We start from the raw sequence: 144179 nt of genomic DNA, 5'->3' as shown, positions 1-144179 counted from the left end.
GATGACATTGCCTTGCTGAGTCACTCAGGAGGTGACCTGCAAATCATGATCAATGAGTTAGACAGGCAGAGCAGATCGATGGGTCTAAAAATTAACATGCAGAAAACCAAGGTAAGTTCAACAGCCTATCAAGGGAACAACAGTTCACAATTGGCAGCGAGAGCCTAGAAATTGTGACGGAATACGTCTACTTAGGGCAGGTAGTGACAGCTGATCCGGATCATGAGAGGGATATAACTAGATGGATAAGAATGGGGTGGAACGCATACGGCAATCTCTCGCAGATCATGAGCGGCAGTTTACCAATTTTCCTCAAGAGGAAAGTGTACAATAGCATAATCTTACCGGTACTCACCTACGGGGCCGAAACGTGGAGGCTAACGAAAAGAGTTCAGCTTAAGTTAAGGACATCGCAGCGAGCCATGGAAAGAAAAATGATAGGTGTAACGTTAAGAAATCGGAAGCGGGCAGAGTGGGTGAGGGAACAAACACGGGTTAATGACATCCTAGTAGAAATCAAGAAAAAGAAATGGGCTTGGGCGTGGCATGTAATGCGAAGGCAAGATAACTGCTGGTCCTTAAGCGTAACGGAGTGGATTCCAAGAGAAAGTAAGCGGAGCAGGGGGCGGCAGAAGGTTAGGTGGGCGGATGAGATTAAGAAGTTTGCAGGCAAAGGGTGAATGCAGCTGGCAAAGGAAAGGGTTAATTGGAGAGGCATGGGAGAGGCCTTTGCCCTGCAGTGGGTGTAGTAAGGCTGATGATGATGATGATGAGGATGAAAGCAGACGAGAGATAGGCATTCGATTACTCGTCACCCCAGTGCAAGAATTTTTAAGCTAGCATCAATAACAGTGAAGATAAAGACGATTAAAAATTACGCTCCTCCTCTCCCCCCTCAACTCGTACACCAGGAGCACCAGAAAAAAATAAAGAGAACAGCTCTCGGACTGGGCCCCGCCCATTAATACGTCATCCGCTGAGGTTTATTTTGCAAATTCCGGTTGTCGCTCCTAGCCCCCGCAGCAGCGTCGGCGGCGTGGCAGCATCTCTTCGGTCTCTTCTCCTTCCTGGATTGCGGCGCGCGTCTGGTTTCTTTGCTTGTCATCTGTGATAATTAGCAGTAATAAACCCGGACCTCGAGGTGCGACTGCTCGCTTTTACGGCCGCGATGGGCATCGAGCCCTATGCGTGCCCACGAAGAGCCGTGCGAGTGGCTCCGGAACTCCCGACAGAAGGAGGCGGCAGAGGAAAATTGAAACCATATGCGCTAAGGCAATGCCCTGGCTCGCGCTTGCCCGAGAGGGTCGTGCGGCGGCACGAGCAGACGATTTTCACGGCTACAGGGAAGTGTGCCCATGACGTCGTCTCTGCCGTGGCTCCAGCGAATGGGAGCGTGTGGTGGCCTGGCGACGTCATGGTACAGTGACGTATTTGTTCCACGATTTTAGTTCCAAAATCGGTCACTACGAGTACACCAATCTGACCGCAGATTTTAATAATAATAATAATTGGTTTTTGGTGGAAAGGAAATGGCGCAGTGTCTGTCTCATATATCGTTGGACACCTGAACCGCGCCGTAAGGGAAGGGATAAAGGAGGGAGTGAAAGAAGAGAGGAACAAATAGGTCCGTAGTGGAGGGCTCCGGAATAATTTCGACCACCTGGGGATCTTTAACGTGCACTGACATCGCACAGGACACGGGCGCCTTAGCGTTTTTCCTCCATAAAGACGCAGCCGCCGCGGTCGGGTTCGAACCCAGGAACTCCGGATCATTAGTCGAGCGCCCTAACCACTGAGCCACCGCGGCGGGGCCCGCAAATTTTGAAAAACACGGTTTTTTAAAGTTCATAATAAATTGCCGGCTCAGTTCTGAAGACTCATACTTGGTGTGAATGCTTCTTAGCATCATTTCTAAGCATTGAAAACATTTACAAGTGACTTTTTATTCGTTACATAGTCCCTTTATTCTTGCCGCTGCATGCACGGCCACCCGACGCTGACATTCGAAGACTCTGTTGGGACATCGACTCCGTGACGAGCTGAGTCTTCCAGTCCTTTTCTTCTTTTCCTGCTCTGTGTTTCTTCCTCGCTATAATATCGTCCACGGTGGGAATCTGCCCCGCTGGCTTAGTGGTTAGGACGCACGGCTACTGAGTCCTAATACCGCGTTTGAATCTTTCGCGTTCCGACCGAGGCGAAACGCAAAAGGGCCCATGTGCTCTACCTTTTGAGATCGAAATTACTCCGGAGCTCTCAAAAACTTCGCCTCCGTCTTTGTTCTTTCACTACTTTCTCGATCTCTTCGATCTCCTCAGCCCCTTTTCTCACAACGCGATGTGCGCACCGAGAATTGAGAACGTTTTTGCGTCTTCTCCTTTCCTCGCGAAGAATTTATTATGGTTATCAGATGAACAGAGCAAATCCGAAACCCTATCCCAGTAAGTATTTAACTCAGCCACACACCTACGAAAACATGTTGTATAATAACATGGCACGTTCTTGAGACTAAGTAGCGTCGCATCCAGCGCAGTACAGACATGGTCATAGTACCGACCTGCTCCAGGCTACACGCGCGACTCCTGGCGGCAGCCGCTGAATTCGACGTTGGTTGGCCAAGAGCGCCAGAAGCATGGATGCAGGAGGCAGTTGTGGAGCGTGGGGGATTTTTGAGTGGCAAGCTTTGATCGGATTGTTATGGAACAATAACAATTGGATGCAGATTCCCCCCGTGTCAGTTTAAAGTCGAACAAAATCTGAGGCTGTGCGCTAGGTCAGAATCAGGACGCCGGTTTAAGAGCGGGAAGCGCAGAGTATAGTATTCTCACTGAACAACGCATGATCGTGGCGAATGAACACAAACGGCCAGCTGAGATATTTAACTACAGGAGAAACTACTTGATTTAGAATCATTTTAATTCGAACACGGGGTTTGTTCGAACATCATTTTTTGTCCCCGCGTGAACAACGCGAAAGGGCTGTGGTTAACCTTAGCCCAGCTTTATTCAAATTCTAAATGCCCTTCGAATTGGTTGTACTGTATTTTTCCAGTCATGAGCACAACTATAGGGAAAAATCTCTTGGCAGAACAGTGCCGCTTTTCTGGTTATTTGCCCGGTTAATTAGAAGATGTCTTTTGGATATAATACGCCAACAGAAAAACTACTTAAGAGTGAGAAAAGAAAAACTCCGCTTGTCTTACATTAATTTGCAGTGATCAATAAATCAGTGCTCGAACTATGTACCCTCTCCTACCGCTCACAACTTTATAGTAAGAGCAGTAACTCATAGTGAACGGAAGGACATCGATAATTACGAACTCTGGGGGGAACCCCACACCGATATTTGGACAGGGCAGGCGCAGGCTGCCTGCCGTGTCAGACGGCAGGGCAATTAATCTTTAGAGGCTCCTCTGGAAGAGAAACCTGGATCGCAACCCAAGTCCCGCCAATGGCAGCACCTGCCATAGAATGGCAGTGGCGCAACGCTTCACCGCTGCACCCCTGCGCCAAAAATGGTTGAAAGACTCCCAGGGATTTATGAATGACCAATTTCATGTTTATGGACATTAACCCACTATCGCCATCCGATCAACTGCCATCCGTGAACACTGGATCTGAACACCGGAAAAGAAGGAAAACCCCAACTGCTATCGCTCCTAACTCGCATTTCGCATAACTACGGAAATCGTTTATCATTTGTATTCTTTTTTTTCAGCGCTTCTATTTCAATGATCCAGACGACATGGGTGCTCAGATAAACCGGCCTGCAATCCGGCATTTCGTAAGCACGAATTTATATTGTTTTCCTCAGCGCCCTTTGAAAAGAAAAAACCAAACCGGGGTTAGCACTTGCCAAGCAACCTTCATTATGCCTAAAACGTATTTGTGATGCCGCTTCCTTGCGCCTATTGAATAACAGTGTGGAAGCCCGTCGTGTGATTGGGAACACCACATACTTCTATATAGGGTGGTTTAAATTTTTATGGTTTTTCTGCTAAAAATGGGACCAAAGTTCTGCATGAAGCCGCATCTGCGAAAAGAGGATAATGGGACTATCGCCCGGTCAATTTCGCATCTCGCACAGGACGTTTACCAACCGAGATGCGTTGAGGAGTGTACCGCGGTTTTGTCAAGAACACAGACTGAGAAATATAGGGAGGGATACGGTTCTCTAGTCAATTTCCTGCGTTCAAATAATTTGAGGCTATTGACAGCTGATAAGAAAGGATGTTTTGTGGTCCTTCCGAAAACAATGTTTTCTTTGAAAGCGATGGAGGCTGTGCAGAAAAACTTCGTCCCGGTTTCGACAAAACCAGGAAAAGTAAAAGCCAGAGCTCTGCGCTTGCTGGAGGGTATGAACCTGGACCGGCTTAAAGCAAGTGTCAATAAGGCTCAAGAACTTAGTTTAAAGATTTTTTTCTCAGCGATGTCGCACAAAGATGGCATGCCATTTCGGGCTATTGTAACTGAGAGGAGCACTTGGCAATATGAAATTTCAGGGTATCTACAGAAAGTCTTGGCTACTATGGCTATTAAGGACTCATTCAGAGTTCGCAACTCTAAAGGTGTGGTAAATTTTCTGCGACATGAAAACCCAGGCTCATGTACAGTGTTCAGTATTGACGTGGTCGATCTGTTCTATTCCCTCCCTCACAATGAATTGATGAACGCGGTTTCAAAATGTGTAACAATTGACAATGATGAAGAACAGTTTATTAGAGGGTGTGGCATTTCTGTGGCTAGTTTTCTTGAGCTGCTGTCTTTTTATTTAAAGTCAATGTTCGTTGAATGGGACAGTAAACTGTATACCCAAAAAGCGGGTGTGTGCATTGGATCTAGGGTGGCACCAGTGATTAGCGATATATTTTTGTCCTTTGTTGATCGTGGTATCCAGGAAAATCTGTCGGGAATGGCGTCACGCATCTTTCGTTACGTCGATGACTTCTTGATTTTTGTAGGAAAAACTAACTTTTCAAGGCGCATGACTGATGTACTAAATGTATTTAAAGAAAATGCTTTAGGCCTAGAGTTCACCACTGAGGTCACGGTCGGTAGTAAGCTACAATTTTTAGATCTGAGTTTGAAGGTTGCGACAGGGCACGTCTGTTGGGAATATCGTCCAAGGATGGGAAAACCGCTGTTAAATTATAAATCGCATCATTCCAAAACAGTTAAAGCAGGAATTGTGGTCTCATCTCTTTTGTCCTCATTATCAAAATCTTGTATCCATATGGCAACCAACAGCTTCAACGAGCAAATTAAAAGGTTGAAGGAAGCTGGATACCCGGATGGTGTTATGTTATTGGGCTGTAACAAGGTAGCCAAAAAGCTTAGGAATCCATCTTTGGTCCCTAGTCCGGGAAAAGAGAAGGAAAGGAAAAAGTTTGTCATCCTCCCATACGTACATCGTATGTCACATAATCTTAAAAATGTGGCAAAAAGGTATGGCGTAGGGGTGGTTTTTTCAGCACCCAAGAAACTTAAAAGGGTTTGTGCTGTTTTGGAAAGAAAGGCTGAGCAACGAAAAGAATCTGAAACAACTTGTGGGGTTAAGCAAAAAACAATGTTTGTGCCATGCGCAGAAGAGGTTGTGTACAAAATCCCAATGTCATGCGGACAAATATATATCATATATTATATATCATCAATACACGTTTGAAAGAGCATGCAAATAATCTTGAAGCTAACAAATCTAATCATCTAGTTGACCATGTTCTAGACTGCCAATTTTGTTTTCCTTCATTGCCTTACTGTGATATCCTCTACAAACATCCGTCCCGATTAACACGTGAGATTATGGAAGCATATCACATCAAGAAAAAAAACAAGGTTATGTCAGTAAGCCATCTATTTCATTATATGACAGTGAGGTTGCATTCCTCGATGCCACGTAGAAACTTGGGTTTTGTCTATGTACTAGCTGATAAGTTGGCCACTTTTTCTATAAAATGTACTGCTTTCCTTAAATAAATTTCAGTTGTGAGTCAGCGCTTGTCCTGTATATTTTCTTCCACTCTGTCCGCGTCGTTGCGCTGTTTGCCACCAATTTCTGTTTGTATGCGGCTGTTATAACACTTGTGGAAACCGCTAAACCAAGCAGAGAAGCCTAATACTTAATGGAGACATGTAGGCGGCACTGCTACCGCGATCGGAGCCGATGTCTCTGCTCTTTGCTACATCATGTCTTCGCAGCCAGCGCGCAAATCTACAGCAATTGAACTAGAAAGGCTTGCTAAAATAGTTGGAAAATATAATTTGATATAAATTCATCTCCACGCTTGACGCAGCACTGAAAGAGTGCCGCTGTTTGTTAACTATATAAGTAGAAATTGTGCAGTCATCCTGGGCTATCGATTAGCTCAGCTAATCCAAGATATACAAAGCGAAATCTCTCAGCGTTCAGTTTGTTCATAAGCTTTGGCATAGACAACGTCCTAGTTCTACTTTGTTCTTGTTCTAGTTCTTGACGAGTTCTACGTTGAACGATTAATAACTGGACGCCCCACTCCAGTTGTAGCCAACACAGTGCTGTGCGCGTTTTAATTCCTCCAACATGAACTAATCACGCGCACAAGCTGGACACATTTCTTATTGTGTAAATAGTTTGTACATATAACTTTTCCCCCTATTCTCTCTTCCTGTCCCCTGACCTCTTTCATTTCATTTCTCCATTCTGCCTGCTATCCTCTATTTCCGCTGCACCAGCTCAGGTGCTTCAGTATCGATGGCAGATGCCGGGGCAAGCAAAAATCTTTTCCTTTCTTTTTACTATTATTTTTAATAAAACCACTACCACCACCACGTTCTAGACTCTGATAATTTTGAGGAAAGGCAGAGAGCATAACTGGCTTGCTGGTCAGTGGACGCCTCAATCTGGCTTTCACGTAGATGGCCGTGGTGAGAGAGGGATGTGGTGGTGGTGAAAACTTTTATTTGATGGAACAGAGTTTGCAAGCCACAGGCAGAGACAGGCAGACAGGCAGACAGGCAGAAAACTTTATTTCTGCAAGTGAGTTTTAGACCGTGCTGGGTCCCTGGGGCACTCGGAAGTCCCGCACTGCGTCATGTAGGTCATGTCGGGACATGACCTCGGGAGCCCGAGTCACCGCAACAAGCTGCGATGTCGGGTCTGTAGACGTGATGGGACCTCCCAGTCCTCACAACTCGAGTTGGCGTGCTATCCCTGCGGAGGAGAATCAGCGGAACAGCTGAAAAGGAGGTGGGAGAGTGTGGCGTGAGGATCACCGCATAGTGAGCATGCAGGGGATGTGCCACAATAGTGGGATAACAGCTGTGGGGATGACAGAGAGCGTGTCTGGAGGCGTCTGAAGAGGTTCTATTTTTGGTGGTGGTAGTGGTTTTTTTAATAAAATAGTAAAAGGAAGGAAAGATTTTTCCTAGCCCCGGCATCTGCCATCGGCACTGAAGCGCCTCAGCTGGGGCAGCGGAAATAAAGGATAGCAGGCAGAACGGAGAAAAATAAAATGAGAGAGGTGAGGAAACAGGAAGAGAGTATAGGGGAGAAGTAATATATACAAACTATTTACACAAGAAATGTGTCCAGGTTGTGCGCGTGATTAGTTCATTTTAGAGGAATTAAAACACTCGCGCACAGCACACTGTTGCCTACAACTGGAGTGGGGCGTCCAGTTATTAATCGTTCAAGGTAGAACTCGCGGATCATTCGGTCACTGCGTGTAACTACCTGACGGAGAACAGACGGGACGTCAAGTCCGTGTGTTCGAGGAATGCACAGAGGATCACCAAAGATCGCTGACGAGTGCGCGCACTGCCCTGCAGCCACAATAGCGCCTTGTTGAAAAAATGAAAAGAAAGTAATAATAATTGGTTTTTTGGGAAAGGCAATGGCGCAATTTCTCAAATATCGACGGAAACCTGAACCGCGCCGTAAGGGAAGGGATACAGGAGGGAGCGAAAGAAGAAAGGAAGGAAGGGGTCCGTAGTAGAGGGCTCCGGAATAATTCAAGCCACTTGGGGATCTTTAACGTGCACTGACATAGCACAGTGCACGGGAGGTTTAGCGTTTTGCCTCCATAAAACCGCAGCCGCGGTGGTCGGGTTCGAACCCGAGAACTCCGGATCAGTAGCCGAGCACTCTAACTAATGAGCCACTGGGGCGGGTTGAAAAAATAATAATAATAATAATAATAATTGGTTTTGGGGGGAAAGGAAATGGCGCAGTATCTGTCTCATATATCGTTGGACACCTGAACCGCGCCGTAAGGGAAGGGATAAAGGAGGGAGTGAAAGAAGAAAGGAAGATTAGGTGCCGTAGTGGAGGGCTCCGGAATAATTTCGACCACTTGAGGATCTTTAACGTGCACTGACATCGCACAGCACACGGGCGCCTTAGCGTTTTTCCTCCATAAAAACGCAGCCGTCGCGGTCGGCTGCGTTTGAAAATCGGTTTTTGGGGAAAGGAAATGTCGCAGTATCTGGCTCACATAACGGCGTACACCTGAACCGAGCCGTAAGGGAAGGGATACAGAAGGGAGTGAAAGACCAAAGGAAGAAAGAGGCGCCGTAGTGGAGGGCTCCGGAATAATTTAGACGACCTGGAGATCTTTAACTTGCACTGACATTGCACAGCGCACGGGCGCCTTAGCGTTTCGCCTCCTTCGAAACGCAGCCACGGCGGTCGGCTGCGTTTCCACATCAATCCCATTCTTTCTACCCAGATGACATCACTCTGTGGACGAACACGGGAAATGTCAGAAAAATGGAGGAAACCCTTCTTGCGGGAGCGGATGATGTAGCCGAGTACGCGGCCTGTATAGGCCTCGCATGCTAGCCGACCGAATCAGAAATCATGCTTCTGCATCCGACCGCGGACCGTCACAAAAGGGAAAACCCTCTATAAAAATGAAAGCCGACGGCCTCCCAGTACAGAAGGTACCAAAACTCCGCATTCTGGTAATGTTTATCCAAAGCAACGGCCTCAATAAAACAGACCATGTCCAAACTCGCGGTCATGACATGCAAAACGATAAGGCTAAACGAAAGAATAGCAAACAAGCAGCGAGGGATGCAAAAAACACGACCTCAGGCGGACAGTGCTGCATACGTGATTAACAGGATGTGTACTCACTCCCCTATCTTCACCTCAAAAAGGAAGAAATGGACAGAGTAAACTCGCTAGATAGACAGGCCTACAAATCTGCCCTAAATCTCCGTCAAGGGACCTCAAACAACTGACACCTCATCATGGGGGTCCACAACACTCTACAGGAACTGACTGAAGCCCTCCGCACAGCACAGTTGGACAGACTATCCTCCACAAACACAGGCAGACACATCCTAGCCGCAATAAATATTCAACCAACGGGTCCCCCTCCGGAACACATCCTCAGCATTCCTTAACAAATTAAGGAAAAGCTAAACCCGAGAACGTACACCAACCCACAACCGGGAAAGACGCGAAGCACGCGCAATAGCCCTGTATAAAAAACACGCAAACAACGAAGACGCAGTCTACGTAGGCGCGGCAGAATATATGCAACCCAGCTTACGCGCTAAGCGTCGTGTCACGTGACCTCAAATACAAGGCTTCGGGCTCGATTAGGGCAACCACCTCCTTGGAAGCGGAAGAGGCGGCCTTAGCACTGGCCATATCGTCTTCCACTGCCACACTCATAATGAGCGACTCCAAAAACACAATTAAGAATTTTGCAAAGGCAGAGATCCATTCCGCCACCTACAAAATTCTCCATTCAAACCCGTTTGACCCCAGACCAATTAAACTAGTTGGGGTGCCAGCCCACGCAGGCAACCCCGGAAATGAGGAGGCGCACTGTACTGCTCGAGCGTACATCAACTGAGCAGGCCGAACAGTCGAGAGGCATTGCGCGCGGGACAAATAATAACATGGAATGAAATCACGCTAGACTAAAGAGAGGGGTTCACATATCCACGACCACACCACACCCTCACGAAAGAGCAACAGGCTATATGAATGCAACTCCTGTCCAGAACTTTCCCTTCACCTGCCTATCTGGCACTAATACACCTGGGTCAATACAAGCCCAAATGCTCTCTTTGTGGGGCTCCGAGAGCAAACTTCGAACACATACTCTTCATATGCTGAGAACTCCAAACACCATCTCTCTGGAACCTCACCGACCTAGCAGGTTGGGAGATCGCGGTCCCAACTCAGAGCCGGCCTCAAAGAAGAGGCTGGTGGAATGGGCGGAAAAGGTTGCCAGAAGTCATGGACTGATGGCCGCCAACCGAAATTAAGAACCAAGCCAACTAAACCTCCCCTAACGCCTTCCCTTACCTGGTTCAAAAACAGTTTTTGCCTACCTACCTTCAACTGCTACATGGTCGGCGTCTCTATTCTGGGACACCGCATGACGAGGCTTCATCTCGCGCCCGTTTCACGAGAGCCCTTTGGGACATGGAGCTTTCGGAGGGACCACCAGGGGCGAGAAGTGTGGCAGGCTGCTCTGTGAAATGATCATCTTTTCCGTCAGAAAACGACAATGGTCTGCTGAAAAAGGGTTGTGTGCGTGTCGAGGACGTGATATGGATCCTGAGGATACTATTGCTAAGACTGTAAGTGAAATTTGGAGGGTTTTATCGCGTCTTGTGTGTTCTACCATGCCCAAAGCCTCGCTCGCCCAAATGGTAGGCCTAGTACTGAGGTGGCACGAGCAGTGGCCGTGGGCCCCCGACGTCAGGTCGTAGAGACTGTGGCGTCACCATGACGATGGAAGTGAGCGTGAGGGTACGGATGCCGATGCGGCAGAACTTCAAAGCTCGGACTCGGTGACGAAAGTGTCAGAACATGTCGCGGAGCTTCAATAGCGCCAACAATGAGAAAGCCCTGATGGCGCCGCTAAGAAAGCGACGTTCAGCGCTGGAGGAGGGGAAGCCGGCAGGGAGACGCCGGTCGGATAGAGTGGCAACAAGTGCGGCATCTACTGGAGACGTTCGTATAAAGCGGCGGGAAAAAGGTCGCGGAGCGGTCGGTGGCGTCTCAACTGTCGGGTCTTCCGAACGCGGATCACAAGATTATTATCAGGCCCACAGAAGGACTGCCCCTAAGCAAGAGCTCTCGGTGCCTGTGATTGGCGGAGTAATAAGGATGGCGGCGGCCATTCCGTGGCGGAAAGGTCAAAAAGACGACAGAATCATCGTGAATGACAAGCAGGGAACACTGATATAGAACACGCGCAACGAGGACGATGGCAAAAAGAATTATTCAGGATTAGCTCACCTAATCTAGGATATACAAAGCGAAAGATGCCGGCGTTCACTGTGTTCACTGGCGTTGGCTTTGACAAATTTTCTAGATGGTGATGGCTTTGAGGAAAGGAAGGGCGCATAACTGATTCCCTGAATATGCGGGCGTCTCATTCTAGCTTTGATGCATGTGGCGGTGCAATGGTGAAAGACAGATGTGGCCTGAATGCATTAGCGCCGACATTGTTGTGGCTGACATGGGGCACTGCAGCAATAGCCAGGCCGCAGCATTCATTTGGGGATCAATCTTTCGCGATCGACCATTAACTGCATGCCACCCCCCAGGGTGGCAAGAAGGGCCCGCTGCCTATCCAGTGCGCGGAACGCAATCAAAGCAGGCTTTTGCTGATGGATACTTGCGCCACACGTACATGAAAGCGAGATCAAGGTCTTCGCTGACCCACGGAGCCGGTTGTTCGCCTTTCCGTTCCTGAAAATGAACGGCCTTAGCAAAGTTGTCAACGCCAATGAAATCTATGAACGCCCTCAGGTCACATGTTTTGTTTGGTTTTTGAGCAAACGAAATTGTACAGTAGCTGTCTCGCATATATCGTTGGACACCCGAAGCGAGCCGCAAGGAAGAGATAAAGCAGGGAGAGAAAGAAGAAAGGAATGAAAAGGAAATTGCAAATTAAACTTTGACGAAAGGCACTGTGCAGAGGCGGCACATCTGTGGCTCTGTGCTAGTGGTGGCGCATGCGTAGTAGTGACTAAGGAGCGAGAGAGAGAGAAACATCCGCAGGGAAGGCCGCGTTCTGATGTCATCTGCCTCCTCGGAGCACCCCCACGGCGTGATGGCGAGTTCGTGGCTAGTAAAGCTTTTGCTTTAAAAATGTTGGGGCTGAGGTTCATGAAGCTAGACGAGAAGAAGTACGACGTGTCGACATACATTACGGCACACGGAAGCTGTGGCAGGAGAGTGGTACGCTGTCTCGATCTGAGGCTGTCTGAGAGGGAATTGGCTTCCTCACCCCCGCAGAATCTTCCTATTCTTGGTGCGCGGAGGATGGAAAACTCCAACTCGGTGATCGTCGCTTTTGTTTAAGACTGTGCCGAAATGGATCATGTGTTTCGGGACGCCAATGAAGCGCTTTCTCCACAAGAAGAGATATGAAGTATGCTACATGTCTGGTGAGGTGTGCTGATCTGTGCAAGAGTCGGCATGCTAAGTGGAGAGGGTGTGGGGCAACCTCCACGACGAAGGAGCACGAGTGTGTGCCCACACTGCCGAGGTGCCAACTGTATGGCAAGGATCAGATCATCGCAGATAAGAGGTGCAAGGCTCTCTTCCGAAACCCTTATATATTGAAGAAGCGTTAGTGTGAAATTAAGCTGGAAGAAGAAGCGAGAGAGAATGAAGAGCGATGCAAGGCTGATGCAGAAAAGCAACGGCTCAACAGAAAAGACTGGTTTGGAGATCGTTCAGGAGTGAATCCAAGCATCGCAGCAAGTCGAGACAGCGCACGGAATCCTTCCCACGGCTTCCATCACTGGGAAAAGAGAAAACTACACGCAAGGAACCTTAGGACCGTAGTGGCGGCACGCATGCGAATACAAAGTCTAGTGGACCAAAAATGGGTTGGGTAAGTAAGGTCTCTCAGGATGGTACTACAGAAACTATTAATGCTCCTAAAGAGCAAAATGAGATTTTACAAGAGCAAAATGCAGAATTACGCAAGCAACTTGATTGATGACATTAAAAACAGCTAGCAAACAAATCTGATTCGGAAGCGGAAACATCCCGGCCAGATAATCTTGCACCCTCAAATAAGAAGAGGGCTAAGGAAACAGAGGTCGAGGATCATCACGGAGTGAGAATTGCAGCTCTTGAGGCTGAAAGAAAGCCATTGCATTATGATCATCATCGTCAGCCTTACTACACCCACTGTAGGGCAAAGGCTTCTCTCATGTCTCTCCAATTTACCCTCCCTTTAGGAGCAGCATCCAACCTTTGCCTGCAAACTTAAAATCATCCGGCCAGGTAGCCTTCTGCCGCCCCTGCTGCGCTTATTTTCTCTTGGAATCCACTCCGTTACCCTTAAGGTCCGGCGATTATCTTCTGTTCGAATTACTTACCCTGCCCAGCCCATTTCTTCCTCTTAATTTCGACTAGGATATCATTAACCGGCGTTTGTTCGCTCACCCACTCTGCCCACTTCCGGTCTTTTAACGTTACACCTATCATTTTTCTCTCCATAGCTCGTTTCGTTTTCCTTAATTTAAGCTGAATCCTTTTCGTTAGCCTCCACGTTTCTGCGCCGTAGGTGAGTACCCGTAAGATACAGCTGTTGTACCCTTTTCTCTTGAGAGAAATTTATAAAGTGCCATTTATGATCTGAGAGAGCCTGCCATATGCGCACCGCCCCATTCTTATTTGCGTAGTTATTTCCCTATCATGATCCGGATCAGCTGTCACTACCTGCCCAAAGTAGGCGTATTCCTTTACCAATTATTAGCTGCAGTTGCCTTGGTAAACTATTGAACATTACTTTGGTTTTCTGGATGTTAATTTTTAAACCCAGCTTTCCGCTCTGCCTGTCTAACTCATTAATCATGATTTGCATGGAATGCTTCAAACGGTACTTGAGCAGCTGAAACAGGGGGCACTGCTGTCGAGCAAATGAAGGTTTAATATAGGGACAGGCAGCTACAATGGCTTTTCCAAGAGGCTCAAATGCTCGAACGAAATGGACCTGCCCCACTGTATAATAAAGTTCGGCCTTAGAACTGCAGCAGTTTTTCGCGTAAACGAGCGGGTCTGCCGTCCTTTCTCACAAATGGCGATCATCCGGAGCATCTCGCGGTCAAGGATTGCCAGAAAAATGCTTAATTAGAGGGTTACAAATCTTTTGTGGGGTCGGGTAACGCTACCCAAGTGACTACCTTTGTAAAAAAGAAATATTTGAGCACTGCAGCACGAGACGGGGAATGCGCATATCGATCATGTTTTAGTCGAACTCATCCCTCGTAATAACAAAAAAAAATTCTTTTAAACCTGAACGTGCACAGCTCACTCAGGTAGCACAAATGTTACTTTGGCGACCTTTTTACGAAAATCAAGGTTATTTCAAAAACAAGTCCACTCTTGGTAGCTGGCAATTTTTATGCGCACTATCCGGCAGGGGGTTATAAAATCACGCAGGTTAAAGGCCGCAATCTCTAGGATAAAATTCAACAACATGCGCTCATTCTGATTAAGGACGGGATGAGCCCGACTAGGGAGGGAAATAGTGTATCCGAGGACAAGACACCAGATCTAATCTTGGTCGGTGGTGGCATCACTGCTACATGGTGCAACACCGGGGGAGACCTAGGTAGCGATCATAGGATACTAGACATCAGTGTTGAGAATGGCCCACCGGTCTTCAGTAAAAGGAGAGTTTAAACTATACATTGGGAGACCTTTAGGAGTATCATGTCGGGACAGGACCCGATGAGAGATATTAACGACTGGAGGTAGAGAGTTGCTCATTCTGTACAGGACGTTACCGAAGAGATTGAATCTGAAGGTGATCCCGAACTCGGTAAAAGACATCTATTGAGTTTATGGAAGAAAAAGAACTCGAGCAAAAGTGGGGAAGGTGACCCACAATTATTTGAGGTCCCGATAGCCGCGGCTGGCTATCGGGCAGAGTGGGCGGTCGATTCAGGCCGGTTGCTGAATGTGTTCTTATTTGCGCGAGCGAGATCGCGCTCCCATCTGAACCTTCATCAGTGCCGGTGGCGATGCCAGCGCCGCTAGAAAAGATCAGCCAGAGAAGAGGTGACGGGAATCTCAGAAAACAACTTGCTTGAACAAAAACATTGCTGAGCATGCTTTAGAACCCACCAAGCAAAATTGGTGTGATAATTCTGAATAATTGGATGGGAATATTGGCATTGCGGAGACGTGGAAACTACTCGGACATCTCCTAGATCCAGAGCACACAAAATTAGAGCCTTGACAGCAGCTTAAAAAGCTGGTGTATTAATAAGAAGGTCCGACAAAGGTACTTCTAGCCGAGGGTATTGATCACTACATCATCTGTTCTGGAGTCCCTGAATACGCGGGCTCGAACAACCCAGAATTCAACAGTCTGATCACTGTCGGAGAAGTGAGGACTGAACTCAACAGCCTAAAAGCCAAAATGGCTGCCGGGCCAGACAGAATCAGTAACAGGATGCTCAGGAATCTTAACCACGGTTCCATTCGGAATCTTAGAAGCTATATGCAAGAACGTTGGGACAAGGCAGAGATACCGCAAGCGTGGAAAGCTGCGAACGTGGTATTCATTGCGAAGCCAAGAAAGAAGCTCAGCGTCGAGGATGTCAGACCCATTTTCTTGAGTTAGAAAATTCATGGAGTACGTAATTCAGTCGACTGAATAGATTCATGGAAGATCAAAATCTTTATCCTGATACCATGATAGGCTTCAGATCAAACCTATCGGCATGCGACGTCATGCTACAGCTGAAAGAGCAGGTAATCGATAAATATACTGTGGATACTAAGGTCACTGTTGGACTGGACGTCTCCAAAGCTTTTTATAGTGTCAAACACGTAGCCATATTTGAGAACCTTAGCCCGCTAAATGTTGGACCTAATACATATACCTACGTAGGGGGCTTTCAAATCGGACGGCCACCTTAAGCCTGGGCGGGCAATCACCCGAAAACATTAGAGTGGCGAATAGAGGGACGCCGCAAGGGTTTGTTCTCTCTTCGACCCTGTTTAATGTAGCAATGATTGGGCACCCAGGGCAGCTGGACGGAATCACAAATATTCATCACACCATAAATGCGGACGATTGGACGCTGTGGGCGAGCGGGGTTAGTGATGAGCAGATTGAAAGCACACTTCAGAGAGCCATAGGTGTAATAGAGAAATATCTCGAGCCGATTGGGTTAGAATGCTCGACAGAAAAATCAGAGCTTGGTTCTTTTTCTGCCATCTTAAGAAAGGAAAAGAAACAGTACCCTTGCAAGGGCTGTGATATTGCTTTGGGAGTAAATGGCAATTTCATTCCCATGGTAGACAGTATTCGAGTCTTAGGGCTGCGCATACAAGCAAATGGCAAAAACACAGAAAGTATCATGAGACTTGGAGCGAGTACCGGCTAGACGTTGCGGCTACTCAAGCGCATTTCTAACAAGCATATGTGGGTGAAGGAGGCTAATTTTTTAGATTGGCCCACGCTTTCGTCATAAGCCGAGTGCTATAGGTTACCCCTATCTCAAGCTGGCCCAAGCAGAAAAGGACAAAATTTACACCATATTCAAAAAATGGATCAAAACTGCACTAGTTCTTCCTCCGAACACTTCGATGGTAAACTTCTAAGTCTATGTTCTCCAAAACTCTGAATGAGCTCATAGAAGCCACCATGGTGTCGCAGCACCAAAGGCTTTTAAAAACGAAAACAGGAAGGAAAATCCTGGAGCGCTTGGGGTTCTAACACTCGGAGTGTTCAAAGCGGCCAGATAACCTACCGAGAGCAACCAGGAATAGATTGAAAATTCCACCACTGCAAAAGAACATCCATCTGGTGTTTCACGAAGGTAGACGCAACGATAAGGCAGTGGCCCTAAAGGGCAAATTTCAAGGTAGATCCGATGTGCTCTACACGGACGCTGTCGAATACGATCGAAAGGCAGCACATACAGCGGTAGTATTTCGTGAGAGTGTAGTCCTGGTCTCTTTCTGCGCCGTTAAAAACGCAAGTGCAACTGAGGCAGAAGTAGTTGCCCTTGCTCTAGCAATAATACAAAAAGTAACAAGGATAATAGTTAGTGACTAACGCAGCCGTTAAAAACTATGATATGGGCAGAATCTCTGCTGCTGCCGCCAAATTTCAGAGAGAATGGCAAGTACCATCAGAGCTAATCTCACTGATCTGGTCCCCTACTCATCAGGGCCTGTGGGGGAACGAGAAGGCGCACGCGACCGCCCAAGGGCTCACCTTCCAGTCGATCGCGTTGACGCGCCGCCTCCACACGAGGAACGCGTCCCATCGGGTGACGAACTCGCAACATTCCATGAAATAATTTCTCATTATTATCTCGGTCGTAGTACCTATCCAGCAGCAGATAAACATATCAGTAGGAAGGAGGAAATAATGTAGAGGAAATTTCAAATGCTAAAATGTGACATTATATGAAAAGAATTGCGTTCTTAAATGGTGTCCCGATGAAAAAAGTTTTTGACCAGGATTGCTGGATATGTGTTCAGCATTATCATATCGAGTGTGACGGTCCGCACTCTATTTGTGGATACAAGGCATTTGCTTCGTCCTGTTGCGAATAAGCTGTGGTTAACGTGCAGAACAACGCAAGCGGCCCCACTAATGAAACAAATGGATAAAACAACTCATTGAATGATAGGTGATGCTCGGAGGGTTGAATCTCAGCGCCCAATGATAATATGTTTCAAGACACATTTGATGAGAGAGATGCATCGTTCTGAATTGAGCTGTCATCTTATGAAACCTGCTTTTTGCTTAAAAACAACGATTTGTCTCGTGCTTCTAGAGGAAAATTACATAAAAACCCCAGCCAATTTTTTTTGGCGAATCCCCTCCTTTCATTATTGAATAACAACAACACTAGCAGTGAACAAAGTTCATCGCCTAATTCGGTATGTGCCACTTCTGTCTTGAGGACAAAAGCAGCCATGAAAACAAGATTAAATATTCGGAGAGCCTTGCCAGTGTTCCGACCGAGCGGCACTCGGATCAAGGAGTTACAAACACATGTTAAAGCATATACGGTGTGGTTCCTAGCGACTGCTTCAAGCCCAAGGTGTGAGTTGTGTTTATGGTATTATCTATACTTTTAAGGTGCCGTGGCACACTGCAGTTATGAAGGATAAAAATGAGGGTTATTAGTCAGTGCGGAGGTTGTGTATAAAAAAGAAAACTAATTCGTTCAATCTCGCAATTCACCAACGTGTAGCAACCGCCGTGTAAGAATGTAATATATTCTTTCACCGTGGAAACAACTCGACCGGCAGCGTATGTAACGAAGCACCTTACGGTGAAGCTCATACTGGCAGCCAGTCAACCCACCGGCACCAGTGCGACTAGCGCAGATAATTGCGGTATGTGCCTCACAAATAATTATACACAGACATATTAAACCTGATGGGGCAATTGCTCTGATATCGCAAGAGACGTCCTCGATTTACGTGGCGAGCTACGCCGCAACAAGCTACAAAGGGACAAAAATTTGCGCGAACGCTTTGTCCCTGCCTTTAAGGGTATGACGTGAGAGCGTTAATGAGTCCCGTCAGCAGCTCTCCTTGCCCACGCAGAAGCGGACATTGTGCGGACATTGGGCTCGGCTAGTTTCTCTACGAAGTCCTTCTGAGACATGGAGGAAGGAAAGAACTGAAGAGAGGCGGTTACGTCACATTTTTTGAAGCCGCTCTCCGCTGATGACCCCCCCCCCCCCTTTCTTGGCGGGTATCTCGGCGCTTTTGAGCATGCGCTGGAGACGATGTAGCAGACGATAACTCGCAACTGTTGTGTTTCTACCATTTTCCTCAACTTAAAGATTCGTTCTAAACGTCGTCTTGAACAAGCCGTTTTGGAAATGTTTTCAATAAATGACGGACCACAGACGTATTTCACACGTTTATATTGAGCACTAAACGTGTATAGTCGACATGATGTGTTCCGTGGTAGGTGCGGCTGGGTTTCTCTACACCGCGTTGGCATTGCAGACCATACTTGTAATTTGCCATTTCGCGGCCATTGAAATGCGGCCGCCACGGCTGGGATCGAACCCGTAACCTTCAGATCAGTAGCCGAGTGCCGCAGTCACTGACCTAGCCATCGTGCCGGGTCTTATTTTGTATTTGCTTTCTGGCACAACGATTGTTTCCTAAGTTTATTGTTGTGCAGCCTGGTGGGGTCGTTACACATATATGCTGCAGTTATTTATCGTGTTTTGATAGAACAGAAGAGAAGCTATTCTCTCTCGGCGCTTTGTGTGTTAGAACAGTGCCAACAATTCAAATGAAACTATCCGCAAACTTGTGAAAGGGGGAGGCTTATAATAATGAAGATTTCACGCTAGCCTGGCAGGCATACAATGCTTAATAATTATCTCAAGCTTATCACAGAAGCGCCAATCAGGTCTCTTTGTTCCTCCTAGACTGGGTCAATTTTCGCCTTGCATAGCGCAGACAGCTTTGGGGCTAAGCGTACGCGGTATCACTTCTCATTTTGGGTGAAAAAGGAAGTGAAAATTATTTGCAAGAAAAGCGCGGCTTATGCGACTCCCGGACCGGTTCAAAGCGATTCCTTTAAATGGTTCCGTTTCCGGGCAAAATGACTGCATTGGGTACCAGTTAGACACGCTGGACAGAACACTGTGACGTTCCTTGTGTGTGCTACGAAGGGCCTCGTTTCGGCGGGCCTGGCCCCGTGACAAGACGGCGGGCATCATCAATTACCGAGCCATACTCGTTGAGAGTGAAAAACCAAAACGAAGGGGTTTAAGCACAACCGGACCCCCTTTCCATAGTGTCGGCACGTGTCGAACACCGCCGCCGCCGCCGCGGGGAGACGGGCGTTATCTTCCCCAATTGCCGTGACCGGGCCGGGGACAAAGGCCCTCGTTTCGGCGGGCCTGGCCCCGTGGCAAGACGGCGGGCATCATCAATTACCGAGCCATACTCGTCGAGAGTGAACGACCAAAACGAAGGGGTTTAAGCACAACCGGACCCCTTTTCCATAGTGTCGGCACGTGTCGAACGCCGCCGCCGCCGCCGCGGGGAGACGGGCGTTATCTTCCCCAATTGCCGTGACCGTGCCGGGGACAAAGGGCCTCGTTTCGGCGGGCCTGGCCCTGTGACAAGACGGCGGGCATCATCACCAACCCTCCCGAGTACATCCCAGGACAAGGGACCACTTTCCCGGCATTTTGTGACCGCGCGTTCCGGCCTTGAGTGGCGAGTGTCATTTGATGGAGAACGGAGGTCGGTGACCCGCGGGAACCGTCAACGGGTCATAGACCGTCTACCACAGCCGACGCTACCTCGACGACAACCTTCTTTCCCTCGGACTCAACACGTGACGGGGGCGAGACCATAAGTGCGGTGGTGTGTTTGTGCGCCCAAGTGAAAGCCCTAGGCCCCTCCCACTCCGGCGTGGGCGTCCTCACTCTAGGGAATGTGGGGATAAGAAGATATAAAAATCGACAAGGAGTACGGAAGAAAGAACGCTCAGGACGACATCGTTCGCCAAGGGGGCCTTCAGCGCCGAAGCCCGACGGCGTGCAGCTTCTGCCAGCAACCGTTCGAGCTCAACTCCGGAGCCCCTCCATCATCCCCATGAATCGTCGGCACGTAAGCTCGTACACCACAGCCTCTGATGTATAATCATTGAATATGTCTGTTTGTTTAAACTGAGCCATACGGTGTCTCTTTGCCTCTCCGTCCCGTGTGGACCTGCGCATTATGGGGGGTCGTCACAACACACTTCTAGACTCCAGGGTATTGATGCGCGGCACTCTGGCATTCAAGATCTGTATTGTGGGAACGGTTTGGTTCTACACACGTGCGCAAATGTTCTATGCAAGCATCCGAACGCGAAATTAATTTTATCACAAAAGCTCTTGGTACTTGATTATGACGTGGCGCATATATGCGTGAAAATGAACTAGCCTCCGCGGTACTCCTGAGGGCAGAAGACGGTTAACATGGTCAATCCCAACGCTCTCAACCATCGTTATCGCGCTGCCGTATCTCACTTTAATCTCCCTGGACAACTAGCGACGCCTCTATCCGGTCGTGTGAACTTAAAGTGCCGCTGCTGCGTAAAAAGGCTGTAACCGCAAAGTTCCGTTTCGTGCGTGTTTCGTGAGTGCCTTGTACACACCTTGGAGAGCATATTTGGAAGCCACAGCGAAGAAGCTCAGCGCTTGCGCCCCAAATCAACTGGCACTGATACATAGGCTCAATACGTGAGTTGTGTGCAGCTCTGCTATTTTTCCACCACGGTGTGTTACGACCCATTGTCGTGGCTGTCGTAAAAGTACATGCGGAGAGAAATGTAAGCAGTTGCGCGGATCTCGTGGTGTCGTGCAGTGCGCTGCAGTCAGATTTGTTAGCGTCTTTGGATTGAACTGACGTTTGCCGTCGCTTGGGATAATGTGCTCTGCCTGGCAGCAAGTGCTATGCTTCCTGCTCTTTGACTAAGGAGCTGAATTAGAATAACTGCGCACTTCAAATTGGAACAACTTTATGTCAGCGTTGAAGCTGGATACTGAACTTAAAAACCAACTCGGTTATTGAGGACTTTACGTCTTTTCGATGGATGTGCACAGCGTATACGGATGTATTCCAGCCTCTTCGTTCGGCCGCCTGTCTCTCCCTCGAAAATGGCCTCGCACCAAGCTTGCTACATTCGCAGCGGACGTTTTCGTAGTGGCCTTCTCACTCGTCGCTCGAGTGATGCCGAGGCGTCAAGACTTGAAAGGTTCAGAGTCCGAATGCTGGCGCGCCTCGTAATCACGTGGTTTGCGCGCACGAGCATCAAATATCCTAGGACGCGGTGCCGCATGTCGCTCAGTCGTGGCAGAATGAATGTGCAGATGGCAGAATCATAAGCGGACTGTGCTGATTAATTGCGATATATAAGGTCTGTTCGATGATTGCCTTCATTTGGCGACAGCAGTTGCTTATAAACGGGTCACACTGAGTGATAACTGGATCGCATGACGCAATATCGAGGTTACCATTCGCGCAGCAAGGTCTTCCTCCGGGTGGCCCCGTCAAAACCAGAGGCGCTCCTCATCTTGGAACCGGTGACCACCGAGCTCGTGGTCTCGTTCTCTCCGCCTTTAGCTTGCGTGTTAACGCTTAGTCGTTGCTAGGCCTCCGGATATAATTTGGGGTGCCGTTTACACGTTTTTGTTTTGAAAACTGTGAGAAATACTTACGTGCGGTCTGTGCAGTTGGATTGCACAATGTTAGCTGTATGCTTTAACTCTAAGCTGTGGGACTGGCGTGCGTCATCTATCGACAAGCGTGCGAAATGGCGGGAAGTAAGAATTGGTGAAAGTTCGTTACAAAAGCACGAAACGATGCAACGATTGAAGTTTTGTCTGGTAATCCTAACATAACGCAGCGTAACCGTTATTAAGTTTTTTCATCATGTGCGGCAGCGCTTGACAACAGTCGCGTTGTAACTACACTTGAAGAGCGCCTGCAAAAATGATTTTGCCCGTTACTTTCAGCAGCAGTGTACGTAGAACATCTAGCCTGATTCATATTTCTAAAGTAAGGATCTACCGAATTGCAGGTTCTTAAACTTGTTGTAAATGAATATCTCTCTGCAAGAAAGAAAGGCCCAGTGCACGCGTGTTCGCATTTCATTCCGGCCTGACTGTAGAGCAAGGTGGTATTTATGTACACGAGAGACCTGAATAATTAGACGATTATAATTAAAAAACATTAACCAGTTAGCTTTTTATTTTAAACTTTGGGTGGAGGAGAAAGCAAGTTTATATTGCAAACTGAAAGCCGTAACCATTGAAAGTGAACCACATTCTTAAATTTCCTTATTCGGTGATGCGGTCCGAAATGTCGAACGTTCTCATTTCAAAGCTCATTGAGTCCGCTTTTCCGCATGGTTATTTTAAGAAAATGTCTTCACTGCCTGTGATAGCACCTTATTCTACATCACGAAAAACACTAGTGGCGTCTGTATTTGATGCTTTGCAAATGCTAGCGACTCCATTTTATAAATATGCAAAGCGGGAAAGGCAACCTTACGAGCTCGCGAATACGTATGCTTAAAGTTCAATATTTCTAAGCGCAAAAAAACATTGAAATATGACTCACCTTCGATGTTGAAGGTTTTCAGTTTCGCAATATATCCTGGCTTCTTAAAATTTAAAATAAAAAGGCTAATTTGAGGCGAATATTCATCTAATTATTTAGCTCTTTCACGCACATAATGTACGCGTAGCTCTACCATCCACTTGTAATGGCCGCGCCGATCGTATCTGTCGTAGTTTTTAAAATAAAAAATAACCTGTTAACGGTAAAAAACAAAACGGTAGGAAAAGAACAAATTGCTGGGAGGTGTTCGACGGCGTTCGGCGTAAGCACAGCTGAAGACGACTGACAAGTGCTTTAGAGAGAATTTAAGTTTGCAGATGTGGTCCCTGATGGAGATTCTTGTGCAGCGGGTAAAGGACAAAATACGCGTGCGAATTCCTGCGTTCTCATGGTCGTTGCTCAGAATGGATTCAAGCGAGCGATAGGGAAAGGAATACAATAAGTGTAACGATAACAGACAGGAAGAGAGCGGAGTCCGTCGGAGAACAAATGCGGATAATTGATTGTCTAGTTGAAATGAAGAAGGAATACGATCAAGACATGTGATGCGATGGCGAGATACCTGATGGCCATTAAGGGTAACGGACTCGGTTTGAAGAAAAGGCAAAAGTGGCAGGGTGCGCCAGAAAGTTAGGGTCTATAGGCGGCGCCTTCGACAGGACCCTGTCGTTCGCGCCGCCGAAGCGAACAGCTGCGCTACAATTTCGCGTTAGGGATTATTGTAATCGCCCTTAGGATTTTTTCCTCCTGTTATAACCTTTGCGAGTACGTGGAAATGAGTGATAAAATAAACGCTTATATTTGTTAAGTGTCTACAAGCTGTAAAACGTTTTCCGGAAAGGTGAGATATAGTTTGAAGAAGCAAGGAACAGAAAATGAAAACTGCGCAGTGCGGTCAAAGATTGTAGATATTTGGGTTGAGTCGAGGAAGCGGGACCGTTGAGAAACCAACCGGACAGCTTTATTCCAGCCAGGCAAAACCCAGCCCGAGCCCCAGATGCGTGCCAGCCGCCGCGTGCCTCGCGCGAGCACGCAGCAGTGCAGCCAAGCCATGCCAAGCCAAGCAGACGGCTTAGCCACTGCACGTGGCAACTGCCTACAATATCTCCCCTGAAACATAAGAGAGTCTTTTGGGCGGAATTACACAGCGTTCACTGCCGGTGTGATGATACGAAGAGGCGTCCACACAGGTCGCGTGTGATTCTCCCGGAGAACTTCCGTCCAGAGACTCCCAGTTTAGGTTTGTCTCTGCATCTGAATACGCAGATGCCCCACTGTCTTCACCTCCTGTGCCTCGTTGTTTCCATCTCCTCTCCCAGACTTGAGAACATGAACAAGGTGGGTTCAATTTCGCCGCATGGTGCTGTCTCCAGTGTCCACGATGTAGGACCCAGGCTCTACTGCTGGCCTCTACACGTTCTCTGTCCTCTTCAATTTCGTGACTCAGACTTCAACCCCCTCGAGAAGAATTGGAAGCTGACGCACGCCATGTCGCCTGTCGTAGTCTCAACGCTGCTGCGCACGGTAGTCTTCTTCAAATTTCCGGACTTTGGAGGCGTCTGGCAAGCATGGAACCAGCATTCCGGATGTGACAGGAAGCTGTGTCCTCAACCGCCTCCCCATCAGTAGTTAAGAGGGGATGTAGCCGTTTTTGAGTGGTGTTGACCGGTAGTCTAAGAGAGTCAGGTACGGGTCCTGAGTCTTTTTGAACGAAGATGTGATTATTTCACCGTAGCTCCGGCGAGTGCGTTGCTCTGGTGGTAGTGTGGGCTTGAGGTGACATGCCTGAAGCCGTATTCACGAGCAAACCTTGTAAAGTCGGACGACGGAAACTGCGGACCATTGTTGGAGACCACCACCTCTGGGGTACCGTGGCGAGCGAAAGTTGATTTTCAGTGTGTGATTGCAATACCTGAAGTTAACCTTTCCAGACGAACAAGTTCAGGATATGGAGATTAATAATCGATCACAATTAACCACCAATGGCTATTGAAAAAGAACAAGTCCATTGCAACGCGCTGCCATGCTGTAGGCGCAAACTAAGTGCAGCGCAAAGGCATTTTTCGGTTGCTGGTTGTGTTTATACAGTCTCGGCAGCTGTTCAAGCCAGTCGTAATGTCTTTTGCCACCGCTTGCCGCCAAACAGTGCCCGTGGCGCGAGCTTGCGTCCTCGTAATGAAGAAGTGGCCTTCGTGCAGAAGACGCAAAATTTCGTTCCTGCAGGATAGTGGAGCAACCACACGGGTTGCATAGATTAGCAGATCGCCTGTTGTGGTGAGCTGGCCACGATGCTCGTAGAAAGGCCTGACCTCAAGTGGCAAATACCATCTGGAAGGCCAGTTTTGTTGCAGAGGTCTCGGAGATACAAGCACCCGCGATCTTATTTATGGGACTCTTTCAACCACTCAAGGCAGTGCTGCTTGATGGGAAGGGTTGCCTGCACACAGCGGACGAAAGCTTCGACGTCGCCCTGCAGCTCGGTGTCACCGGTCTGTTGAAGCGGCGCTCTTGAAAGCATGTCAGTGGCGAGGAGGTCTTTCCCAGGGACGTACGCCACCTCGTCCTGGTACCGCATCATCCTCATCTTGAGCCCCTGTAGTCGAGGCGTAAGGTCTTCAAGACTCTTTGACAGAAAGATTGGTACCAGTGGCTTGTGGTCGGTCTGGAGTGTGAAGGACTTGCCGACGAGATAGTCGCTGAACATTCTGCAAGCCCAAACTAAGGCAGGAGCCTCTTTCTCTATTTGCGTGTAGCGTTCCTCTGTGTCAGATAAACCCCCGGGAGGCATAAGCAATGACCTAAACCTTTCCACTGGTGTGTTTCTCTCGTATCACCGTCCCCAGTCCATAGGAAGAAGCGTCTGCACCGACTACTGTATCTTTTGCAGGGTCATACACCCCTTTCACTGGGCGAGACGAAAGTAGTCGCTTCCACTTGTCAAACGTTTGCTGCTGAGGAATGTCGCAAGCAAATTCATATTCCAGCTTTTTTGACAGCAAGCAAGTGAGCGCTTGGAGCATGCCATAGAGGTTAGGGACAAAGCCAGCAAGATAGGTTGCCATCGAAGTACCCTTTGCAGCTCGCTTCTGTTGACCGGATTGTTCATCTTTAAGATGGCCTTAATTGTTTGTCGTCTGGTTAAATTCCTTGCTGGTCAAGCTTGTCACCCATGAACGTGAGCTGGCCGACGTGAACCAGGCACTTGTTCTCATTTAGCCTGATACCTGCCTCAGTTAGTCGTTGAAGAACGGTGCGGAGCGTCTCATTGAGCTCTGTTTCGTCTGAGCCCCACGTAAGGATGTCGTCCATATGACACACAGCTCTGTTGAAACCTCCCAGAATTTTTTGACATCTGCTTCTGGAAGTGCTCGGGAGCGGACGCGATGCCAAATGGAAATCTGTTGGAGGAAAACATCCCGAATGGCGCGGTGAAAGTAGTGAGCTTCTTGCTGCCTTCACTGAGTGGTATCTGCCAGAACCCTGAATTGGCATCGAGCTTCTAAAACATCTTGACTCCATGGAGCGGCCCGAGTGTATGCTCAAGAGAGGGAATCGGATGCCACTCGCGTCTGATGTGATGGTTGAGCTCGGTGAAGGAGACGTAAATTCTAACATCGCCGGTTGGTTTTCGGACTGCCACGATTGGTGCACACCATTCAGTCGGCTCATCAACAGGTGAAATGACGCCAATATTTTCCATTCGCCGCAGTTAAAGCCTTGTTTTAGTCTAGAGCGGAATTGGTATGCGGTGAGGGGCGCTCAACACAAATGGTTTCGCACCTTCGCACAGGCAAATGTGGTGTTCTCTTAGTAGCTTGCCGAAGCCTTGAAGCAATGAAGGAAATTCGTACCTTGGGCTCACCTTCTTTGCGACGGCGCTGATGAAGGTTAGCACTTGCAAGTCTCTGATGGCGCGTTTTTCGAGTAAGGGAGTGTGAATACCTTCCAACACGTAGATGTATTGCAGCGTTTCAAGTTCTTGGTAGAGGAGTTAAACACGCACTACGCCCTTGGCTGCGAGAGGTCTCCCATCAAGACCGTAGAGCTGCCGAGGAGCACACGACATCGGAGGCTGATGTCGGAGCATGCTGAATGTCGTAGTTGGGAAGACAGATTCGTCGTCATCTTAATGGATCTTGAATTTGACAGGTTGGCGCTGCACGAGGATGGTTGTCACCCATGTCGACGTATCAGAGGACGAGACGGTTCCGAGAAGTCCACCTTCGCTGTCGGGTCCTGATGCTTCAAGGATGTCAACCCGGCGTGACTTGTGGACAGATGCGTAACGGCCCTTTTTGTGACAGCCCTTGCATACCTGCGTCCGAGCTGGGCATAGTGAACGCGGGTGTCGTTCTTTTCCACACCAACGGCACAATGTCGGAATGCTGTCTGCTGGACGTGGATTTGGCCTTTATTCAAAGTGCTCCCGGCCGTTGTTGACGTGAGCAGCTTTCGTGGGGTGCCTGACTTGCTGTCTGCGTGAAGGAACTTTGTTGATGGTCAGCGTTTCGGGGTGAAGTTCTGCTTGCTGCTGACGAACGGTTTCGACCTGCCTGATACTCTCAAGCGCCTTCTTAAGAGTAACATAGGCGTGAAGTTGCAGTCTCGCTGACAATTTCTGGTCTTGAATGCCGACGACCAGTCTGTCTCGAACCAGTTCCTCTCTGAGGGTGCCGTACTCACAATGGTTGAAAGCGTGTCAAGCACCGCTACGAAGTCTTCCTCGGATTCGCCGTCGTTGTGGACCCTCGTGTTCAATTATGACCGTTAAAACATGACCGTTTAGCTCTCCGCTCCTCGTGCTCGCCACGTTCTTCGTCACCGTCGCCTCGCACACACCATTCCACGCGCAGCGCTCCGCTGTCCGGGGCACCATTGTCGACCCCGCGCGTTCAAAATCCTCCGATTATCTCTTGTTCACCTCATATATCCCCCCTCCCCTTTCGGTAAAAATTTTTACTCTGCTGATGACGTTACTGGGCGTTTTGTGGACCACTTTTCCTGGACGTTGACGCCGCCGGGTTTTGTTGCTAATTGGCCACATAAGGCTTCCGCCCTAAAAAGGTGCCGAATGTTCTATATCCCCTTCTATATTAACCAGCTTACCACTGAAATATTGTCATTACAGCCACTCAAAGATTACCTATTGAAAGTAAAATCGCGGCTAATTATGTCTAGAACACTGTAAGGGCTGCATTGAAATGACAGCTGAAAACATTATAAAAAGTTTTACTGACATGCTTTGTGAAGCTCGATTATCTTTAGTTGTGTCCTTTGAACTTGTGTACTTTTATTTTGCAGAGTGTGCAAGTGTGATTGCTGCTCTTTTGCAGTTAAAGTAAATTTTGTGTCTCCATATGTTACAAACCATGTCATTTTGTCGCTGCGGAGTGTGCACTGGGTATGACGTAACCGTTGTATGTGTGATTGTGATAAATAAACATATGTGCACGTGGGTATATGTTTGTGTATAACGCCGAGAGTCTACGCCGGATTTTTCGGTGAACGGTGTCGCGTTAAAACTGATAGGTGGCGGTATAAGCGCGACGAAAAATTTCGGCACGGCACATCAGCCCAATTCTTGTACGGCCATGAATGGGGCGGACCCAGGTGCTAAACGCACAGCGAAGAAAGCGCTCCAAAGAGCATTACCTACCTCAAGGGGGAAAGTACGGGCAATTACTTTAATGCGTTAGCATCAACCCCCCCCCCCCCCCCCCCGCTATGCTACGCTTTCTTTCATAGCCATCCTAATTATTCCATTGCAACTTGTTGTATACGAAAACGCTAAAACTGAAAACCAATCCCTAAGTACCATTATTTTCAGTGCATACGGTGGCAGTGTCTCTGCATTTTCTTCGCGACTTAATATTCTTCCTCTTTCACACCTAACCACGTTTTATAAAACTTAGGCGTTTTCACATATCGTTTCGTTAATGATCGTAATTTTCTCCATTTCATATATCGCCAAGTTCTTGCTAATCCCAATATTCAGTTGTCACCAAGAAGTAACTTTCTCCTCCCAAATAACGGCACTAATTATGGCGTCTTCAAAGTTGTATTCGCATCAATCCAAGCATGACTAACATACCTCAGGAAATAAAAATCTAGTTCCTCTCCGCATTTCATTATGCGCTCAAATCGATCTTTTATGCTTCATTCAATTCATCAAATATTACCACCTAGTAAAGTACCACGTAATCATTCTGCAAGTGGTTACTGCCTCACAATGTAGTACTCTCCCCGCTTCACCTGGGATGCCAAGTACCTGGTAAACACTTTCGTTTGTTCTGTAGTGTTGTACGCGTGTTGGGTGTGTGTTTTCTTGGTATTTTTCTTTTTTATTAGCGCTTTTCTTTTAAATGATAAATACGGCTTCCTTTTGTTTTGTTTGATCTCTTTGTTCTCTTCTCTTGCTGGAACCTGCACGTGATAGCGTTCCCCTTCGGAAAGTTGGGGACGCGCTACCAATTCGCGACACAGTTAAACCTCTCTCTAACCCTTGAAAAAACATACAAAATCCGCTATCGGATTCATTTATTGTGATTACTGATATTATTCTAGTGTGTCTTCTTTAAAATCCACAGCCTCCTTACCTAATCTTCAAACACGATGAAAAACATTTCGATTATGCCTCTTCCGTAAATTTTATCGTTTATCTTTAGCAGCACCGATCATATCAGCAGCCAATCGTCCCTCCAGCATAATTGATAGCCGACCAACTACCCTTGCCCAGCCGGAGCCACAGGTGTTTTCCGATCATTTTTGGTCAATTTACCTCGGGACTGGAATGATCTGCCACCAGAAGTGGTACACCTTATCAGCTCCGTTCAATTCAAGAAAAAGATCGAGGCCATCATCTTGTAACTGCCATGCCCACCCTCAATGTCGTGTCCCATACTCGGGGCCTTTGAGGAAAAAAATTAAAATAACAAGTAAACGATATCCATATAATTTTTACAGTTTGGGAAAACCAGTTATCCTTGGCTCTGCAGCACAACAAATTTGGCTATTTCGAAGAATTACGTCCACTTGAAGGATTGCTTTGCCTTCAAGCCTTTCGAAAGTGCACGCAATTTGGTGCGATCTAGCAACAATTTGCCCTGAGGGTAACTGCGTTTTCCAAGTCCTAAAAACTATTATGGGCATTACTTACAAGGGTCTACACGCCTCTCAATAAATAAGGAGAGTAACAGTAATAGTTAAAAATTAGGTCATAAATATCAGTTAACCAGACAACTAGGGACAACGTCTTAGCTTTATTCTGCTGCTGTACACAGCTGACAATGGAAAGCGGAAAAAGCGTCGTTCTAAGTCAAAAAGCTTTTTTTAAATTATAGGTTTTAGGTTAAACATCTGGAATACAACATACTCATCTCGCGGACGTGATGGCGATTTTTCAGCGTACCTTGCTTGGCACCCCGTTTGTATTAAATACTTGTAGAAGTTTTTGTTAGTTTGTTATCTTGCCGGAAGCCCAAATACTTTTGAGATAGGGGAGGAAAGGCATATGGCAACCGGGAACTATGATGCAACTTTGTCAAGCCGTCGGGGCATGGATGACCGGATAGGCAAGCGTAAGATGCGGCTCTAACACGGCTCTTATCTTTTGCCTTCTACTCCTTGGGTCCCTATTGCTTTGTAATTCAGACCAAAATTAACATAAAGAAAAATAAAATGTTGGGCTGCTTAGACATACTGGAAAGAAAATACGCCAAATATGAACGGGATAATAGGTGAGTACAAGAATGGAGCTGCACTTCTCCTGTCGTATTTGTGTCCTGATTAGTGCTATTTTTGTGCAAGTAACATTCGGGCACCGAAAGGCTGGTGCAGCCGATGTCACACTGGCGGGTGGGCTGCCATGGCTTTTATAGAGCGGGAACTCTACTCCTCGGGGTACAACTTCCTATTTCGATGTGGACGAGAGAATCACCATCAATGCCTCACAAGCTAAAACCGAACTTAACTGCCTGGTGGCATGGCAAAAGCTATGGTAGTATGACCACGTGATCATATGACTATGACCATTGGGTACATTGCCTTGACCTCTGGCCTTGACGCTGACCTTGATATTGATTTCGGACAGTGAAGACCACGCTTAAGAGAGCATTGGCTCATATAACTAGGCTGAAGCCATGTTGCCAACCACAGCCTTCTTTTTTATTTCATTTATTTATTCATACTGTCAGCCTGAGCCAAAACATGAGTTGTAGCATCTATACCCGCGGCGGTGGCTCAGTAGTTGGAGCGCTCGGCTACTGATCCGGAGTTCCCGGTTTCGATCCCGACCGCGGCGGCTGCGTTTCGATGGAGGGCCAGACCGATGTCCGGCAAGAACACTTGGAAGCTTTTCCGCAGCCTTATAGGCCCGGCGCAGACACGGGGCGAAACACAGCGCCAATTACAACGAGCACTCCATAATTTCAAGGGCAGCAAAACACAACTTGCAGGGACACTCAGGGACAAGTACCTCTGCTGCAAACAGGACCCTCGCGGTCAGGAGTATCTTTACGCAGGCAAAGATAATCCTGAGTTGGACCAACCGTTTCAATTATTTGATCTCAAGGCAGCCCTGACCAAAATGAGGAGAGGCACAGCGCCTGGATGGGACAAGGTCACAGTTAAACTGCTGGCCAATCTCCCTGACCAGGCGTATGAGGCCCTTCTGAAATACATCAACACTATATGGAAGGGCGAGAACCCGCTCCCCCTTGATTGGAAAAGAGCCCTAGTAACCTTCATCCCCAAGGCGGGAAAGGAAATCAACACAGACAACTTGAGGCCTATCTCGCTCACCTCGTGTTTGGGCAAGCTAATGGAAACCATGGTGCGGGATAGGCTCTCCGAATACTTGGAGCAACGAAACACATTTCCAGACACTATGTTCGGCTTTCGCCCACATAAGTCGGCACAGGACGTACTCCTCCAGCTCAACAGAGACATAATAGAACCAGTCGAATACCCACACAATGACAAGGTCGTCCTGGCCTTGGACTTGAAAGGAGCCTTCGACAACATCAAACACAGCGTCATACTGACACACCTCAATGAAACCAAGTGTGGTCGCTACACTTTCAACTATATCAAAGAGTTCCTGACCGATCGAGCCGCACTAATCAGAATCCAAGAGGAAGAATTTGGTCCGTATCAAATGGGTACGCGGGGACACCACAAGGCGCGGTGCTATCCCCCCTACTGTTTAACTTGGCGATGCTCCATCTCACAGACAAGTCGATAGGTATCGAAGGCATACGGCATGCGCTGTATGCCGATGATATCACGATCTGGGCCACAGAGGGAAACTTAGGGCGCATGGAGGAATGCCTGCAAACAGCCGCTCACGTAGTGGATCGCTACGCAGGGCACTGTGGTCTCCAATGAGCACCCAACAAGTCTGAATTTGTGCACCTTAGGGCATCCCCTAAGGACACTACCCAATACATCTCTCCTTAACAAGTGGCCCATACACGAGGCCAAAAAGATTCGAATACTCGGGCTCTTCATTAATAACCAAAGGAGAGTAGACACAACATTGCACAAACTCTGCAAAGTAGGAGACCAAGTAGGCCGTACGGTCCGTCGCGTCTCCAACAAGAGAGGGGGTTTGCGAAGCACAGACGCCGTGCGGCTGTCCCATGCTTTCGTAATCAGCCGAATCCTCTATTCGGTCCCTTATCGACCCTTGTGGACACATGACGAAGACAAAGTTGAGGTAATACTCAGCAAAATGATGAAGAGGGCACTTGACCTTCCTGTGTCCACCTCCAATGCGAGACTTCTTGCATTGTGAGTGGTGAACACTTTTCAGGAACTCAAGGAAGGCCATCTCACAAATCAATACACGAGGCTATCCCAAAGTCGGGTCGGCACATGCTAGCCCGCCTTCACATCCAACATGATATTCACATTCAGGAGCGGGTCCGAGTGCCCGATCTCTGGAGACGTGCCGTCAGAATTCGACCCCTCCCCAATAAGATTGACAAGGAGGATCATAGTGGTCGTCGTCAGGCTATGGCGGAAGCCTTAGCGCACCACTATAGCAACAAACATGGCGCCTTTTACGTAGATGTAGCTGGGCCTACCCACGGGGGGTGGTATACGGCCGCGGTCATACATCAAGAAATACAGGTGGATGGGCTTTCCTTTCGAGCCCCAGTCACAACACAAGCTGAAGAGGTTGCCATCGCCCTAGCTGCTTCTGATTCAAAATCCAAACACATAATAACAGACTCGCGTTCGGCATGTCGCAATTATGAGGATGGCTGGATAACTCCAATAGCTGAATACTAAGGAACTGCCGCCGGGATACCGATCCTACACCCCGCTGCCTTGTTTGGACTCCGGGCCATCAGGGCCTAGCAGGAAACGAAGCTGCAGACGCGGCGGCCCGAGCACTCATTCACCGGGCGTTCCCATTGGCTCCTGAGCACCTGGAACCTGAAGGTAGCCACTTACTCTCCTTCAAAGCTATCACATCCTATTATAAGGATAGGCATCGCCTCTACCCGGCCCCTGCAAAGGGACTGGGGAAAGCAAACGAACGCGTTCTACTCCGATTATTCACGAACACAATGCTGTTCCCGGCAGTACTGAAACACTTCGATCCCGCGTTCACTGGCAGGTGCAAACACTGTGGGGATGTGGCTGATACCTACCACATGGTTTGGGCTTGCCAGCGCAACTCAGCTCTCTCCCCCCACCCCAACCCTACCAGAGAGGAATGGGAGGCGGCCCTGCTTGTCTGTTAGGACCTTCAGTCCCAAAAGGTTTTGGTCAAGAGGGCTAAGCTGGCGGCTTCGACCAATGGGGTCCCGGAATAAGGACTCCACCCATTGCGGGGCTCTTTAAAGAGCCTCACCTCTTTCATTAAATAAACGCTTTTCACCACCACCATTTCGATGGAGGCGAAACGCTAAGGCGCCCGTGTGCTGTGCGATGTCAGTGCATGTTAAAGATTTCCACGTGGTCGAAATTATACCGGAGCCCACCACTACGGCACCTCTTTCTTCCTTTCTTCTTTCACTCCATCCTTTATTCCTTCCCTTAAGGCGCGGTTCAGGTGTCCGACGATATATGAGACCAATACTGCGCCATTTCCTTTCCCCCAAAACCAATTATTATTATAATTATAATAGCATCTATACAATAGCAATTATTGCACGCTTGAAGAAAAACGAAACAAATGACTGAAACTATACAATCCACTTGTACTTGCCTTGTTTACACACAGGATAGAAAATACACACTACTTTAGAAGAAAATAACTATACACTTTATTTAGTATAGAACAGAAACAAATCATAATTCAACAAGGGCGTGGGATAACTAGTGTTGGTTACCGCATACCGCGAAGCTATCAAACCGTTAAAAAGTACTTTGTCATAGCATTTTCAAATGGTACGAGTTCTGTAAGCACAATTTCGTTTGGCGCTTGTTCCATTCTTCTAGAGACTGAACTAAAAAATGAATACTAAAAGAAATCAGTTCTGTAGTTTAATGGTTCGATACGTTTTGTTTGTGACTGAGAAATAAGGCGTGGTGTGACGTGTTTCATAATATCCACCACATAGTAACCACACAAAATTTGAAAAATAAAGCCAGTCGGCTGCACTTCTATGTGATTCGATGTAACGAAACCGGCTTTTTTTTCTACGTTCTGTAACAGACTGAATTTAAGAGCACTCTTCTGAACCTGCTTGCATTTCTGCATATCTTTTTTTGCTGTAAGGTAGCCAAGCATGACTGTCATACGTCAAGTGCCCCGTCACAGTCATTTTATACGCAAGCAGCTTTACATCGGCCGTCGTACCGAATAGTTTCTTCCTCAAAGTCCTGAGCTTAAATGTCGCTTTGTTGCACACATGGACCGCATGTGCAGACCAGTTCCCGTTACTAGTGAAGTATGCGCAAAGTTACTTGTATTCTTTTGTTTCCTTTAAATAAATGTCGTCGAATTTGTAACGAAAGACTAGTGCACCTCTCACCTCTTTGTGCACCTCGCATGAAAACTGTTTTCTCCTTTATTATAACTGTCGTTTTTTGAGCAATTGGCCAATTCTCTAAAAGTAGTCATTAAGTCAAGTCTGGTCTTCGGTACAGTGTATTTAAGCATAAACTAGCGTGCTATTTCTGTATCGTTACATCTGAGTGAAAGCCAATGTTCATACCGGTGATACAGATAGACTGAGAGTAATGGGGATGCACCTACGCGTTGGACGCACTTGAGACAACAGAAAGATTTAAACTGAGCGTCTAGCACTTTCTCCGTGAATGCAGGCGACAAAGAATTATTGAAATGGGCTATCGCACGTGGAAAGTATGAAATCTTTAATAAATATATCCGTCCCTAATACGGTATCAGTAAACTGGGGTGACGGTGACGAGTGTGCATCAACGATAAGGGTGTCAGTTAAGGCAATGGGTCACTTGACAGATTTTGATTCCGGAGAAAGCAAATAAATTTCGGAACCAAATTTTGCCTTTTCTATTGGTACGGTTGAATGCGGTTATCGTGCAATAATTCAAAATTTGAGCCAGACGAAGAATATTTTGAGTAAATAATCCTTACAACTTTCCTATGTACGATTCAAAGACTGATAATATTTTCCTTAACAAACATAACAATATTTTCAGTTTGGAATGTTACGTTTAGCAGAAGTCTACAGGCAGTTTTACTCTCGCACTGAATGTACTAGAATATTTTTGGCGGTTTTCTCGTGCTTCATGCCATAAAAAGAGGCTTATTGTATTGGCAGAAGCTTTGACAGAAGAGCGTTGCCGCATTGCATAGGAGCACATTGGGTCGAATTACAAAGGTGTGAATAAACGTTTTCTTCCCGAGACTAAACTGGCAAATTTAAAAACAGCCTGTTTTTGTTTTGTTTCTTAGTTTTCCTGTTTGGAGCTACTTATGCTGGAGCAGCACAGTGACGAAACAAACAGAACTAGAAATGACAGGACGGTCATGCTCCATAATAACGAATGCTACCAAGACACCGATTTTCCAACCATTTGCAATTCAGAGCTCAACTTGTAAAAAAAGGACGCAGTGGTCTTAAGGATGCTTTGACTTCAGAAAAATATACTCCGCTGCTAAATAGATCATTTTACGTCTTCAACCAGAGCTTGTTTTGAATCCAGCAAATATAACTTGAGACTCTGCGCTCTTGTTACCCTGCGAACTTACCGTTTTGATTCCTTGAACATTTTAGCTAAGGATTTAGCTCCTAACTTACCCCAAAATCGACTTGATATTCAGCAAACAGGACGCGCTGCATTGCGAACTTCCCAGCGTCCAAGACAGTCGACTTGCAATATGAAAGGTTTCCTTTCGAAGTGGCTTGAAATTTATTTAAAAGGATACTGAAATGCATGTAGAAAGACCCGATCAGCCACCAGGCCTTCGGGAAGCCAACTTAAGTTCACTCAACACACTTTCTAACTGCAGCATTTTCCGCTTCTTCAAACTAGCTTTTGTATAGGGACGGGAAGTGGCGGTGAGTCATATAAATCCACACGGCTGCTTGCGATCTCCACGGAGCAAGATTTGAATGAAATTTCTGTTCTAAGTGTAAGTTCTTAAGGTGCTCCTGAAAATGATGAGCCTGTTTCTCCACATCTGCTTTTCTAGGATTTTTTTTTGAAGACCCGCCCTACAGAATGGTCCACAGCAGGAAGCATTTCTACAAAAAGCCAACAAAATTGCACATTTTTTCACTCGGTGCATACGCTTAAAAATAATTCCCATGGCTTGAATCCCATATAATTTCTTCAAAATTGGTCGGGTCTGTGGCACATTTTCTCTATTTGTAGTCCTATAAAGTAAAATAGAGTAAACAAGGAGTAAAGTAAACTTGTTCACAGTACTCTACAAACTGCAATGACGAAGGACCTCGTCTTCTACGCTGAACTCTTAAAGGAAAAATGTAAGGACGTAAGTGTCCGAAATTCCTGGTGCCTGGACAAGATGGTTTTTGGTTTGTTATTTATTTAGTTAGTTTTGTTCGCATAAAACTAACCGACTGCATACCTTTCCTCACTTCCGTTTCTTGCAACGGGAGCAGATCATGCGGTGAAGGCTAGGAGAGTGAAGTGAGGCGTGCGCTGTAAAGAAGGCCATGTTACGGAACATGGGCTCATGCTGTGATGAGTTCATCCTACGATTCGCTAACAGCGTCTCTGAGAAAGGCTACACGAAAAGGTGTTAAGTAGCCCTGCGAACATTCCTTGAGGAAAAAAAACCTGGAACGGGGGCTGCTGCAGAAAACGCAGATACTGCAGGCGTCAGAGAAAATGGCTTTTAATGGAAATTTAACATGTTCATGATTCACAACAGCGCAGCAAACACGAGACAAAAAACTAAAAGAGAGACTAGAGAAAACAAGCGCCGACTTCAAGTGAAATTTATTACGGCAAGCAAAAAATATCCTTTCACTTCTAGTCTCCCTTTCCAGTTTTATCTAGTGTTTTCTGCGCTGTTGTGTCATGAACATACACCAATTCGTCCAACTTCTTGGCGAACCGGTTTTGCACCTTTAGGAAAGAATCTTAGCTAAAAACACAATAGGATAAAAGAGGACAGACAAGGTGTTTTCAGGTGTTACATTCAGATGTTTTATTCAGGCCAGACACAGTGCTTGCATATAATGGAAAAAAGGGCGCATATTACGTGACTGACATAACAAAGACAAGCACCGGTCATGCAAGCGCATTATCAACAAGATGCATGCAAAAACCACACTCTGCCGATATGGAGATTTAATGAAGGGGCGCTTATACAATGATCACTGCAGTTAGAGATTGGTGTTCGAAAGCATCTAGCTGAAGACGATACTTTTGATTCGCGTCCCTGTCTACAATCCTCGTCTGCTCAAATCTTGCCCTCCGCTTTTTTATTTCTATCCCGAATGTATTTCTCGCAACTTGCGTGCCAATGGCGTTCTATCTGCCCTTCAAAACCAATCATGGACAACTAGGTCGCTTTCCAGTCTTCTCTTCAATGTGTATCAGCGTACGTTGGGCCAGACTTCAACTAATGGGGCTTCAGAGTCTGTGGAGTCTACAAGTCTTAACAGGACTAATTCCGTGCTCATTAGCGATTCTTCAAATGAGTTTAGAAAGCCACTAATGAGAGTGTTACTGTTTAACCGGTCAAGACCTCATGAAAGATCAACCAATGTTTGACACCTGAGGCTATTATCCTCCTCACAAGGGACAAAAGCAAGGAAGAGAAGGGAACAACAGAAAAGGTTCCTCAAGGTAGGAGGCAGAAAAGTGTGGAGTGAATGCGGGTTTTTCCTCAGTGATCAATATGGTGAACATTTAAAGCACTGGCTGGTAAACGTGGGCTCGCAGATTAAGCGCCTGCCGAGGCGCGCACAATTTTTATTATCTTTTATTGACGTCGTTGCGGTGAAATCCGACTTCCATTAAAAAAATAAAAAACGATGAATGCTAGAATTAACATTTCAGCGTAAAGTTAAAGAACTCTTTAATGCTCCGGGTAGCTGAGTGTTTGTAAGATCGTTTTCTCAGCCCGAAGCCGAGAAGTTCAGTGTTATCAGGCGAGGGAAAGTGGAGATCACCGTATTGATCTCTCGGTATTCTTTAACATATGACAATACTTACTACATGACAGTATCACTTCCCGTGTAGGAGGGACGATCCAGTAAGCCGGATAAGGAATTCGCACTTTACTAACATATTTCATTCGGACACTCTTTTAGCTATTCACGCCAAGTCATATACTTGTTTTGTTAGACGGAAATAAAAAAATAAATAAGCAAATTATCACCCTTCACGCTCTATAAAGTCCAAAATATTGTTGCACGTGACGCACCACTGCCGATATGCCATGTTTACTGATTGCGATGCTCTAATTTGCGATAGATTTCATCATCTCAGCGTCATCGTTCATCGCTTTACGGTTTGCGTCGTCTTCAATCTTCCTTAGGCCTTTTTGTTTATACGGAATCAGGTCTAGATATTGCTCAGATGCTCATCTGGTACCCGCTCAACTTGCACTACTCATCTGTATCTGCACAGATACGAGCAAAGCACTTAAAAACGCCGAAGGCGATCCCTGCTGCTTCCACGGATAATGCAGTTAAGAAAGATTTCCGCTACCAGAATTCCCGAAGCCGCCGCTAGGGAATACGCAAAGAAAGTGAAGAAACCGGAAAGCTCTACCAACAGCTAGCCTGCATCTACTACGGAGTTTAACCGCCGCAACTCACTTCTAAGCTCAGCTAATCGATTCTCGTGCAGAAGGTTTGTTTCGTGTACTCTTAGTAAGAAAAGCCTGTATTGAGCTTTCTGGCTAAACGTCTTTCGGGTTATGGTAGTCACAAAGAGATTTCTTAGCTTCTCCTCAGACACCCCGACACTGTGACTCACACTCATCACGACGTACGACGGTTGTTCTTCCGTCAGACAAATATGGTCCGGCCTGAATGCGCACATCATGCAGTTCTCGAGCGTCTTTCCCGCAAGTTGCTTCTCTTAGTCGCCAGCATTGAAGGCCAGACTGATCTTTCGAGTCAGCGAGTTTGGATTTTGGTTAACGTTAACATCGTGATGTATTGAAGATCCGGCTATCACGAAAGGGTACAGAGAACCGCGGCCCAAGGCCTCTTCCAGCTCTTCGATCTTGTCCAGATAGGTGACTCGCGAACACTGAGCGTCGATATGAGGTGGCTTCTTATGTAAGCCGACTGAGGAAAGACGCCCAAAAACCAGAAGCACATCGCCGTATTTCTGCTACGCTTCCATTGGCGTCACACAAGCAGCTCAGCCGAAGTCGCGTACACAGCAGCCAAGACCACCATCACGGAGTCGAAAGCGTGGTCTTGGAATGCGAATCTGAACTCGAGCATATCCGCGACGCACAGCACTGTTCCGGATAACACAAAGCCCGCAGTGAGTAACGCGAAGGCTGCGCGTGACTTGGACAGGACATCGTGAAACGAGAGCGTCTCACTTCTAGCTCGTCGTCAGTAAAAAACCGTGCTATGATAAGACACCACGGCGAAAAAGTCAAACCACTCGGCTAACCGTTCATGAAGCGGCACGGGCGTCATGGAGACGTCGATAGCACTGCGCACCAATTCGTAGCCGTAAGACTGTTCGTTTGCAAAGGTTGTTTCACGGACTGTTACGTTGAGCATTCGCAAGAAAGAAATCAAGCGACTAAAAGGGAGCACGCAACATGACAGTTCTGCTGTTACACTAATCTTGCGTATACAGGCGACGTTTATGGCGGTTCCTTGCGGAAAGACGTGGCTCTCAGGAGGCACCTCGCCACGTACTCGGTCACAGTTCTTTGCAAGAATACTGAAGCGAATTAGGTCGTCCACGCACCCAGCTGATTCCCTGTCTGGAGTTGTGCACACGAACCCCGTTCGGCACAGCTGGCTGCCAGGAAGGCTGAGGTGTAGTAAAGCAGCTGAATGGGCTAGTTGCTTCTTTCTGTCTGTGTCTGCTTGTGCGCTGTTTTTTCACCACTGAGGTGTAGATTCGCCAAGCGTTCGACGGCTTCATCTTCACCTAGCAGCATCCACACAGTTCGGTATGTCGTTACATCATCCTTGTTAATGAAACGAGCGCACTCGTCGAAGCCGCCCGGTCCCTGCGACGGCACAATAACTGCTGTCTCGTAACGCTTTGCCTGGTTGGCCTTTAGCGAACTGTACAGGCCTGGATGACGAATCAGAAAATGACTTGAGTCTTCCGACAGCAGGCGAATCCATGCAACGTCGGAGCGACCCCAATATCCCTTGCAAGACACAACGAAAACGTGTCCTTCCTTGGCTGTCATTGAGTGTAGAAGAGCTTTGGGTTGCAAAGTATTTGGTCCCAGGCATTCCTGAGGCGACAAAAGGGTAACAACCACGAACATTAGCGGTCGAGTAGCAAGCTATGCTTGCAGATTTCATTGTGTAAGATAAGGTGTGGCGGTGCTCTTCGTACGCCATGTTTACGGACTGGTGTCGGCATTCGCAGGACAGAAGGACGAAAGAACCACGAAATTTCTTCCCTATTTCTTGTGCTAAGCACGATGAGAAATTCGCGTGAGCAGGCTCTGCGCCCATCGGGCGTATAGAGGAGTGATTGGACGCAAAGGTGCAAATTAAAAGTCGCGCCGACTAGCACGCCCTAGGTTATTTTTCCGGGAAATATTGGGTTCCGTATAATGAAGCATCATATCCTTGTAGTGTAGAAACAAAGTAAGCTCCTCGTACGGTGTAATTTAGGCAAGAAACCGAACTTGTTGCATTTCCAACGACAGCGGCTGTAGCCACCGGTAATGCAGCCCGCCGTTGATATGAAAACGAAAAAAGAAGTCGCCCGAAGAAGATTCGCGCTTGCGCACTCAAAACATTTCGCTTATGAATGCTGAAATTGAAACACAGCTCCGATGAAACTTTTAAGGGCTTGAGATTATAGCTTTAAACCCGTTGGTGTCACCTCATATCTCAACTTATTTCAAATTACCCCGATGTCTGTAGTGGTCCTTGTAGTGGCGCTTCAGATTAAAGTTACTTTTGAAACACTTGCTCAAAAAAAGTACCAGTTCAGGAATTTATTTATACGTACAGGCATTTCATTCAGCGGCCAAAGTTGCGAGGATCACTCCTTACCTCACTCGCTCTACGGCGCTGGCGGGTGACCGCATAACAGCTCTTGCGAATGACGAAATGTAGGGAGTAGTGACAGAAGATGGAAGTTGTCTCTCAAATCTGGCTCCCCATGACAAAGCGTTCGTTCGAATAATCGGGCACAGCCGACCTAAGCAGCAGCCATTTTTTTGAAAAAGGAGGCTTAGACTATTTTCTCTATATTTGCTCTGGGATTTCTCAACTGATCCTTGGTGTAGAGGAAAAGAGGTAGGTGCTGGAGGACTCTATGGACACGGGCAAGACGTGAAGACTCCGCATTTACATGCACCAGATTCCCTGAGCACCGTGGTTTTCATTCTCCCTCTGCCCCTGTGCTTTATGCGTGCTGGATAGATGAGCAGGTATTGTAAAACACCAATTAGCCTAGCTGTCTGCACTTAGTGATTTCCTGGGTACTGCTACAAGTTCTAACAGCAGGGAGGACCGAGCTGAGCGTGTGAAGGATTTTCTTGAGTGGCTAGGGCCACGATACATAGAACAGCATTATAGGCGATGCCGGTAGCCAACGCAGGACGTTTTCGTCCCGCGGTCAAGGCTTGTTGGGACAGGGTTAGCGACATCATTGCCTCGGGCCTTATGTCGGGCCAGAGTCAACAGAGATGAGAACAAGCGGGAGGACGAAGAGCTTTACATACAAAAGGTTACATACTGCGGGTTGAGGACAAGAGGGAGCTGACACATGGTGGTGCTCCGTATAAGTAGAGTAAAAGATCCCCAGGTCCCCGCAAGTTGTCCCTATGTTTTCCCGCCAAATTACGTCACCGTGGGCCAAGATCAGGAGACCGCCCAGGGTCGAAGGGCAGCTTGGTGCGGGTTTGTCGGAACCAACCTCTTCGGAGGTTGGATCCGAGCTTCTGGGAACAGACCGTGGCGCCGGTCGCGTTCTTTCCGCTGCTAGGAAGATTGCCCCGGAGTCACGGCTTGGCTGTGATAAAATGGAGCAGATGAGGCCGAATGCACGGTGTAAACAAAGTTCTTGTGCGGCCGTCGTTCACTGCCTTGTTTCTCTTCATGGTCTAGACCACGCAGAAAGAATTCAGCCACGAAACGTAGACTGCAGTGGATTCGCTGTGCAAGAGCTACTTACTGGAGCCTTGCGCGAAACACTTTGGGCTATAAGCCACGTGGAAATTGCTGCCCGGATACAACAGGCTGCAACGATAGACTTTTCGAGTACCATGTCTTCATTGCACGGTTCCGCCAAGTACCGCCTCCTTTCTGGAAAGCTTCTGTCGTGCCTATAGAAGAAACCATAGCTACGCTGCATCTTTTCATGCGGTGTGTTCGTTTTTGGGCGACTCTATTGTCACACTCTCAGTTGGAAGGCATACATTACCAGTTAAAGGTTGCTTTTACGTAACACTTCCGGAAAAATTCACCGGTACTGTAAAAGATTCCACAGCAATATTTCCTTAATATTCTCTTACATACAGAGAATAGCAGGGAAGGGTACACGTTGTACGTACCACCTGGTGCTTGAGAAGGCATCTGAAGCTTTGTCCCTTAGCCTCCACCTTTGTCCACTGCGAGGAAAATAAAAATTGAAAATTGGTGTTTGAGTAAAAGAAATTACGCAATAGCTCTCTCACATATCTCGGTGGACACCCGAACCGCGGCTAAAAGCAAGGGATGAAGGAGGGAGTAAAAGAAGAAAGATAGAAAGTGGTGCTGTAGTAGAGGGCCGCGGAATAATTTCGACCACACGGGGATCTTTAACGTGCACTGACATCGCACAGCCAAACACAGCCTTTTGCGTTTCCCCTCCATCGAAACGCGGCCAACGTGAGATTTTTCACACAACAAAACAACCGGAAGCAATCGTCTCGGCATTGGACTTACGCGAGTTACTCCTGTAATACAATCAAATGGCTAGGGGGAGTAGTTGCTTTCGAGCAACAGCGTGCCAGTCCTATCAGTCAGAGCTGTGGCCCCCAACCTTCAGTGCGATAAGTCGCCACCATGACGGGTCTGGGGCCAGAGAGGACAAATACGAGTAATATAGTCGGAGGAACATTTATTGCTCCGTAGAAATAGAAGCAGCAACCATGACACAACCTCCGCAGCGAGAGATCTTTCCGCTAGCGTTAGGGGGTGCAAAAACACAAAAGGGGAGAATGCACGAGAAAAGAAAGGTGGAGGGAGGAATATTCCGCTCACTTCGCGTGGCTCCTCGCTCTGGGCCCGCGACAGTCAAGTCACACGTGCGGTAAGCGGGCGATGCGGTGACGGCAGCGGTCTCCGTGGCAGATGTGTGATGCGAGCGTGTGCAAGGCTCCCACCTTATGACGAGCAAGCCAAAAGCCTGGCAAGCCTCTGGAGAAACTCGCCTTCTCCCGGGCTATGGAGAGGATTCCTCTTCATTCTAAGAGAGGAAAGAGGGAAAGCCTCCTCGGCAGACGGTGCGTGGATGGCCGCAGGGGGGTGCCGCATTGAGGCATCCTAGGCAGAGTCGCCGCGGGGCGCAAAAGGAAGCGGGGGCGGTGTATGTGCCTTTACCCTTGCCACCTCCCAAATGGCGCGCTCGTGACATGCCGTAATAATTACGCGCCGGATTCTTATGTATACCCGCAGACTTCATATCCGAACTCACTTCAAGCAAAAGGCACCTCTGCCGTCTGAGCCATGCGGGGCACTACGTTTCCGCCCTCGCCCCTTCGCTGCCTACTTCCTGCTTTTTATTATTTTTCTATTTTTCTTAAATTTTGTTGGTTTATTTGATATACTCTATTATGTAAATAGTTCCCTCTGTTTATACTACTATGTAGAAACGCCAACCGAACTCGAATCTTTGTCCAATTTCAAGTGCGATTCCGGTCCGCTCGAACGGTTGTGAACTGCGGAAAGCTTTTCTTATACTGAGATGTTTTGTTTAGGGTCATGCTTTCTTCCTTTTTTCTACCTTTTTCATTTTCTTCTACTTCCTTTCTCATCATTCCGTGCATAATATATCAGCAGGCAGGTTGTTTTCACCTCGCTCACCTGTGAATGGCAGGGTGGTGGATGCCAGACGAAACGCCGCAAGGATATTTGCCTAGACTAGGACGGCGGGCTCTCTGGCCAAAAACCGAACAAAGCGCGCCAATGTGGTGGCAACGAACCTTAGCAGCATCTTGCAAGTGCACCTCATTCGTCGCTCGAACACGAGTGCGACGTCCGCCGCCGGACGCCTGGTAAAGGGCCGCACGCTCAGCCCCGGAGGTCTCCTGCAGGCAGTAGCCTCAGCCTTCCAACAGGGGTCGTCACCCACTCCATGCGCTCCACTCAACGATGCTTGCCTTTTAAGCATGAAATTCTTCTATCTCCCGTTGAGTGCGCGCCGCGCTAGGCGCAAGCTAGTAGTGCAACTCCGGCCACCTCTGCGTCTCCCTTTACTAACGAGAGGCTCGTCGCGCGACAGAGCCACTCAATTGTATCAAGTGCGCATGAACTATGCCTATCCGCCGTATTGGTTGCAGAAGATTCACCGTGCCACCTCATCTAAGTGTGTACACGGCGATGAGAACCATTTCGCCGGAGCGTGCCCGCGTTTTTATGCCGAGCTGAGACACTCCTGGAAAGCATGAAAAGGCTGAACACTCCCATAGACGACTTCTCACGCATCGTGAAACGTGAGGGCTTCCCAACAGAACGACGATTAGTTTCACGATCACTGCTGAAAATTTTAGAGAAGTTTTATGGGTCAGAGGCAGGGACTCATCCTCTCAATCAAGTGTCTAAGGCGGAGCAATTGCGGACAGGCCTCTGTAAGGCAAATGCCGCGTGTCCACCGCGCCACGAGTGAGCTTGGCGCGAGTAGGGGGGAGAACACAGCGGCGAACCTAAACGAACACTGGCGAAACTTTCAGTTCATCCCATTGTGCAGAAGTGCAGCGCTGCCGCTCAAGCAGCTCACGCGTGAACACCAACGACTTTGTGGTCCTGTAGTGGGCGAGGTAACCTAAGTTCTGCCCTGCAGCCCGAGAGGTGAACGCATAGTTCTGAATGAGCTGCCGTCATAATGCAAAGAGCGCGAGCCTCAGAACACAGGTCCCGTGGCGCCATCCATCAGCACGGCCAGTAACCAGCTCCAATTAGTTGTATTTCGGCGAGGCGGTCGGCGGAGGCGGTGAGGATGGCATCGCGCAGAGGCGAAAGTCGCAGCGTTCTCTGCAGCACGAGTTGGCTCCATCTCTGCTTCTTGGGCACGTTGGTCGCGCAGATCGCCATACACATAAAGCGGCAAAGAAAGCCTGGCGCGCTGCCGCTGGAAATGGAAAGATAAGGAAAGAAAAGTGGCTGATGAGGGAGGCTGTCCAAGATTTGTATGTAGCTGTCAGTATCTATGGGCCTTCCTCAAATTCGGTGCACCTTACTTGCTGTGCATTCCATGCTTACATCGACCAAGAGATAGTCTGTGAATTTTTTTCCCAGCGACAGCTGTTATCGGACACCTGCCGCCGATAAGTTGTAGCCATCTTCCATGGGGTGAGATGATGGGCGCCTCATTATATATTCAATACTGCTTACTCTTACGTGGGACTACGACAAAAAATAACGTGGCATTCATGCGTTTCAGGCTTATAGAAGGTACGCCTACCTTTGTTGGGCAGCACCGCTTTTTAGGAAACGCCTCCTCCTAACCATTCGCAATATCTTGCATTTTTTTTAAAAACTATCTTTCACAACCCATAATCGAAGGAAGATCGACTTTGCAACCTTCTTGAAATAATACGTTTAAAAAGTCATGCTCACATCTTGCGAAAAACACCCTTAAATAAAGTAAAACTGCGAACAGTTTACGGTGCCGAAAGACCGCCTTTTCAAATGCCAGAGTTTTTAAAGAGGTATGTCTCCGTCAGAAAATTACTAGAAGAAACCTCTACCACAGACTTTATTCTCCGAGGCAAGTTTAATTAATTGTTATAGTCTCATATACATGATTCACATACGGTTCTTTATATTAGTATACGTCTTTTGTTCAGTGTGCATCACATCTATGTTGTGTTGTGTTTGTAGTCACATGTTGAAATTGTTTCATGTACGGGGGCTTCATGTACTTTATTGGTGATGTTTCTACTTTGTTAGGCATTTTACACCAGTGTCAATTTGGGGGAGGGGGCTCAATGGGGATGCCGGTTTTTCAAGCACTGAACTAAAGTTGCTATTTGTTCTTGTTGGTTAGTGATCATGGTTAAAGAAGGCAGCGCGAAAAGACAAGAACAAACGAAGAAGTGCACAGGACTGGCGCTGACTACCAACTCACTTATTCAGATAATTGAAAAGGTCATTATTGAGGCACGGATGATAGCCAAAGCAGGAGACAAGTGCGTCAGCACCCCTTCAAATTTACTTTCAGTCAAGGAGTCCAGTTTTCTAGGTCCACTGTAGCCACGTCTCTGTTTTGCATGACAATTGCTATGAGTCTTGTTCTTTAGAATTTTAACTTTTTCTGTGACTCTGTAAGGCCTTTAGCGGTTGACTCAGCTTTAGCGTAGCGTTTTGTTTTGTAATGCGTTTCGCCTCTTTGACTCTGCTTTGCTGCGACTTTCGACACAGTTTTGCGGTGACAATGTTGTTGTTTTCTTTCGTCTTTGTTTTGGTTTTTTGTTCCTTGTTTCTGTCATTTGCCTCGTGCTGCGTGGGCCGAAAAACTCGCTATCTCGCCCTTTTGTATGCTGGTATCTTTTGGCTCTTCCTGGCCTCTAGTTTTTTTTTTTCTTTGGGGGTGGGTTGTTCGGGGCTGAGTTCCGTGGCCTCGATGTGCTGTTTCTTTCATACTGTGTGCAACGATGTGTATATGCCTTAGATAGTTTTCCCACGATTGCTGTTTTATTTTTGGTCACGTGGGTCTTGGATGGCATTATAAAAGCGGCTCATTTCTTTGAATAAATGTGTTGGTAGTCAGCGCAAGTCCTCTCCACTTCTTCGTTTGTCCTTGTTTCTTCGCGCTGCATTTTTGTTTCAAGAATTTTAAAGCCTTTTCATCTCTCCCTAAATTCGGCCCATATTCTAATAAAAAAAATAACGGCGCAGTGCGGAAGCAACCGCGCCTGCGCGCCCCATAAATAAAAACTAAAACAGCGGAGAAAGAACCCCGCAGAGCGCGTAAGCTTGCGTGTGCTGCTGCCCTTTCCACCCTGCTTGCCGGCGTGGTGCCAAAGGGAACATTGCAACGCGCCCCCTAGATTGTTCGAGAACATCCTATTGATATCTACTCGTGGTCGATGGAGAGGGCATAGCCTTGTCCGTGCTAAGTGATGCCCTCTCCGCTATTTCTCTCGCGTCGAAGATGGCGCAAGGCGAGAAGGCCGTGGAAACTTCTGGAACCCGGTTTTTGCGCTTCACGAATGGGGTCGCGCGCCTGGCACGAAAAGGAGAAGGAAATTGTGCAGTTTATACTGCGTGTATGTGCGCGCCTGCATTGGCTCGATAAACGAACAGACGCAGACCGCGCTTATGAGAGGCGTTGACTGTGGTCTGTCAGCCCGAGCCGCCGTTTAAGCTAGGGTGCCTGGATGCCCACGCCTCTAGTGGCCCATCGAAGCACCTAAGTTTAAGCTTTAGAAAAGCGCGCCCGCTCGACACTCGGGAGAACACCACTCGCCCAGCCACGGACCATCGAGTCAACGTACGCCAACCTGCGGGACTTCTCCGTGGTGTTCCTCAAGTTGTCGGGCTGTCGTAGGGCCCGGTGAACATATTGTTTCGTTTGTTTGTCTCTCCCTGGTAATGCACTTTAGGCGCAAAGATTTTGTTGCATTGTAATCTCTCTCAAGTGTTAGTTTGCACGAGATGCATTGCGTTGTCAATCACTTTGCATCTGCTCGTATGAGTGATTGTGAAATGCTCTGTACCATCTCTTTGCGGTGTAAACTTTGTTTTGTTTTGTGAACCTTTGGCTCCGCCCCATTGTCTGGCCTGCAACCGGCGAAAGCTGGACACCGAACGACCACCCCTCTTGTCACTTTGTAGCTAATCTTCGGCGGAGCTTTCCACACCCTCCATTCTCAACCACGGCGGAGTCATCCTGAGAGACTCTCCTGGCCAGCTCCGCTGCTGCTGACCAGCGCCGGATAATGACCGGCGCCCTCAAACGGATAGCCCTCCAAGGGCTGTCCTTTGGCCTGTAATGGCAGCCCCCTAAGGGTTGCCTCGTGCCAAGTTAGGGGGTTTGCTCCCCTTTGTTTTGCTTCGCAATAAATGTTTTCATCACCACCACCTGCAACGCTGAGTCGAGGGCATTTTTTTGTGACCGAGACCGATATCCACACACGCTCTAAGGGTGTCTGCGAGTGCACGCAAAAGGGCGCGAAAAGGTGACGTCATGAAACTCCGAGATACTTACGCTTGCTTCCGTCAACTTCTTATTTCAATTCTTTCCTTCACGCGTACGGGATGAGGGCTCTTGAAGCCGGAATAGCGGTACGGCGTCCGTGGGTTGCGCAAGAGGAAGAAATGAAATGGAATAATGGCGGCAGACGTGAATGACGCGCGTTATCTCCACAGATTTACTGCATCTCTGTATTGCCGGCATGGGCGACATACGAAGTGCTTCTTCATCATTAACCATTCAGAAAGGAAGTGCTAGGAGGTATCGACCAACATATTAGTTGCATCAAGTCTGGCAGTCAAGGTGCGGCGATCGTAACGTTCCTAGCCCGAAACGCCTGACAAATAATGGGGAAGTTGGTTTGGTTTATGGTGGTTTAACGTCCCAAAGCGACTCAGGCTATGAGTGACGCCGTAGTGAAGGGCTCCGGAAATTTCGACCACCTGGGGTTCTTTAGCGCGCACTGACATCGCACAGTACACGGGCCTCTAGAATTTCACCTCCGTCGGAATTCGACCACCACTGCCGGGATCGAACGCGCGTCTTTCGGGCCAGCAGCCCAGCGCCATTACCACTCAGCCACCGCGGCGGCTAATAATGGGAAAGTGCTGGCCTTGAGGAGTTCTATAAAGACATAGTGAAAAAAAGGCGCATTTATAGGCAAGCATTGGAAGGACTGGCTGGAAATGGGCCGCTTCTTTTGTACGTCATATGACTTCTTCAGTCAAAAAGCAAGGCCACAGTGATTTTCTTACGGAATATGCCTCACTCAGGCCTATTCATTCTAGCCCATATTCATCTTAACCCTAAAGACACTGGCAATCAGAATCTGTTTATTTTACACGATCAATCAGTGCATACACATATTTGGTAAAGAGAGGGGGACATCCCAAAGCCAATGGCTGCACAAGGAACCTCCTGTTAAAAACTCACAAAAAATCAATATGTACAAGCAACAGCGGATAAAGTAGAAACTAATTACAAAAAGTAATTTGCAAAACGCGCGAAAATGTAACATGATGCAACTGTGAGCGAAAAATGGTGAGGGTAAATGTACATAAATGCAAAAATAAAAAAAACATTCAAGTGAGTGCTCTGTAGTATGCTTTATCAATGGAATTACGAAAACTACTCTTGAAAGTATGAATGTTAGATGGTTGCTTTGTACTAAAGGGTAATGAAATCCACAAAAATGAGGCAGAAGAATTTACTGTGAATTAACCGTAGTTATTTCTAGGCTTCAGTACTAGGATATTGTTTTGACATACAAAGCGAGTGAAACTTCATCGAGGAAAATTAATACCATTAGTTATAGGAATGGGAAGTGATTCTTTCATGAACTTAAAGATGAGAATGCCAAGAAAATAATCATCGATGGATGAGACACCTGCCATATTATGAGCCTGCAGTAAGGGTGCAGCACTGTGTAAGTAATTATTGAAGGTAATAGTGCGTATGGTTTGATTCTTTATGTGTTATAGCGGTGAAATGTGTGTTCTGTAGGAGTTTCCCAAAAAAGAAATAGAAAAGTTAATATGACTGTGAATGAAAGCGTAGTACTGTGAAATGGAACTTTGTAAATTAAAGTAATTTCGCACCCTAATGAGTACCCTTATGCTATATGCTGTTTTTTTTGTTAGACTGTTGTGCGCTTGTGGAATTTTACGGGGCACTCCTGTTCTACTCAAGGAAAGGTCGCATGATCATTCGCAGTGAGCATGTGAGAGTCGAGGGAAATATATAGAGATTGAAGAACAGTCATATGGGATGACAAAGCATGATGACAAAGCAAGATTTAGAGGAAATAATTCTTAGCATGTTGTTTCGGCACCAGGATGCCAAGTTTGCCGCTTCAGCATTCAGTTTGTGTGTTAAGTAATCAATGCACTTGTCAGATGCTAGTATCGTAGTATCATCGGCATATCATATACATTTAGAAGAGGTAAGGCAAAATGGCAGATCATTGATGTATTTTCAAAAATTATATAAAGCGCACTTAGGACAACAGACAAGGGAGACCAAACAACACAAGCGCTTACTCTCAACTGGGCGTTTAATCAAGAAACACACAAAAGGAAGAGCAATCACAAACAAAACAAATGCCATCGCGCAGGCGTAACAGGAAAAGTGCTCATGCAGGTGCGTCAAGACAAGAAAACTCTCTTTCATCCAAAACCACCATAGGGTCGGCGCGATGGCTTTTGTTTTGTTTGTGATTGTTCTTCCTTTTGTGTGTTTCTTTAATAAACGCCCAGTTGAGAGTAAGCGCTTGTGTTGTTTGGTCTCCCTTGTCTGTTGTCCTAAGTGCGCTTTATATAATTTTTGAAAATGGAAAACCAACTAGCTCAGATGTCAATTCTGCTTCATTGATGTATATTAGGGAAAGAAGTGGTCCAAGGATGGAACCGTGAGGAACGGCAATGTTAGTAGTCTTCAGTGCAGAGTAAGTATTAGAGATGCAAACTGCTTGGATCCGGTTAAGCAAGTAGCTGCGAATAAATTTTAGGGACGTTTAACTTGTCAAAAAGTATTTTGTGATTAATTGAATCAAACGCCTTTGAGAGATGAATGAATAATGCGCCACTACACTTACCGCAATGAATAACTTCTTTAATTGTGTGTGTTAATAAAATTAAGGCCAATTGAGTGGAAAACGAGGCCGGATGCCGAACTGATTTGAAGAGATGATGTTAAATTTTGTAAGACAATTTTAAGCCTAAAATCTTATCATGTCGAGCCTTTTGTCACTTTGAGATTTACCCTTCGTATCAGAGAGATATAGCAGCAGGGATGCAGAAGAATAAACGTGCGACACTAGGAGTGCTGGAATTGAAGTCGCTTGTTAAGATATGAATCGAAGGGGTTTTCAGATAAGTGGTCTCGACATCAGCCTTAGTGACGCATTGTAAAATTCATTTAGAGCCTTACTGTTCGCCTGCAGGATCCAGTTGTACACTTTAAGACAAATCACAAGTCAACCTTGAATACAGTGCGTTGAGCCGTAATAAAAGTCCCATGATCCTATACATACGTTCGAGTATCGTTTCCATGTGTATAGCTCATGTCGGGCAGATGCGATGCTCCAACTCTCAGTGACGTCTGACCATATTTATGGACACCTAATTTTCACGTGGCATGCGTTATCTTTTCCTGGCTTTTGTTCGAGCTGTTGCCTCAAATATTATAGAACTTTGTTATTTCTTTTTCGCATCCAGTGCGCCATCCAGGCCTTCGTTCTCAGGCGGAAGCTGAAATGTCCGTCAAAAATGCCGAATGCGAGTCCTGCTGTGCACTTTTACAAGATAGCTGACAAGGATTTCCGCCATAAACACTACTAATGAAGCCATCAGTGAGAATGTGAAGTACGTGAACAAACCAGTAAGTTCCACCAACTGATGCCTGGCTTCAGCTGTTGCGTTCATCCGCCGCATCGAGTTTATGAGGTTTTCCCACTGAACCGTGTACAGAATTCTAGTCTCGTGCAGTCTGAGTATGAACTGCCTGTATTGCAGTATTAGCCCGAACGTCTTCCGCAGTAGGGTCGTCGTAAAAATGTTACCGAGCTTGTCCTTAGACAATAAAATGTCCGGACTCACAGCCTCAACCATATACGACGTATGTTCCTCGCTTAAGCATACGTGGTCCGGCCTGAGTGCGCATTTTAAGCAGCTCTCGAGCACCTTCGTTTCGAGGTTTCTCGCGTGGCGGTTGGCGTTGAAGGCTAAGCTGATTTTCCGCGCCAGCGAGTTTGGATTGAGGTTGACTATCAGCTCGTAGTGTAACGATGACCCCTCAACAGCGCAAGGAAAGAGAGAGCCGCGATCCAGGGCCTCGTCCAGCTCTTCAATCGTGTCCAGGGAGTTCGGTGCCGTTCGTACGCTCAGCGTCGAGATAAGGTGACTCCTCATGTAAGCTGACAGAGGGAAGACGCCCAAGAACCAGAAGCACATCACAGTGTACCTGCAGCGCTTACAGAGGCGCCACACAGGCAGTTGCGCGGAGGTCGCGTACACGGCCGCCAGGACCAGCATGACTGAGTCACAGGCGTGGTCTTGGAACGAGTATTTGAACTCGATTATGTCCGCGACACCCAGCACTAGTGAGCACAAAACAAAACAAGCTGTGAGCAACACGAATGCGAGCTGCGACCTCGTCACCACGCCGTGAAACGAAAGTGTCTGGCTTACGGCCTGTCGGGAGTAAAAGACGCTGTTGTAGTGAGAGACCACGGCAGGGAAGTCAAACCACTCGGCGAGCCGCTCGTGCCGCGGCACCGGCGTCATGGCGACGTCAATCGCACTGCGCAACATTTCGTAGCCGTAAGACTGTTCGTTTGGAAAGGTTATTTGACGGACAGTTATGTTCATCATTTGTAGAAATGTAATCAGGAGACTATGCGGAGACACCGAACAAGACAGATCGGCCGCCTGACTTATGGAGCGCACACAAGCAACGTTTATGGCGGCGCCTTTGGGGAAAACGTGACTTTCCGTAGTCACATTAGTCCGTTCTAGGTCACATGTTCTAGCGAGAATCCTAAAACGAGTGAAGCCCGTCACAAATCCCGGCATCTTCCTGCATGACTTCATCCACACAAATCCTGTTCGACACAGGCGGTTTCCAGGAAAGTTGACATGGAGATTAGCCAAGTGCTGCACGTCTTCATCGTCCCCTAGCAACACCCACACTGTTCGGTATGTTGTCATGTCGCCTTGGCTTATGAAGCGGGCACATTCGTTGAAGCCGTGTGGTCCCAGAGATGGCACCACGAATACCGTCTCCAAACCGTTTGCCTGGTTATCCATTAGTAACCAGTGGAGGCCTAAATCTTGCGTCAGCCAGTGACTGGAGGCCGACGACAATAGACGAATTCATGCGGCGTCTGAACGGTCCCAGTGACCCTTGCGCGAGGCGACGACGAAGACCCTGCCATCGGCTATCAGTGAGCGGACAAGAGTTTGAGGTTCCTCAATATCACTGCTGAAACATATAAGTGGCGAAATAAAAGCCGTTAGCTGCAGGAGTAGCCACGTCGAACTTACGTGCGGCCTACGGGAAATGCATGTAGATGTCATTGTATATGGTATCGCTGGAGGCTTACGGTCGCAGTATATGCGGGCTACACTACGAGTGCGTGCAGAAGTATAGAAAAGCCGCGAAACCTCTTGCATGATGCCAGCGGCGGGTGCGATGGAAGTTTCGCGTGCGTAGATGATGCTTAAAGCGCGTGCGTAAGGGGCACTGGGCACACCGGTTCGAAATTAATAACTGGTTGGCACCGCAGTCATGATTGCCTTCACGGACAAAGATAATAACGTGTTCATCGCGATGATGTGCAGTGGGCCTGGAGGATAGTGAAATTTGCGCTCTATGCGCTTGATATACATATGGTAAGAGTGTGTTCTTTTCGTTACAAATCAATCTGCTGTACCTGTCGGTATGCGAGGATGCGGCATGAAACCAAACGGAAAAACATGTCACTAAAGAGGACGAGGCGCTTGCGTACTCAAAGAAAAAACTTCTAATTACCCCTCGTTTTCCCACCGGCGCGTTGTTCTCACCCAAAAAAAGTCCGTCCTATATCTAAAGAAATTTTTTGACTGGACGATGGTCGCGACGTCATCAGAACCTCTAAATTTGAAAGTCTTAGGACTTGAATGCTCGAGTACTTTCCAATTGATTATCATTGGATTTCATTGGGTGTTATTATACACTAATCCGACCCGCTAATCAACCTTAAACCGCCAATTAATCCTCACTATTGCATTTTTATCTAACTCCAACTATGTGGCCCTAATCCATTTTTTTGGGTGAGCCTACATCCAAACATTTGGAGGCCTTTTGGGATCTCAAATCTCAGGGGGGGGGGGGGGGGGGGGACTTCGAAATGCTCTCGCATATTCTTTGAACTGTTGTTAAGAAGGCCTATAAGTCTTCTGCGTATCTGTGGGTTAATTCTGTACTGTGCATTTTTAATCTTTAGCATATTAGCATTAGCATTTTGCGAACATGCACACCTCTTGCATTATTTTAGCATGTTGTGTTGTTTGACCAAATATTATAATGATGCTGTTTTCACTTGGTTCTCTCTTGCAAGTTATCGTTCTTGCTAAAAAACGTTATTAATTTGGCCATTTTGTATAAGAGGCCCCCGTACAGTAACAGACCTCTGGACCTCTTTCTGTAGTGAAATATGGCCTATCTGTTGTTCTCGGTATTTTTCAAATATATTTACATGGTTCTTACATGGCCAACTATTACCATCGTTACCTGCTCTTCGCCCATCGACATTACTGGCCATTAAGGGAACTCGCTATGTTTTTATGCGATCCATGTCGGCATCGGTCATTTCGGCAACAGCTTCAACAGTTCCTTCGCCGGCCAGAAAAGTAGGTAAGAGGCTTAAAAATTATCTGATGTTTTTTTTTTTGCAGCAGACATGGAAAGTATACAAAAAATTTTAAAGGCAAAAGGAGGAAAAACGAATCAAATGTTCCGAAAATTTGGTTGCCGTGATTGTGACTGGCAGAGTGGTATGCACTAGGAGCTTTCAAGTCAAGTCAAGTCAAATTTATTTACATCATTATGAGGTGTGAAGGCTCCGGCAAAAAGCGAACGATTTTCGGTTAATGCTCTTGTGAGAGTAACCAAGATGAAGTTGAGAAAATCACGTACCTGGACGCACCTCTAGCCGTGTATTAGGAATATGGATTATGCAGATGTCTTCTTGAACCCCATTTTTTCTATCGGCACAAGCGTAATGAGCCTTTATTATGCATAAATATTGGCAGCATTGTTAATCGAGGCTACTCAACTCCTTTAACCAAGATTTTTATAAAATTATAAGTAACAATTTTAGCGGCTGTTTTTTGGTCGCGAATTCTACCGCAGTGTTTTGCGACCATGAATAAAATCCCAGAGTAAATTATTTTCGCGTAACGATATAACTTTCAAATTATTAGCTTTTATGGCATAAAAATGAAGCAGCAACCTAAGTTCTTAGCCCACACAACAAAAACTTGGACGGAACTGCAGTCTGCTGCCTTGGACCAATGCGAAAGCACTTGCGTTTGAACGTCACCAACTTTTTCAACTCATTGTTGTCACGTGACACTTTATCACGTTACCCTTGATGACGCCAGTAAGTTTTTTTTGCAAGCGATCGTTGTCTAACATCAATACACATCCACAGCACTCTTTACCTTCGTACACATCACAACGCGTTCCCTTCGTGCCCTTCTAACGCACTTGAATCAACGAAGAATTTTATGCCTAGACCAAGTTTGAATCGGAGTGGCAGTCTTAGTGCTGTGCTCTTCACTGCCTTTTTTCTAGATGTTTGTTGCTTAAATGTGTCGTATTACGATGCATTAGAGGGGCCGGGACTGGAACCTCAGTGCCATCGAAATTATTTTTTTCTAATGGGTTCACGTGAGAGGTACAATTTCCTGTGGACACATTTTGCGGGCAACTTCTGTGAACAACTTCTGGTTACCGGTCTTCTTTCGCATTAATAATGTAAAGGTAATCATGAAATGAGTGGGGCATTTTTTTCTTCTATGGGAAGTGAAAACAACTCACAGGACGTTGACAACTATGTAACGTGAGATTCAGCGATTGCTGTTTAAGCATTTTTTTTTGGGGTTATTTTTGTAGCGCACCGGTTTGTGTGGTGGTCATGTGATGCAGCCCTGCTCTGGAAGGCGGCTGTTCCAAACAGACACACCCGTAGGCTTACGCGACCCAGCTTGGCGCAACGGGTTGGAGCTAGCGCACCCACTGGTTACGCCGACGGCGACGGCGACGAGAAAGCCAGGGACAGGCGCCTAACAGCTGTCGCTGTAAAATTTCCTGAAGGAAGTAAGGGTAGCATGGAGACTTCAGCCACCAAGCCTCTCATGCCCTGCCCAGGTGTTTCGGCTTCGCTCGTCAATGTGGCCACAACACCATCCCTTCCTCCAGGATGCACTCTGCGCGAGCGTTCAGGGCCATGCACTTCTGCGCAGGATGCTAGATATCAAAAGCGGCGACCATATTGCTGACACTTCCTCACATCGAATGAAGGGTTTTCAGTTATGCGTTTACGGCGTTTGTGGTGTGTTTGATGATCGTTTTCCCAAAATGCAGTGAATTATCCCCGTAATACGGAGAGTTTATTGTGGGTCGTGCAGCGCCAGACAGACAGAAGACAAAGTAGAAGACGGCACAAATGAGCCCTGACTCACAACAATTTTTTTATTTAGAGCAAGACACATTTTATACATCAGAGTCATATATGGCATTAAAAAGCATAGAGTACTTGCACAAAGCACATTGATCAGGTACAATAGTTCTTTCGTTTTTTTTATTTTGCAGCCGGGATAAATCTAAAACACTAAGGCAACCATATTTCATCTGAAAGAGACGACTAAAATGTGTAAGCGAGCCTTTTTATTGCTCTTTGATGTGCTTCGTGCAAGTGCTCTAAGCACTTAAGCGCCATATAACTGTGAATTAGAAAATCTTTGTTATCCCTAATAAAAAAATTAATTGCGAGATAGGGCTCGCCTGTGTCATCATCTAATTTGGTCGGTCTTCTGTTTTCCGCTGTACCGCTCATAATGTACTCTTGCCACGGTTGCCAGATATCAATTCTTAGTGCGAAGTGTGGAATCAAGTCAAGCTTTCTTGCACGTTGGTTTTAATTTTGAACCAACCTTACAATATTGTAAAACAGTGTTATCAACATATGCTGATGCGAATGGGTTTTCCTCTGTGTAGTGAAACCTTCGTTTTAAAGTTTGTCCTGCGCTTGCACCGAGAAGTTAAGACTCCCTTAGTAAGCCAGCCGGGTGCGTAATTGACCATGAACAGCAGAAAATTTCGAGCCTCGCGAAGAGATATGGGCAGATATATTGTTTCTTTGCTGCAATCTTACAATACACGAAAACCATTTGCTCTCTTAAATTGCTCTCATAAATAACTTCCCTTTGAAGAAATCCGCTTGTCGAGAATTTCTTGGTACGCATCGGCCTTCATCATTGCCCCCATCGAGGAGCTCCATCTTCTAAGGAGTGTACTGGCTAACACTGCGAAAATTGTTGCGAAACCGAAACCAAAACAAGACCTCTCCAAGTCGGAAGGCAAGACAAGCCAAGCATGCTGGGAAAGAGAAACCACCGAGCGCCCCTTGGAGGGGCAGTCGTTTCATGTAATTCTAAATAAACGGATGTCGTTTGTACTCGCTCAACGAAGTTGTCCATCTTTAACGAAGGCGACATAAATATAAGCTGGTGCCGAAACCCGGGATATACCCCGAGACCTAACGAAGACGACTACCTGGATACGACGGCCGACGAGTAACGAAGAAAAAGCCAATTTCTACTCAGATGCCGCCGCCCAGTGCTACTGAGTGCAGCGACATGGATAGACACAAAGCGAAGATATCAGCTCTCCAGTCACAAATGAATCGACTCATTACGCATATTGACACCTGCATGACAAGCCGCATGGGCAACGAAAAAGAACTTAGTGTTTTCTTGGCCAGAATGAGCTCTCTGCAGACCCGTCTAAACAAAGCTAACGCCGCTGTCGAGGAGCTACTGCCAGCGGAAGCAGCGGAGCAGGACTATATCCAAACCATCGAATATGACGACGAGATTGTTACATACATCGCGAAGCTCCAAGCTGAGATAAAAGAAGTTCAAGGAAAGAGGCTGCCGAAAGAAGAGCCATCACCAAGCAACGACGCAGGCGCGGCAACCCTGACCTGCCAGGTGAAGCTTGCAAAATTAGAGCTCGTAAAATTTGACGGCAAAGATGTGTCCTGGGAAGAATTTTGGGAACAGTACGAGCGAATGATTCACAAGAACGATAAGCTGACGACCTTGGACAGGTTCGGGTATTTAAAATTCGTTGTGACTGGCGAAGCAGCAAGAACGATCAAGGGTCTTCCGCCCACATCGCAGTGCTATGGCGACGCCATCTTGCTACTGAAAAAACGCTTCGCCGGTGAAGACGCCATCGTACAAGGGCACAAGCGAGAGCTCTTGGACCTTGAACCTGTGCGAAGCGCCGAAGATATACGGCCTCTCCGACGGCTATACGCTACCCTCGTCTCTCGCCTCCGTGGCCTGGAGGCGCTCGACCAAAAACAGGAGACATACGGCAAACTGCTCTACCCCGTAGTACAGCGCGCCCTGCCGATAGAAATATTGCTCGAGTTCCACCGAGCCGTGGCGAGAGAGGAAACCTCGGAAACGTCAACACAGAGCCCGGATCTCCGCTGGAAAGCGGCGACGCTCCGGGACAGCCAAAAGAAACAGTTGTAAAATATACTCCGTCTTTATTCTCGAAGTTAATTGACTTTTTCAAGATTGAAGTGCAAAGCCGCGAGAACTTGGTTGCTCAGCAAGGTACAGACAAGAAGCGCCAGGTATCAATGCTGAAGACGTTTAACCCAAATGGGAGTTACAAGAACAGCACTAGTACGAAATTTAAATTCTCAGCAGCAGTACTACAACAATCAGCAAGAACAGATAATTGTTTCCTCTACAAGGAGAAAAACCACGAAACCAGCGCGTGCCGTGCTGACATTTCTTTAGAAGAAAAGAAGAAAATACTCCGTTCGGGAAGACACTTTTTTCGCTGTACGAAGCCAAATCACCGTTCTGACGAGTGCATAAGCAGCATTAAATGCGGTAACTGTGCACGGCGGCATGCGACGACAATGTGCGGTCCAGAATTTACCCATCTGAAAGTGAAAGCGAATGCAACCGATGTGACCCAGTGAATTTGCAATCAACAGTAAAAGAAACTCGCAAACGGGACGTACTGCTACAAAAGGCAACGGCGTTGTGTGCCGATGAAACGAAAGCGGTATACTTACGTGCCCTCTTTGACGGTGATAGCCGACGTTCATTCATTACGAAGCGAGAATCAGAAAAACTCGGGTGTAGAGTTCTTGGACCAGAAACGTTGAGGGTTGGCGTGTTTGGTGCACACCAATCAGAGCAAGACTTTAGCAGAGTGCTGGTGTCGCTAACCGCGCAAAACAAAAAGATCCAAAAGATCGAAGTCCTTGAGACAAACGTAGTATGTGAACAAAGAATCCCGATTCCTGAACACAGGATCAACGAACTGCTTGGACCTTTGGCTGCAGCCGACAGGACCTGAAATGACGAAATAGGTGACATCGACCTCCTCATCAGGTCAGAGTATTACTGGAAACTTTTAACTGGAAGAAACAAGCCCCTAGATGAAAAACCCTGAGCTGTCGAGACTGCCTTTGGGTGGTGTATTCAAGGACCAGTAAAAGTAAATATAGTTGACTTGCAGTGCATGCAAACCATTGCCCTTCGCATATCACTGGCCGAGAGTGAGACCATAAACTGCTTGGAACATTTCTGGACACTGGAGTCTATCGTAGTCACGGATGACGACAACTTTGTTGGGCAACGGGTGCTCGATTATTTCGAAGACAATATCCTACGTAGTGGATCACTATACGAGGTAGCCCTTCCTTGGAGGCAAAACATCGATCTAAGTGACAACAAGGAGACTGCTGCAAAACGACTGTCCCAACTGACAAACCGCCTGCGAAGAACTCCTGAATTGCTGGGAGCCTACGACGCTGTCATCAGACAGTATTGCATGGAAGACATAGCTGAGCGAGTGGTAGAAAAGGAAGAAGAGGGAAAGCTGATCTACTACATGCCGCACCAGCCAGTGTTCCAAGAAACGAGCAATACGACGAGACTGCGAGTGGTTTTCGATGCTTCGTCGCGTGGACCGAGGTTAAAGTCATCGAACCGAAACATCGAGAGTGGTCCGAATTTGACAGCTGAACTTATCGCACTGCTACTGAATTTCAGAAGCAACGGAATAGCCTTGGTGGCAGATATTGAAAAGGCATTCTTGCAAATAGAGATAAGAGAGGACGAAAGAGATGCATTGCGCTTTCTGTGGTACCATACGAAACCAGGTTCGAGCACAACAACAGGCGAAGTGCAGACTTTTCGAATGAAGCGAGTTCCTCTCGGAACCACGGCGAGTCCCTTCTTGTTGACCGCAACTCTTCAGCATCACTTGAAGAATATGGAAGAACAGTATACGGACACAGCATCACTGTTGGCGCATTCCTTGTATGTGGATGACCTCTTAACGGGAGCAGAAAATGAAGAGGGAGCCCTGAAGATCTATGAAGATGCTAGGACCATCTTCAGTGCGGCCTCAATGACACTGCACAAGTGGGCGTCCAACAACCAGACATTTAACGAACGATTTCCGACGAATGATTGTCAAGCAAGACACTCAGAATACCTCCCAGAGGTCCTTAAAGTGTTAGGAATGACATGAAATCTCCGTAGAGATAACATCACTTTCACCCCGCAGTTCAGCGAGCTACGGGTCCAAAACCAGCACTAAAAGATCGGTTCTGAAGACGACAGCAAGACTGTATGACCCACTTGGATGGCTAGCTTCATTCACGGTCCGGGAAAAGGCTTTATTCCAAGAGCTGTGGCAAAAAAAACGTGGAATGGGATCACATCCTACCACAGCATCTGGATGAAAAATGGTTGCGGTGGTGCGAGAAACTAAACGAATTGAATAGAGTTCAAGTGCAGCGCAGCTACAAAGCAGGCGCAGTCGAACCTGCCAGCAAAACTGTCCTGCACGTATATGCTGACGCCAGCCCAGTGGCATACGGTACAGTGGCCTACATCTGCGTAACAGATGCGAATAGGATCACAACTTCGAGCATCCTGATTAGCAAGTCAAGGGTTGCCCCGATCAAGCAATTGACTCTTCCGAGACTCGAACTGATGGCGTGTCTGTTAGCTCCCAGACTGAGTCAATACATCCTGAAAAGTGTGAAGGAACCACCACAGGTGACACATTACCGGACTGAGTCGATAGTCGCACTGCATTGGATAGCAGGAGAGCCCTCTCAATGGAAACAATTTGTGAAGAATCGCGTAACTGAAAATCAGCGCCTTACCGACACACCTGCATGGAAACATTGTCCCGGATCCGAGAATCCGGCTGATCTCATGACCAGAGGAGTTTCAGCTGATCAGCTTGCTGAGAGTTCCACCTGGTGGGACGGAACGTCCTGGATGAAGGCGACTGAAAACACGTGGCCCTGCTTCTCGTTACCAAGGAACATTCCGACAATGGAGGAAGAAAAGCGAACTGTGGGAGTCCTTCATACGACAAGTTCACCTGAAGCTCCAAAGCTGTTAGACACAGATCAATACAGCAATGCAACGAGACTTTTCCGTGCGACAGCGTGGATATCACGGTACATCAACAAGCTACGACATCTTAGTACTAACCAAGGATCACTGCCGGCAGTTGAACTGGGTGATGCCCAGAAATTCTGGATACGACAAGCTCAAAGAGAAGACTTGGAGAGAGAAATTCAGTGTGCGAAAAAAGGAGATTGCTTTCCAGCAGACTCGCCGCTGAGGGACACACCAGTGTTTGTTGACAACGACAGTATTCTCTGCATAAGCGGCAAACTTCAACAGATTGGCAAGCCGTACGACGAACGCCATCCAATTGTACTGTCGAGGCGACATCACCTAGCAGAATTGCTCGCGCGTCAAGCACATCACCAAGTGCTACATGGAGGAACACGGGATACTTTGGTACAGCTGAAAGAGAAGTACCATGTTGTACGCGCCCGCCAGCTGGTAAAAAGAGTCATCAAAGAATGCATAACCTGTCAGCGATACAATGCACGTCCTGCGCCTGAGGTGACTTCACCGCTTCCACATGATCGAGTGACCCAAGCTCAACCCTTTGAGGTCACAGGAGTGGACTCTGCAGGAACACTTCTGGTGAAAGGAGAAAACTCGCTATACAAGTCCTACATCACACTGTTCACCTGTGCCGTAACGCAAACAGTTCACCTAGAGCTTGCAAAGGACATGACAGCGTAGTCGTTCTTGATGACCTTCAGACGTTTCTTCTCAAGGAGAGGTGTACCCAGAGTCATCTGCAATGACAAGTCGCTTTCCTTCAAGAAAGCCAACCGAGATTTTATACCGCTAGAGCTCTATTCGGAAACCAGAGGTGCTTGACTACTTTGCAATGACACGAATCGAATTGAAGTTCATAGCAGAGTGCGCCCATGGTGGTGTGGCTTTTATGAGCGACTCGTGGGTTCAACCAAATATGCTCTCAAGAAAGTCATCGCTTCAAGGTCTCGGCCCTTCGAAGAGCTAGCAACGACCTTGGCAGAAATTGATGCTGTCTTGAACTCCGTACCTTTAACACACGTATACGACGGACCCGAAAAACCGGAACCTCTTTGCCCTTCCTTCTTCTTGACAGGAAGACACCTCACATCGCTGCCTAGTGTGGGAAAAAAACCAAGCTTACCAAATCAACGTATCCATTCAGAGAGTGTGGACCCGACGCCAGCAGACCACAGAAGCTTTCTGGCATAGGTGGAGCAGATAGTACCTAGAGGAAGTGCGAAATTTGCAAGGTCAGAACGAGCGCCAAGAAAAAACGATCAAGGAAGGCGACTTGATTCTTCGTGACAGTCTTCAACCACGGCAGGAGTGGAAGATCGCGGGGATTGACAAACCGTTTCCGGGAAGAGACGGAAAGGCGCGGTCGTGCCTTTAGAGACTACCTGGAGGATCAACCCTCAAGAGATCAATCCAACTCGCGTATCCTCTAGTGTTAACGTAAAAGGGAAAAATGACTGAAGTCATATTGGTGGGGAATGTGTTGCTAAACCGACACCGAAACAAGACCGCTCCAAGTCGGAAGGCAAGACAAGCCAAGCATGCTGGGAAAGAGAAACTACCGAGCACCCCTAGGAGGGGCGTTTCATGTAGCTCGAAATAAACGGATGTCGTTTGTAATCGCTCAACAAAGTTCTCTATCTTTAACGAAAGCGACAAAAATAGCATTCTTGATACCGCTGCAATGAATATGTTATGTTGTTTTGCTTTTTTTCTTTTTGTAATGAGTATCCTTGATAATGGCTCATTGCTCTTGAAAGTAATTTTAATACAGAAATAATGTCAATATTTTGCCCTTGTGCATCTGTAATGTGTCGGTAATGAAAGAACTAGCTCTCCAGGCTTTTTAAAATTTTTTATACCTAGACATTAACCTGTCACCAAAAGAAGCATAATGTGCCGTGTGCCCTTCATCAAGGTGATGAAGGACGGCGAACGGAGCAAGCATAACTCCTTGCATTGTTTGCTCCATGAAGATGCTGTTTGTTCGGCATGTACCCCAACGCATGGAGCTCAGAGTAGTCAAAGACCTGTTTAATCTCCGGTGCGAAGGAGGCATTGCATGCGTGTGAAATTTAGCGTTAGCAGGCGATACGAATGTACTGAACAAAAGTAATGTTACTCGTTGAATAGGAGTAATTAAACCACACAATGGGCTGCGCATTAGCAACTTTTATCCTTAAATAATTCTTTTGCTTCTCGAATTCTTCTGCTTCTCGCCTCATGCCCAACATTTTAGCACAGAAATTTATCAGATTGGAATATTGCAAGATGATGTTATGGAAATATCGAAGGCAATGATCTGTTCTTCTGATACGTAGCAAAATCTCTCTTGTCATATTTTTTCATCGATCGCATCGAGTTGTTAAGACTACCACAGAAAACCGACGGGGAACGCTTTTGACGATAGCAAAAACGCTCATAGAAACAAGTACAAGGCTTCCGTCTGCTTATCTGCAGATATATTAATTTTTATGTTGAAATCTGACATTATATAGAAAAAACTGCGTTCTTAAATGGTTTCCAGGACAAAAAAGATTTTTGAACAGGGTTGTTGGATATCTCTTTAGCATTATAATATCGAGTGTGACGATCTGCGCTTCGTTTGTGGATAATGCATTTTCTTTGTCTTGTCTGAAACAAGTTGTGGTTGCCGTGCAGAACCACGCACGCAACACCGTTAATTAAAGGAACGGAGTAAACAACTCATTGAATGATCGGTCATGCATGCAGAGTTGAGTCACATCGCCCAATAATCCTGCGTTTGAAGACACGCTTGATAAGAGAGAAGCGTCGTTCTGAATAAAATCGTCTTGGTGGGAAACCTGCTTTTTGTTTGAAAACATGAAAATGCCAATTGTGCTTCTAGAATGAATGGAAAGAGAAAAAAATTACAGAAAATTACATGAAAACCCCAGTCAAATTTTCTGCCCGGATGCTTGCTTTTCAGTGGTGAATAACAACAGTAGCAGTGAACAAAGTTCATCGCCTAGTTCGCTATGCGCTGCTTCTGACTCGAAGACAACAATAATATCGAATATTCGGAGTGTCTTGCCTGGGATCTGACCGTGCGTCAATCGTCTGTAAGAGTTACAAACACGCGTTAAAGCCGATACGTTGTGGTTCCCAGCGACTGCTTCAAGCCCATTCCTCGAGTTCTCATTATAGCATTAGCACACTCTTTCAATACGTTTGGACACTGCAGTTATGAAGGAGAAAAAAGAGCAGAATTAGCTAATGCGGAGCTTGTGTGTAAAAAGAAAACGAATTTGTTGAATCTCTGAGTGCACCGTAGGATTCGACGTGTAGCAACCAAGGTGTAAGAATATATTTTTTCACCACGGAAACAACCTTACCGGAAGCATATGTAACGAAGGACCTTGCGGCGAAGCTCGTGCAGGCAGCCAGTCAACCCAACTGCAGCAGTGCGACTAGCGCAGACGATTGGGGTTTGTGACGCACAAAGAATTGTATCCGTACATCTGAAACCAGATGGGCCAATTGCTGGGATCTCACAAAAGGCGTCCCCGATTTACGTGGCAAGCTACGCGGGAACAAGGTTGAGGTTGAGGTGTTGAAAGCTACAGGTGGGGTTAGCCTTGCTTTATCTGCCGGCAATTGCTCCACCGCAGCGTCCCTTCGATATTAACAATGCCGCATCTACCCCGCTAAGCGCACAGTCTCTTATAATAGCACACATTCTCTCCCGCAGTCATCATCTATGCACACAATCAATCCACACAGTTCACATCACAGTCCACTCCAGAAGTCACCATCTATGCACATATTCAGTCAGAGTAGAACATAGGCCATTGTAGTGCCACACTCCATACACACATTCACTCACAGTATAAAGTAGTCCACTCCGGAAGACACCATCTACGCACACATTCAATCACAGTAGGCCATAGTCCGTTCCTGCTGTCACCATTTAAGAACAAGATCCGTGTTCTACAGAAATGTTAAAAGAAGGCGTGTAGCCTCCCTTCTGCATGTCTGGTTTCCACTCGGGTAGAAAATGTCCTGCACTGTGCTGTGACGGGTTCCTGTCTTCTTTAAGGAAGCGAACATCACATGCCTTTCCGCGTTGTACTCTGGGCAGTACATAATATATTGTTCGATATCCCCGCGCACACCACATAAAGAGCAGAGCGGAGACGATGCTATGCCGGTCTTATGCATCCATGCAGGAGTGCGAGCAGAGGCCGTGCGAATTTTATGTAGAAGGGTCGCCTGAGATCTTCTCAGTCTCTTGGTCACACATGGCTTGTGGGACGCACTCCACAGGGTTCTGAAGTGATCGAGCACCGTTTTCCTGCAGAGACTTTTCCCATCTTGAGGTACTTTTTTGATGGAATCGTTGAGAGAGCTTTATGAGCGAGACTGTCTGCCACCTCATTACCATTGAATCCTATGTGAGAGGGCACCCACTGGAAATGCAAAGCCTCTACTGTGCAGATTCTGCACCAAGCGCAGAGAGCTTATAGAGCAGGTGTCAGTAGGAAATCCGTGCTCTAACCTCTGAAGGACAGATTTTGAATCAGTTAGGATGACAACAGGTTGAGCCGGACAAGACTCCAACTTCCGTAAAGCCGCCTCAATAGCAACACTTTCAGCCGTTGTGGAGGATACGACAGCAGTACAGCGTACGGACTACTTACAGTCCAAAGAAGGAATGTAAAAAGCCGCTGCGCTAGTTTGTTGGACCTTGTCCACAGAACCATCCGTTAAAAATTTGAAGATGGCAGGCATACTCTGTTTCCAAGTATTCCAGTACAAGCGAACGCGTTGCTGCCAAAGGAGAGCTGCGCTTTGCCCTCACATGGGGAATTGTGACCTTACAGTCCAGGGTCGGAAAAGACCAGGGGGGGTTTCAACCGTTTCCTTTGCCTTCGGACATTAATGCCTAAAGAACTAAGAGTATTGAGTGCCAAGTAAGCCTTCGACTCATATCTCTTGCAGAGCCGCTGGAGAAGGGATCGCCCAGCTACCGTCTCTCCTAAGCGGTCAAGGTGCATTAATAGTCTCTGAGAAGCGATAAGGCTAAGAGGTTTCGATAGGGACTCATGAAGTACTGCCTTATTCGCAGCCGCCTGGGGAACTCCAATGACTCTTCTTAGGTCCTTTCTGTGGACAACTTCGAGCTGCTCAAGTTGTGATGCCGAGGGGGAAATTAAAGGTAATTGATACATTATCCGGCTGACCACCAGCGCTTCATGAAGTTTGACCTTTGAATAAGGATGGTTTCCCCATTGCTCACGTGCAGACGAGAAGGTATAGATGAAACAATCGCGTCTACAGCTTTTCGCCACTGTAGACGGGAGTCAATAATGACGCCCAGGAAACGCGCGTGGTTGAATTGACGGATGCAAGAGTGACCGAGGTCTATCTTCAGCCGCGCTTGACGTCTTCCTACACCTGGAAACAGAATAAAGCCGGATTTGTCCACTGACAGAGACAACCCCACAGCTTGAAGGTAAGCTTGTGCCGTAAGTATAGCCTGTCGAGCAATCAGGGCTAATCGCTTGTGTTGGTAGCCAGTAATCAAAATACAGATGTCGTCAGCATAAAGTGACATACGCACTTGCCTGCAACTCTTTTTCAACAAATCGGGTAGGCCAGCCATTACGGCGTTAAAGATCGTGGGAGAAAGAACACTTCCTTGAGGCACACCTCGTGATAGAACCCTTTCGGTGCTTAACATACTCCCTAACCGTACACGAACTGCGCCGGAACAAGACGCAAAGGGACGACATTTTGGGCGGCAGTTTAGCCGCTCCTTTAAGGGCGTTTCGCGACAGCGTTAATGAGCGCCGTCAGCGGCTCTCTTTGCCAGCGCATACACGGACATTGTTTTCACATTACGTGAAAGACCGCATAATGTGCTATGCGCACAATTCTGTGTTCCCAGAAAAAGCTACGAGTTCGTTGCGTATACAGTTGTGTATGCAGCGAACTGGCACATTTCTGAGTGTGTTACACCTAGCGGCGATTTATTTGAGTAAATTTAGCATCCTTGATAGAGCGAACGTGGTCCTTTTGTATCCCAGTTAGTTAATGCAGAAAATAACATTTCTTCCGCCTCATCAGTCGATGGAACGGAGCCTGGTATATTACCTGGAGTTGATGTACTGGAAACACGTTAAGTCATCTCGTTCAGGGTTCCTCCTCTCCTAGGTGACAGCGTTTGATCGAATCTAGCGCAGTCGCTACTTCTTTGTTTGTTATCATGAGCTATGCTAGGGAGCTAAGACTCGCAAAATAAACGAACTTTTTTGTCCGAAGAAGTCTGAAGATTCGAGAGGTGCATTCATTACATGGAATGAAATATTTTTAAAAATCCATAGCGGTGAATGGGGGCAAAAATTGGCTTTGGGTATTGATACTTTATGCAGCTCAGTGCGCGTTATAAATAAAAAAACGCGCACTCCAGCTTGCTTTTCGTGCCCTGGAGGATTTTGAAAAATGTTTATCATAAACCCATACTTTCAACTTGTGTAGCATGAATGCATTTCTTGCGGCTTCGGTTTAGGCTCCCCATCAGGGCATTCATTTATTGCTGGCATTTGATGCAAGACAGCTGAGCTGCTGGGCTTCCGAACGCTGCAGATAGGCAGCAACAATAAAGTGAACCACGGCAGTGAGGAGCAGCAGCACATCATGGAGCGTGGCCCAGGTCTTCACCACTTACGATCTTGAAAGATAGCTGCATCGCGTTCCATGCCCAGTACCGTATATGCTGAAGAACACGCAAAAAAATAATAATTGTTTCCATATAGTTGTTTGCTGAAAACTTACAAGGCGGTGTACGTTTGTAGTAATTGCCCCCAGGAGATGCACCTCTAGTCGCCACTGCACCGGCCGTGCGACTAGCTTGTGGAATCTCTATCTCTGCCTAAAAAGGTTAATATTAAGGGTAAAGAAGAGGTTTTACAATATGATGAGCGTAACAGGGTCGAATGTTTCAAACCTGCACACTTTGACTCCAACCTCATCGTGACCTGAGCTGCTGCATCCCCTCTTCACCATGCCAGTGCTGCTCGTGTGAAGTGGCTAAAATCGACCAATAATACCTGTACGTGCATCTACAAAATGATTCTTTCTGCGCGCGTTCCATGATCGCATGGTGCGCAGGGACGGACGGACGGACGGATGTACGGGCGGATGGACGGATGGATGGATGGACGGTTGGTTGAATGGTTGGATGCATGATTGGATGGTTGGATGGATGGATGGATGGATGGATGGATGGATGGATGGATGGATGGATGGATGGATGGATGGATGGATGGATGGATGGATGGATGGATGGATGGATGGATGGATGGATGGATGGATGGATGGACGGACGGGCGGACGGGCGGATGGATGAGGCTAGAACCTAAAATCAGGTGGAAGCGCACGCCATCAAGCTGTGACACGTAAAATTTCATGCTTGCCTCGATTTTGCCTTGAGGTTTGAGCATGGGCGCGCTACCAACCGCAGCGCCAAATGGCCAATTAACAAAATCACTCAAACAACAAACATTTAAACAGCAAGAACACCAAATCAATAAGTAAAGTTTGTTGCATGTTTCATGGTAATCCAAACACATTAAGCTATTGAAAGAGCGTAAAAAGTGAAAAATGATTCAAACCGGCTTTCAGGAATGACATGCAGCCAAGACTGGCCATATCAGTAGCGGCTTGGCTAATTTGTCTTTCAAGTCCTTCTAAGACATGAAGGAAGGAAAGAACTCAGGAAAGGCGGTTACGTCACATTTTTTGTAGCCGCTCCCCACAGCTCCCTGCCCCTCTCCCTTACTTGGCCGCCGTCTCGGCGAGCTTGCGCATGCGCAGCAAACGATGCAGCAGACAACAATTCGCAACTAGATGGCTGGTTGTGTTTTTGCTTCTCTCTCCAACTTAAAGGTACGTTCTAATGTGGGTCCTGAACAAGACATTTTAGAAATGTTTTCAATATATGTTGTACTATAGACGTCTTCCACACGTTTGTATTTAAAGCGAAACGCGTATAGTCATTTGTTGTCGTTTCCAGACGTTTTAAACATATTATGTGTCCGTGGGAGCTGCAGCTGGGATTTATCGAGGAATTTCGTTACAAAAGCACAAAACGACGCAACGATTCAAGTTTTTTTCGTGTAATTCTAATGTAACAGAGCCTAATCTTTATTAAAATCCCTTTCATCATGTGCTGCAGCGCCTGACAGCAGTAAGGTTGGAATTACACTCGAACAGCGCCTGTGAAGAATATTGTGCCCGTTACTTTCAACAGCAGTGAACGTAGCACGTCTAGCCTAATTCATATTTATAAGTTAAACATCTACCGAATTACAGGTCCTTAAACCTATTGTAAATGAGTATCTCGCTGCAAGAAAGAAAGGCACAGTCCATGCGTGTTCGCGTTTCATTCCGGCCGCACTATAGAGCAAGCTGTACATTATGTATGGATGCGAGAGATATGAATAATTAGACGATTAAAAAATAATAAATGACCAGTCAAGTTTTTTATTTTAAATTTTGGGTGGAGGTGAAGCATGTTTATATTGCAAAACTGAAGGTCGTCAACAACGAAGGGGATCATCGTTTTTAAATTACCTTATTCAGTGATGTGGCTCGAAGCGCGACAAGGCACTGATTAAGGCAAGGAAGCTACGGCTTAATAATGCTGATCTTAGGTTAGACGAGACCAGTGCCATATATATAAACATACACCTTCGCCCCTCTCTCAAACTGCTTTTTGGGAAAGGCTATCAGTAAAAAGAAAGAGCACAAATGGAAGGCTGTATGGCCACAAAGTGAAAAAATCCTTGCTCGAAAGACCGATGAAGCGCCAACCATTCAAATCAGACATGAGGATGAGCTTGACAAAATATGCTGAACGCTTACGATATTGCAGCTTGCCCCTCAAACATGGAATACTTTGAGTTTGTGTTGCCCTATAATCTTAAACTCCAAAACACCTTGCAAACATCAGTTCTGCATATCAATGCTCGGTCTACATCTAACAAGGGAGATATGTTACTTTCTAGATCAGTTTTCATTTAAATTTGATTACATACTCATGTCTGATACATGGTACCACAGTGACAGCAAAACACCCGATATTACTAGTTATAATCGGATCTTGTAAATCGGTTTCGTGGACGCGGAGGTGGCGTCGCAATCTATGCTAAGGATAGCCTAACGTGCGAAATAATTATTTCAGCGTGCACAGCTGATGACTATGAGCTCATAACTTTACGTCATTACAATGAAGTTGTTTCGTCTTGTACTGTGTGTCCTCCACGAGGAAATAGCAAAGCGTTTTCGAATAAACTTGAAGACTTAATGGAATATGCCAGCAGAAACAAGTTTTGTTTAACTGGTGGAGGTGGCTCTAATATTAACGATTTATCAGATAATAATCATGCAAATGAATTTAGTAATATGATTCAAGCTTCTGGCTTCACAAACCTGATCACCTCGCCAACCCGTATTAGAGTTTCAATTAAGCTGATCTGCCCTTGACCTTCTAATTACCACGAACACATGCACTATTACCAGTGCTGGCACTATTACAAGTGACATCAGTCACCACTGTCCTGTGTTTATCGCCTATGCGAAAAACACAAACTTAAGCCAAAACTCTGAGAATCATTCAGTTTTCAGCATATCTCGAACAAATCGCTCGAGTTGTTTAAAAATTGTATGAGTACGTGTGGCTGGAGCCATGTGTTTAAGAAAATTGAAGTTGATGAAGCCTACTCAAATTTCATAGAAATATTTACGAGAGTGCATATAGCACATTTCCCATTCAGAACACGAAAACCTAAAAAGGCGAAGAACCCTTGAGTGACACGCGGGCATCTGAAACAAATCGAACACAAAAACCGACTCTACTTTCGGTTTCTTCGCACACGGAAGGAGGAAAGCCTTTGAAGAATTTAAAACCTTTTGAAATAAGCTCAATACTACGCTTAGGCAGGTAAATAAAGCTTATTGCGAGCATCTTTTTTCCGACATAGGCAAAAAACGGACAGATATTATATAGAAAACAATAAATATTGTACTCGGCAGAGGTGAAGGTGATTTGTCTCCATAAACTTTAACAGTTAACGGCGCCGACCTAAGTGGTGAAGCTCTTGCTGACCATTTTAATCACCATTTTACTAAGGTCGCAAATCCAAGCAACTACAGCTTATCAACATCGCCCGAAATGAGCATCAGTACCCCTGAAACCATCTTCCTTCGCCCGACGCACGAAACTGAAGTACACAGATGATTTCTATGCTTAAAAAGCAGCAAGGCCCTTGATTATGACAACATACAAATAAAGCCAATAAAGTACGCGATAGAATTCTTGAGTCCAGTCCAGTCTTATATATTTAACCTAGGAATAGAATCGGCTAACTTTCCTGAGGGCGTGAAGCGAGCAAGAGTCGCATTAAACTTTAAAGTTGGAAACAGAAATGAAGCAACTAATTTTCGACCGAATTCTATATTACCTGTTTTATCCAAACGACTAGAAAAGATCATATACTTACTATTAATAAATTTCTTAGATAAAACTAGGGCGCTGACGTATTTTCAGTTTTGATTCAGAAAAGGTAAATCTACGGAAACGGCGCTGTCGCAATAAAAGAAAATATATTACAGAGCATTGAAAACGGAACATATACGTTTTGGTTTTGGTTTTATGCGGGTTTAACGTCCCAAAGCGACTCAGGCCATGAGAGACGCCGTAGTGAAGGGCTTCGGGAATTTCGAATTCCTGAGGTTCTTTAACGCGCACTGACATCGCACAGTACACGGGTTTCTAGAATTTCGCCTCCATCGAAATTCGACCGCCGCGGCCGGGATCGAACACGCGTCTTTCGGGCCAGCAGCCGAGCGCCATAACCACTCAGCCACCGCGGCAGCAGGAACATATACGCTCGGTCTTTCTGTTGGTTTCAGCAAAACCTTTGACTGTTTTGACGGTAACATACTTCTTTAGAAAAGTCATTTCATATGGCATCGGCGCGAAATCGAAGCCAGTGTGTCTGCATCAGCAACCAACAGTCATCCTTACTTCCAATATTTGTGGTGTACAACAGGGAAGTTTACTACGCACGCTTCTCTTTAGCTTACACATAAATGACATAATATTGAGAACATTGTTCAGTTCGTTATATATGCTGATCACAGTACTGTGCTCATTTCTGGTAGTGATCCGAACGCTCTTGTGCTACAATGTAATCATGCACTTGAAAAATTGTCTTTCTGGTTCCAATTAAATCGCGTAGAAATACCACACCCAGAAAACGAAACTTAATTTATTTCGAGCCAGAATTGAGAAATTCAATGTAGAAATTTTTCTAATAATTTGAGATAAATTTATTGAACTTGTCGAAACTCACAAAATTCTCGGTGTCTATTTTTCCTGCCGTCTGAGTTGGGACACTGATGTCAACTATGTTGCACAAAAAATCTCTTCAGTGACTGGAGCTATGTCGCGGTGTAGTACTGTTCTGACGCAAAAAGTTAAACTTCAATTACATAACGCAATATTTGCCCCGCACATGAGCTACTGCAGTTTGGTGTGGTCAAGCAACACAAGAGCAAATATTGAAAAGATAATGTTTCTGCAACAAAGGTACATTCGCTACATAGCTAATCTTCATCACCAGACTGCGATAACACAATTCTTTGCAAAATACTGTATTATTAGTTTTGACCATCACTATGAACAGCGCTTGTTACATGTTTTCTATTTTCTTCAGCATGACAGACAGTTTCCTCCGTTCGATGGCATTTCAGCAACATAAAGCTACTCCTACTTTAACTCGAACTTCCGAACCCTGGTTAGTCCCATACTGTCGCGCTGAGTACAAATTGCAATCATTAAGATACAATTTGCCGGTCTTATTAAATAAACACAAACAGGTAGCCTTCAAATCCCCAAAACAGCTACGAGTACACTTTTCTCAGTTTCTCCGCAGGGGGGCGTCTGCAACTTGCGTTTCTGCAACTTGCAGGAAATTGCCAAAGAAAATATTTATGATAATTGTAGGGGAAGCTCTTTGTTGTTTGAGCCCAGGACGGGAGTTTTGAGGACTAAGACATAAACAGTCAAGTACCTTGAGATAGACACGTTGTGCGTTGCGTGCGGAGAGGAAGAGGAAACGGCTGAACACTTGATACTTTTCTGTAAAGGGTTTCACCCTACAGTGGACAGCAGCGGGGCTGCTTTATCTAAGGCATTGGGGTTTGAGGACAGTGTAGGGAAAGTAGATTTTAAGCGGGTAGAAGTAACCAAGCGAAGGTTATCTGATTGGTGGCTAAAATCAAGAGAAAAGTAAAATTTCATAAGTCATGGCTAGGTGGCTTAAGCCACCGCCAGATTTAAAGGGTTCAGCCGCATCCATCCATCCATCCATCCATCCATCCATCCATCCATCCATCCATCCATCCATCCATCCATCCATCCATCCATCCATCCATCCATCCATCCATCCATCCATCCATCCATCCATCCATCCATCCATCCATCCTTCGTTGGTAAGTGGCGACACCACAGGTTCCCGAGCATCCGCAGGGACATCCCCGCAAGGGGATATTGGTGAACAATGCATCACCACGGACCCGAGCACCCGCGGCTAGCCGAGCGTGGCATCGCCGTTTCCGGGGAAAAGGGGATCCTCGTGGTTGAGCAAATGCCGAGCGTTTGAACCCTTAAGGCCCCTCGGCGGAGGCAACACACCACTTTGGCCCCAGCTTCCTGTAGAAGGCACCTCCGGCCTGACCCGACAGGGGGGAATCAGCAGTCGCCTTTCCCTATCCTTCCTTATATCTTTCACTTTCCTATGTCTTTCTCACAACTCTCCTATCTCCTACTCGCTTCCTGGTATGTCCTTTTTACCTGGCGGCGAGTGTTAACCTTGCTTGACCAACTACTCTGAGTTGCATCATATTTCGTTATAGTTGAGGTGTACAGCAGGCGGGGGCAGGACTGGCTTTCAAGTGCGTGTCCCGTCCCCTTGTTGGACTCCGTGGTGGGTGGCACCATGACCGAAAAACAAATTTTTTTATGGCTCCCCTACTTTCAAAACCAGATCTCTCTCTCAAAAGAGGGCGGAACAAGGCAGACGACTTCTTTCAGAAACGAAAAGTAACCTCTCCCAAATATCATGTGATCCACAGTGAAGAACCAAATAAACAGGCAAGAATAATATCCCCATTACTTGTGTCAAAGCGCTTGACAGAAACATTAGGCACTCGCTACAAGCTCTCAAAATGGCCAGCGGCGATCTATTGCTAGAAATGTGCGACAATATCCAACACTCTAAGCTCTCCAACCTTAAGTCTATAGGGGAAATCCCAGTCTCCGTGACTTCTCATCGCTCACTTAACACTCTCCCTGGCGTAATATCCGAAAATGATTTTGTTCACATAACTGAAAAAGAAATTCTCGAAAGACTCACCGACCATGACGTGATAGATGTGAACCGAATCAAAATCCGGAAGGACCATAAGTAAATAGACACAAAACAATTGATCCTCACGTTCAACGCCAGAACACTGCCCAACACAATCGACATCGGATATCTGAAAGTCAATGTAAGACCATACATACCTAACCCTCGAAGGTGTTTCAACTACCAAAGGTTCGGCCACGCCTCATAGAGCTGCCACGGTCGCAAAACGCGCAAAAACCACCTCGAATGATCACCAGTCTGAAAGATGTGATGAAGCCCTGCACTGTACAAACTGTGAAGGAGACCATGCTGCATACTCAAGGTGTGTCCATCCTGGAAGAAAGAAAAAGAGATAATCATCATAAAGACAAAGCAAAACATTTCATTTAAAGAAACGAGAAGGCGTTTTGCGCTTACAAACATATTCTCTTTCACAGCAAAGGAAAACTTCGCTGATGTGGTGCGCAGGGGCGTAGCACCACACAGCACTCCGGCACCTGCCAAGACCGCTTTTACAGAGCCTATGGCAGGGCCATCCACGCCCCAGGCAGGGTCAGCGAAAGCTGCCTTGTCATTGTCAAAGCAGGGACCGCCGCTCCATGGGTCGGCATCCCGCAGGACCTGCCCCCGTCGGGAGAGGCCTGAAACTAACACAACCGCGGCTGAGCGGTCCTCCTGCACCTCTGTTGAGGTAATGGATACAACACCCACTCCGCCTCCATTACAGTGGCGGAACAGCTGTCTTGAGCGAAAAAGAGACAGGCCCATCATAACGTGCCCACCACATAAATAAATCCGCTTTCATTTCCTCTCAAAAGCATAAACATGGCTTTTTTAATTCAGTGGAATTGTAGAGGACATATTCGGAATTACAGTGACATAACACATATCTTAGGGTAAAATATTACCCATAGTTTTATGTCTTCAGGAGACCAATCTTTGTCCACAAGTGCATGTCCTGAAACAACATGAAACTTTTAGACGCGATCGCGAGCAAGCAAATCGACTCTCGGGAGGCGTCGCAATTGTCGTCCAAAGCGGCGTCCCTGCTCAAGAATTCAAGCTCAGTACTAAACTCATACAAAAGAATTGGCAGCTATAAAACACTAACAATCTGTTCAGTATACATTCCTCAACATTTTACATTAACAGTCCATGATCTACAAGAACTGATAGATGAACTTCCAGAGCCATATCTGGTAGTTGGGGATTTTAACGCTCACTCCCCTTTTTGGGGAAGCGAGCGCTGCTACTCTAGAGGGCAAAAAAATCGAAGATTTTTTTCTCACAAACAATATATGTCTTTTAAACACAGAAAAGTCCACATACTGTTCTCCAACCTCGGATATTATGAGCTGTATAGATTTGTCTTTTAGTTCTCCATCTGTTTTTAACGATTTTAATTGGGACGTTATCGACAACCCTTATGCCAGCGATCACCTTGCGGTAGTAATCAGTTTGGCATCCACGCCAAATATTATCCCAACTAAACCGTGACGTTGGAAGCTGCATTTTGCAGACTGAGAAAGTTTTAGAGCACAAGCTAATTTAGAGGATATATATTTACAAAACCTCACCATAGATGAGATAAACGAAATGTTCACGAATTGTAACATTAATGCCGCAGACTTAGGCATTCCTCAATCTTCAGGAGTGGTGCGGCAAAAACACAAAATGTGGTCGACAAAGGAATGCAAGGAAGCAAAAAAAAAACCAACAAAATAGAGCTTGGGAAAAATTTCGCAGGTACCCTACACATGAGAACCTCGTACGTTTCAGAAAGGCAAGAGCAAAAGTTTGGTACGTCTGTCGCAGTGCCAAGGAAGCCTCATGGCAGAGTTACATTTCATCTATAAACTGTCAAATAAAATAAAAGAAAATGTGAGAACAGGTTCGGAAATTAAATGGCAACTTCTCACCGTTCAAGATTCCTCTTTTGGCAACACCTGACATACAAACAAGCATAAGGGAACAGGCAGACATTTTGCGGGAACACTTCGCTGCAGTTTCTAGTTGATCTCACTATACGCAGTCCTTCCTAAAATGCAAAAGTATTGCCGAAAAACAAAGACTTTCAACAAGTGGAGATGAAAACCAACAATACAACAATTTAATGACTATCCAAGAAATTAATGCTGAACTGTCTGCCGGTAAAGAAACAGCTCCAGGACCCGACCAGATACACCATCAAATGCTTGCCCATCTTTCCTAGCCTGTCATAGACGTACTTTTAAATTTCTTTAAAATATTCACAGAAGGGAAAATACCTAAAGAGTGGAAGAAAGCCATAATAGTGCCATTCCTGAAACCTGGAAAACTACCAACTTCCCCAAGTAGCTATAGGCTGATAGCCTTCACAAGCTGTCTCGCGAAATCCTTCGAAAGTGTACTTAATATAAGATTAACATTTGGCCTTGATTCCCGCGAACTTCTTGATGCCCATCAATGCGGTTATAAAAAGAGATGCTCAACAACAGACTATTTAGTTCGCCTCGAAAACACATCAAGAGAAGCTTTTATACACAAACAGCACTGTCTTGCAGTTTTCTTCGATATGGAGAAAGCGCATGATACAACCTGGAGGCTTGGGATCCACCGCGGCATGGGCAACCTAGGTATCCGCGGTAGGATGTTAAACTGCCTCACTGACCTCGTATCAGACCGTTCATTGAGATCAACCCTGTCTAGGGTGCAGTGGCCCGAGGGAAGTCCGAGAAAACAGTACGACTTCCACAGTGCTCATACATCTCCACTGCAGAATGTTACGCAGTCTGTATGGCCGTAGAAAAAATAGAAAACGAAAACCTCACCAACAGTATTATTTACACAGATTCCCTCAGTATACTTAGAGCTCTGCACTCTAGAAATGTAGTCGCTCCGATCCTTGGTGACATCATACACAAGATAGAAACAGCGACAGCTCGAGGACAAAACAGAAAACTCTGCTGTCATGTCGGGATAAGAGGCAACGAGAAGGCAGATTTCTGCGCTGCTAAAGCTCGTGGCAAGGAAATAAAAAAGTAAATATACCCTTTAAGGATTGCATAAACTTAGTACCGCTCAAATTAAGAGAAAAATGGCAGTCCACATGAAACGGTGAAGTGAATAATAAACTACATTTGGTAAAACCGGTTTTAGGTGAATTTAAATCATGAGTTCACCAGGAACGTTTTAAGGATGTGATTTTATGCCGTCTTCGGATAGACCACACGCACTTTACACACAACTTCCTGCTAACAAAACAAGACAAACCTGTTTGCGAATGCGGTGATGTTCTTACTGTTAATCACATTTTATTTTCATGTGTGAAACTTGAAACACTGAGAAAGAAGTATTTTATTGAATTTTATAATGAATGCATTCCTTTTCATCCAGCACTACTCTTAGATGATAATGCCATTGCTAAGATACATTCCATTTGTAGCTTTTTAAAAGAAGCAAGGGTACTTGAAAAACTGTAAATTTTGAACCACTGGTTCGCTTTATTGCATGGTAAACCTCAGCCACTTTCTCATTCCTGAGAAGAAGGCTGAGGTTCTTTATTTTTTTGGTCGGGAGAGTCAGGGTCCTTGCCCAGCCAAGGATAGCCGCTGAGGCTACCTTACCTTTTTTGGGGCTTTTACCATTAGCTGTTTCCAGATTTCCTCTTCTCTGTTTTTTTACCAGGCAGTTCAATATTTTTAGGCAATCTACACCTTCGACGATTTTTAATATTCCTAAACATTGTACGGAAAACCATTTTTATACCTTGAGCATCGCGCATGATGGCCTTAGCTGCCTATCTGCCAAAAAACCCAACACACAACAACTTTTCTCAGTTGTAACTGAGAAGAATTCATTGTTATGATAAATCTTGCAGCAAGTCTGTACATTCTGATTTCTTCTACTACACAATGTTGTAATTGAAATTACCGTACTCTGTCATCAATGTCTGCTGCCGCTCTGTAAACGACTCCAGGGCCCAGTCAAGTTGCAGGCAGCAACTTTTACCCCTCGAGACCGTCCAGTATTCTGGTAAAATAAAGAATTGAATTGAAGTGAATTGAAATATCGAGCGTTCTCATTTTAAAGCTCATTGAGTGCGCTTTCCCGCTCGGTATATGTGTACTTATAAAATTGCTGCACTGCTTGTAGCATCAACGCTGTTATCGAGGTAGCTTCTTCTACGTCATCAAAACACAAATGGAGTCTGTATTCGAAGCACTGCAAACGCGAGCGACTTCATTTTACAAATATACAATGCGGGAAAGCCAACCTAAGGAGCACGAGAATGTGTATGTTTAAAGTTCGATATTTCGAACCGCATTGTCGATTAAGAAAATATTGAAATAGGACTCACCACCGATGTTGACGTTGTTTAGTTTCGCAATATATCGTGGCCCCTGAATATCTAAAACAGAAAGGTTTATTTTAGGCAACTATTATTTCTCTAATAATATGAGCTCTATCACGCACATAATGTACACCTAGGTTACCATCCACCTGTGCGGACCGCACCGATCGTGTCTGACGCAATTTTATAAATAAAAACCTTTCGAAAACGGTTAAAAAAATCACCCGGTGTATGTGGCTTGACGACAGAGTTAAAGGCAAACAGTGCATTACAGAATAAATAGGAAATTCTTTTTCCTCGAGGGTATAATTAAATAAAGAAACCAGAGGGAAGTAACAAATTGCTGGGAGGTGTTAGACGGTGTTCGGTGTGAGCTCAACCGGAAACGGCTGACGCGTGCTTCGGATAAAATTTAAGCTTCGGGATGTGATCGCGGACGTACAGCGCGTAAATTACTAAATACGAGTGCGAATTTGCGCGTTCTCATGGTGGTTGAGGGAAAGGGAATCAAGCTTAAAACGTTTGCCAATCACTGTACTTGTCTTTTAACTTATAAAGCTGTCCCGTTGTTTTCCTTACCCATGAGTTATCAACCACCAGAGGCCGCAAATGTTAGCAATAATAATTGGTTTTTAGGGAAACAGATTGGCGCAGTATCTGCCTCATATATCGTTGGACACCTGAACTGCGCCGTAAAAGAACGAATAAAGTAGGGAGTGAAATAAGAAAGGAAGAAAGAGGTGCCATAGTGGAGGGCTCCAGAATAATTTCGACCACCTGGGGATTTTTAACGTGCACTGACATCGCACAACACCCGGGCGTCTTAGCGTTTTGCCTCCATAAAAACGCAGCCGTCGCGGTTGGGTTCGAACCCGGGAACACCGAAGCCGAGCGCCCTCACCGCTGACCCACAGCGGCGGATACAAATGTTAGCAAAGATTTGGTTTCGAGGAAAGGAAATGACGCAGTAACTGTCTCCAATATCTATGTGGACATTCGAACTGCGCCGTAATTAAGGCTTAAAGGAGGGAGTGAAAGAAGAAAGAAAGGAAGAAGTGTCATATTGGAGGTCTATGGAATAATTTCGACCACCTGGGGATCTATAAAGTGCCTTGACGTCGCACAGCGGCGCCTTTTGAGTTTCGCCTCCATCGAAACGCGGCCGCAACAGTATGGTTCTAAACCCGGGTAATCCGGCTCAGTAGACAAGCGCCCTAAACACTGAGCCACCGCGGCGGGTCCAGATGGGTGGCCCTTGTACGGTTTTGTATTCTTGCTGTCGAAATCTAAAAGCTCTAAATAATTCTACTTGAAAACTGGCAAAACTTTTGTAGCACACTCTCCTCGTCGGCGCCGTGCATTTTGCGAACTTCAGCGCTTTCTCCGCCCTGTTTTGAAAAAAAAGCACTCGCTTTTTTTGTGGTGTGTTCTGTAGGCATATCAGGTACGTCCCAGAGATAGTAGTGGTTGAAATCGCCGTGCGCTGGGCCCAGGAGCGGTGCGTCAGGAGCCGCGGCACGGACTCCGCGCTGCAGCTGAAAGTGGTGATGCGTCCTTTCCAAAACCGCGCTTCCTGACCTTGACCGCCGAGGAGTTGATCAGAGGCCCGGTCCCGTGGGGCATTATGGACGACGACGAGGCCCTGTGCGTGCTGCGGAACATAGTGTCCAAGGGGGCGCTGCCACTGCCGCCGGGATTCTTCGAGTAGACGCAGCCTCGTAATTAATTGTGCTTAAGTGCGCTGTAAAGCCCATGTTGAAAAAACAAGGTTGTCCAAATGCTATTCGGAATAAAAAAAAATGGAAGTAATTTGAGAACTACTGCAAAAAGCAAAGTTGTAAACTTACAAGAGAGCGAAATGGAAGTAGAACGTGTTTCAAAACTTCTGACATTTCGGAAGGTTTGTCCCTAGAACTGGATCCTTCAATGGGCGCTCGAAGCAAGCGGACGTGTTTTTTAGCTCTCTGCTCCTTCGGAGGCTGGGCCTAAGGCTTCGCGGTCTCCCTATGGCGGCGACAGACAATGTGAACAAGCGACTGCCTGCGTTCGGCGGTGACGATGAGCAACGCAGGGCAGGCCACTCACGCTCACGATCACGGAGACGAGCGCCATCCAGAGCAAGGTCGTCTAGCACCATTCGGCGGATGCAGGCCGAGATCGCTGATCTGCGGGACACTGTGAGGTGCCTGACGGCGGCGCTCATCGCCACCTCGGAGAACCTTGAGTCCGTCATCGGGGCCTTGAACGTGTCGCCGGCGGACCCACGCGTTCTAGCCTTGAGCGACGCCATGGCGCTTGCTCACCAGACGCAGGACTACATGGCGGCTCCCTTCCCGCCATTTCTGGCCACCACTGCGCCTCCCGCCGCCATTGCTACTCCTGGGGAACCAGCTGTGATACCTATTCCCCCTGACGCTGCTGCTGCGAGCTCAACGCTGACACTTGCAGTCGAGAAAACATGTGCACCCCGATGGACGAGTCTGTTCTCAGGAAACGGCCACGCTCAATGGGGTCCGAGGTGGAGAGGGACGCGGAAACCAACAGGGAAATCGTGGTGGCGAAGCGGGAAGCTCGAAGCCCCACCCCCCCCCTTACCGTCACTGTTCCTTCTCCCTCCACATTTGAAGGAGCAGCGCCTGCCCAGCACAAACGCCATAGAATCCACCTCCAGCCTGCTGCTGATGCTGCTGCCGTTGCTGCTGGGGCGACGGCGTCCGGAAGGAAACCGGGTGCGAACTCGCCAAATCCCGCCGCACGAGACCAGGCTGCGGCTGGGGCCTCATCTGCTGGCAGCGAGCGCGCCCAACTCCGCGGCGCGCCGCAGCAATGCGCCGCAGACAGCCGCGACGCTGATGCTGGGGACAGCCTGGTTGGTTTCTTGGCGCAACATCACTACCAAGGCGCAGCGGCGTCGGAGAGCTGCTTTAGAGCGAGCCGCGGCAGCCGTGGAGGTCCCGTCCGGCCAGGAGGGGAGAGTGCTGTTTCGGCCGGTGAATCGGGGCACCGCCTTCACCAGGGAACAGGGCTGGGAGTTGGCTGAGGAGATCGAACTCCGTCCGGGCGTCCTCGCCGTCCGGGTAAACATGTGTTGGAATGTGGTGGCAGAGGTCGCGGTGAGCAGCGATGCTCTCCAGGCCCTGCTAGCCACAGCCGTCATCCGGGGCGTGCCGGTCTGCGCCGAGGAGCCTCCTCCTGGGAACAAACGCTCCGGCCTGGTGTTCGGTGTTGACGGGCGCAGGACGGCGGAGGAACTGCTAGCGGCAGCGGAGTCAACGGTGCCGATTGTCTCGGCGTCCCTGTCGGGCCGCACACTCCCTCTCCGTTTTGCGGCGCCGACACCACCGGCGTTCATCACCATATTCAAGCGCAGGCTCGCGGTTCGCCCCTGCCGTCCCCGGCCGCTCCAGTGTGCCAAGTGCGCCAGCCTGGGGCATGCCACTTAGGTGTGTCGTGCCCCTGCCCGGTGAACGCGCTGCGGCGAGCCGCACAATCCTGGTACCTGCGTGAGCAAGCCCCGCTGCATTAAGTCCGGGGGGCGGGGGGGGAGGGGGCACGCGTCCATAGACCCAACATGCCCGCAATGACAGCGAGAGTGTCACGTGGCCACTTTAATGGCCACATCCATGGTACCGATGTCCAGGCGGGTTGTCCGAGCCGTCGTCCAGGCTGGAACAGCGGCCCCAGCCCAGCAACATCAGCAGGCGCCGCGCGCGCTATCTTATGCGCAGGCCGTCACAGGAGCACCCCAGCAGCAGCAGCAACCGAAGCAACGGCCGCGCCGATCCGGTTTCTCGGCGTCCTGTGGAGCGCGGCCCGAGCCTGCGGTCGCTTCTCATGGCCAGTCCCCTGACGCACGGGACGCGGAGATCGCGCGCCTAAAGCTGGCGTTGCGCTCCCTCAGCGCACTTTTCCCGGAGGCCACCCATGGACACCAGGCTTGCAGCAGCAGGCCATAGCCGTCATACAAGAGGAGCTCCAGGACCATCTCGTGTACACCGACGGCTCAGTGGCCCGCGACAGCTGCTCCCTTGCTGCGGCGGCTACCATCCCCGCCCTGCGACTGCACAGCCAGCAACACGCAACCTTCACGGGCTCCTCCACCACGGCGGAGTTGATGGAGATCCGGCTCAGGCTGGACCTGCTGCTCACCCTCGGCCCTCCGCCGCCGCACAGGAGTGCTGGGCTGTGCGACTCTTGCGCCGCCCTCAGCCGCCTGTAGTCTAACGGCCGCGGTACCCCACTAGTGCGGGAAATTCGCTCGCGCATCGAGCGCCTCGTGCAGAGAGGATGTGCCGTGCGTGCACAGTGGGTGCCCGGTCACTGCGGCATCGTCGGCAACGAAGAAGCTGACGACCTCGCGACTGCTGCACACAACTACCTGCCAGAGATCTGCCCTTTGCGCTAGAGGACGTGCGTGCGGCCATCCACGACCATGTCCGAAAGCAGCACCCCGACTCACGCATCGCAGGAGGAGAGCGCATCGACAGTATCACCGACTGTCGCGCACTTACACGGTCGCAACGTGTAATGATCCTCCGCGCGCGCATTGCCTGCGTGTGGCCAGAGGAACGACGGGAGCGTCACATAATTGCGACGAGTTTTGTGTGTGACGAATGCGGTGCAGTGGAAACACTAGAACACCTGCTCCTTCACTGTGTCGCGTTTGCCGATGCTCGTTGCGATATGCTTGCGGCCTATACAGCGCTGGGCATAGTACCAGACTCCCTCAAGAAGCTATTGTGGCCGCACTGCAGTGCGCGCACTCGTGAGCGAACCTAGATGAGCCTCTCTGCATTCCTCGAACACACGGACTAGACGTCCTGTCTGTTCTCCGTCAGGTAGTTACACGCAGAGACCGAACGCTCCGCGAGTTCTAACTTGAACGATTAAAAACTGGACGCCCCACTCCAGTTGTAGCCAACATAGTGCTGTGCGCGTGTGTTTTAATTCCTCCGACATGATCTAGTCATGCGCACAACCTGGACAAATTTCTTACTGCGCAAATAGTTTCTATATACTACTTCTCCCCCTATCCTATCTTCCTGTCCCCTCACCTCATTTATTTCATTTATCCAATCTGCCTGCTATCCTTTATTTCCGCAGCCTCAGTTCAGGTTCTTCAGTATCGATGGTAGATGCCGGCTCTAGCAAAAATCTTTTCCTTCCTTTTTACTATTGTTTCACTAAAAACCACTACCACCGCCACCTAGAACTAGTGAACACTTATTTTGTACAAACTGCTACATTCATTTAAATGCAATGTTTACTTGCATCTTCGTTTTCATGGTAGTGATGTTGATATAGAGCATTATTTTGTCTCTTCCAGACAACAGACTTGAAATGGAGCCAGAAAAGAGGCTTACTGAACAACTTAACACGCGAGCGTTTTGCTTTCTTATCTGCAATGTAAGCAATTCTTATCAATTCATCGGGCACTCAAACTCTGTGTCTTCATGAATGACATGTGAACGCCATCTTCAATCATTTTCAGTCCGTTGAGCTGGGGCGGTGACTCAATGGTTATAGCGCTTGGCTGCTGAACCGAAAGAAGCGGTTTCGATGCCGGCCGCGGCGGTCGAATTTCGACGGAGGCGAAATTCTAGAGGCCCGTGTGCTATGCGATGTCAGTGCACGTTAAAGAACTTCGGGTGGTCTAAATTTCAGGAGCCCGTCACTACGGCGTCACTCACAGCCTGAGTCGCTTTGGGACGTTAAACCCCCTAAACCAAACCAATCATTTCGTTGAATGAGATTATATATATCCCGTTAAACGTATCTTAGTGTCGGCAGTGGTTCTGTTTTGCATCCTGTCCTCCCTCTCTTGTTCTCAGTGCGAGGTGGTCACGTCACCGCGGCCACTCTCTCTTGATAGCGACGACTTCAACCGGAGGCTGCGAAACTTTGCCATAAGTCGGGGGATGGACGTTTATTTGTTTATTATTAAACTACCCACATCCCCTGTTTGACATTACAACGGCGGGGAGAGAGTTACAACACAATCATATGACATACTTGCAGGAAGAGAACAAAAAATATTCAGAGAAAATAAAATGGAGCATAATTTGATAAAACAAATAGGAGCATAAAATTACAGCAGTGCGGCAAACGATTCATTCGGGTTAAACCAAAGAAAGCAAAAGAATGAAAATACGCGCAACTAAACCTTCAAATCTTGATTTTAATCGAAAACGACTGGATAGAGTGCGGAACCATCCAGCCCTAGCATGTAGCCTTATGAACGTCAGTATCCTTGACAAGCTGGCCACAACCACTTGGCTATTGAGTAGGAATTGCACTCAGTGCGAGCTGAAAATTGTCACAGTACATAAGCCAGAGGGGCGGAGAGACGATGGTGGGATTAAGTAGCACAGCGGTGCTCGTGTGTGCAGAATGGCCGCTGAGCTCCACATCCTCACCAGACGTCGTCTCCTAACGTAACGCTGTTCGTTCAGGGTCGTCGCTCCCTTTCGGGCAGTTCACTTCGTGTTAGGACATGACGCAAATCCATGCATAAGCGTCAGAAAAGCGTGATGTTGCGGCTACCGCGGGTATTAAACGGCAGTTTCATCGGTTAATATCGTCAACACGGAAACTGCATGATGCCCTTACCCTCTCATTCAGCCCAGAGCAACAGCCCAATGACAACATGACAAATCAGCTTTTGAAATATTATTGCACTTGCATTTTTGTATAGGGTTTCCATAATGTAAGCATCATGTAAAGAACCATCATGTGAAGCACCGCAGCGGTGGCCTGATAATAATAATAATAATAATAATAATAATAATAATAATAATAATAATAATAATAATAATAATATTAATAATAATAATTGGTTTTTGGGAAATGAAATGGCGCAGTATCTGTACCATATATCGGCGCACACCTGAATCGCACCGTACGGGAAAGGATAAAGGAGGGAGTGAAAGAAGAAAGGAAGAGGTGCCGTAGTGGAGTGCTACGGAATAATTTCGACCTCCTGGGGATCTTTAACGCGCACTGGCCTCACACAGCACACGGGCGCCTTAGCGTTTTGTTTCCATAAAAACGCAGCCGCCGCGGTCGGGTTCAAACCGGGGACTCCGGATCAGTAGCCGAGCGCCCTAACCACTGAGCACCCACGGCGGGTGAGTGGCCTCATTCCAATTCCGGCTTCTGTGGGAGACGGTCGTGTGATGGGAAGCTCTGTGCGCGCTTCGTTATCGTTTAATATCTGGCCGAGGTTTTGGTGAGCGACGCCCACCAGTGAGTTATCGTTTAGTTTTACCTGCGGCAGACGCAATGAACACAACTGCTTTCCTTCACTACGGTTTTGCCGAGCGACTTTATCTAATACAAGGTTTTCGCGAGCCATTGGAAACAGCCGGTGTTCTACCATTCGTGGCTGTCTTTGGGGCCTTTCAAATGCCGCATGTGTGGATGTTGAAGCTGAAAACTGCAGAACCGAAGGAACGACTGCTGACAGAAGGAGCACTACAAGCGAAAACGCTATTGCGTGGTCATTGACCCCAACAAACGTAAGTTGGACATCAGGGTGCACTGGGTGCCCTTCTGCGTGTCGAAATAATCTGTACGCAAGGCTTTCGAAGACTTCGGAGATGTCCTCCGCCGCGGTGGCTCAGTGGCTAGGGAGCTCGGCTACTGATCCGGGGTTCCCGGTTTCTAACCCAACCGAAGCGGCTGCCTTTCATGGAGGCAAAACGCTAAGGCGCCCGTGTGCTTTGCGAGGTTAGTGCACGTTAAATGTCCCCTGGTGGACGAAATTATTTTGGTGCCCACCACTACGGCACCTCTTTCTTCTTTTCTTCTTCCACTCCCTGCTTTATCCCTTCCCATACGGCGTGGCTCAGGTGTTCAACGATATATGAGACATACTTCGGCATTCCCTTTCCACAAAAACCAATTATTATTATTAATATTATTATTATGATGTGGCAGACGTCTCTCATGAGAAGTGAAACAGTCCAGGTTTCGCAGACGTCATATCGACAACCCGGAGGGTGCGTATGGTATGTGGTTTACCCCACACGTTCAGATTTTACGCAGGGCAAGTGTTAGTGGTGGTGCCTGGACGGCCACGAATATGTCTACGGTGCAAGAGGACGGGACATATTAGACGCGACTGCCCCACGCCGAGGTGTAGCTTGTGCCGTTCTTTCGAACACGAATCGGAAGGATGCGTCCGCATGTTTTCGCGTGCGGCACGGGAACTGCTCTGCCGCAAGACGACGGGAGCGAGCTGCTCATAGACCAGCAGGAACTGGAGAGTGCCGGAGTCCCGCCCCCTTCCGGACTCGGCGACGGTCCTGTTCTACAGCAGTCGTAGCTGCCTGCTGGCAATGAGAAGTCAAAAGGTGACCCCGCGGCAGAAACGACTGGCAAGAAGGCGGATGCTGCTGCGCCACCACTAGAGCCAACGGTGGAGGGCACTTCAGGCGACCACGACTGCGAGGTGCCGATGGATGCGCCAGTCGCTTGCATTAAGCGACCTCGTGACTACACAAAGGCACCGGCTACGGAACGCGAACTTCATCGGCTAGAAAAGCATTGGAGAGGGGAGGGAGCCAAGAAAGGCAAGTTAGCCTTGTTACGGTCCTCGTCGCTCATTCGCGACGATAGACCGAAGCAGTGAGCTTTATGCACTGCTGTTTGTTTGTTGTGTGTACGCTATGGCTTATTTCAACAAGCCGTTAAAGGTTGGCACTCTGAACGTACGTGGACTTGCCTCGAAGTGTAAGCAAGTGCATTTGAACCGACTCTTCGGCGAGTTAGGTCTTGATATAAAGGCAGTTTATGAAAGAAAATTTGAGGATGAGCAGCAAACAGATAACATGGTATTTGGTTTTCGGTCACGGTTCAATGTTTCCATGAGCCATCAGCTGGTGTGTCGGGGAAATGCTGTCTTTTCCTGAGCAAAAAGAAAAAACATAGGCATAGTAGAGGAACAAATATTAACTTGTGCAAGGGGGCGGTTTGTCATGTGTGACTTCACATACGAAACACTCGTGCTGGAGGCTGTTGTCCTGTATCCTGTATGTTGTCCTGTACAAAGGGAGCGGCGCGGATTTATCGCCGCTGACGCGCCGCCTGCAAGCGAGGAACGCCTTCCATCGGGTGACGAATTCACAACATTCCATGAAATCATTTCTCATTATAAGCTTGGTCGTAAGACCTATCCAGCAGCAGATAACCAGCTCAGTAGGAAAAGGAAATTATGGGCTGGAAATTGCAAACCAGGGTGTTTTCAAACCCTCACTTGTGTAGCAAACGGCATCCAGAAGTCTAATACTAGATGTAGCATTGCGATATCATTCCCGATCTAGTCGACATGGTCTAGACCTGCCCCTTTTATAACGACCGGATTAGAAATGTACAATCCTGTGAGACCTTATTGCTCAACAACGAAGCAGATCAACGCAGTCATCTGTCTCGCCCATGCCGCCGCCGAGTCCGAAGGGATTCCGTCGGACGGTTAGGGGAATGAATGGTGGTTTAGACTTTAACCTTCTCTCCCGTCATTTTTGACGGGTGCAAATTAAAGTTATTTCTCTCTCTTTTTTTGAACAGTTAGGTTCGTTCCTTTATTGCAGTCGAGTGCTCATTTTATTGGGAGATTTCAATTGTGTTTTTGACCCTAAATATCGTTCAAATGGAAAGGATATAAAAGACCTCAGTGAACAAAGAATGCTGCTTGTGAACAATGAATGCTACGTCTACGACTGCACAACAAACAGTGTTAAGAAGCTGCCTCAACAAAGGCCTGTCGACAATACTTCAAGCGAGTCGCAAATTGTGTCCCCATAGGGCCACGCGAGGGGACGTGATGCGCAATTTTCCAAATCAACCTTATCTGTTCTTCTGGCTAATGTTCGAAGCATCCCCAACAAACGTGACTCCCTTAACACTGTTATCGACACCTGTGACGCAGACATCATTGCACTAACCGAAACCTGGTTGCACCGTAATGTTCAAAGCAGTGGAGTATTTTACAGGTCATCGCATTTCACAGTTCATCGCTGTGATCGCACTTCCCGTGTTGGTGGCGGCGTGTTGCTCGCGATAGCTAAATCTATTCCTTCCTACCCTATTCACATTCAAACCGACTTCGAATCTACGTGGGCATGCGCAGGACTTGGCCACAATAAATTTATTTTTGGTATATGCTACCGCCCTCCTTCATACTCGTCCACTTTTGTTTCCGAGCTTCATGACGCCCTTACATAGTATTAGCACGCCATCCTACTGCACCGATATTTCTTTTAGGCGTCTTCAACTTCCCCAGCATTTCGTGGTCGTCTGAAGTGCCTGTCTGAAGCCCTTTTCCATCCCAGATTCATGATTTTTTTAGATCTTTGTTCCACCTTTTCCATAAGTCAACTCGTTACTCAACCCACCAGGTCACTCAACCATAGCGCGAACACCTTGGTCCTTATTCTGACCACATGTCCAGACCTTGTGTCTCTATTATCCCGCCTGCCTGGTTTAAGTGACCATGTAGTATTAGCATTTGAAATTAGAGTCGCGAAAGTTAAATCAACTAATAACACTAAAACCAGTTGCGATTACAGCAGAGCCAACATTGAACAAATTAATGATGACTTGGCCACTTTCCTAGTTTTATTCAAGACGCACTTTTCAGATCGAAGAGTGAATACTAAATGGGGGGGGGGGGACTATTTTTAAATCCACAGTCAACGAACTGATTTCGAAACACGCACCGAAACGTATAATCACTTCGGATGCTAACACACCCTGGTATAACTCCTACTTGCGCCGATTATCTAACCGAAAGAAGCGATTTTATCGAGCGGCTAAACTGGCTCCTTCCGATGAAGATTGGGCAGTGTATAAAGAAACTAACAAAACTTACGTTCTGGCATTCAAACAAGCAAAAACTTCATGCAGATGACACTACCACGCATGCTCAGCGATAACCATAAAAAATTCTGGCGGGTAGTTAATCCCTCTTCAAAGACCTATATAACACTGACTGATTCTAGCGGAGCTTCTATCGCTGAGTCGGAATGTCCAACAATTTTTAAAAATATATTTTGCAAGAATTTTGTCTCCTGTGATGGGTCATTTTTACCGAATCCGCCCTCCTATAATTATTTGCCTATGACTTTAGTTGTTATTAATAGTTGTGGTAGAGAGACCATAATTTTTTTTTATTCGAGAAGTGTGCCATGAGGCATAAGTTGAAAAAGGAAGGGGGGGAAAGGAATGCACGGGATTTAAAGTTAAAAGAAGGAGTGAAGAACCGTTGCGCTGAGGTAGTCGCACAGGTTGCTAATGAAACGGTTGTCCATAGTCCACTTCACGTAGTCACTTTCGCGGTTCCACCGCAGGCCCACCTCCCTGAGGAGCCGTTTTCTGATAGCAGTTGTCGCTGGGCACGCCCATAACAAGTGCCGCACATCACAAATGTCCGGTGCAGCGCTACAGTGAGGACACCTGTCAGGTGCTGGCAGATCTTTGGAACGCCACCGATGACGGACAGATGGTGTCACAGCCGCCCCTGCCCGAATCCGGCGCACGGATACCTCCTCCTGCCGAGTAAGACTACGGGGGAGAGGGTGCGAACACGGAGGAATTAGAGCGCGTGTTCGATGGCGCAGAACTTCGGAATCGGAAACATAGGACAGGAACGGATCTGGGGGAAGAGGGGAAGGTGGCGGATCGTCTAATGTATGAAGATGAGTCATAGCATCCGCTTGAATGTTATGTGGGTCCTGGGCATGGCCGCGAATCCAGTGTATGCGCACAGGACATGGATACTTTGCGCAGAGCACATGAATTGATTGTGAAATCTGGAACGTTCGTCGAACAGCCTTAAGCTGTTTAAGGGCGGCGCGAGAGTCGGCGTAAATATGAACTGTATTGAATGTTGGAACGAGAGGAAGGGAAGCAATTGGCATTATAAATGGCTTGAAGTTCCAATGCCAGGGGAGTGCACGTATCCGCAGTATACGTCGCGCGAGAGTTGAGATGCGGATGAGATGGACTATACACAGCAGTAACTCCCCTCTCTGTAGAATGTGATGCATACGTGTATAATATGCACCCTTCAGGCAGGTACGCTCCTAATACCGAAGGGGAAACAGTGGGGCGATTGTCAGTTAGCTGGCAATAGGACCACGGTGGAAGTGCCTTTAAACGATGTAGTTTGAGAGACTGTTTTCGAGCTCTATTTGCCACCCGTTGGTCGATGATTTCACTGAGTGTACTAAGTTGTGCGAACTCCTGTAGCACAGGTATGGGTGTTAAACGAGGCAGATATGTTATGACGCGCATAGCCTCACGATTGATAGTTTCAAGGGAGTCCCACTGTCTGCGGGTGAGACGTTGAAATTGTGCCTGATATACTATCCGTGGCTGAAGGATAGAGCGCACAAGCTGGCGGGCCGTATGAGCACGTGCGCCACCAGAGCGCATAGCTATGCGACGAATCAGACCTAGAGTAGCGTGAGCCGATTTACGGGTGGCTGCCAGCCACGGGGTGCCAGTCCCGGATGTATGGAGACCAAGAATACGAACAGTTTCTAGCTGAGGAATCAGAGAAGTATGTACCGTAAAATTTAAAGGGGGAGCTTTCCGTAAGCCGGCTTTATTTCCAATTCGAATGAAACATGATTTAGTTGGAGAGAGTGTTAGACCCAGAGGTGGGAGGCGAGATGTCAATACATCCAGCGCGTGTTAAAGGACCGACTGATGAATAGACGCATCTGGATGACAGCACCACAAGGTTATATCATCGGCATACGCAAGCACGCGTATAGAAGGAATGGACTCTAGGGCTCGAACAAGAGGAATTAAAGCCACATTAAATAATGTGGGGGCGAGAACGGAGCCCTGCGGCACTCCTCTATTGGAAGTGAAGTTACCAATGGGCTTTCCGTGGACACGCACGCTGAAGGTTCAATTTGCTAAAAAGGCGTGGATAGAGAGGAGAAACCGGTGAGGGAGACCAAGAGTTTGAAGGGAGGCAAGAATGGCAGAGTGAAGGATGCTATCATATGCCTTTGTTATGTCTGTAGCGATTACGGTTCGTACAAGGTGACTCTGCGGAGAGTGGTCAAGCACGTAGCAGCCAAAGTAGCAAGGCCGTTCTCCGTTCCAATTTGTGGGCAGAAACCAATTGGGGAATCTAGGTAACAATCATGGGATTCCAGCCACCACGACAAGCGTGCGGCTAGAATGTTTTCATAAAGCTTGCAGATGGTAGGCGTAAGGGAAATTAGTCGAAGGGCTGAGAGAGATACTGGAGGCTGACCTGACTTGGGTATTGGAACCACAATAGAATGCTTCCAGTCTCCCGGCATGACGCCATAAAGCCACACTTCGTTAAAAGTATCAAGTAGGGTTTGCAAAGCCCTTCCTTCCAAGTTACGGAATAAGGAGTTAGGTATGCCGTCGTGCCCGGGAGTAGTAGTAGTTTTTAAACGTTCAATGGAAGCCAGCAGCTCTGCCATTGTGAGGTCAGAAGTAATCCCATAGGAGGGCTCTGTAACCGATAAGTCAGGTGGAGAAGTAGCGGTGCAGTCATGGTTCAGAAAAAATTGACGGGCCGCTTGTTGTGCAAATGTGTCCTCATCCACATTTGGTGCGAGGCGAATGCTCTCTGTGTAATCTGCAACCTGAGAAGGGCGCTCGATGGCGTGAAACACTCTCCAAAGATGTCGATTGCCCTGCGTAGAGGACAAGCGGGCACACCATGCAGCCCAGCGTTGCCTGCCTAGCTGCTTTGCATAGCGCCGCGCCCGTGCGGTTGCGCGGTGAAGAGCAGGAAGAGCCAATGGGTCATCGGGATGACGAGTAGCGTAAAGATCCCTGGCGACGAAGAGTCCACAGATTCAAGAGATGTATGTCCGGGTTTGGGTCGTCTTCATTTACAGTAGTGGTAATAGTGTGAGCAGCGAGAACAGCAGAGAGAGTAGACAGGGCTGAAGAGGGGTTGAATGTAGATAAATGATTGTCTGCGCGTACAGAGTCCCATGATGTTATTCGTATAGTGTGGCGTATTTTCCGTAGACGCGTAGGCGTGAGGGAGACAAAAATAGGGCTGTGATCGCTACCCCAAGTATCAGAATGAACAGCCCAACGAGGGTTACCGGGGCCTAACCACCAAGCCAAATCAGGTGAATACGGTCCACCTCGTGGGCGGGTAGAAGTATTCGGGTGGTGTAAAAGTTGAAAGGAATGATCCGAAAAGCTCCCTTGGATGTGTGTACCCCTTGAGGAATCCGATGGGTAACCCCACGCAGTGTGTGCGCTGTTGAAGTCACCACAAACTAGAATAGGGATACCCGAGTTGGTAGAACGTAGAAAACGAACCCATCCCTGATTGGGAGATGCGGAGCCAGGACGACTATAAAAAGAAACTAGGACAAGCGGTGTGCGTGCAGGTTTTACGAGAAGGGCGACAACCTCTTGACGTGTGTTGCACCACCGTGAAAGGTCGAGCGGTGTGTGCGGAACTGAACTGTGAATATAAATTGCAGATTTACCTGGGCTTAGGGAGGAGGCGGTGCAACGGCGATCAGGGATAGAGGGTGAATGATATGCGCAGAAACCTGAAAGGCGTGGGAGTGCATTATGCTCTTGCAGTAGGAACTCCCATGCCCTCAGCTTTCCGTCGCGAAGGCGGATGTTCACTTCAGAGGCCTTATTAGCGAAACCTCGACAGTTCCACTGCACCACCACCGATGATGACGACGCGTTATCCATGACGAGGCTGAAGAGCTTCCACGATGAGGGATGTCACCTGCTTCATCAGCGCCAATATGTTATCCACTAACGGGGTAGTCACGGCTAACAGGTGGTCGGCACCTAATTGTGGCCCAGTGCTTACCCTAGTTGATTCCTCTGAAGATTGCTCCCGAGTTATTAGAATTCTTCGAGAGGATTTAGAACGACGCTGTTCCCGGCGCTGGGTGAGTTCGTCTAGTCGGCGGCGAGCCTCCGCGATTGCATTGTCTAAAGCTGTGTCTTCATCGGTGGTATCCACATGTGATGGATGCACTGGACGTTTTGGCGTACCATTTGATCCGGCAAGGTGAGCCGCTTGTGCATATGTACGCTGGTGAGGAGACGTATGGTGAGCAGCGGGCTCAGATAAAGGAAGTTCATGGAAGTCGTCGTCTCATGCGAGAGCTGCAAAGCGATTACTTGTAGGAACATCCATTTTTGGAGGTGACTTGTGAAACTTATTCGCTTGCTTCTTCTTTGGACAAGCGGGAGAGCGAATAGTCATGGTCCGGCGATTTGCACAGGGCACAGAGAACTGTTGGTTCATTCATGTCGGCCACAGCTGCTGGATTAGGGCAGGTATTTTGCATATGTCCTTCTTTGTGGCACTGATAACAAAAAATACGACGAGGTCGGAAGGGCTGTGGTTTGACGATCGCACCGTAGTAGGCAAGGTACTTCGGGAGAGTCAACGGGCCTTACAGGATGAGCAGGTATGAGCCCCGGCGACCCATAGGCTGTGCTTGCAGTACAACGTGAGTTGAGCAGCGAATATTTGCGCGGACCTCCTCGGGAGGGCTCGTGCTGTTGACATGATAAACCATGCAGCGGAGTGTGTCAGGACCGGATGCAAAATATATTTACACCGGCATATGCTTGCTGTCATCCAGGGGGATAAGCGTAACTGCGCAAAGTTTCTATGCGTCCATCAAGGATGACAAGTTTACCGTGATGATGTTCGATGGGCGATGGACGACAAACCCGCAGTAGTTCGAAGAGCCAAGAGCGTGGTCAATTGTGGCTTGATCATTCCGGGCAGGGATGGCAGTCATATCAAAGCGCAATGTAGGCTTGATGGTAACGCGGAACGAGTTCGCAGCAGGCGGAAGAGAGCCTTGACTCACGGGAGGCATCTGTGGAGTAGGCTCAGACGCCGGTGACGGCACTTGGTGGGAATAGAGAACTGGCGCGACGGGCACAGTTTCTTGAGGGAGTGCCATGGGCACGGAGGCGGTGGAGCAGTCCATGTCACAGGCCAAAGCCGTAGCATCGGAAGACGGCGCAGGCTGGAGGCCCAGAGGCGCTGACGATTGCGTGGACGTGGAGACTGCGTCAGGTGGCAACACAGCGGGCATCCGCGTAGCTGTCGTCGACAACGCAAAATCCTTGCAGACGCGTAGCGCGGCCTCGCTCGGCAGCGCCGAGCTAAGCCCAGCTTGCCCCTGAGGGTTCCGGTTGGGTTTTCTCACTTGAGAATGCGCTCACCTTGCCGGTAATTTCTCCGCAGGGGCGTCGTCAGCATTCGGTCTCACGGAGGGCACTGTCCGACCCACGCCACACGCGAGAAGACAGCGAAAAGCGAAAACACAGACCTAGAAGCAGACACGTAGCCATCCACTAGGTCTTCGTCTTCTTCCGAGACCATAATTGAGTCTGAGTCTGCAAGTCCAGGTGTCGAGCTTATTAATTCCAAGTTTCTGAAGTGTACAATGGTTTACTCTTCACTATGTTTGTTACTAATTTTTCAACAGTGCATTGATACAGGTGAATGTCCTGACGACTGGCGAGTTGGGAAGATGGTTCCACTTCATAAATCCGGTAGTACCGCTTCCCCATATAACTACCGCTCAATATCACTTACCAGTATCCCATGCAAAACTCTCCGAGCACATTCTTACTCCAAATGTTTCCACTTTCTGGATTCAAATTCGTGTTTTTCACATGCACAACACGCCTTCCGAAAAACATTGTCTTGTGAAACGCAACTAATTACCTTTACGCATAAGCTCCACCTAATCCTTGACCGACGCTCCCTTGCCGATTGCATTTTCTTAGATTTTGCCAAGGATTTCGACCAAGTTTTTCACAAACTACTACTCTTAAAATTAGCGCAACTTAACCTTCACCCCAAAATTATTACGTGGCTAGAACACTTCCTTTGTCATCGTTCTCAGTTTGTATCTTTTAACGTTCATACTTCATCTTTTAGCGCGGCCAACTCTGGAGTGCCTCAAGGCTCGGTTTTAGGTCCCCTTCTTGATCTACATTAATGACTTACTCCAGCACGTTACTTTTAACATGTATCTATTTGCCGATGACTGTGTTGTGCTCAGAGAAATTACTAGTGACCAGGATGTCAACACGTTACAATTTGATCTCAACGCTATTTTGGATTGGTGCAATCACTGGCTCATGTCACTTAATATCAATAAATGTAAAATCTTGCGCGTATCACGTAGAGATTCAAGTCCAGCTGCTTACCTTCTTAACAACACTATCCTTGAGTCAGTAACATCTTACCGCTAACTTGGCGTACATATTACGTCAGATGTAACATGGTCCCTTCATAATAATCATATAATATCTAAAACCAATCGAATGCTCGGACATCTGCGACGCAATTTTTCTTCTGCCCCAGTATCACTAAAATTGCTGCTTTAGAAAACATTAGTCCACCCTCAACTTGAGTATGCCTCCTCTGTATGGGACCCTATCTGTGCTAAGCTAACTCACTCGAACTTGTTCAGAATAATTCTACTCGATTCATTCTTCATAACTACAATCGGACTGCCAGTATTTCTGCTATGAAACAAACCTTAAGTCTACCGTCACTTGCCTCTCGCCGCTATAATTCTCGCCTTTGTCTTTTTCTCAAAATATACTTCCATAACACCCACCTGCGCAATGAACTAATCTCTAATCCGTCCTATCATTCTGTTCGCGTTGACGACTCACAAAGTTGGTATTATTTCTTGCCGTACTAATGCCTGTTCCCACAGTTTTATTCCCCGCACATCACAGGATTGGAACCGCCTTCCCGGACTTATCGCCGGCAATGAAGACCATCATCACTTTAAAAATGCACTAGCTAACATTGTAAAATTAAGAGCCTAATCAACTTGTATTTTTTATTTTTGTTGCGTTGCTTGCTTTTGTTTAATGTGTTATCATTTTAATCACTCCCCTCTGTAATGCCAAACGGCCCTGAGGGCATTAATAAATGAAATGAAAATTAAATTAGTTGTTTGCAAGCAAAGCGCCAAGTGAAGAAGGGTTTTGGGAAAACTTCTTTCTACTTATCATAATATTAGGAAATGAGATTACTGAAGAACTAGAGAATGAAATAAGTATTAACGGAATAGTGAAAACCATTCATTATTTGAATGCCGGAAAGTCGCCGGGACCTGATGGTTTTGGCGCTGCCTTTTATAAGAGCTTTAAATATTACCTTGCCATTATGCTTTATACGGATTTCAAGGAACTTTTGTGGTCTGTAGGCTGCCACCATCGCTTAGCAAAGCTCATGCAGTCTTAATTCCTATGACAGATGACCCACCCAAGCTGGCAAAGGTTTTAAGCTTTAGACCGATCACGTTAACAAACCTTGATTATAAAATTATGATGAAAGGGTTCACTAACCGATTGCAATACATCATAAAGGATATTGTAAGACCTCACCAAACATCTGGAATATAAACAAAAAGCATATATAAAAATATACATGGATCATGAAGCGTGCTCGAGTGCTGCGATGTTGTAAATAAGAAGGTAGCTATGGTTCAAAATGACTGAAAAGTCTTTGATCGGATATCTCATAAAATACCCTACTCTTTGTTGGAACATAGTGGTATTGGTTCGGTTGTTCCCAAATGGGTAAAATGGCTTATGCATGTTGCTCGACACGCCTTATGATAAATAAACTGTTATTTGAAAGAATTCATGTAAGGACACCTGTTCGACAAGCATGTGCACTGTCCCGTCTCCTTTTTGCAATTTATTTCGAGCCCTTTTGCAGGATGACAACTCCGAGTGGGCACAGCCGAGGTTATAGGTTGGGAGCGTGTCAGGTGAGAATACTGGCATGCTCTGATGACGTGGCGCTCGTTTGTGAATACCGGAAAAAGTATTGTAAAAGCGTTACAAGTAACGGAAAGGTTTTGCAGGCAAACTGGGAGCGCTGTTAATTTATACAAATGTCTCGGTGTCAGGCAAGGGTAATGGGACTTAAAAGCAGAATTATTCTGCGGGGTCATTTGGCCTACATCTCTCGGAGTTTATTTGGGAGTCCCGCTGGACAAATAAGGGGCGAATGCCAATTACCGGAATGAAAAAGCGGAAGAAATGCGAGACAGGAAGAAAGGCTGAATGGGCCGTAGTCTTTAAATTTTCGCGCGTGCAACTGTATGTAACTCCTTTCATCTGGCAAGGATCATGTATTATTTCAAGTATTATACTTGGCACGAGAAAATATCCAAAGGTTATATCTGGTTTTTGCGGTCTTCATTCAGGCGTTCAGTTGGGAATGAATTCGAAGAATTAATCTCTTCTGGAGAGTAAAGGTCGGAGGACTGTCTCTTAAGCATCTATATGTGCGGCAGGTGGTTTTAGGTTTTGTTTCTCGCGTTACCAAAACGACGCCTTGCAGCGAACATTCATGCAAATAATTTACCCAGTGCACTTTCAGAATTCATTGTCTCTTCGTGCAATGCTCGAAGATACACAGTGTCTCGCTTCCTGCGAAAGGTGGTCTGGTCGTTCAGGTTTTTGCAAGTGTGGTTCTCTCTAGAGTATTTAGCGAGTGTAACGCCGAAGCGACTACACAAGGACCTGGTTGAACAGTTGTTCCCAGCTCCTCTGTACAGAAACTTATACTGCGAAGGCCCTGGTAAAGAGGTCTTCAGGCAAGTTAAGAAGATTACTGTTGCACCTGGTGTCAAAACCTTCTTTTTAAAACTGCATACAGGAACCTTACCAGTGAAAGCATGGCTAGAGGAAAAGGACCTTTTTGTTCTTTGGGGCTGAAACTGTCTCTTGTGTAGAAAACCAGAGACGGTAGAACAGGTGTTCCTGGATTGTTGGGATGCGGTGTTCTACTGGGATGTTTTGCAAAGAACCCTAAAAAACACTTGCCATTGACACCGCGCGGAATCCGGTGCCTGAACACTGAACGTGAGGTTGCACAGTATGACCAGGTTATGTTATTCGGCCTACACAGCATTTGGAGGAATAAGAATGGCTGCTAGACATTGTGACTTGGATTCACGGTCGGTATGCGATTATTTTTTGAAACATATGTATAAATTAGAAGAACTGCCGAAGTAGCAAGACAATGCGGATGATTTATTGAGTCTGATGGACCAACTTGCTAAAATGAAAGCCCATTAGACACGCTTGTCTGCCAAGGGAAATGGGAACGACGATATTTTACTGTTGTATTTATTCATTCAATAAAGAAAAGAAGCAGTGTTGGCCTTGTGGTTGAGCATCCGCCTCGCATGCGGGAGGTGCGGGTTTCGACCCCCAGTGCCGCCGGGTACCTACCGGTAATACAATTTGTACAAGCTTTTCCTGGCCTGGTGCTCGGCTCAATCTGGGTGAAATGCTTTGTAAATGATCTTTGACTCCACCTTGAGCAAACAAAAAGTACATTGTACCATGATGCTCTTCGGCTGCAGGTGCCCTTGCGCCATAAAAATTCACTGTCACCTTCATCGTGTAGAACCTGGTGTTATTTAAAGGTATAAGCTTTTTATTACGCGCACAAATGCATGTGTGGTCCATTCTTTGTTAGTTACTCACCAGTGGACTGCTCGGGCCGAAACAGTGGCAATTCACCACATACGACTACATTATATGACCGGAAAATAAGTAATTCACTACTAAAAACTAACTTTCGCCTAAAAAAATATACGAAAACAGTGTTATTAGGTAACCACTAAAAAGGTCGCAGAATTAAAAAAATGTGGCCGTGGCTCAACCCGGCTTTGCCAGGTTTATGGATCCAAAGGCAACCGATGTCGACGCAGAGACGTTGGCTGCATCCGCTGGCCTTTTCCACTTCAGATACTCTTGTCGCCTGTGCCGCTGCTTTTCCACACTTGTCTTCAGTTGTTCATCACTTTCAGCAACTCGATGACCCCAGATTCGGGACTTATCTCTAGCCAACGCGGTTTCGTGACGCTCTCTGTCGTAGGGATCGCTACAAGCAGCCCGGCGCCTCTAATGCTGTGTGGAAGAACTCGTCCTGGTGACCAGTTCTGGGTCCACGTCTGCGGTGTCTAGGCGGCGAGCGCTGGCCTTATTGACATGCTTATTCACGTGACACAACCGGTGAGAGCGAGCGGTAAGTTACGTGGTATGACGTCACTGCCACACCTGCGTTTTGGCCGTCAGCTTTGCATGCGAGAAGCGGACATTTTCGCTTCAAAAGTAGCAATATCGAGCACGAACGCGTACAATGGTGCGTTAGAAGGAGGCTGAAGCCCAGTGGTAAGAAGCAATGCCACCTCGAAGTAGCCCGATGAACGGGAGGTGGTACCTGTCGTTTTAATGCAGTAAGATCGTGCTGCGAACTTATCTGTTCTGTTCATAAAGTTTCATGAGAAGGACGCGGCTGCTATTACAATCCGGTGAAAACGACACTTGCGAAAACTAGAAGAGCGAGAACTAGAGTTGAGTATCGCACAGCCCTGGAATTCAAATCCCAAGAGCGAATAGCGCCGGTCTCTGTACACTTCACTACACCATGTCTGCGTAGCCAGCGCGCAAGTCTGCAGCGAATCAACTAGAAAGGCTTGCTAAGCTTGTGCAAAAAATATAATCGATACTTAATCCAGCTCCACGCATGACACAGCACTGAAAGAGTGGCAGCTGTTTGTAAACTTCTTAAATAGCAATTGCGCAGTCAACCACAAGCTGTGGATTAGCTCAGATAATCCAAGATATACAAAGCGAAAGCAGTCGGCGTTCATTGCGTTTTTTGGCGTTGAATTTTACAACGTTCTAGACACCAATGATTTTGAGGAAAGGAAGCGCGCATAACTGGCTCCATGGGTAGTGGGGGCATCAATCGCTCTTTGAGGGACTTGTAGGTGGTGAGAGAGGGATTTGGTGGCAGGCATTAGTCAGGCAGTGTTCTGCCAGACACGCGGCACTGAAGCAATAAGGTGCAGCGTTCATCGGGTCACCAACCTTTCGCAATCAACCATTAGCTGCCACCAGCGAGGGTGGCATAATCCGTTCGGCGCGACGCCTTGCCTGTTGGACAATTTAAGGAAAGGAAATGACGCCTGTTGCATATATCATGGTGCACACCCGAACCACCCCGTAAGGCGAGGAAAATGAAATGAAAATTAGCTTTAAGGAAATGAAATGACGCTTGTCTCAAATATCTCGGTGGACAGACAGACAGACAGACAGACAGACAGACAGACAGACAGACAGACAGAAAAACTTTATTGAGCAAGTGAGTTTTAGACCCAGCTGGGCCCCTGGGCCACTGCGTGGTCCCGCGCTGCATCAAGTAGGTCATGCCGGGACTTGACGTCGGCAGCCCGAGTCACCGCGGCAAGCTGCGATGTCGGGTCTGCAGACATAAGCAGGACCTCCCAGTTCTACCAGCTCGAGATGGCGTGCTGTCCCCGCGGGGGGGGGGGGGGGGAGGGGGGCGGGTGGTCAGCAGGGCAGCCGAAAAGGTTATGGGAGTGTGGCGTGGGGGTCACCGCATAGGGAGCATGCAGGGGATGTGCCGCAATAGTGGGATAAAAGCTGAGGGGATGACAGAGAGAGGGTCTGGAGGCGTCTGAAGAGGATCTGTTGGGAGTGCGTAAGAGAGGGGGGGGGACTCGGTGGACACCTAAAGAGCGCTGCAAGGGAACGAATATTTCCGACGCGCGGTGCCTACAATTACAAGGGAGCGAGAGAGAGAGAGAGAACCTTACTGCCACAGGTGTCAGCAATTAGGATGGGCAGGTCCTGTGTGGCCTCCATATTGGGGCGACGTTCTGGGCCCACGCAATCAGTGAAATTTGAAGGGCCTTGTCTGGCTGGATGGGGAGTTTGTCCTAGCTTTCCGCAGAGAGAGCTGGCAGGAGGGCTTGTGTGGGCGGGTTATTTTCGTATCCCCAGAGGACGTGCGCCTGAGCGGCAAGTTCTCCATGGTTTCAATTTGGGCATTTAAGGTCATATTCCCCGCTGGTAAATACTAATATCCTGCTGCGGCTTTGCTGAGAATTGAGTGCGTCTGCAATCTGGCCAGCAGTGGTGGTGAAAAGCATTTATTAGGCTATATGTACAGAGAGTTGCTCGGGGAGAGGCCCCTATTGGGCATCGCCCCTTACAATAGAAGGCGGAGTCCCTCATTCCGGGACCCCGTTGGTCCTGATAGCTGCGCAGGTCCGCCAAACCAGGGCCTGTTGGGCAGATAGTTCCTTGCAGCCGGGCAGAGCCGCCTCCCAGTCCTCTCGGGTAGGGGAAGGGGTGATGGGGGCAGAGAAGGATTTTGCCTGCATGCCCAAACCATGTGAAAGGTGTCTACCACCTCCCCACAGAATGAGCAGCGGCCGTCAAAAGAAGAGTCAAAGTGCTTAAGAACCGCCGGGCACAGCAGGGTGTTTGTAAAGAGCCTAAGGAGAGTTTGTTCGCCAGCTTTACCCAGTCCCTTCATAGGAACCGGGTAGCGCCGGTGTTCGGCACGATAGTGCTATGTGATATCTTTAAAAGAATAATTGGTTTTTTTGGGGGGAAAGGAAATGGCGCAGTATCTGTCTCATATATCGTTGGACACCTGAACCGCGCCGTAAGGGAAGGGTAAAGGAGGGAGTGAAAGAAGAAAGGAAGAGAGAGGTGCCGTAGTGGAGGGCTCCGGAATAATTTCGACCACCTCGGGATCTTTACCGTGCATTGACATCGCACAGCACACGGGCGCATTAGCGTTTTTCCTCCATAAAAACGCAGCCGCCGCGGTCGGGTTCGAACCCGGGAACTCCGGATCAGTAGTCGAGCGCCCTAACCACTGAGCCACCACGGCGGGCTGAAAATTTGTGATGTGGTCAAAATCTGGAGCTTCAGCAAGGGCGTCTGGACCCGTTGGGCCGGCCGCCCGGATTGTTAATCCTCGGGCAAGTCGGTCGGCCCCTTCTTTTGCAGAGTTGCTCTTATGGGCGGGCGTCCAGATTAGGTTAATTATGCGGCCGGGAGTGCAGCCGCGCAGGATGCATCCGGCAGGGAGGCACATGCAGGCTGGCGAGTTTTTTATGATTGCTCGTTTCGAGCCACTGAGGATTGTGCGCGTACGGCGGCCAGTGATGGCCAGCGCTACCGCCGTCTCTTCCGCTGCGGTGGGGGAGGGGGCGCGCAACGTGGCTGCGGAGATAAGGGTAGATTGCGGCGCGGTTGCACAGACCACGCAGGTTGTTGAATCTTGCCTTTCCGCGTCCACGTATGTTGCGTTTTCGTTGGCATGATAGATATCATCCAGCACGCGTCGTGTCGGTCAGGGATCATGTTCCTGGTTAACGGTTTGACGACGAGGCGGCTATGTACGCCTGTCGGGAGGGAGGATATGGGATGGGTATCGCCTATTGCGTTGACGTTTAGCCGGTCAAGAGATGAGTTTCCCGTGCTGGTTCTGGAGAGGCAATGAACTTGGGCTTTTTTGTGTGCCTGATGAGTTCCTTAAACATGATGTAGACGCCAAGTTGGAAGGGGTGTTGTGCGCTGGCGTATTGGGCAACCGTATGGCAATCTTGTACACCGAGGGGATGATTCTGTTAACTGCCTCACTATCTTTTCGGCGAAGGTCATAGTAGGGGTAAGAGTATATACTCTCCTGGTGATGAGAAATACCTGCGTTAGCCGACATAGGTCGTCTTCCTTTATGCCTCTCAGCAGCCCTGATATTCTGGAAACATCTGAACACAATGAGTAATTCGAAAAGGCTAGAGCAAAGGTTTATTGTTACACATCAGGGTTTTCGACTAGAATGGGGTGAAGCAATGAAACACATAGAAACAAGGATGACAGAAAAATCTAAAGAAAGAAATGGAGCTAATAATTACCGAAGGATGATAGACCAGTTACTGCAATTGGTTCACTACAGCAACGAGAGTTGGAAAGGGCAGAGAAGAAGGCTCCTAGTGGCACGTCAGCAGGCCCAGATGGCATTCCGATTATGTTAATAAAGAACTCTGTCAGAAATTCCAACAGCTTACTAGTCTGAAGGAACCCGTAATATGGGCATGATGACGGCCTGTTTATGACGGCCTGTTCGTGATGGCCTATCGGTGACGGCCTGTTGGTGACTGTTTTATCGGTGTTCGGCAGATGCTTGGCCTAATTGGTTATTAGCTCTATGGTACCGATCGTGCTTGCAGGCATCGGGTTGTTAGTGTAAGGCCTAATAAGAAATGCCAAGCCTAATGGCATACCAATTAGTTCACAATGACAGCTTTTGAAGTAACGGAGCGTAGCCGGTGGGTAGTGGCAGAACAAAGAACGTTTATTGACGGGTGTTGCTGGCTTATAAAGACCGGAAAGGTCACATGACACATGACTGGCATGATACGCGGCACGTGTGACACACTCTTGGCTCAAGCTATACATCAGCCTGCGTGCTTGATAACTTATCACGCGTACTTGATAATACTACATCCCTTCCCCCTAAGCTGGAGTAAGTGAGACGATCCGGTGGCTTCCGTGGGCGTGTCGAGCGACGTGGTGGTTGGTCTTCAGCTTGAGTGCGGACTTCCCGTGTCTCCGTACCTTGATGATCTTCTGCCTCCTCAGAGCTACTTTGAGATTCTTCAGGGGTCCGGACTGGGCTCGGCTTGCTAGGGGACGACCCCACGTCGAGACGAGGCCTGAGTTGGTCCACGTGGCGGCGCTGCGATCCCTCCGGTGTTTCTAGAGTAACCATGCTCGCTCCCGTCGAGGACACCACAGTCGCAGGCATCCATTTCCGAGCAGACCGAAACTGGCGCGACCATACAGGCTTTCCTGATTGATAACGTGTTGGTGATTTTGTCACTGCTGACACAGGTTCACCGGAATCATTTTCTGTGACCTTGATGTCCGTGAGTGAAGCCGTCAGCCTGGTTCTGGGACTGAAACCAAACAGCAGTTCCGCTGGCGATTTCCCTCGCTCCAAAGGTGTCGCTCTATAACGGAATAAAAACTTGATTAGTCGTTCTTGCAATGTCCCTGCTGAAATCTTTCGAAGCCCTTCTTTTACCGTTCGCACGGCCCGCTCCGCCAACCCATTTGACTGAGGATGGTATGGTGCTGTTCGGACGTGTTTCACATGGCTTTCCTGCAAGAAACTAGACATGGTGGCACTTGTGAACTGTGGTCCGTTATCAGATACCAAGCAGTATGGTAGGCCAAACCGTGCGAAAATACCCTCAAGTACTTGAATGGTGGTCTCTGCTGTGGCGGTCGTTAAAGGTATGGCCTCCATCCACTTTGTCTCGGCGTCAACCAAAACGAAAATTTGGTAGCCATCGTTGGGGCCTGCAAAATCCACATGCAACCTGTACCATTGTTTGTTGCTCGCTGGCCATGGAGACGGAACCTCAGCAGCTGGCATGGGCCAGCATTGAACACATTGAGGGAAACTTTGAACTAACAATTCGATGTCCCTATCTAGTCCAGGATACCAAAATAGCGTTCGAGCTGTGCGCTTCATGGCTGTGATACCGGGGTGACTGTTGTGCAGTTCCTTTAGCATGCATCGCTGCGCCGCCTCCGGCAACACTACTCGATGGCCCCAGTATACCAGGTCGTGGCTGGCGGCGAGCTCGTTACGGCGAGAAAAGTAGGGCATCAGGTGTTGCTGTGCTGCCGATAAGTGCCGTGGCCAGCCGCGTGAGATCCACCCCCTGATCCGCTGAAGCTTATCGTCCGAGCGGCTTAGGTCCGCTAGTTGCCGAGCGGAAAGGGCCATGGAATTTAGGCCCTGTGTATAAAGCACGTATTCCATTGATTCTTGCCCTTCTCGTTCACCCAAGCCCGGCAAGGGTAGGCGACTGAGCGCGTCTGCGTTAGCATTTAGGTGTCCTGGGCGGTACTCGAGATCATAATGGTAAGCCGACAGCAACAGGGCCCACCGCTGGATTCTTCCCGCGGCCATGTGCGGAATTGGCCGTTCCCGGTGAAACAGACCGGTCAGTGGCTTGTGATCCGTCACGAGAGTGAAATGATTTGCCAACAAGTAATCTCGAAACTTGGTAACGCCGAACACCAAGGCCAACGCTTCTTTTTCCAGTTGCGAATAATACCGCTCAGCCGGCGTCAGAGCTCTCGAACGGAACGATATGGGGTGGTCCTTGTTCCCGATTCGGTGTGACAGCACCGCGCCGAACCCCACTGGTGAAGCGTCGCATTCAAGCCGCAACGGCTTTTCGGGGTCGTAGTGGACGAGAAGTTCCGCTTCCCCCACAGCGCGCTTGGCTGCCTGAAATGATTTTTCGTGCTCGGCTGCCCATTGCCACCGTGCTCCTTTCGCCAACAGCCTATAGAGTGGAGCCAACGTGGTTGCAAGATTCGGCAAAAACTTTGCGTCATATGTGATCAAACCCAAAAAGGATTTTAGCTGGCTCACCGTCTCTGGTCTTGGTGCGGCGGTGATGGCTTCCATATTCTGAGGGGGGTGCAAGCCAGTTGCGTCGATCTTGTGGCCCAAGAACGTAACTTGCTTCTCGCGGAACCTGCATTTGTCAAGGTTCAACTTGAGTCCGTTGTCGCGCAGCCGCTCGAAGACTTGCTGGAGAGTTGAATCGTCGTTCTCCTTTTCAGCAATAATGATGTCGTCCAAGTACACCTTGACTCAAGGAAGACCTTGCAGAACGGATTCGAGGCGGCGCTGGAACAAAGCTGGAGCAGATGCGATGCCGAAAGCGAGGCGGTTGTATGCAAATAACCCTTTGTGTGTGTTCAACACGGCCATTTTTCGTGCTTCGTCGTCCAGTGGAAGTTGATTATACGCGTGTCGTAAATCCAAAGTAGTGAACACCTCTCCGCCGTACAGAGATGCGAAGATGTCCTCAATTTTTGGTTAACTTGAAGTCTCCACACAGCCTAATATCCCCGTTTCGCTTCACTACGGGCACGACGGGCGTAGCCCACTCGGAAACTCTCACTGGTGAAAGCACTCCTTCCTGTACTTGGCGGTCGATTTCTGCAGACACCTTTTCCCGAAGCGCGTATGGCACCGGTCGAGCCTTGAGGAAGCGTGGTAGAGCGGCATCTATTTTGTGTAGTTTCACGGGTGGTCCCTTACAGCAACCCAAACTCTGCTCGAAAACTTCCGGAAATTCCGTCAAAAGTTTCGCCGCCGTGGCGTCACTGTGTACTACATGTATGTTCTGCGACGCGCATTCTTCCAGTAGTGCCAGGCCAGCCTTACGGAAGGCCTGTATGGTGTTCTGGCCGCACAAAAGAGGCCCGTTGCAATCCACTACAACCAGCGAGCTGTCCACTTGCGTGATACTGCATTCGACTTTCATGGCTACTCGGCCAAGAACCGGCAGCGGCCCCAGGAAGCACGTCAGGCGCAGTGAAGTCTTCTCCAGTGGCGGCCACCATTCCCGGTTATTATCGAATACCCTTCTTAGAATGACGCTGATAGTGCACCCTGTATCTATCAGCATGCGCAGGTTCCGGCCTTCCCAGATGAAATCCCTTTCAAATGGCCGTGCGGACAAGTTCCTACTGTTGTTGTGAGCCTCCAAAGCGTAGAGAATATCCTCGCTACTTCCGTCACTGCCGTCTAGATCCTTCACCGCAAAGGTGCCTGAGCGGTTAGTGCGACGGCTGGAGCACATCCTTGCCAGGTGACCCTTCATGCCGCACTTGTGACACGCCGCTTTCTTGTGTCTGCACACTTCCGAAGCATGGTTCCAGTTACGCCTTCCGCACTGCGTGGACTCTGTCATGGATCCATGCCCGCGTCCGGACTTCTGCGGATTCCTCCTGTGCTTCTGTACGAAGTTGGCAGCACCGTTGTCGTTGAAGCTCCTCTCTTGCATTGCCCGGACATTCGTTTCTGCGGCTTCCGCTGCTTGAGAAAACGCTTCTACCTCCGCCAGGCTTAACTTCTGCTGCGACAACATGTGTCGTCGAGCTTGTTCATCACGGATTCCGCAGACAATCCTATCCCGCAGCATGCGGCCCGAAAACTTTTCGAAACTGCAGTCCTTTGCGAGACGTCTCAAGTCGGTGATGTAGTCCCGTACCTTTTCGCCTTCCGCTTGGTTCCGCATAAAGAATGCGTAGCTTGCTGCAATCTCATTGGCTTTTGGATCGAAGTGGTTGTCCAGGTGCTGTATGACGACTTCGTAGCTCTCGCTGTTCACCGATTCCGACTGGCACTGGCCTTGAAGCACGCGAACCACGTTGTCGCTCAGGGCCGACACCAGAAGCGCACGCTTTTTTCCCGGATCTGTGATGCCGTGGTCCTCAAAAAAGGCCTCCAAACGAACACGGTAACTGCTCCAGCTACCTGTCGTATCGTCGAACTCGGGTGGCCTGGCTGTCATCGTGCAGCTATCCCATCCTCGTCGCCACTGAAGTAACGGAACGTAGCCGGTGGGTAGAGGCAGAACAAAGAACGTTTATTGCCGGGTGTTGCTGGCTTATAAAGACCGGAAAGGTCACATGACACATGACTGGCATGATACGCGGCACTTGTGACACAGTCTTGGCTCAAGCTATACATCAGCCTGCGTGCTTGATAACTTATCGCGCGTACTTTATAATACTACAGCTTTCATAACTCAAAATGTGTGCTGCACATTGTAATAACTTAGATTTTTCAATTATTGTATTGCAAGCTTTTGCAAAAAGGCAGCACCTACTAGAAAGCCTTTTTAACTGGCCAAAAGGGGCAATAGGGCCATACTTATCTAATGACGACATGTTTTATGAAAAACAAAAGCTTTATTGTTACCTATAGCTACCAGAACGATATCTGTTTACAAAAATCATAGAAACAAACAAGGCATACGATAAATAAAAAAAACTCTTTATGTGGTCCTCCTGCCCTCTGCATAACCCCCAACTTCTGGGAAAGGTGCTTGCTGACGGCTTTTAGCCTCTTCTCTGCAAACTCCTTTGGCGCATCTCCCATGTAGATATGGAAAAGAGCCGTACAGCAGAAAAAAAGTATATACGTGATTAGAATGCAAATGAATGCATGTGATAAAGGCAAGCCTTAAGTACAAGTGAAATTCGGGATTAGCACTCTCAAAGAGAAGTGAAGCAGCAAAGTTGAAAAGGAACAAAGTTCAACTATTAAATGCAAACTTTTATTGTAATGTACGGCTACGATTAGCGTGCAGCACCGACTCAGGCAGCTCAACTGAAACTCGGTGCTGGCTATGCCCAAAACAAACGGTCAAGGGCATGCAAGCTGCATCATTTGCTTGCTATAGCACTGCCGCAAAATTTTAGCCAGCTGCGTGCTGCTCGTACTGACAGCCACGGAGAGTGCAAAAAAGTTTCGATGGAGTGAAATGTGGCAAAGTGCTGCTATCAAGCTGCGCCATTAAATCATTTTCTAAACAAAAAAGTTATATATAATACACATACACAATTAATAAATATGCACTGAAATGCTGCTACTAGGGCTCGGCTGCTCAGGTGTGCAATGTAAGAATGACGCTTTGCAAATGCAACTGCAGCAACCCCCTAGTCCCATCACGTGTTAGAGACAATGTGGCTGTGATCCCAGTAATGCACGAAGATTAATGTTTTTTTTTTTCAATGTATAGGCACTCCCAGCCTCATGTCCGACTTGCTTATGGAGACTCTTAGGAAAGGTTTTTTCTGCACAGAGCAGGTGGCGACGTTACAAGAGACAATGTATTTTTTTCTTCATATCTGCACAGGATTGGTTACCATGCGGCGCCAAGCAGTATAAAGCATCAACTATGCCACAAATAGTCTGCCCAATTAATTGAAATATTTAGTCAAGCCCACTTATAATGGCCGCCGTTACAATGGACGCTCGCTCATTGCGAATGAGGGTGGCGCTACCATCAAAACATGTGTTACAGCAATCGTACTGCGTCTCAGATACAACGAACAACCATGACCACACAACTGGGTTAGAGCTAACAAGGAGGCACTGTGAACTCCGCTCCGCAATCGAAAAACATGACCTTCCCACCAGTGTGGTGACTGGATAGCGTTTTCCAGTTTCCACGGCACTCACACACCATCTGCCAAAACAAGGTGGCGATGCCAAAAAAGCAACAATAAAGCTGGCATTAGAAATGCTGGGCAAGCGTGCACCAATGGTTCACAATGTCAATTGGTGCATGCACGCGTACCGGCTTGTTCAGAGTCGAAGCAGAGGCATGATGGGCGTGAGACCAGTGCAACTTTGAAAGCGAAACTACTGCCGGCAATCGGTGACCAACCACTGACAGCGATCTCAGATCTTTGAATGCTAGTCATGTGGTATGCATTGCTGGCGCGTTTGGCTGTCCAATCGGTTCTCAAACTAAGGCGCTGCAGAGCCGTGGAGGCCATGTGCATACAACAATCAGTGTAATTGACACGTTCTGTGCGCATGCATCAATTGCAACAGATTCGTTGCTGCATCCTTAAAAATTGGTCAAAGATTGTAGAATGTATAGGGCGACCTGCCGCCAGTTGCTGTGAACCCTAATTTAAAAATAATTAATATCAACCTCATAAAGCAGGTCATTGGCAGAAATGATCTCATCGAGAGCCACATGAACACTGGAGAATTTTTAAAGCGCCTTGATAAGGTCTGCACGAAGAAGCACAAGGACATAACGCAACTTGTAAAAACTAAACGCTACTTTAGCCTCACTTTGCGTTTTTTGCTGTAACAAGGCGTCTAGTTACTACAAACCACGGATACAATAAACACGATCTCCGCGACTATCATGTTTTTATAAGTGGGCTCGCCTGGAGCGCAATCAAAAGAACGCACTGGCACCTTTCAGCGAAGAGACGTTTTCCGGTGTAAGCGCCGGTTTTGCTTCGGTTCTGCCAACCGATCGGCACTTGTTTGATAGCATGACGATCACGCAGCGGCTCTTCAACTCGTCTGGCGTCCAGTAGACTTGGGTTGCACTACGCCAGAAAATTGAGTCTGTCGGTGCCCTCAGTGGCATATGCCGGGCGTTGTGCTCCATGCAGGCACCACTGCCAGCATAGACCTGCAGCAAACATGAAGAATTTCACTAGTTCACACTGACAGGAGTGACTGACAAGATTTTAAATAAATGTTCATGATTTTAAAATTAAAAAACCGAGAAACACAGATATATAGGCATGAATTCATTCTTCGGTGGCCAGCAGTGTCCAAAATCAGAAGAGAAGTAGATAATCTAGCGTTATTTTTTTTAATTTTTAAACATGATAGTGTGCAATAAAGCAAACGCCTTTGGCAGTTCTTGTTTGGCTTCATAGTTGAAAACCATTTAAAGTTAAAAGAACATTCCCTGCCCCTAGTCAGATAAATTTCAGAAACGTATAACTTTCAGAGATTAAAAACTAGGTACACTTCGAGACAAATCACTTATTAATTCTAAATTGTTTCAGATGCCTCCTTGCTATATGTTGAAATTTACTCATTACTAAGGTTGGACATAGTAACCTCCACGTGATCAAACATTATTGTATCCTGAGGATATTTTACCCGCGAAAATAACCGCAGGTCCATTATTCTATCATCAGGCAATGAAGTACAAAAATGTCACTGAGAAGAACGGAAAGCTGGGCAAGTTGGTTTTGTGTTATCCATTGTAAACGGCTGCAAAAAGCCAAACATAGACAAGCAGGACAACACGAGCGCAGACTTTCAAATAGTGGTTTGTTAAGCACACGTATATTTATACTTTTTCCAGATGCGCCCAAAACAAAAACTAAAAGCAACACTGCCTCATTCCCGATTCATAATCTGCTTTTAAGATCATGCCCTCTTCAGGAAGGGAGTTTCGTAGCTAACCATTGATAATGAAGGTTTGCTAACGCATGCAAAACCCTTCTTATTAATGTGATATGCTCCCTTACTAACTCCCTTACTTGAACGAAAAAAACTTCGGCAAAAGTTTATTTAGTTGGGTTCTTGAGATTGTTGAGAGGAAACTGACGCCAACCGATGTTTTTAACTTTACCCAGCGTTTCGAGACGAACTCGGTCCCTTCTTCAGCGGTGACTTAAGTGCGCCAGCCGTAGCCGGACGCTGCCTTCGCTCTCCCTTTGCTAGCACGTGGTGCAGTCCACTAACGTACGCGAAGGGGAGCCTTCCTGGAGTCCTATTCATCGCCGCCTTTTGTGAGCAGGATGTGCCATGACTCAACATGTCGCCTCTTGAACAGGTTTGGCTCCACGGCCTAGACGCTCACCTCCTCGAAGGCTATCGGGTGGTCGGCGAACACTCTCTAACTCGCAGTGTCGGCGAGGGGGTTGGATTCTGAATTCATTATTAGGATGTCATTTTTGTGTTGCCTTATTGCTTGGTGGAGGTTTTTTTGTTTCGCCGGTGTGTGAAGCCGGGTACTTTTAGCATAGAATTTTGTAAACGACACCTGGTTGTATTTCTTTTCTGGGGACGCGGTCTTTCGGTCGTGGAAAGAAGAGGCTTATTGTCGAAACAGGTTTGTGAGGCACGTAGATTCCATGTTTTCCCAGAATGCGTTCAAGTGCCTCGCTGGCTCTCCTCACATATGGAAGCACAACGGAGCGAGTTTTGTTGTTTTATTATTGGCTGGTCCCCCTGACCTGCGAGCTTGATGGCGACCGACGCATTGAATAAAGCAACGTCTGTAGCCATTCTTCGGTAGGTTGTCGAAAAGGGTGGCTTCCTCTGCTTTTTTCTATTCAGTTCACAATAGAACGAGAAGTCAACAACACAACGCCATTCCTGGACGTCTTGATAAGAAGAAAAGGGGAGATCTAAGGTTCGGTGTCCATAGGAAGCCAACCCATACCGGTCGCAAGCTAAATTTTAATTCCCACCACCCTACTAGCCACAAGGAATCCGTCGTCTCCCCTCTCCTGAGAAGAGCAAAGTCAATCTGCTCCCGAGAAGCGGAGAAAAAAGCAGAAGAGGCCACCCTTTTCTCTGACCCACAGAAGAATGGCTACAAACGTGGCTTTGTTCAACTCGTTGGTTGCCGTCAGGCTCGGAGGACTGGGAGAGAAGCCAACATGAAACAACCAAACGCGCGCGCGTTGTGCTTCCATATGTGGTTAGAACCAGCGTGGCACTCGAACGCATTCTTGGAAAGCATGGAATCTATGTTTCTAGTGCGCATTTTAAGCAGCTCTTGAGCATCTTCGTTTCGAGTTTTCTCGCGTGGCGGTTGGCGTTGAAGGCTAAGCTGATTTTCCGCGCCAGCGAGTTGGGATTGAGGTTGACTATCAGCTCGTAGTGTAACGATGAATCCTCAACAGCGCAAGGAAAGAGAGAGCCGCGATCCAGGGCCTCGTCCAGCTCTTCAATCGTGTCCAGGGGGTTCGGTGCCGTTCGTACGCTCAGCGTCGAGATAAGGTGACTCCTCATGTAAGCTGACAGAGGGAAGACGCCCAAGAACCAGAAGCACAGCACAGTGTACCTGCAGCGCTTACAGAAGCGCCACACAGGCAGTTGCGTGGAGGTCGCGTACACGGCCGCCAGGACCAGCATGACTGAGTCGTAGGCGTGGTCTTGGAACGAGTATTTGAACTCGATTATGTCCGCGACACCCAGCACTAGTGAGCAAAAAAACAAAACAGGCTGTGAGCAACGCGAATGCGAGCTGCGACCTCGTCACCACTCCGTGAAACGAAAGTGTCTGGCTTACGGCCTGTCGGGAGTAAAAGACGCTGTTGTAGTGCGAGACCACGGCAGGGAAGTCAAACCACTCGGCGAGCCGCTCGTGCAGCGGCACTGGCGTCATGGCGACGTAAATCGCACTGCGCACCATTTCATAGCCGTAAGACTGTTCGTTTGGAAAGGTTATTTCACGGACAGTTATGTTCATCATTTGTAGAAACGTGATCAGGAGACTATGCGGAGACACGGAACAAGACAGACCGGCCACCTGACTTATGGAGCGCACACAAGCAACGTTTATGGCGGCGCCTTTGGGGAAAACATGACTTTCAGTAATCACATTAGTACGTTCTTGGTCACATGTTCTAGCGAGAATCCTAAAACGAGTGAAGCTCGTCACAAATCCCGGCATCTTCCTGCATGACTTCATCCACACAAATCCTGTTCGACACAGGCGGTTTCCAGGAAGGTTGACATGGAGATTAGCCAAATGATGCACGTCTTCATCGTCCCCTAGCAACACCCACACTGTTCGGTATGTTGTCATGTCGCCCTGGCTTATGAAGCGGGCACATTCTTTGAAGCCGTGTGGTCCAAGAGATGGCACCACGAATACCGTCTCCAAACCGTTTGCCTGGTTGGCCATTAGTAACCATTGGAGGCCTAAATCTTGCGTCAGCCAGTGACTGGAGGCCGCCGACAATAGACGAATCCATGCGGCGTCTGAACGGTCCCAGTGACCCTTGCACGAGGCGACGACGAAGACCCTGCCATCGGCTATCAGTGAGCGGACAAGCGTTTGAGGTTCCTCAATATCACTGCTGAGACATATAAGTGGCGAAATAAAGGCCGTTAGCTGCAGGAGTAGCCACGTCGAACTTACGTGCGGCCTACGGTAAATGCCTGCAGATGTCATTGTATATGGTATCGCTGGAGGCTTACGGTCGCAGTATATGCGGACTACACTCTGAGTGCGGCGTGCAGAAGTGTAGAAAAGCCGCGAAACCCCCTTCATGATGCCAGCGGTGGGTGCGATGGAAGTTTCGCGTGCGTAGGTGATGCTTAAAGCGCGTGCGTAAGGGGCACTGGGCACACCTGTTCGAAATTAATGACTGGTTGGCACCGCAGTCGTGATTGCCTTCACGGACAAAGATAATAACGTGTTCATCGCGATGATGTGCAGTCGGCCTGGAGGGTAGTGAAGTTTGCGCTCTCTGCGCTTAATATACATGTGGTAAGAGTTTGTTCTTTTCGCTACAAATCAATCTGCGGTACCTGTCGGTATGCGAGGATGCGGCATGAAACGAAACGCAAAAACATGTCACTAAAGAGGACGAGGCGCTTGCGTACTCAAAGAAAAAAACTTCTAATTACCCCTCGTTTAAATCCCACCGGCGCGTTGTTCTCAGCCAAAAAATTTCTGTCCTATATCTAAAGAAATTTTTTGACTGGACGATGGTCGCGACGTCATCAGAACCTCTAAATTTGAAAATCTAAGGACTTGAAATTTCGGCAGCGATCACTACATATTGGAAATAGTGACCTCAACTGGCCCCAAACGTCGTAGCGCTCGAGCCCCCACCCTTGTCAATTGGGACACGTTCCGCGCTAAAAGAGCCGCCCGAGAAGCTGATACCCCCGAAATACTAGACATAGATATCTGGGCACAGGATCTTTGTCAAGATGCCAAAGCAGTCACCCATACGTTAGACCAGGCTGACCACCTGGAGATTGCGGACAGCCGGCTTCTTCACCTATGGGAGGCAAAGAGTGGACTCGAGAACCGACTCAAACGACAGCGGTGGAACCGCAATCTGCGCAGAAGAATAGCTAGGCTAAACAAGGAGATCGAGGATCATGCAGCTAAACTTACTCAACAAAACTGGGATGACATATGCAACCAAATGGATCGCAATATGGGAGTCTCTAAGACTTGGCACTTGCTCCGTCATCTACTTGACCCTACAGGTAGCAGAACCACCCAGAGGCAGAACCTGCAGAAGCTTGTGCATGAGTATGCAGGCCCACCAGAGGACCTTTTCCCTGAACTTAAAGATAGATATATTGGCAATGCTCCTATCCAAGCCTTCCCAGATTATGCTGGTCCGGAAAACAGGCAGCTCGACTCCCCCATTACTGTGGATGAGGTTAGAGCAGAGATTGCCAGGCTAAAGTGCAAATCGGCCACTGGCCCCGATGCAGTATCCAACAAGATCCTCCGCAACCTGGATGAAGTGTCGCTACAATCACTAACTGAGTATATGCAGAAATGTTGGTCGGAGGGCTCCATCCCACAAATATGGAAAACGGCAGAGATCATTCTCATCCCAAAGCCAGGGAAGGCACTCAGCCTTGAGAACCTCAGGCCGATTTTGCTCACGTCTTGTGTAGGTAAGCTCATGGAGCACGTAGTTCATACCCGCCTCAACCGGTTTATGGAGGAGAACGAGCTGTACCCTCCAACCATGATTGGATTTCGACCAAAACTTTCTACGCAGGATGTAATGCTTCAGCTCAAGCATCAGATTATTGAGGCAAAAACGCGGGACACCAGAATAATTCTTGGACTTGACCTGGAAAAGGCCTTTGACAATATCAGACATGATGCGATCTTGGAGAACCTTCATGAACTCGGGGTGGGAGCTCGCACCTTCAACTATATCCGCGACTTTCTTTCAGATAGAAAGGCGCATTTTCAAGTAGGAGGTCTCCACTCGCATGACTTTCCCCTCGGCAACAAGGGCACCCCACAGGGATTGGTCCTATCACCATTTCTCTTCAACGTTGCAATGTTGAAACTTCCACACCTATTAGCGCAGGTTCCGCAACTCCACCACAGCCTCTATGCTGACGATATCACCTTGTGGACCGCCGAGGGCAATGATGCCGAAATCGAGGAGAGACTACAGCATGCAATAGATATCGTGGGGGACTATGTAGACCCTAGGGGGCTGCGGTGCTCTCCAGCCAAATCTGAATTTCTCATATTCCGGAACATCAGATCCCATGCGCAAACCCCACCGGCCATCGAACTCAGTATTCGCGGAGTCCCCATTCCTCGAGTGCCCGAAATTAAAATCTTGGGCCTAATTCTACAAGAACATGGCTTCAATGGTGACGTAATTCGGAAGCTTCAGGGAACCTCGCAGCAAATTATGCGACTCATTCGCCGCATTAGTAATCGCCACTTGGGCTTGAAGGAAAGCAATACTCTCCGTTTAGTACAAGCCTTTGTGATAAGCCGCATAGCTTACGTATGCCCTTACCTACATCTCAAGTCAGCTGAAAAAGAAAAAGTGGAGGCCATAAAGAGAAAATGCGTCAAACAGGCAGTTGGGCTACCCATGCACACAGCGACTGAGAAAGTGTTAGGTCTCGGTCTTCATAACACCCTAAGCGAGATTATTGAAGCGGTAACCGTCTCGCAGTACGAACGACTATCGGCCACACCAACTGGCACACACATTCTGTCCACATTAGGCATAACATACGAACGACAAGGCGGACCCACAACTGACCTTCCCAAACATATACGCCAGCTTCTGGTCATTCCTCCACTACCTCGGAACATGCACCCAGATTTCCACGCTGAACGTCGTACAGAGAGAGCCAAATCATTAGGCAAACGCTTTCTTAATGATACCTCTGTGCGCTGCGTATGCGCATGCGCTGACACGCAGCGCATACGCAAGCAGCTGTGGGAAAGTGCTAGAGCAGATAAGGCAGACGGGAAAAAGGTGTCACTGAAACACGATAAGCTTCGAATTGATGGCAAAGTTTACACGTGGGATGAAAAGACAGGCTCTCGCCGTTTGGTTCCTGATTTGTGCAGTGCGCTTTCCCAAAGCTAGCAACGACAGTCACACCAGCTCCGTATGATTTCTCTGAATGCTAGAAGCATAGTTAATAAGGTGGACGAACTTGAACACATGTTATTGCAGTATGATCCGCACATCTGCGTGCTAACTGAAACCTGGTTGCACGATATGATTAGAGATGATGAGATTATACCACCAGGATATAAAATGCAAAGAAGAGATAGGGCTTCCCGTGGTGGGGGAGTAGCGATCATTCTAAAAAACAGTATCGATGTCTTTGAAATCGACCAGTTAGAAGACCATGAAAGTTTGTGTTTGAAGGTTTCTATTTGGGGGAACACGTTTGTTCTTTGTGCAGTTTATCGTGCGCCGGACTCGGATGATTTGTTTTTGAGCAGGCTATACGATTATTTGCTGAAATTTCGTGGTAAGAATATAATTATTACCGGTGACTTTAATTTGCCGTCTGTTAACTGGAATGACTTGAACTATGGCCTCTCTTCGTCTAATGATTTCATTTTAGATATGATGTTCTCGCTCAATCTTGAACAGATTGTGCATGACTGTACACGGGGATCAGCGATCTTGGACCTGTTGTTTGTGAGCGAGTCGTTCAGTAATGGCACTGTTCACGTAGAGCGTGGCATCTCCGACCACAAATTAATATGCTTTTGCGGGAAAATCACTGGTGATAAGACCGATAAAACCGTTAAAGTGATCAGCTTCAGAGATTTTAGCAGAGCTGATGATGTCGCGATTCTTGATTATTTGGAATGTCACCTTAGCTCTGTTACCAGTGATCTTGAGGGTTGTTGGACACAATTCTGCAATGCAGTTAAGTTTTGTATTGACAAATATGTTCCGCTCAAGAAAGTCGTTAAACGCAGTGAAAATCCTTGGATTAATAGAGAGATAATTCATGTTAAACGGAAACTTAAAAGACTTAGGAAACAGCACAGGACAGGAACTCCACTGTTTGGGTCATTAAAAAGCAAGATGGCAGAGAAAGTAAGAGAAGCCAGAAATAGCTTTTTCAAAAACAGCCTTGAAGAGTTCATGAGGTCGGACCCATCAAAGTTCTGGCGCCATTTGAATCCTTCCAGGCACGAAATTACGAAGATAAAAATTGACGAGGTGACTATAACAGACGCTAATGAGATTGCAACGCATTTTAACAATTACTTCGAGAGTGTTTTCACGAAGCTAGATGATTTTAAACCTCAGTGTGTTTGTAGTAATGATTATTCTTCTGTTTGTAGTAACGAACTGATAATTAGTCGCGAAGGAGTTTTAGCAATGTTACTTAAACTTAACACAAAAAAATCTTCCGGACCCGATGGTGTTCCCAATTCATTTCTTAAACGCTACGCGGAACAAATATCTCAATACTTAACTGATATGTTTAACTTGTCTTTGACAACAGGTGTTATACCGTCTGATTGGCGTAATGCTCGTGTTGTCCCTATTCTTAAGAAAGGTGACTGCCAACTAGTTACCAATTATCGCCCTGTTTCTTTTACGAATAATTGCTGTAAGTTGTTAGAGCATGCTATTTTTTGTTATATTGTAAAATTTTTAGAGGACCGTAATATTTTAACAGCTTACCAACATGGTTTTAGGAGAGGTATGTCTACTGTTACCCAACTTTTATCTGTAGTGCATGAATTTTCAAGAGTGCTGGATGCTTCCGGACAAACAGACGTCTTATTTTTTGACTTTAGTAAAGCATTTGACAAGGTGCCTCACGGAAAATTATTGTTTAAACTTGAATCGATTGGACTTCCCTCTTTTATAATTCGGTGGGTGCATGCCTATCTTACAGATAGGCAGCAATTTGTAGCAATCCAGGCCTCTTGTTCTAACATGCTGCATGTGACTTCAGGGGTTCCTCAAGGCAGTGTCTTGGGACCCCTGTTATTTTTAATCTATGTAAATGACCTAGTGGATATTGTTGAAAAGGATGTAGAGGTGAGGCTGTTTGCCGATGATTGTATAGTTTTTAAAGAGGTAGTATGTGATTCTGACCACTTGTCACTTCAAAAAACTGTATTAGCAATTGCGGACTGGTGTGAGCGCTGGGGCATGGATATTAACCCAAACAAAACCGTACTATTAAGAATCACAAGGAAAAAAGTGCCCAGATTTCACAGTTATATACTTCACAATCATCCCATTTTAGAAGTTGAAAGCTATAACTACCTCGGAGTAACCCTCACGAACAAACTTACTTGGTCCACTCATATCGCTGACATCTGCTCATCAGCAGTAAAATTATTATGGTTTATTAAAAGAAAACTCAGAAACTCTCCCGTGAGCACCAGAATCACTGCATACAAGGCTTGTGTTAGGTCCCGACTTGAATATGCGGCAGCAGTGTGGGACCCGCATAACAAGAAAGACATTGCTCAACTGGAACGTGTTCAGCGAAAAGCAGTTCGTTTTATTTATGGGAAATATAGAAGGATAGACTCTCCAACTGCATTAATTCGAAAGAGTAATTCACAGTTCTTGGCAATAAGAAGAAAAGTTACCCGTCTAGTACTGCTTCATAATTACATGTCTGCAAATCTGAAGGCAGATCTTCCTGATTGTGTGAAGCTGGCGAGCACTAGGAGAACACGTCATGTACATGAGCAGTCATTAGCACCAATTTTCGCGCGAACTAGTGGGTTTAAGAACAGTTTTTTTCCGAGCACTGTCGCGGAGTGGAATGGCCTTCCTTCGGGTCTATGTAAGTCTAGGAATTTTGAGAAGGAGCTCAAGAACTTATTGTATGGCTCCCAGTATCTTGTTTGATGACTCTGGTTTTGTGTCCTGTTTACTGACTCGCGGTTTTGTAGCTGGTGTTCTTTTAGAAATTTTTTTAGTTGTATGCCCCTCCTGCTTGGGCTAACTCTGGCTTGCAGTATACTGAAATAAATAAATAAATATGTAGATGCGGCAGATTCTTCAGCTGACAAGATGGTAGCTGTGGTCACCACGGAACGTGGTACACTCATAACTGGGGGCACTATACGCACTCAGCACACACATGTTGGAGAAGAAACAGCCATTGCTCTAGCCATTGTGGGATCCTCGGCAGAAACCATTGTCAGCGACTCAAAATTGGCTATACGTAACTACACGTTTGGAAGAATCTCCCCACAAGCAGCACGGATTCTGCTAAATTATCAGCCCACGCGGCGCATTCGCCTAATCTGGACGCCTGCTCATGCTTCCCTTGCTGGTAATGAGGCGGCTCATAACCTAGCTCGAGAACTGTCCCGCCGAGCTGGGTCGTGCAGCCCACCCGCCCTATACTCTGGCAAGGACAGGTTGTTTTCTTACAGAGAAATCCTGCAGCACTACAGGCTTGCAAGACTCAGATTCCCCCCAGCAGATAAAACGCTCTCCAAGCAACAGGCCAAAGCCTGGCGTAAACTTCAAACTAACACCTATCCAAATCCCCAATTGTGTAGCTTCTATTCGGAAGGACTCTACTCAAACAAATGCAAAAATTGTGATGCGAAAGCCGATCTAAATCATATGATCTGGAACTGCCCGCAGTCCCTACCCGCGAGTCACTTCATTACCGACTCTGCTCATTGGGAGGCTCTATTGCTCAGCCCCGACCCGGGGATACAGATCAAGCTCCTCCAGCTGGCTGAAGACGCCGCCGCTGCCCAAGGGATAGCGGCCGCCGTTTAAGCGGGGGGCGACTTCGTGTCGCTCCTCTATATCCACTGGAAATAAAGTTTCACAACCAACCAACTAAAGAGGACGAGGCGCTTGCGTACTCAAAGAAAAAACTTCTAATTACCCCTCGTTTAAATCCCACCGGCGCGTTGTTCTCAGCCAAAAAATTTCCGTCCTATATCTAAAAAAATTTTTTGACTGGACGATGGTCGCGACGTCATCAGAACCTCTAATTTTGAAAATCTAAGGACTTGAATGCTCGAGTACTTTATAAATTGATTATCATTGGATTTCATTGGGTGTTATTATACACTAATCCGACCCGCTAATCAACCTTAAACCACCAATTAATCCTCACTATTCCATTTTTATCTAACTCCAATTATGTGGCCCTAATCCATTTTTTTGGGTGAGCCTACATCCAAAATTTTGGAGGCCTTTTGGGATTTCAAATTTCAGGGGGTGGGACTTCGAAATGCTGTCGTATATTCTTTGAACTGTTGTTAAGAAGGCCTATAAGGTTTCTGCGTATCTGTGCGTTAATTCTGTACTGTGCATTTTTAATCTTTAGCATATTAGCATTAGCATCTTGCGAACATGCACACCTCTTGCATTATTTTAGCATGTTGTGTTGTTTGACCAAATATTATAATGATGCTGTTTTCACTTGGTTCTGTCTTGCAAGTTATCGTTCTTGCTAAAAAACGTTATTAATTTGTTCATTTTGTATAAGAGGCCCCCGTACAGTAACAATCCTCTGGACCTCTTTCTGTAGTGAAATATGCCCTATCTGTTGTTCTCTGTATTTTTAAAATATATTTACATGGTTCTTACATGGCCAATTATTACCATCATTACCTGCTCTTTGCCCATCGTAATTACTGGCCACTAAGGGAACCCGCTATGTTTTTATGCGATCCATGTCGGCATCTGTCATTTCGGTAACAGCTTCAACAGTTCTTTCGGCGGCAAGAAAAGTAGGTAAGGGGCTTAAAATTTATCTGATGTTTTTTTTTGCAGCAGACGTGGAAAGTATACAAAAAGTTTTAAAGGCAAAAGGAGGAAAAACGAATCAAATTTTTCGAAAATTTGGTTGCCGTGATTGTGACTGGCAGAGTGGTATGCACTAGGAGCTTTCATGTCAAGTCAAGTCAAGTCAAGTCAAATTTATTTACATCATTATGATGTGTGAAGGCTCAGGCAAAAAGCAAACGATTTTCGGTTAATGCTCTTGTGAGAGTAACCAAGATGCAGTTGAGAAGATCACGCACCTGGACGCACCTCTAGCCGTGTATTAGGAACATGGATTATGCGGATGTCTTCTTGAGCCCCATTTTTTTATCGGCACAAGCGTAATGAGCCTTTATTATGCATAAATATTGGCAGCATTGTTAAACGAGGCTACTCAACGCCTTTAACCTAGATTTTTGAAAAATTAAAAGTTGCAATTTTAGCGGCAGATTTTTGGTCGCGAATTCTACCGCAGTGTTTTGCGCCCATGAATAAAATCCCAGAGTAAATTATTTTCGCGTAACGATATCACTTTCAAATTATTAGCTTTTATGGCATAAAAATGAAGCAGCAACTTAAGTTCTTAGTCCACACAACAAAAACTTGGACAGCACTGCAGTCTGCTGCCTTGGACCAATGCGAAAGCATTTGCGTTTGAACGTCAGCAACTTTTTTCAACTCATTGTTGTCATGTGACACTTTATCACGTGACCCTTGATGACGCCAGTAACTTTTTTTTTTGCAAGCGATCGTTGTCTAACATCAAGGCACATCCCCAACACTCTTTACCTTCGTACACACCACAACGCGTTCCCTTCGTGCCCTTCGAACGCGCTTGACCCAACGAAGAATTTTATGCCCGCCAAGTTTGAATCGGAGTGACAGTCCTAGTGCTGTGTTCTTCACTGCCTTTTTTCAAGATGTTTGTTGCTTGAATGTGTCGTATTACGATGCATTAGAGGGCCGGGACTGGAACCTCAATGCCATCGAAATTATTTTTTTCGAACGGGTTCACGTGAGAGGTACAATTTCCTGTGGACACATTTTGCGGGCAACTTCTGTGGACAACTTCTGGTGACCGGTCTTCTTTCGCATTAATAATGTCAAGGTAATCGTGAAATGAGTGGGGCAATTTTTTCTTCTATGGGAAGTGAAAACAACTCACAGGACGTTGACAACTATGTAACGTGAGATTCAGCGATAGCTGTTTAAGCATTTAGTTTTGGGCTATTTTTGTAGCGCACCGGTTTGTGTGGTGGTCATGTGATGCACCCCTGCTCTGGCAGGCGGCTGTTCTAAACAGACACACGCGTGAGCTTACGCGACCCAGCTTGACCGGCCCAACGGGTTGGAGCTAGCGCACCCACTGGTTACGCCGACGGCGACGGCGACGAGAAAGCCAGGGACAGGTGCCTAACAGCTGTCGCTGTAAAAACTTCCTGAAGGCAGTAAGGGTAGTATGCAGACTTCAGCCACCAAGCCTCTCTTGCCCAGCCCAGGTGTTTCGCCTTCGCTCGTCAATGTGGCCACAACACCATCCCTTCCTCCAGGATACACTCTGCGCGACCGTTCAGGGCCATGCACTTCTGCGCAGGATGCTAGATATCAAAAGCGGCGACCATATTGCTGACATTTCCTCACATCGAATGAAGGGTTTTCAGTTATGCGTTCACGGCATTTGTGGTGTGTTTGATGAGCGTTTTCCCAAAACGCCGTGAATTATCCCCGTAATACGGAGAGTTTATTGTGGGTGGTGCAGCGCCAAACAGACAGAAGACAAAGTAGAAGACGACACAAATGAGCGCTGACTCACAACAATCTTTTTATTTAGAGCAACACACATTTTATACATCAGAGTCATATATGGCATTAAAAAGAATAGAGTACTTGCAAAAAGCACATTGATCAGGTACAATAGTTATTTCGTTTTTTTTATTTTGCCCCCGGGATAAATCTAAAACACTAAGGCAATCATATTTTATCTGAAAGAGACGACTGAAATGTGTAAGCGAGCCTTTTTATTGCTCTTTGATGTGCTTAGTGCAAGTGCTCTAAGCACTTAAGCCCCAAATAACTGTGAATTAGAAAATCTTTGTTATCCTTAATAAAGAAATTAATTGCGAGATAGGGCTCGCCTGTGTCATCCTCTAATTTGGTCTTTCTTCTGTTTTCCGCTGTACCGCCCATAATGTACTCTTGCCACGGTTGCCAGATATCCATTCTTCTTAGTGCGAAGTGTGGAATCAAGTCCAGCTTTCTTGCACGTTGCTTTTAATTGTGAGCCAACCGTACAATATTGTAAAACAGTGTTATCAACTTATGTTATCAACTTTAAAACCTTCGTTTTAAAGTTTGTCCTGCGCTAGCACCGAGAAGTTAAGACTCACTTAGTAAGCCAGCCGAGTGCGTAATTGACCATGAACAGCAAAAAATTGCGAGCCTCGCGAAGAGATATGGGCGGATATATTGTTTGTTTGCTGCAATCTTACGATACGCGAAAACCATTCTCTCTCTTAAATTGCTCTCATAAATAACTTCCCTTTGAAGAAATCCGCTTGTCGAGAATTTCTTGGTACGCATCGGCCTTCATCACTGCCCCCATCGAGGAGCTCCATCTTCTACGGAGTGTACTGGCTAACACTGCGAAAATTGTTGCGAAACCGAAACCAAAACAAGACCTCTCCAAGTCGGAAGGCAAGACAAGCCAAGCATGCTGGGAAAGAGAAACCACCTAGCGCCCCTTGGAGGGGCAGTCGTTTCATGTAATTCGAAATAAACGGATGTCGTTTGTACTCGCTCAACGAAGTTGTCCATCTTTAAAGGAAGGCGACATAAATATAAGCTGGTGCCGAAACCAGGGATATACCCCGGGACCTAACGAAGACGACTACCTGGATACGACGGCGACGAGTAGCGAGGAAAAAGCCAATTTCTACTCCGCTGCCGCCGCCCAGTGCTACCGAGTGCAGCGACAATGATAGACACAAAGCGAAGAGATCAGCTCTCCAGTCACAAATGAATCGACTCGTTAAGGATATTGACTCCTGCATGACAAGCCGCATGGGCAACGAAAAAGAGCTTAGTGTTTTCTTGGCCAGAATGAGCTCTCTGCAGACCCGTCTAAACGAAGCTAACGCCGCTGTCGAGGAGCTACTGCCAGCGGAAGCAGCGGAGCAGGACTATACCCAAACCACCGAGCATGACGACAAGATCGTTCAATACATCGCGAAGCTCCAAGCTGAGATAAAAGAAGTTCAAGGACAGAGGCAGCCGAAAGAAGAGCCATCACCAAGCAATGACGCAGGCGCGGCAACCCTGCCTTGCCAGGTGAAGCTTCCAAAATTAGAGCTCGTAAAATTTGACGGCAAAGATGTGTCCTGGGAAGAATTTTGGGAACAGTACGAGCGAATGATTCACAAGAACGATAAGCTGACGACCTTGGACAAGTTCGGGTATTTAAAATTCGCTGTGACTGGCGAAGCAGCAATAACGATCAAGGGTCTTCCGCCCACATCGCAGTGCTATGGCGACGCCATCTTGCTACTGAAAAAACGCTTCGGCGGTGAAGACGCCATCGTACAAGGGCACAAGCGAGAGCTCTTGGACCTTGAACCTGTGCGAAGCGCCGAAGATATACGGCCTCTCCGACGGCTATACGCTACCCTCGTCTCTCGCCTCCGTGGCCTGGAGGCGCTCGACCAAAAACAGGAGACATACGGCACACTGCTCTACCCCGTAGTACAGCGCGCCCTGCCGAAAGAAATATTGCTCGAGTTCCACCGAGCCGTGACGAGAGAGGAAACCTCGGAAACGTCAACACAGAGCCCGGATCTCCGCTGGAAAGCGGCGACGCTCCGGGACAGCCAAAAGAAACAGTTGTAAAATATACTCCGTCTTTATTCTCGAAGTTAATTGACTTTTTCAAGATTGAAGTGCAAAGCCGCGAGAACTTGGTTGCTCAGCAAGGTACAGACAAGAAGCGCCAGGTATCAATGCTGAAGACGTTAAACCCAAATGGGAGTTACAAGAACCGCACTGGAACGAAATTTAAATTCTCAGCAGCTGTACTACAACAATCAGCAAGAACAGATAATTGTTTCCTCTACAAGGAGAAAAACCACGAAACCAGCGCGTGCCGTGCTGACATTTCTTTAGAAGAAAAGAAGAAAATGCTCCGTTCGGGAAGGCGCTGATTTCGCTGTACGAAGCCAAATCACCGTTCTAACGAGTGCATAAGCGGCATTAAATGCGGTAACTGTGCAAGGCGGCATGCGACGACAATGTGCGGTCCAGAATTTACCCATCTGAAAGTGAAAGCGAATGCAACTGATGTGACCCAGTGAATTTGCAATCAACATTGAAAGAAACTCGCAAACGGGAAGTACTGCTACAAAAGGCAACTGCGTTGTGTGCCTGCGAAACGAAAGCGGTATACTTACGTGCCCTCTTTGACGGTGATAGCGACGTTCATTCATTACGAAGCGAGCATCAGAAAAACTCGGGTGTCGAGTTCTTGGACCAGAAACGTTGAGGGTTGGCGTGTTTGGTGCACACCAATTGGAGCGAGACTTAAGCAAAGTGTTGGTGTCGCTAACCGCGCAAAACAAAAAGATCCAAAAGATCGAAGTCCTTGAGACAAACGTAGTATGTGAACAAAGAATCCCGATTCCTGAACACAGGATCAAGGAACTACTTGGACCTTTGGCTGCAGCCGACAGGACCTGCAATAACGAAATAGGTCACATCGACCTCCTCATCAGGTCAGAGTATTACTGGGAACTTTTAACTGGAAGAAACAAGCCCCTAGATGAAAAACTCTGATCTGTCGAGACTTCCTTTGGGTGGTGTATTCAAGGACCAGTAAAGGTAAAGATAGTTGACTCGCAGTGCATGCAAACCATTGCCCTTCGCATATCACTGGCCGAGAGTGAGACCATAAACTGCTTGGAACATTTCTGGACACTGGAGGCTATCGTAGTCACGGATGACGACAACTTTGTTGGGCAACGGGTGCTCGATTATTTCGAAGACAATATACTACGTAGTGGATCACTATGCGAGGTAGCCATTCCTTGGATGCAAAACATCGATCTAAGTGACAACAAGGAGACTGCTGAAAAACGACTGTCCCGACTGACAAACCGCCTGCGAAGAACTCCTGAATTGCTGGGAGCCTACGACGTTCTCATCAGACAGTATTGCATAGACGACAAAGCTGAGCGAGTGGTAGAAAAGGAAGAAGGGGGAAAGCTGATCTACTACATGCCGCACCAGCCGGTGTTCCGAGAAACGAGCAATACGACGGGACTGCGAGTGGTTTTCGATGCTTCGTCGCGTGGACCGAGGTTAAAGTCATCGAACCGAAACGTCAAGAGTGGTACGAATTTGACAGCTGACCTTATCGCACTGCTACTGAATTTCAGAAGCAACAGAATAGCCTTGGTGGCAGATATTGAAAAGGCATTCTTGCAAATAGAGATAAGAGAGGACGACAGAGATGCATTGCGCTTTCTGCGGTACCATACGAAACCAGTTGCAAGCAGAACAACAGGCGAAGTGCACACTTTTGGAATGAAGCGAGTTCCTTTCGGAACCATGGCGAGTCCTTTCTTGTTGACCGCAACTCTTCAGCATCACTTGAAGAATATGGAAGAAGAGTATACGGACACAGCATCACTGCTGGCGCATTCCTTGTATGTGGACGACCTCTTAACGGGAGCAGAAAATGAAAAGGGAGCCCTGAAGATCTATGAAGATGCTAGGACCATCTTTAGTGCGGCCTCTATGACACTGCACAAGTGGGCGTCCAACAACCAGGCATTTAACGAACGATTTGCGACGGACGATTGTCAAGCAAGACACTCAGAATACCTCCCAGAGGTCCTTAAAGTGTTAGGAATGACATGAAATCCCCGCACAGATAACATCACTTTCACCCCACAGTCTAGCGAGCTACCGGATCCAAAAACAAGCACTAAAAGATCGGTTCTGAAGACGACAGCAAGACTGTATGACCCACTTGGATGGCTAGCGTCATTCACGGCCCGGGCAAAGGCTTTATTCAAAGAGCTGTGGCAAAGAAACGTGGAATGGGACGGCATCCCACCACAGGATCTGTATGAAAAATGGATGCGGTGGTGCGAGAAACTAAACGAATTGAAAAGAGTTCAAGTGCAGCGCAGCTACAAAGCAGGCGCAGTCGAACCTGCCAGCAAAACTGTCCTGCACGTATATGCTGACGCCAGCCCAGTGGCATACGGTACAGTGGCCTACATCTGCGTAAGAGATACGGGTAGGATCACAACTTCGAGCATCCTGATTAGGAAGTCAAGGGTTGCCCCGATCAAACAATTGACTCTTCCGAGACTCGAACCGATGGCGTGTCTGTTAGCTCCCAGACTGAGTCAATACATCCTGAAAAGTCTGAAGGAACCACCACAGGTGACACATTACTGGACTGACTCGATAGTCGCACTGCATTGGATAGCAGGAGAGCCCTCTCAATGGAAACAATTTGTGAAGAATCACGTAACTGAAAATCAGCACCTTACCGACACCTCTGCATGGAAACATTGTCCCGGATCCGAGAATCCGGCTGATCTCATGACCAGAGGAGTTTCAGCTAATCAGCTTTTTGAGAGTTTCACCAGGTGGGAGGGAACGTCCTGGATGAAGGCGACTGAAACACGTGGCCCTGCTTCTCGTTACCAAGGAACATTCCGACAATGGAGGAAGAAAAGCGAATTGTGGGAGTCCTTCATACGACAAGTTCACCTGAAGCTCCAAACCTGTTAGACACAGATCGATACAGCAATGCAACGAGACTTTTCCGTGCGACAGCGTGCATATTACGATACGTCAACAAGCTACGACATCTTAGTACTAACCAAAGATCACTGCCGCAGTTGTACTAGATGATGCCCAGAAATACTGGATACGACAAGCTCAAAGAGAAGACTTGGAGAGAAAAATTCAGTGTGCAAAAAAAAGGAGATTGCTTTCCAGCAGACTCGCCGCTGAGGGACACACTAGTGTTTGTAGACAACGACAGTATTCTCCGCATAAGCGGCAGACTTCAACAGAGTGGCAAGCCGTACGACGAACGCCATCTAATTGTACTGTCGAGGCGATATCACCTAGCAGAATTGCTCGCGCGTCAAGCACATCACCAAGTGCTACATGGAGGAACACGGGATACATTGGTACAGCTGAGAGAGAAGCACCATTTGTACGCGCCCGCCAGCTGGTAAAAAGAGTCATCAAAGAATGCATAACCTTTCAGCGCTGCAATGCACGTCCTGCGCCTGAGGTGACTGCACCGCTTCCACATGATCGAGTGACCCAAGCTCAACCCTTTGAGGTCACAGGAGTGGACTTTGCAGGACCACTTCTGGTGAACGGAGAAAACTCGCTATACAAGTCCTACATCACAGTGTTCACCTGTGCCGTAACGCGAACAGTTCACCTAGAGCTTGCAAAGGACATGACAGCAGAGTCGTTCTTGATGACCTTCAGACGTTTCATCTCAAGGAGAGGTGTACCCAGAGTCATCTGCAATGACAAGGCGCTTTCCTTCAAGAAAGCCAACCGAGATTTTATACCTCTAGAGCTCTATTATGAAACCAGAGGTGCTTGACTACTTTGCAATGACACGAATCGAATGAAAGTTCATAGCATAGTGCGCCCATGGTGGTGTGGCATTTATGAGCGACTCGTGGGTTCAACCAAACTTGCTCTCAAGAAAGTTATCACTTCAAGGTTTCTGTCCTTCGAAGAGCTAGCAACGACCTTGGCAGAAATTGATGCTGTCTTGAACTCCATACCTTTAACACACGTATACGACGGACCCGAAAAACAGGAACCTCTTTGCCCTTCCTTCTTCTTGACAGGAAGACACCTCACATCGCTGCCTAGTGTGGGAAAAAAACCAAGCTTACCAAATCAACGTATCCATTCAGAGAGTGTGGACCCGACGTCAGCAGACCACAGAAGCTTTCTGGCGTAGGTGGAGCAGATAGTACCTAGAGGAAGTGCGAAATTTGCAAGGTCAGAACGAGCGCCAAGAAAAAACGATCAAGGAAGGCGACTTCATTCTTCTTCGTGACAGTCTTCAACCACGGCAGCAGTGCAAGATCGCAGGGATTGATAAACCGTTTCCGGGAAGACACGGAAAGGCGCGGTTGTGCCTTTTGAGACTACCTGGAGGATCAACCCTCAAGAGATCAATCCAACTCGCGTATCCTCTAGTGTTAACGTAAAAGGGAAAGATGACTGAAGTTATATTGGTGGGGAATGTGTTGCTAAACCGACACCGAAACAAGACCGCTCCAAGTCGGAAGGCAAGACAAGCCAAGCATGCTGGGAAAGAGAAACCACTAAGCGCCCCTTGGAGGGGCAGTCGTTTCATGTAACTCGAAATAAACGGATGTCGTTTGTACTCGCTCAACAAAGCTTTCTATCTTTAACGAAAGCGACAAATTAACATTCTTGATACCGCTGCACTGAATATGTTATGTTGTTTTGCTTTTTTTTCTTTTTTTGTAATCAGTATTCTTGAATCCTTGATAATGGCTCATTGCTCTTGAAGGTTATTTTAATGCAGAAATAATGTCAATATTTTGCCCTTGTGCATCTGTAATGGGTCGGTAATGAAAGAACAAGCTCTCTTGGCTTTTTGAAATTTTTTATACCTAGACATTAACCTGTCACCAAAAGAAGCATAATGGGCCGTGTGCCCTTCATCAAGGTGATGAAGGACGGCGAACGGAGCAAACATAACTCCTTGCATTGTTTGCTCCATGAAGATGCTGTTTGTTCGGAATGTACCCCAAAGCATGGAGCTCAGAGTAGTCAAAGACCTGTTTAATCTGAGGTGCGAAGGAGGCATTGCATGCGAGTGAAATTTAGCGTTAGCAGGCGATACGAATGTACTGAACAAAAGTAATGTTACTCGTTAAAGAGGAGTAATTAAACCACACAATGGGCTGCGCATTAGCAACTTTTATCCTTAAATAATTCTTTTGCTTCTGGAATTCTTCTGCTTCTCGCCTCATGCCCAACATTTTAGCACAGAAATTTAGCAGATTGGAATATTGCAAGATGAGGTTATGGAAATATCGAAGGCAATGATCTGTTCTTCTGATACGTAGCAAAATCTCTCTTGTCATATTTTTTCATCGATCGCATCGAGTAGTTATGACTACCACAGAAAACCGACGGGGAACGCTTTTGACGATAGCTAAAACGTTTATAGAAACAAGTACAAGGCTTCCGTCTGCTTATCTGCAGATATATTGATTTTTATGCTGAAATCTGACATTATATAGAAAAAAGTGCGTTCTTAAATGGTTTCCAGGACAAAAAAGATTTTTGAACAGGGTTGTTGGATATCTCTTTAGCATTATAATATCGAGTGTGAAGATCTGCGGTTCGTTTGTGGATAATGCATTTGCTTTGTCTTGTCGGAAACAAGTTGTGGTTGCCGTGCAGAACCACGCACGCAACACCGTTAATTAAAGGAACGGAGTAAGCAACTCATTGAATGATCGGTCATACATGCAGAGCTGTCACAGCGCCAAATAATGCTGCGTTTGAAGACACGCTTAATGAGAGAGAAGCGTCGTTCTGAATAAATCCGTCTTCGTGGGAAACCTGCTTTTTGCTTGAAAACAAGAAAATGCCAATTGTGCTTCTAGAATAAACGGAGAGAGAAAAAAAATGACTCAGAAAATTACATGAAAACCCCAGTCAAATTTTCTGCCCGGATGCTTGCTTTTCAGTGGTGAATAATAACAGTAGCAGTGAACAAAGTTCATCGCCTTGTTCGGTATGCGCTGCTTCTGACTCGAAGACAACAACAATATCGAATATGCGGAGTGTCTTGCCTGGGAACTGCCGAGCGTCAGTCGTCTGTAAGAGTTACAAACACGCGTTAAAGCCGATACGTTGTGGTTCCCAGTTCTCATTATAGCATTAGCACACTACTTCAATGTGTTTGGACACTGCAGTTATGAAGGAGAAAAAAGAGGAGAATTAGCTAATGCGGAGCTTGTCTGTAAAAAGAAAACGAATTCGTTGAATCTCTGAGTGCACCGTACGATTCGACGTGTAGCAACCAAGGTGTAAGAATATATTTTTTCACCACGGAAACAACCTTACCGGAAGCATATGTAACGAAGGACCTTGCGGCGAAGCTCGTGCAGGCAGCCAGTCAACTCAACTGCAGCAGTGCGACGAGCGCAGACGATTGGGGTTTGTGCCGCACAAAGAATTATATCCGTACATCTGAAACCATATGGGCCAATTGCTGAGATCTCACAAAGACGTCGCCGATTTACGTGGCAAGCTACGCCGGAACAAGACGCAAAGGGACGACAATTTGGGCGGCAGTTTAGCCGCGCCTTTAAGGGCGTGACGCGACAGCGTTAAAGAGCCCCGTCAGCGGCTCTCTTTGCCAGCGCATACACGGACACTGTTTTCACATTACGTGAAAGACCGCATAATGCGCTATGCGCACAATTCTGTGTTTTCAGAAAAAGCTACGAGTTCGTTGCGTATACAGTTGTGTATGCAGCGAACTGGCCCATTTCTGAGTGTGTTACACCTAGCGGCGATTTATTTGAGTAAATTTAGCATCCTTGATCGAGCGAACTTGGTACTTTTGTATCCCGGTTGGTTAATGCAGAAAATAACATTTCTTCCGCCTCATCAGTCGATGGAACGGAGCCTAGTATAGGGAACCGCAGCGTCGCAGAGTGGCGCTACTGCTCCTGACCCGAAAGCGCCATCTCCGACAGATAAAGAGAAACTGGGGGCATCCGCGGTGGCGCGCGCCCTTTGAGCCGCGTCGCTCCCGCTCGCTTCTGTGCACGCGCCGAGCTCACGCCGCGCCAATATGTATCGTCTGAAGTGCGGCGACAAAAAGGTCGCTCAGCTTGACAGCTACTTCCGAAAAACAAACTTGAATAAAGGTCCAATGCTAATTTCACATGTATACTCTGTGGAGCAGAGTATTGACCACGATGGAGCCCGGCTAAGTGGCAAATGCACATCGCAAGTGAACGACCACATCGTGTACGACGTGTACGTCGAGGTAAGTCTGTCATTTTGTTATATGCTCGAACTACCGATAAATGACTCGCAATGATTAGGGGCGCCCGATCCGTCTCTGCTGGCGAATACGAGGCAGATGCTTTAGTTGCTGGTTGGAAAATTCACTGACGCTTGCGAGGTTGGCTGAATTAAAGCACTGCGAAACTCGGCTTACTGCCGCCTATTTTTTTTTTATTCGGTTCTCACGTCTGCCTACGAGTTTTGTGGGCTAATCTGCATTACAGGCGGTAAACCTGCGGCGGGAACGCGTTGTTAGCTGCGAGTGATACCCAGCCACGGGTGTCGTGCGTGCGACGCAAGCGCGGAAATGTACAGTGCCGTTAGTATTATCCACGTGAAAGCCGTTAAGCAAAAAGAAAACTCAATCTGTGTGCGTGAGTGCGCGCGCACGTGTGAAGAATCGGGCTCGATTGTAACCGAAAGATTTTTCACGGAAAGCCAATGCGTGTGATAGGACGGCCGATCAGATGGTGATAGAAAGTGATGTAAGATAATGAGACAGTGAATGCGGTAATAGAGCAATTGCGAAGAGTAATGCAGCGAAACATGCATGACGAGATGGAGACGTGGCTCTAGCAAAAAGCAATGTCTTGGCGCAACCAACTATAAGCCAGGCCGCCCAAAATCTGACGTTGCCTTACATTTACAATTAGTTTGATGGTCTAGCATGTCTGGCTGGTTTGAGAAATACCCAGACAATTTCTTTATCTCATAGTTGGTGTGGTCAAGCCAGGAGAGGCGGAACCTCCTCGTTCAAGGAGAGAGATGCACATGCAAAGCTGGCATCACAGCTCATTGCAAGCATGCAGCTGCCATGTGCCTCTATGTAAACAGCTACGAGGAGGAATCATGCACCAGCCAGCCCCAGAAATGGGGAAAGCCGAGTGACAAACCAAAGAGGCACTTAGAGCAAGTTGTTTCGGACCTCTTCTCCTGTGAGTAGAATTCGCTGCTTTATTAGATGCTTCAACACTGCAGCCTGAAAATATGCTTTCTGGCCAACTAGTTTAGCTTATCTTTTTTATTTCGGTGCATTCAGCATGCCGCCCTTCATAGCTGCTGCTTCCATTTGTTAAGTATGCCATTAACTTGTTTAGTTTTTTTTTCGTCCTTCTTAACAGGCCAGGACACTAGCACTCCAAAAGGAAAGCCTCATGACCCAAACATCATATTTAGCCATCCGGGCATAGCATATTCCCTACGACAAATATTGGAAATAGAAAAGACAAGTGCTGAGGATATGATTTGTGAGGAAGTAGTCAAAGAAAATTGTTGAACAAGTGACGGCAAAATTGGAGAAAGAAACTCTAGAGGAATTACTACAGCCAATGAAGCACCGACCAGTCTACAGATACCTTGAGGTTCTTGAAAATGAAAAAACCCAAATCAGAAATTTTGCCAGCGAATTGGATGAGGAAAGCGCTGCGAGCTACGATGAAAAAGTAGTGCTTAAAGAGAACCCATGTGACCTATGCCTTCACACAAGGGGACAGGCAAACTTCTCACGGTATGTAATGGAAATTCAGCAAATGATAGCAAGCACAACACACATAAAGAATGAAATCATGTTTATAATGCTTATAATTTGCAGATGGCACGAAGAGCGTCACGTGCGAATAAGCAGTACAAAAGCACATGCCATCAGGACAAAAAAGAATGATGACAGACTGCAGAGAGCAGCTGAACAATTATGCAAGAGATCATCCTGCACAAGTGCTGCAATGCAATACGGTATGCTTTCCAGCAGCACATAACTTTATTTAAAACGAAAACATGCTGTGCTTTGTCATCAAATCACATCACTGTGCTTCCTGTGCCACAGCAGGATTGAATTCTGTCCAATTTTCATAATAATGAAGTCTAGGACATCAAATTGTTTTTTCAGGTATCAAAACAGAAGCAATTGCACGAGATGAGCTGGAACAAAAGCTTCGTATTTGCATTGTACAAGTAAGTTTGCTTGTTGTTTTACCTTGCATGAGTCCCTCCTTGCACGTCAAGTCTTTTATCCCTTAGATCTTTCAAATAAAGTACTAATTAATCCCATTTGTTATTTTCAGAGAGGACTCGTCGTGCTTCCAGAGCAACCATGGCTTTGCTGCAGCCCAGACGGTATCGCCAAAATTGACAATGAAACTGTGCTCATTGAGATTAAGTGCACATATAAGTTCAGAGATGAACCTTTGATCTTGTGTGAAGAAAGGCGCAGCCTGTTGCCTTACTTAGTTTTCAGTGGGGATGAAATTGTATTGAAAACAACACATAGCTACTACACTCAAATCCAAGTGCAAATGTATATAATGAACCTTTACAGGGCCATTCTCTATATTTACAGTCCCAAACACTCAGTGATAATAAAAGTAAACCGGGATGAGGCCTTTCTGTGGAATCTGATTCGAAAGATGGAGTTTTTTTATTTTAAGTTTTTAATTCAGTTGTTGTTCTATATCTCAATACTTTATTTCCTCAGCTGATTCAAGATGCTTCGCTCAAGTTACTTTACATTGCATAACCACCTTTTTTATCATGTACGCACTGAATTCCTTATTAATTTTGAACCCCTATCTATTTTTTTTAATTCCAGGAATATCCAATTATTAAACATACTTAAGAATTTTGTATTCAGAAGTTATGTAATGAAAATGTGTTATGTTATGTGATATTTATTGCCATGAAGCAACTCTGCCTATAACAGGTGCCTTTTGAAAGGACGTGCCATGTTAATTTAATACACCTGGAGATTTTAAGTGTTTGAGCATGAATTTTTGTTCTAATGGTAGCTTTTTCATTTTTTAGTCCAAGTGTCCCCTAGTCATGACATAGGAAAATTTTCCAGATAAAGCATTAACATATTTCATCCATAATAAAATTGCATTTCAGTAAAAAACAATGAAATGCATTAAATTTTTTTAGTAAAGCACAAGTAAACCTGAAAAATGTAAGTTATCAATAATATAGCGCTAAAAGTAGCATGCAAAGACCACATGACTAATTAGGGGAAGCGTCAAGCGTTGGTTTGCAAGAGTTTTATGTCCAAAGGACAACAGTCTCAAGCTTTTACTACATTAAATTTCGGTGCATTGTACTGCATTTTTATTGTAAACACATCTGGGCTGACAACCCAGGTGTGTAGCATTGTTTATGCTAGTCAGATGTCTAAGTGATCTCATTTAAGTGTTGTCGGGTGTAGCTCATGTGCAATAAATCAGAGTTCTGTGATATGAAGTCATCGTCATTAGCCTGGCTATACCAAAAGCAGGGCAAAGGCCTCTCCCATATTTCTCCAATTAACCTGGTCCTGTGCTAGCTTGCACCCACTTGACTCCTGATTTGCTCCTTTATCTCATCTAATTATCTGCCGCCCCCCCCCACTACACTTTAGTTCCCTTGGAATTCATGTTGTTACCCTCAGTGACCACCGCGGTGGTCACTGAGGGTAACACCGCGGTTATCCTTCCTTCGCATTACATGTTCTGCCCATGCCTATTCTTGATTTCGACAAGAATGTCATTAACTGAAGGTTGTCCTGTGACCCACTGTGCACGCTTCCTATCTCTTAACATTACACCTATGATGAGGTGATATCAAGTGATGTTCAATAAACCATATTTGTGTGATACCATTTCAGTGCCATGTACTCGCTTGCATCCATTGCTTTCACTATTTTGCTGCCATCTATGGGAGAATAAAAAGTTAAAAGCACAGATCTGCTGTGCGAAACACATGGTGACCAACACAGACCCTTTCACAACAAAAGTAAGTAAAACAAAAATCCTCAGTGCTGTGATTAGCATACCCATTTATTGACTAGGACGCATACAATTAAGAGTTTTGAACTCACTTGAGTGCTAACATGAACTCTTATGAATGTAATTCATGCAAACTAAGGTATGGACTACATCAAGCAAAGCAGGCCTACTGCTTAATTATTGGAGGTTGCAAATTTACTAAGGCAGCACACACTGAAAATACTTTCTTCATGTGTGGTATCAGGCTAAGTGGTACTCTGTTCCTTAGAATATGAAAAATTTTCAATCTTTGGATTACTCTCTCAACATGGATACGTACAGAGGCAATCTTGTAAGTCATGTCCATGTCACCATCAGACATTTGACCACCTGTTGAATTAAAAGGAGGCATGAGTAGCACCGCACCTTTCCCTTCTACTGTTGTGCGGATGCTTCGATATCCTTTATCACTTAAAATTAAATTGCCTGGTCTAACAAGCTCCAGAAAGCCAGAGTCTTGGGTAATGAATGAGTCAGTATGTCGCCCTCCATAAACCTTTGATACGAAGCTTATCATACCATTAGGAATTATACCAATTAAGAATTTCAGCGTGTATCCTCCCTTGTAATGTGAATACAAAATATGTTGACAGTCAGGGTTTGAGGGTGCTTCAGTGTGGATCTCGGTACAATCTATTATTAAGGTGCAGTTCGGGTAGTTTTCTTTAAATGGGGCAGGCAAAGAAAGTTTGATTGCTCTCCGGGAAGGCATGAAGACCCAATCCCTCAGAGCAATGCTTAAAATACGAAGTGTTTTCCTAAAGACAGTGGATGCTGTTGAGGATGCAACACTGAAAATTACTCCTAGTGCACTATATGTTATCCCAAGACGTAGCTTGGCGAGAAAAAAGCACAGCCTATTTTCAGTTGACATAGTATTGCGCCTGTACTTCGGAGGAGGCAGCAGGTTCAAAAGGAGGCAGAAGACTTGCAGTGTCACTCCACATAAATCTTGCAGCGCTTTTTCTTTTTCCTTTAGAGACTGAAAGCCTTGAAATCAACAGTTTTTCTTCCATTTGCCATCCGTACTTGCAACCTGCAGCAGAATAAACAGAGAACATGGTGCAATTTACAGGCAAATATACTTTAGCAAGAGGACTAACCAATGAAAAATGCTATTTGCATCCCCCTGCAAATATGCTCATTCATTCCCAAAAGAAAATAAGCACCACTACTATAAAATAACAAAATGTTACACAGGAAGAAAAATTCACAAAGGTAATTGCACTAAAAAAAGAAATCCTCTGCTAGCTTTAATAAAATGTTAGCTAGAGTTAAGCACAACTGATAAGGGGAAACCGCAGCATAGTCCAACCTTGTCACTCATTTCTGTGTGCACAACTTGAGTAGATGCATAAGTTCCATTTGTCGGAGAAAGATGTATAGTTAGCTTTCCTTGAGCCACACTCTCTTTGGTTTGGGATGCCTGAAAAAAAAATATGTTAAATGACTATGTTGTATTGCACAGATATGTTCTCAGTGCTACAGAAGAACAGTGTTGAAAGGGCAGTATTAATAGCAAATTAATGTTGAATTTGTGTCAAGCTTTCTCTATAGACAGAAATATGATCTCCCATAATTAAAAGGTGTTCTTACAGCATCTCTCTTTGCAATGAAATGACTTTCTCCTGTGCCACCCACACTCATTGAAGGATGCGAATCACTTGTGCTGATTGTCGAAGCCACAGCTGCGCTCATCTCCAGAGATGCATCACTGAGATCCATCATGTGAATGTCCTGATGTTGACAGTCTGTAATGGAGGTTCCTGGTTTATGCATTGTCGCTTCATCGTCTGTACTTCGTGATAGATTTTCACTTCCTGCACCGAGCTGTCTAGAAAATATTGCCTGGTTGAGACGCCTTTCCCATCTTCATTGAACCAGTAAAAGTAACATATTACTGCCAACCTTAAAAAGGGTGCAGCCAAGCTCATCGTGCAATTAACTGCTATATTTTTATCTCATTGCCCTTTTGAATGCCCTCCCTATTACAATCAGTGACAGGATTTAAAGTATGAAATAAAAAAAGCAGAACTCATTAAAAAACACAAGGCTGCCTTTCACACTGGCAGTTTCACATTTTTGCTTTCATACCTTTGCGCTCTTTCCCTGTCAGGTGCTTTTTTCTGTAGATCGGAGGGAAAATGGTACGGATGTAGGCTGGAAGTTGGCTAATGTCACTCTTGCAGTTGTCTACAAAATGTCTGCTGCAAATTCTTGTGTGCTCCTTAGGCAACCAAATAGTTCCATCAGGGCTACATAAGAAAGAATAGTATTGTCTATTATCAATTGCCAAGGCAAACATAAACACACGCACAGACACAAACGAAATCGCACAAGTTCCGAAGGGAGCAACTCAAATAATTCACGAGCTCCTCGAATATAGCATAATAATAAGTGCAAGTGTGATTCACAGGTTAAAACAGCATATAAATTCACAACAAAACAAACTACGGCGTCCATCACATTGCCTGAGGTGGTTTCCGGCGTAGATATCACAAACCAATCATTTATTGCAGCAGTTCGTTCCGATGTGATAAAGCTGCTCTGACATCGCCTAACTGTAATCACCTGACAGCGCAATGTTTATTTAAACGCGCTAGCATATTCATGTACGAACTTGTAACAACGACGGCCACACCTAAAAAAACAATACAGGAAATCAAAAGCCACTACGCAATCACAATCCAACTTTTACATTTGTGCTTGCGAGAACACAACAAGTATCCGTAATCATCAGTGCAGTCGTCGCGTGCATGCTCAGCGTTGAGTACCGGCTTGTAACCAAAACGAACGAACACAAAATACAAACCGCCACAGCCGAAAGCACGGCATGGCTGTAGGGACTTACCTAACCCTCCTCACTGCATTGATCCACGCTTGAAGTCTTTCTTTTTCATACCATTTCCCCGGAAATCGGTACAGTTTTACAGGTGGATCAAGTCCCTTGGTGTTTTCCGCACTGTTGTGGCAGCCGACAACACAGCAATACTTCGGGCCCCGCTTACGCTTACGTAGGGCCGCTTCTGCCATTGTGCAAATTCCACAACACGCTCGCCGAACAACTGCACAAAACTGGCGGCGACGCGGCGCCCCGCTGCGCCCAGGACGGCCTGAGAACGCGTGCGCACGCACTTGTCTGCCGCCGCGCAACGGCGCGCACCGGCTGCTTCTCTTCCCAGTAGTTCACGTTCCGCCGCCAGACGGCCAGCAAACTTGAGCCGCGGGTCCCTATATTACCTGGAGTTGATGTACTGGAAACACGTCAAGTCATCTCGTTCAGTGTTCCCCCTCTCCTAAGTGACAGCGTTTGATCTAATCTAGCGCAGTCGCTACTTCTTTCTTTGTTATCATGAGACTCGCAAAATAAACGCACTTTTTTGTCCAAAGAAGTCTGAAGATTCGAGAGGTGCATTCATTACATGGAATGAAATATTTAAAAAATCCATAGCAGTAAATCGGGGCAAAAATTGGCTGGGGGTATGGATACTTTATGCAGCTCAGTGCGCGTTATAAATAAAACAACGCGCACTCCAGCTTGCTTTTCGTGCCCTGGAGGATTTTGAAAAATGTTTATCTTAAACCCATACTTTCAACTTGTGTAGCATGAATGCATTTCTTGCGGCTTCGGTTTAGGCTCCCCATCAGGGCATTCATTTATTGCTGGCATTTGATGCAAGACAGCTGAGCTGCTGGGCTTCCGAACGCTGCAGATAGGCAGCAACAATGAAGTGAACCACGGCAGTGTGGAGCAGCAGCATATCATGGAGCGTGGCCCGGGTCTTCACCACTTACGAGCTTGAAGGACAACTGCATCGCGTTCCATGCCCAGTACCGTATACGCTGAAGAACACGCAAAAAAATAATAATTGTTTCCCATATAGTTGTTTGCTGCCAACTTACAAGGCGGTGTACGTTTGTAGTAATTGCCCCCAGAAGTTGCACCCCTAGTCGCCACTGCAGCGGCCGTGCGACTAGCTTGTGGAATCTCTTTCTCTGCCTAAAAAGGTTAATATTAAGGGTAACGAAGAGGTTTTACAATATGATGAGCGTAGCAGGGGCGAATGTTTCAAACCTGCACACTTTGACTCCAACCTCATCGTCACCTGAGCTGCTGCGTCCCCTCTTGACCGTGCCAGTGCTGCTCGTGTGAAGTGGCAAAAACCGACCAATAATACCTGTACGTGCATCTACAAAATGATTCTTTCTGCGCGCGTTCCATGATCGCATGGTGCGCAGGGATGGACGGACAGACGGACGGATGGATGGATGGATGGATGGATGGATGGATGGATGGATGGATGGATGGATGGATGGATGGATGGATGGATGGATGGATGGATGGATGGATGGATGGATGGACGGACGGACGGATGGATGGATGGATTGATAAATTAATGGATGGATAGGTGGATGGATGTATGGATGGATGGATGGATGGATGGATGGATGGATGGATGGATGGATGGACGGACGGACGGACGGACGGACGGACGGACGGACGGACGGACGGATGGATGAATGAATGGAAGGATGGACGGATGGTTGGATGGTTGGATGGATGGTTGGATGGACGGACGGACGGATGGATGGATGGACGGATGGTTGGGTGGTTGGATGGATGATTGGATGGCAGGATGGATGGACGGACGGACGGACGGATGGACGGACGAATAGACGGACGGACGGACGGATGGATGGATGGACGGTTGGTTGAATGGTTGGATGGATGATTGGATGGTTGGATGGATGGATGGATGGATGGATGGATGGATGGATGGATGGATAGACGGAAGGACGGACGGATAGATGAGGCTAAAACTTATAATCGGGTGGAAGCGCACGCCATCTAGCTGTGACACGTAAACTTTCATGCTTGCCTCGATTTTGCCTTGAGGTGTGAGCATGGGCGCGCTACCAACCGCAGCGCCAAATGACCAAATAACAATATCACTCAAACAACAAACATTTATACAGCAACACCACCAAATCAATAAATAAAGATCGTCGCATGTTTCATGGTAAACCAAACACATTAAGCTATTGAAAAAACGTAAAAAGTGAAAAATGATTCAAGCCGGCTTTCAGGAATGACTTGCAGCCAAGACTGGCCATATCAGTAGCGGCTTGGCTAGTTTGTCTTTCAAGTCCTTCTAAGACATGGAGGAAGGAAAGAACTCAGGACAGGCGGTAACGTCACATTTTTGTAGCCGCTCCCCACAGCTCCCTGCCCCTATCCCTTACTTGGCCGCCGTCTCGGCGAGCTTGCGCATGCGCAGCAAACGATGTAGCAGACAACTCGCAACTAGATGGCTGTTGTGTTTTTGCTTCTTTCTCCAACTTAAAGGTATGTTCTAATGTGGGTCGTGAACAACACATTTTAGAAATGTTTTCAATATATGTTGTACTATAGACGTCTTCCACACGTTTATATTTAACGCGAAACGCGTATAGTCATTTGATGTTTCCAGACGTTTTAAACACATTAAGTGTCCGTGGGAGCTGCAGCTGGGTTTCTCCAACGTGCGCTGACATCACACAGCATACCTGTTATTTACCTTATCGCGGCCGCCGAAATTCGGCCGCCGTGGCCGGGATCCAACCCGCAAACTAGGGATTAGTAGCCGAGCGCCATCGTGCCGGGTCTTTTTTGTATCTGCTTTCTGATATAACGAATGCTTCCGATATTTATTGTTGCGCAACGTGGTTGAGTTGTTGCACATAATTATCGTACTTGATAGAACTGAAGGGAAGCCATTCTCTTTCAGTGCTTTGTGCGTTAGAACAGTACTAACAATTCGAATAAAACATCTCTGCAAACATGTGAAAGAGGAGACTTCTGCTCACTTTAAATAGAATGCCAAACACGTACGATTGATGATTTCTAACTCCAAAGTTATTGAGTTTTGATTTCTATAATTGTGCACAATGTGTTAAGAATAACATACGTTTTTTAGGGGGGTTTGTCACATGCTTCATCCGAATTTTTGTATTGTGATAATTGTTATGTCCAATGGTAAATGTACAGTCTACATGTATTTTGTAACCGCTGCTGTTGCGCCCAGTGGGGCCAGGGCCTCGTCAGGAGACTAATTACCCCCTTTTGTCCTGCCCCACGGGCAGTACCATGTATGCCCATCCAATA

General features: G+C 47.0%; 1 protein-coding gene and 1 pseudogene across 1 annotated transcript; one reads left to right on the top strand and one right to left on the bottom strand.

The window, feature by feature from the left end:
* Positions 1 to 58604: 58604 nt before the first annotated feature.
* Positions 58605 to 59387, top strand: LOC144134023 (uncharacterized). The gene has a single exon (XM_077667035.1). The coding sequence runs from the start codon at positions 58605 to 58607 to the stop codon at positions 59385 to 59387; it is 783 nt and encodes a 260-aa protein (XP_077523161.1).
* Positions 59388 to 61848: 2461 nt separating this feature from the next.
* On the bottom strand, positions 61849 to 107781 carry LOC144134022 (uncharacterized; annotated as a pseudogene).
* Positions 107782 to 144179: the final 36398 nt, after the last annotated feature.

This window comes from Amblyomma americanum, chromosome 5 (genome assembly GCF_052857255.1).
Source record: "Amblyomma americanum isolate KBUSLIRL-KWMA chromosome 5, ASM5285725v1, whole genome shotgun sequence".
Taxonomy (NCBI): Eukaryota; Metazoa; Arthropoda; class Arachnida; order Ixodida; family Ixodidae; genus Amblyomma; species Amblyomma americanum.
Note: the sequence above shows the minus strand (reverse complement) of the source record. Positions and strands in the feature narration are given on the sequence as shown.

Coding starts and splice junctions, on each gene's coding strand:
- LOC144134023 (XM_077667035.1), top strand. CDS start 58,605: ATGAGCTCTCTGCAGACCCGTCTAAACAAAGCTAACGCCGCTGTCGAG.